Source organism: Rhamphochromis sp. 'chilingali' (assembly GCF_963969265.1).
Source record: "Rhamphochromis sp. 'chilingali' genome assembly, chromosome: 3".
In the NCBI taxonomy this organism is placed as follows: domain Eukaryota; kingdom Metazoa; phylum Chordata; class Actinopteri; order Cichliformes; family Cichlidae; genus Rhamphochromis; species Rhamphochromis sp. 'chilingali'.
The window spans coordinates 29,520,201-29,651,959 of record NC_137931.1 but is presented as its reverse complement, the minus strand read 5'-3'; the positions used below and the strand labels follow the sequence as shown (position 1 = coordinate 29,651,959).

At 41.1% G+C, this 131,759-nt stretch overlaps 4 protein-coding genes across 9 annotated transcripts; 3 read left to right on the top strand and 1 right to left on the bottom strand.

Annotated features, from left to right (window-relative positions):
* Window positions 1-37,198: 37,198 nt before the first annotated feature.
* LOC308394520 (uncharacterized protein) lies at window positions 37,199-56,351 on the bottom strand. Of its 4 annotated transcripts, none has more exons than XM_080878878.1 (6): window positions 54,955-56,351; window positions 46,554-53,247; window positions 46,142-46,424; window positions 43,754-46,014; window positions 43,327-43,609; window positions 37,199-43,199 (listed from the first exon to the last, which is right to left on the bottom strand). In XM_080878878.1, the coding sequence occupies exons 4-5, from the start codon at window positions 45,310-45,312 to the stop codon at window positions 43,369-43,371; spliced, it is 1,800 nt and encodes a 599-aa protein (XP_080735004.1). In that variant the 5' UTR covers window positions 45,313-46,014; window positions 46,142-46,424; window positions 46,554-53,247; window positions 54,955-56,351; the 3' UTR covers window positions 37,199-43,199; window positions 43,327-43,368. The 4 variants fall into 4 exon arrangements, with proteins under 4 accessions (XP_080735004.1, XP_080735002.1, XP_080735003.1 ...); XM_080878876.1 differs by having other exon boundaries at window positions 46,569-53,247; window positions 54,955-56,350; XM_080878877.1 differs by lacking the exon at window positions 46,554-53,247 and having other exon boundaries at window positions 54,955-56,350.
* Window positions 53,254-84,796, top strand: LOC308394522 (tumor necrosis factor receptor superfamily member 5-like). 2 transcript variants are annotated; one of them, XM_080878882.1, is made up of 13 exons: window positions 53,254-54,583; window positions 66,086-66,183; window positions 68,686-68,790; window positions 72,428-72,518; window positions 80,313-80,415; window positions 80,523-80,648; window positions 80,889-81,044; window positions 82,236-82,323; window positions 82,396-82,575; window positions 82,664-82,683; window positions 82,778-82,810; window positions 82,920-83,536; window positions 83,926-84,796. In XM_080878882.1, exons 3-12 carry the CDS (start codon window positions 68,687-68,689, stop codon window positions 82,964-82,966), a joined length of 948 nt encoding a protein of 315 aa, XP_080735008.1. In that variant the 5' UTR covers window positions 53,254-54,583; window positions 66,086-66,183; window position 68,686; the 3' UTR covers window positions 82,967-83,536; window positions 83,926-84,796. The 2 variants fall into 2 exon arrangements, with proteins under 2 accessions (XP_080735008.1, XP_080735009.1); XM_080878883.1 differs by lacking the exon at window positions 80,889-81,044.
* Window positions 84,797-86,416: 1,620 nt separating this feature from the next.
* On the top strand, window positions 86,417-96,206 carry LOC308394524 (tumor necrosis factor receptor superfamily member 14-like). Its single transcript, XM_080878884.1, has 10 exons — window positions 86,417-86,437; window positions 87,999-90,270; window positions 92,045-92,187; window positions 92,262-92,355; window positions 92,458-92,583; window positions 92,836-92,991; window positions 94,320-94,407; window positions 94,481-94,668; window positions 94,888-94,916; window positions 95,005-96,206. Exons 2-9 carry the CDS (start codon window positions 90,177-90,179, stop codon window positions 94,902-94,904), a joined length of 906 nt encoding a protein of 301 aa, XP_080735010.1. The 5' UTR covers window positions 86,417-86,437; window positions 87,999-90,176; the 3' UTR covers window positions 94,905-94,916; window positions 95,005-96,206.
* Window positions 96,207-96,349: 143 nt separating this feature from the next.
* On the top strand, window positions 96,350-118,273 carry LOC308394516 (protein NLRC3-like). Of its 2 annotated transcripts, XM_080878871.1 has the most exons (11): window positions 96,350-96,629; window positions 102,840-102,875; window positions 103,590-103,727; window positions 103,812-103,931; window positions 107,177-107,255; window positions 108,473-108,701; window positions 108,844-110,650; window positions 111,595-111,768; window positions 115,978-116,151; window positions 117,033-117,079; window positions 117,254-118,273. In XM_080878871.1, exons 3-11 carry the CDS (start codon window positions 103,639-103,641, stop codon window positions 117,820-117,822), a joined length of 3,288 nt encoding a protein of 1,095 aa, XP_080734997.1. In that variant the 5' UTR covers window positions 96,350-96,629; window positions 102,840-102,875; window positions 103,590-103,638; the 3' UTR covers window positions 117,823-118,273. The 2 variants fall into 2 exon arrangements, with proteins under 2 accessions (XP_080734997.1, XP_080734996.1); XM_080878870.1 differs by lacking the exon at window positions 102,840-102,875.
* The last annotated feature ends 13,486 nt before the right edge of the window (window positions 118,274-131,759 follow it).

Below are 131,759 nucleotides of genomic sequence, written 5' to 3'. Positions count from 1 at the left end.
AAATTTCAGTAGTGTGTGTGAGAGCGTTTCAGTTGTGTGTGTGAGAGCGTTTCAGTAGTGTGTGTGAGAGCGTTTCAGTAGTGTGTGTGAGAGCTAAAATTTCAGTAGTGTGTGTGAGAGCGTTTCAGTAGTGTGTGTGAGAGCGTTTCAGTAGTGTGTGTGAGAGCTAAAATTTCAGTAGTGTATGTGAGAACGTTTCAGTAGTGTGTGTGAGAGCTAAAATTTCAGTAGTGTGTGTGAGAGCTAAAATTTCAGTAGTGTATGTGAGAACGTTTCAGTAGTGTGTGTGAGAGCGTTTCAGTAGTGTGTGTGAGAGCGTTTCAGTAGTGTGTGTGAGAGCATTTCAGTAGTGTGTGTGAGAGTTAAAATTTCAGTAGTGTGTGTGAGAACGTTTCAGTAGTGTGTGTGAGAGCGTTTCAGTAGTGTGTGTGAGAGCGTTTCAGTAGTGTGTGTGAGAGCTAAAATTTCAGTAGTGTGTGTGAGAGCTAAAATTTCAGTAGTGTGTGTGAGAGCATTTCAGTAGTGTGTGTGAGAGCATTTCAGTAGTGTGTGTGAGAGTTAAAATTTCAGTAGTGTGTGTGAGAGCTAAAATTTCAGTAGTGTATGTGAGAACGTTTCAGTAGTGTGTGTGAGAGCGTTTCAGTAGTGTGTGTGAGAGCGTTTCAGTAGTGTGTGTGAGAGCATTTCAGTAGTGTGTGTGAGAGCGTTTCAGTAGTGTGTGTGAGAGCGTTTCAGTAGTGTGTGTGAGAGCATTTCAGTAGTGTGTGTGAGAGCATTTCAGTTGTGTGTGTGAGAGCTAAAATTTCAGTAGTGTGTGTGAGAGCTAAAATTTCAGTAGTGTATGTGAGAACGTTTCAGTAGTGTGTGTGAGAGCGTTTCAGTAGTGTGTGTGAGAGCGTTTCAGTAGTGTGTGTGAGAGCATTTCAGTAGTGTGTGTGAGAGTTAAAATTTCAGTAGTGTGTGTGAGAACGTTTCAGTAGTGTGTGTGAGAGCGTTTCAGTAGTGTGTGTGAGAGCGTTTCAGTAGTGTGTGTGAGAGCTAAAATTTCAGTAGTGTGTGTGAGAGCTAAAATTTCAGTAGTGTGTGTGAGAGCATTTCAGTAGTGTGTGTGAGAGCATTTCAGTAGTGTGTGTGAGAGTTAAAATTTCAGTAGTGTGTGTGAGAACGTTTCAGTAGTGTGTGTGAGAGCATTTCAGTAGTGTGTGTGAGAGCATTTCAGTAGTGTGTGTGAGAGTTAAAATTTCAGTAGTGTGTGTGAGAGCGTTTCAGTAGTGTGTGTGAGAGCTAAAATTTCAGTAGTGTGTGTGGGAGCGTTTCAGTAGTGTGTGTGAGAGCGTTTCAGTTGTGTGTGTGAGAGCTAAAATTTCAGTAGTGTGTGTGAGAGCGTTTCAGTAGTGTGTGTGAGAGTGTTTCAGTAGTGTGTGTGAGAGCGTTTCAGTAGTGTGTGTGAGAGCGTTTCAGTTGTGTGTGTGAGAGCGTTTCAGTAGTGTGTGTGAGAGCGTTTCAGTAGTGTGTGTGAGAGCGTTTCAGTTGTGTGTGTGAGAGCGTTTCAGTAGTGTGCGTGAGAGCTAAAATTTCAGTAGTGTGTGTGAGAGCGTTTCAGTAGTGTGTGTGAGAGTGTTTCAGTAGTGTGTGTGAGAGCGTTTCAGTTGTGTGTGTGAGAGTGTTTCAGTTGTGTGTGTGAGAGCGTTTCAGTAGTGTGTGTGAGAGCGTTTCAGTAGTGTGTGTGAGAGCGTTTCAGTAGTGTGTGTGAGAGCTAAAATTTCAGTAGTGTGTGTGAGAGCGTTTCAGTAGTGTGTGTGAGAGCGTTTCAGTAGTGTGTGTGAGAGCGTTTCAGTTGTGTGTGTGAGAGCTAAAATTTCAGTAGTGTGTGTGAGAGCGTTTCAGTAGTGTGTGTGAGAGCGTTTCAGCAATGTGTGTGAGAGCGTTTCAGTTGTGTGTGTGAGAGCGTTTCAGTTGTGTGTGTGAGAGCGTTTCAGTAGTGTGTGTGAGAGCTAAAATTTCAGTAGTGTGTGTGAGAGCTAAAATTTCAGTAGTGTGTGTGAGAGCTAAAATTTCAGTTGTGTGTGTGAGAGCTAAAATTTCAGTAGTGTGTGTGAGAGCGTTTCAGTAGTGTGTGTGAGAGCGTTTCAGTAGTGTGTGTGAGAGCGTTTCAGTAGTGTGTGTGAGAGCGTTTCAGTTGTGTGTGTGAGAGCGTTTCAGTTGTGTGTGTGAGAGCTAAAATTTCAGTAGTGTGTGTGAGAGCATTTCAGTAGTGTGTGTGAGAGCGTTTCAGTTGTGTGTGTGAGAGCGTTTCAGTTGTGTGTGTGAGAGCGTTTCAGTAGTGTGTGTGAGAGCGTTTCAGTTGTGTGTGTGAGAGCGTTTCAGTAGTGTGTGTGAGAGAGTTTCAGTTGTGTGTGTGAGAGCTAAAATTTCAGTAGTGTGTGTGAGAGCATTTCAGTAGTGTGTGTGAGAGCGTTTCAGTTGTGTGTGTGAGAGCGTTTCAGTTGTGTGTGTGAGAGCTAAAATTTCAGTAGTGTGTGTGAGAGCGTTTCAGTTGTGTGTGTGAGAGCTAAAATTTCAGTAGTGTGTGTGAGAGCGTTTCAGTAGTGTGTGTGAGAGAGTTTCAGTTGTGTGTGTGAGAGCTAAAATTTCAGTAGTGTGTGTGAGAGCATTTCAGTAGTGGGTGTGAGAGCGTTTCAGTTGTGTGTGTGAGAGCGTTTCAGTTGTGTGTGTGAGAGCTAAAATTTCAGTAGTGTGTGTGAGAGCGTTTCAGTTGTGTGTGTGAGAGCTAAAATTTCAGTAGTGTGTGTGAGAGCTAAAATTTCAGTAGTGTGTGTGAGAGCATTTCAGTTGTGTGTGTGAGAGCGTTTCAGTAGTGTGTGTGAGAGCTAAAATTTCAGTAGTGTGTGTGAGAGCTAAAATTTCAGTAGTGTGTGTGAGAGCATTTCAGTAGTGTGTGTGAGAGAGTTTCAGTAGTGTGTGTGAGAGCTAAAATTTCAGTAGTGTGTGTGAGAGCTAAAATTTCAGTAGTGTGTGTGAGAGCATTTCAGTTGTGTGTGTGAGAGCGTTTCAGTAATAATGTCCCTTACGGCACCTCATACAGTAGTGTGTGTGAGAGCGTTTCAGTAGTTTGTGTGAGAGCATTTCAGTAGTGTGTGTGAGAGCTAAAATTTCAGTAGTGTGTGTGAGAGCTAAAATTTCAGTAGTGTGTGTGAGAGCGTTTCAGTTGTGTGTGTGAGAGCTAAAATTTCAGTAGTGTGTGTGAGAGCGTTTCAGTAGTGTGTGTGAGAGCGTTTCAGTAGTGTGTGTGAGAGCTAAAATTTCAGTAGTGTGTGTGAGAGCGTTTCAGTAGTGTGTGTGAGAGCGTTTCAGTTGTGTGTGTGAGAGTGTTTCAGTAGTGTGTGTGAGAGCGTTTCAGTAGTGTGTGTGAGAGCTAAAATTTCAGTAGTGTGTGTGAGAACGTTTCAGTAGTGTGTGTGAGAGCGTTTCAGTTGTGTGTGTGAGAGCGTTTCAGTAGTGTGTGTGAGAGCGTTTCAGTAGTGTGTGTGAGAGCTAAAATTTCAGTAGTGTATGTGAGAACGTTTCAGTAGTGTGTGTGAGAGCGTTTCAGTAGTGTGTGTGAGAGCATTTCAGTAGTGTGTGTGAGAGTTAAAATTTCAGTAGTGTGTGTGAGAGCTAAAATTTCAGTAGTGTGTGTGAGAGCGTTTCAGTTGTGTGTGTGAGAGCGTTTCAGTAGTGTGTGAGAGCGTTTCAGTTGTGTGTGTGAGAGTGTTTCAGTAGTGTGTGTGAGAGCGTTTCAGTTGTGTGTGTGAGAGCTAAAATTTCAGTAGTGTGTGTGAGAGCGTTTCAGTAGTGTGTGTGAGAGCGTTTCAGTTGTGTGTGTGAGAGCGTTTCAGTAGTGTGTGTGAGAGCTAAAATTTCAGTAGTGTGTGTGAGAGCGTTTCAGTTGTGTGTGTGAGAGCTAAAATTTCAGTAGTGTGTGTGAGAGCGTTTCAATAGTGTGTGTGAGAGCGTTTCAGTTGTGTGTGTGAGAGCGTTTCAGTAGTGTGTGTGAGAGCTAAAATTTCAGTTGTGTGTGTGAGAGCGTTTCAGTAGTGTGTGTGAGAGCGTTTCAGTAGTGTGTGTGAGAGCGTTTCAGTAGTGTGTGTGAGAGCTAAAATTTCAGTAGTGTGTGTGAGAGCGTTTCAGTAGTGTGTGTGAGAGCGTTTCAGTTGTGTGTGTGAGAGCGTTTCAGTTGTGTGTGTGAGAGTGTTTCAGTTGTGTGTGTGAGAGCTAAAATTTCAGTAGTGTGTGTGAGAGTGTTTCAGTAGTGTGTGTGAGAGCGTTTCAGTTGTGTGTGTGAGAGTGTTTCAGTTGTGTGTGTGAGAGCGTTTCAGTTGTGTGTGTGAGAGCTAAAATTTCAGTAGTGTGTGTGAGAGCGTTTCAGTAGTGTGTGTGAGAGTGTTTCAGTAATAATGTCCCTTACGGCACCTCATAACCTTCTCTTGGAGCTGCCTCTGGTTATCCAGCAGCTGAACAATGGCATCCCTCACTCCAATGTCCCATTTCTCCTTCCCTACCATGTTTCTTTCCATTTCTTCCAGACGTTTCCCCACCTCCTCGATCCTGCTTGTGGCGGCGGTAACCTGTTGATTTATCTCGTGTGTTAACTCGCTCATTTGGGCTTTCATGTCCTCTTTCAAACTTGTTCTCACAAGCGATAGCTCCTTCTTCATCTCTGCCTTAAGGTCTTGCATGCCCTCCGCCACTACTTCACTCACCACTTGTCTGAGGGGGCCTAGCGCTGATGTTGCGGCCTCCGCCACCATCTTCTCGCCCTCTTGCTCGGAGCGTGTTTCATATGTCTTACTCTCAAGTCGCGTTTCTAAGCTTCGGCCTGGGGCTCGTCCCTTCTTATTTTTATCTCCGCTCATTATTCTTAAAGGGAAAGTCGCTTTTAATGAATTATATTCTTGAATTGCGGATTATTTTAGCTATCGATGAAGGAGCTCCTGTTAATGCTGCTACTCTCGCCACCATGACACCCTGAAGGCCCGTTTTGTTTTGTTTTTTTGTTTTTTTTACATCTTACATCCTTGTTGGGAGCTTGCTCAGCAACAAAGGGAGCACGTAACACCACAGAGGGCAGGGCTGGTTTATTATGAGGTGTGGCTATGGCGCGCTAAAATGGAAATCTTTCTGGTTGTGGTGTCAATGTGTCTCCTTCTGTAAATAGAGCCGTAAATGCAGGTTCACTTAGGTTTAAGAGGGCGCACAAATCAAAAGATGCAACTCAGAAATCTTTTTCTACTATATCTTAACTTTATTGATGTTAGATTCAAGTGTGACCCCCGCACCACTAATATTTTACCAGATTGTGATTTTTAAAATATAGATAAGATAAGGAGATATGGTACACCAAACCTTATCTTCAGTTATTTTCCTGAAATATCTGTCAACAAGTGATCACTATATAAATTTAAACTAGCTCATGTAATGTCACCTTATGGCCACAGTGAAGGCTCCAAAACACACAACACACACAGACTACTACTCAAAAGTGTGGAGGTGTGTTTAGGGTCATTGTCTTGTTAAAAAATAAATGATGGTCCAACTGAACACAAACCAGATGGGATGGCATGTTGCTGCAGAATGTTGTGGTAGCCATGCTGGTTCAGTGTGCCTTCAATTTTGAATAAATCCCCAACAATGTCACCAGCAAAGCACCCCCACACCATCACACCTCCTCCTCCATGCTTCACGGGTTACTCATCAGACCAAAGCACAGATGTCCACTGGTTTAATGTACATCCCTTGTGTTTCTTGGTCCAAACAAAGTTCTTCTGTTCTTCTGTAGAGATGTGTCTGCTACAGGAACTCTGTGTGGTATTTATCTGAGGTGCTGTTAACTTGTGATTTCTGAGGCTGGTGACTCAGATGAATTTATGACTCTTGGTCTTACTTTCCTTGGGCGGGCCTCATGTGAGCCAGTTTTGTTGTAGCTCTTGATGGTTTTTGTGACTGCACTGGAGGACACATTCAAAATTTTTAATTTTCCAGGCTGACTGACCTTCAATTCTTAAAGTAATGATGGACTGTCACTTCCCTTTATTTAGCTGATTGGTTCTTGCCATCATATGGATTCTAACTGTTGTCAAACAGGGTTGTCAGCTGTGTACCAATCCGACTTCTGCACAACACAACTGATGGTCCCGACCCCGTTACGAAGGCAAGAAATTCCACAAATGAACCCTGACAAGGTACACCTGCGAAGTGAAAACTATTTCAGGTGACTACATCATGAAGCTCATTGAGAGAAGGCCAAGGGTTTGCAGCACTGTCAACGAAGCAAAGGGTGGCTACTTATAGGAATCTAAAATATAAGACATATTGAGAGTTTTTTTTTCCTTTGCTACATAGTTCCATATACCTTCATTCAGTTATTCATTTCAAGTTCAAGTTCAAAGTGAGCACTAGAATGAGGGAAAAATTATTTAAATGACTTTGAACATGATTGTTGGTGCCAGATGGTATTCAGACAGGTTGATCTGACTCTGAAAAACTCAAAACTGTATTTCTTTTTTCTTTAACAGTGTTGTTTCTATTTTGTTCAAGTGTCTCTTTCTTGTGTAATAACAGAGGAAAACAAGTTTTCCTTTATCATGCTGTTTTTTTTTTACCGTTTTTTTAGAAATTACTTTTATCTGGCTCTTATGTTTTTAAGTGGTTCTAATCCACTAGGCTTTTCTTACACGATGATCTCTAGGCTTTACAAAAATTGGTGTGAAAAAGAGAAAATATCCAGTGAGCATGTTGATCCCAGAGGTCAGAGGTCATACTGCTTTAAGTTCATAAGAAGGCAAAGTAACTCAAATAACTATTTGTTACAACTGAGGTATGTCGAAGAGCATCTCTGAACACAGCATGTAGAGCCAGGTATCACTGCTGTCAGGTAAGAACAAGAAACTCAGGCTAAATTTAGATGGCCTCACCAAAGTTGAACAGTAGAAAATTGATAAACATTGTCTGATCTGATGAGTCTTGATATCTGTTGTGACATTCTGATGATGGAGTCAGAATTCAATGTAAGGAAATGAAAGCATGGCTCCATCCTGCGTTGCATTAAGAGTTGAGGCTGGTGGTGTGGGGGATATTTTAAGAGGATCTGAGGACTCAGGAGTGACGGAAGATTAAAAGCCAGGAGATGGCAGTAATGCAACAATTTTGGATGCAAGCTGCCCTTAAACTTGAAAGAAGAAGAAGAAATATTTCATTGGTGATATTTGTGAGGTTACCTCAAACACACTCCGTCAGTCTTGTTGCTGTTGAACAACTAAATGTTTAAAAATGTTGCGAGTTTACCTGGTGATATTCCCATGCAGGAGGGGATCACAAAAACAGCAAACAATTAACACCACACCGATGCTGTTCACAGGACAGCAAGAGTAAACGATCGGGAAAATCTTGTTGTTGTTATCCTTCCCGTAGTACGTTTTATTACTCCGATTTCAGCGTTTTCGCTTCACAACTAAAGCGTGCAGTTTACTTTGTGTGCGCTCAAATGGAGTCGAGTCAACTAGCACCACCTGTGGCCAAGTGCCACAGCCTACAGCCAGATTAACTTGTGACACACATCTGCACCACGTTTGAAATCGTTTCATGCACAACACATTTGTAACTTTCAATTGTGTCTGTTTGTGTGTCTTGCAAATAAACCTTTAACATACATGAAATGGTATCATGTATTTATTTTTGGACTACATCAGTAAGAAATGTCAAATTATATACACAAAGTTACAGAAATCACTAGTCATTCATAATGATTTCAATATTTCTTCCCATAACGAAGAATACGTCTTGAACAAATATATAACACATTCATATTTCACCACTGTTACAGGAAAAATGTTCCTATGTTTCTTTACCTTCTTTTAAATGTGCAAGCATGCCCTTTTGTCTATGGTTAGATTAGTTTAGAATTATCTTTTTAGACTTTCTCAGCAAAGACATACTGTTTTGGGACATATTGTTTTAGATTGTTTTATCTCTCACAGCCTTCTCCCAGCTCTCTGCTGACGAGACTAGCGCCACATATGGAGTTGTTTATTTTATTTGTTTTGTATTTTCTTATCCTGTTCTCACTGTCTTTCCTATAAAAATTACCAAGCCACTGTGCATGGTGTGAGTTGTTCTTAGCAGCTCACCCGTGTACACGTTTGATAAAGAAAGTAACTTTGTCTCATTGTGTCTTTATTTCTCCTGGGTTTTTTACAGAGTTTTCCCCCAACATTTCTTGGTCCTTCGAGCCGGAGCGCCTCCATCGTGTCCCATCTCCGTGACCAGTCCACGTTGCTCGTCTGTCGACAGCCCACACACTAGGTGTGTGGTCAAAGACCAAGGGCGTTAAATTCGAGTCTTGGCCAACGTTCTTAGAAAGCGACCCACGGTGGTGGGGCCCGATCGAGGTGGACCAGACCCGGCGACACTGACCAGGTAGATACAGACACACTGACACAATCTTGCGTAAAATCGTATTTTAAATTCAGGGAATTTAAAATAGCGAAAGTAGCTCGTCGCGACTGGAAGCTCCCCACTTCTGTGGGTTTAAAGTAGCTCGTCGGCTGGTAGCTTGGAGCTCGTCGACTGGAAGCTCCCCACTCTTGTGGGTTAGGTTTGGAGCTCTGAGTAGCTCCCCCAGCTGGGTCAAGGGAATAAGTAGCTCGTCTACAGAAAGACTGGCAGCTCCCCTTATTATAAGGGTTCCGATCGCGCGAATAGGTGTGAATGTGAATGTGTGTGTGTGTATTGTTTTAATTAACGGAGCAAGCTGAATTTTCACGGTCCAATAAGAGACTGAGCTGCTCCTACTGTGTTTTTCTTTTACTGCTATTCACTGACGTGCTGGTGAGTTGAGAGAACGGTCGAGTTCCGTCTCGTAAAGTTCACACCGCTTTTGGAAATAGTCCGAAAGTAGAAGGGCGTGTGAGCAACCACTCTCGTCTCTAATACCAGCGAAGGTGATAGCAGCTGTATCGTGTATATATTACTTAATAAACAAAAATAAGTAAATACATAAATAAGATGGGTAATCAAGCAAGTGAAATTAAAACTCATTCCTGCTGACGAGCAGTGGTGAGAAAAGAAAAGTCCAGACGCCGGACAAAAACAGAGAGAGATTTAAGAAAACAAAATATAAACAGTCAGAAGAACAGAACTCAACTGCCAGTTTAGTAAAACCAGAAGACGAGACACTGTGCAGTGCCCACAACCCTTTTAGAAAGCCATCACTCATTCCTGCAGCCGCATCTGCAGCACCACCCATATCAGGAAGAACTTAATAATCCCTTATTAAGTGAAAACTAGAGATCAAAGTAGTTTGAGTTAGTTTAAAAGGGTTGAAAACAGACCCCACTGAGTAGATATAAATATAAAAAGTACGAAATAAAGATAAACAAAGGGAAAATTACAGTAGAAATTATCTTTAGAGTATTTGAAATTAATAATAGCAAGGATAACAACCTGTAAAGTGATATTAACAATGAAACACAGTTGGCATGATGACCATGCCCAGCATGTATAAAATGAATATAAAGCAAATAATTCACACGAAAATATTTTAATAACATAAATAAGGTATATTAAGGCTGTGTCACTGTTCAGCCAAGGACAGTGTGTGAAAAGGTAACTGTCTCCACCTTGGGAAAAGGATGATTCTGCAGGTCATCTGAAGCCCTTGATGGATACAAAATAAAATATAAATAATATATTATAATAGACCTGCCTGGTCCGCCATGCAACAGAGAGAACAAATGTGACCGCAGATTGGATGAATTCTAAATTATCTGTTTGCTGAATAAGACGATCCTAACTAACAAATTGGCTCAGGAGTAGTATAGTGGTACACACTGATAAAATATTATAATATGCTATTGCTGTTATATAAGACAAAGAGGATAATATTAACAATGACATAATATTAATATGAAGAGGCACCTTAATCGGTTATGATGTGAGGTGGATAATTGTTAAGCAGCATCAAGCTTAAGGTTTGCTGAAACTCAGTGTAATGACATGTGAGATGAAGACAATACAGAGAATAACTAAACTAATGAAGTGCATAGAGGCACTTGACCAGCTTGAAACCTATCATCCTAGAATGACACATTGCTGAGATATAGAGCACACCTATAATAACAACCAATAAGCAAAACCCTGTAGACAACAGCTAAAACTACAGGATTGAGAAGCTGAATTAAATATGTAGACACTGCTGATGAGCATGTTCCACATTTTCTTTTCTTTTTATTTATTTGTTTCTTTTAGAGCAGAAGCTGCTATTCTGCCCAAAGAAAGACTCTAGGTCTGACCAACCGTTTCAGTCATGGGCAAAAAGATGTCAGTCAATAAAATTCTAAAAGATAATTTATTGACGAAAAATATATCAAGAGATAAAAGATAAAACAGTCCAGTGTCCCACTTATGAATTGTATAAAAACACACAGTCCCAAGGCCAGAGCCAGCTATGCCACACGGCCAAGTTGCACCCCACATGTTGCCTTTAACAGGGTTAGAAGTTGTCCTTGGAGACCCACCACCCTGCAAGCATATAGTCAGTGGTCACTCAAGCCTCTGGAACTCTGCTGCCTTTAGGCTGTGGCATATAATAGGCCCTGGACTGCACAGAGAGACAAAACAACACAGCAGTGTTTGTAGTGTGGGCTAGATGTAGACCAGTGTATCAGTGCAATCAAGTACACCTGCCTCTAATTAGTCCAACCCCATTCCAGCCATTGGCTCACCAAAAATGTGACAACCACAAAACCACTCCCAACCCAGTGCAACTTCACACAATAATATGGAGCTGAATTAACACAGGCACATTAGTCTACCATGTTACAAGCTGCATGCTATTACAAGCCAACATATGCAGACTTCTGCCTTGTACGGGTGGCAGCATTTTTCTTTTTCTTTTGTGTCCTGACACGTTTATGTTTTTTGTTTTTGTTTGATTATTTTGTTGGTTTTGGAAACGAATTTAAACGAACTTGTGACCATACTTGAGAATCACAGTGACACATAGTGATTAGGCATATGATTGAAAAATGCCTAGGTTTAGAGCTGTGAGCTATGAGCTGTGAGCAATGCAAAGTTAAATATATATATATTTGTATAAATGGGAAACAACCCTAACTTGAAAGTTTGAAATGTGTGAGATCCATGACTTGTTTGAAGAACTAGAAATTATCTAAAAATGCCTTAAGTGAAAATGTAGAGTTGCATCTATTCTCCCAAACCAAAAAAAAAAAAAAAAAAAAAAAAGGAGAAGAAGCATTCTGTAACTTAGAAATAAGGCTGACGTGTTGACAACAGACTAAAACACTAATTCGCAGGTGGCTATCAGGAACAGAGAGGCGAGCAAAGTCACAAACACCAAGGCTGCAGACAGCCACGCAGCAACAGCAGATAACATAGAGACAACGCCTGCTAGAACCGTTTTGAAACCTCAGCAAAACAATTTGTCAGAACGTGCATGACGTGTCAAAAATATAATGCTCAGGGTAACCTGCGACCAAGAAGAGGCCGTTTTCCAACTCCGCCTCATCCTTTTCACACAATTCATATGGATTTTATTGAACTAAGCGAATGTCAAGGGTCAAAATACGCCCTAGTGGTTATAGACGTGTTCTCAAAGTGGCCGGAAATCTATCCAGTGAAAAAGGCAGATGCAATTTCAGTAGCAAAGTGCCTGTGCAATCACTTCATACCCACATATGGCATTCCAGCTTTGATACGATCAGACAACGGCACTCATTTTGTAAATGATGTCATCACTAAAGTCTCTGAAGCACTCGGTTTCAGCATAAAACACCACTGTGCTTATCACCCTCAGAGCGCAGGCCTTGTAGAGAGAACTAACGGCACTATAAAACAAAGGCTCAGGAAATGCATGGCAGAAACAGGAAGGCCGTGGCCTGAATGTTTGGGTTTAGTGAAGATGTGGATGCGCTTAACACAAGGCTCCCATAAACTAACTCCATTTGAAATCATTCATGGCAGGCCGTTTCCACTGCCTATTACCAGTCAACCAATAGACAAAGCAATCAGAGAAAACACATTAGCAGAATGGATGTCTAAGCTGTTAGAAAACAAAGAGATCATTGTACATAATCAACAACCTGATGATGTTTCTCCAGTGTCTTGCAGACTAAAGCCCGGTGACTGGGTTCTGATCAAGGTGCTCCAAAGGAAAAACTGGAGCACACCCAGGTGGGAGGGGCCATACCAAGTCCTCCTCACTACACCGACCGCTTGCAAAATTGCGGAACGACCATCCTGGGTCCATCAGAGTCACTGCAGGCGAGTCAGTGAAGCCATCTAAACACAGCTGACGGCAGGCTTGCCTACTTGTTGTGATCTCGCCCGGTGGAGGGGTCAGCTTTCCTGGCCGGGGGGTCTATTCGCAACAGGAGGGTGTGTCCCGTCGTCATGAGGTGGTGGCTCTTAATAACTGCAGCGGCCCTGACCATGGCCGGGCTCCTCATCTTTGCTTCCGTGAGGGACAATAAGTCACGCTACATGGAGAAAAGGCAGACACTGTATGACAAAGGAAAGTACACCAAGTTTCCCCATGGCTATGCCACTAATTTCTGGTGGCAGTTTATGAACACTACAGCTTACTTGAATAATAAAACTGACTGCTATGCAAATACATATACACTTTCTGCCCACCAAGGAACGAGAGGAAGTGTATGGACTGTTCACTCAACGAAACCTGTGCCAGTAACGCGACACTGATGAGCCTCAACTGTCGCTCCAACTACAGCTACCGAATGATACTACAAACAAAGACTCATTACCAGACAGGATGTGCACGGACGGCACCAAGCAGTAAAGGAACCAGAGTTTCGCATCTGAGGAGGAGTGAAATTCTTACAGAGCTTGATCCCCGGCATTGGAGTTGCCGAGGTGCGGGATCATGTGGAAATCAACCGATATGCTCTGCTACGACACATCAACTTGACTAAGACCCTGGGAACCGCCTTAGCAGGAGAACAGCAGGCCATCAGAACGATGGTGCTGCAGAACAGACTGACTCTAGACCTGCTAACAGCATCACAAGGAGGAGTTTGCAAGCTAATCGGGGAAACATGTTGCACTTTTATCCCTGATGGATACGAAACTGGAGGAGACATTTATGAAGCTTTGCAGAATTTGACCGCTCTGCAAAAATATGTCACTGAACACACACCTGGAGCAGCTACAGCACAAGGCTGGCTGGACTGGCTGTTCAGCGGTTCATGGCTGGCTGCTGTAGCAAAGCCATTTTTCCTTCTAGGTCTCATCATGATAGCACTGCTCATATTAGTGTTGTGTGTGTTGCCATGCCTAAGAGTAATGATTTCAAAGATGATAACAACTACAATGACTGCTTATGTTGCCGTGCCTGAAGAAGAACAACATCCCGTTGCAATTCTGTTAGAGGAGAACTTGTACTAGCTGCTAATAAATGACGTGGTGATTAAAAATGACTTGTCAAGTGATCATGCACTGATTAAAACATTAGTAGGTTATGCAAGTTTTCATGCTTTTATTTTTTTTTATTTTTTTTTTGAAGTTTTGAGTTTTAAACAAAGTTTTTCATTTTAAATATAAAGTTTTCATGCTTTTATTTTTTTGAAGTCTTCAGTTTTAAACATAAAGTTTCCATTTTAAATATGAAGTTTTCATTATTTTACATATAAAGTTTTCAATTTAAGGTTTGCATCGTCTTAAGTATAAGGTTTCATGCTTGTATTTTTTGAAGTTTTCATTTTATAATATAAGGTTTTCATCCTTGTATTTTTTGAAGTTTTCATTTTACGTATTAGGTTTTCATCATTTTGCAATATAAACTTTTCATTTTACTTTTCATCCTTTATTTTTTTGTAGTTTTAGTTTTATTATTTTTTCGTTTACTATGATTTTCATTTACTATGTTTTTCTTTGTATTATTTTCTTTTGTTTTATTTTTTTAGACCAAATGACTTCCATTTCTGCTATGCTGACATTTTGAGAATTTAAAAATTGTTTAAGATACTTAATAAATAACCTTCACAGACAATTGTTGTATACATTTAAAATAAGTTAAAACAGGAGGGAATGTTACAGGAAAAATGTTCCTATGTTTCTTTACCTTCTTTTAAATGTGCAAGCATGCCCTTTTGTCTATGGTTAGATTAGTTTAGAATTATCTTTTTAGACTTTCTCAGCAAAGACATACTGTTTTGGGACATATTGTTTTAGATTGTTTTATCTCTCACAGCCTTCTCCCAGCTCTCTGCTGACGAGACTAGCGCCACATATGGAGTTGTTTATTTTATTTGTTTTGTATTTTCTTATCCTGTTCTCACTGTCTTTCCTATAAAAATTACCAAGCCACTGTGCATGGTGTGAGTTGTTCTTAGCAGCTCACCCGTGTACACGTTTGATAAAGAAAGTAACTTTGTCTCATTGTGTCTTTATTTCTCCTGGGTTTTTTACAGAGTTTTCCCCCAACAACCACTTTTGTAACATCACATCCTGTAAGCACAGTCTGCCTGTGTCTTTTCTTTGGAAATGAACATTTTCAGCCAATATAGGTAAATAAACAGAACCAGTGAGAGTGAGTGGATTTAAGAAAGTGAGGCTACGTTCATGCTGCAGGTCTTAATACTCAATTCCGATTTTTTTTGTCTGCTTGTTTACTAAACCTAAAACTAAAGGAGTTAACCAAGACAGAACCAGAATAATTATTTAGCCTTGTTGTGCAAACAAGCCTGCAGAACTTAATAAATATAGAATTTGAAAAATAACAAACCTAAAAAGAAATACTAGGCACTAGATACATGTTCTGATGAGTTTCGGCAAACAACCATTTGACAAACATGTGTGTCTCACCTGCTCTTGTTCCATCTCTGTTCTGTCCTCATTCTCTCTCTCCCTCTCTGTTCCTTTCTCTCCCTCTTTGTGCTGACAATCAAGCCAAACACCAACATCATCAAATATACACAGTTGAAACCAGATATTTACACACTCTTCAGATAAAAACTAAAAACACTTTTTTAATTGTAAAACATCAAAACAGATTATATGTTTTTTTTATTGATTAATATAAATATCATATTTGTTAACTTTAAGACTAAAGAGAGAAATTGTATGTATTTCTTAATTGCAATTTGGCACCAAATTGTACTCAAAATGTAGCCACACTTATGGAGCTCAATTCCTTTCCTAGTGTTTTGTTTGACATTTCTTGATTTTCCCATGTCAAAGAAACAGGCTCTGTGTTTGCCTTATATGCATCCACAGCTGTGCCACCAATTTACTCACATGGACTCTACTAACGTATCAGAAGCTTCTTCAGCTCAGAATGGAATCGTCTGCAGTTTTCTTATTAATTAACAATAAACTTAGTGTGTATGTACTCCTAAATTTGATGAAAGTGATTAAAATAGACAGCTCCCTCTTTTTATTCTGACATTTAACTAATTCAAAAGATATTTCAATATTTATTTATCTGAAACAAAAAAGTTTACTCTAAATTGATGTTTAACAGTAACAGTAAAAAAAATAAAGTGTATGTAAATATCTGGTAACTGTGAATATACTGCTGTGTATTGATATTCCTCAACATACAAAGCATAATATATAAAATAACATCTACCTGAGTTTCTTCTTTGACAGAAGCTCCTTATGTCCATTGCTGAGCAAGTACTGTAATATGGGTCAAGTGATCAGTTTGATATCAATCTTTTGTGATACACCGTCATAGTTACATTATTTGTACAGTACGAATGATTTGTTTTGTTACCTGGTCAAATTTAAGCTCTCTTCTTTCTGCCTGGCTGCACTTCTCCTACAGCAAACTCGCAGGCAGCAGCTTCTTCCCCCTTGCTCACAGGAGTAAGTGCCGTGCTAAGTCGCCTAGTGCCTGAGCTCAGATCATACCAAAATTAAATTTATGCACAGTCGTAAATTAGTCAAAAATAAAGACATATTATATAACTTGGCTGCAATGGTATTAATGATTTATCAAATGTCAATTTGTTTATAATTTGGGGGGGAAATCTAAATATCTGGTTTATTTTCACTTTTTAAATATAAAGTGTTGAAATGCCTGCAGTTAAAAAGTAAAAAAGTTATTTGCTAAAAAAGTGTTGAATGAACAGCAACTTAATATTTTAAATTGTTAACTTAAAAAGTTGTTTTGTAATTGCTGTAATTAATTACATAACACTTTGTGTTTGTGGAGTCTTTCATAAACTGTTCATGTTGCGTCTCAGTGCACAGAGGGTCCCAGTGCTGTGGAAGATGTCATGCCTTTTCCCTGTATCAAAGCTGACAGCGATGCAGCTCGATGCTTCTCTGGTGTCCTGGATTGTTCATTACCTGACAGGAAGACCACAATATGTGCGTCTTCCACATTGTGTGTCTGACAAGGTAATCGGCAACACAGGGGCACCACAGGGGACTGTCCTCTCCCCCTTCCTCTTCACCCTCTACACCACAGACCTCAGACACTGCACATGGACCTGCCATCTTCAGAAATTTTCTGATGGCTCTGTGGTGTTTGGAAGCATCAGCAAGGGTGATGAAACAGAGTACCGGGCTGTGGTTGACTTCTTTGTCACGTGGTGCAAGGATAATCAACGTGGCAAAGACCAAGGAATTGATTGTGGACTTCAGGAAGACCAGGAAAACCTTGACCCCTGTTTGAATCCAAGGGGTCAACGTGGACATTGTGGAGGACTATAAATACCTCGGAGTATACATAGATAATAAACTGGACTAGGTTAAACACCTTTGCACTTTACAGGAAGGGCCAGAGTCATCTCTATTTTCTGAGGCGTCCTTCAACATCTGCTGGACAATGCTCAGGATTTTCTGAGTCGCTTGTGGCCAGTGCTATCCTCTTTTCTCTTGCATGCTGGGGCAGCAGGTTAAGGGTTGCAGATGCCAACAGACTCAATAAACTGATCTGCAAGGCCAGTAATGTTGTGGGGATGGAACTGGAGAGGCGGATGTTGTCCAAGATAAAGACAATGTTGGATAATACCTCCCACCCACACCATGATATGCTGGCCAGTCATAGGAGCACGTTCAGTGAGAGACTGAGATTACCAAAAAGCACCACTGAACGACACAGGAAATCATTCCTGCCCATGGCCATCTCCCTGTACAACTCCTCCATCTAATTCATTGTATATACTGTAAACATTGCAATAGCTACACCCTTTTTGCACACGCTCCTTATACTCAGTAATGCTGCTGTCAATATTCTTGATACTTATTTATAATCACCTCTGTCAACCCTTGATATTCGTTTTTGAGTTATTTGTGTATATATTGTTCTATTTCTTAATTCTGTAAATCTGTAACATATTGTATTGTTAAATAGTCTAGTCTGTTACTGTACTGGAGCAACTGCAGCCCACATAATTTCCTTAGGGGATTTTTAAAGGATTCTGATTCTGATGAAGTCCTTTGAAAAGATAATTAAGAAGGAGATTTTAATGTAGGTTGAACATCACCTTGACACATTCCAGTTCGCACATAGGGCAGGAAGAGGTGTGGAGGATGCTGTTGTCACATTTCTTGTATAAGCATGTTGAGGGCCCGAACACTCATGCAAGATTATTATTTGCTGACTTTTCGTCTGCATTCAACACAGTTCAGCCCTTCTTACTTGCTGATAGGCTTTACAAGTATTTTAAGCTTCACTCTCTTCTGATCAGTTGGGTGCTAGACTTTCTAACCAATAGGTCAAAATGTGTGAAGGTGAACAGTGTACTTTCTGATGCGCTCTCCTTTTCTACTGCACCTCCCCAGGGTTGCTGTCTCTCACCCCTTCTGTTCATTCTGTATATAAATGAGTGTCGCAGTAATTTCACTAAAAGACACATCCTGAAGTTTGCTGATGACATAGTGGCTGTATCCCAATTCAGGGTCTGCATCATTCAAGGCGGCATTATAAGGTCGATTACATCACAGTGACACGATGAAGGCTGTCACAATTGGAAAGCTGCTCCAAATGTGTCCTTCATTTCCCCGAATTTGAAGGATGGTCTGGTGTAGACTTCGTGGCCAAACCTTTCCCAGAATTCATAGCGTGGGGGTGGGTGTGGATAATATTGCAGACAAAAACAGCGGATGGCTGAAGAGTAAACTTTTAAAAGTAAGTACTGAATATTATGTCACTTATTTATGTGGGAATGTTTAATAACGAAGAACATTAAAACATTACTGTTGGCCACATGTCGGCAAAGTTATGTGACATTAGTGATGTTTGTACTTTCAGCGTTAACTTGGTTTTAAAGCCTTTATTTTAAAATATACGCTGTTCAATAGTCGACCTTAATCTTACAGAGATTGTGATGATTTTATGGATAATTAAAGTCAGTCATATATCCACAAACACAACAAGCTGAAAGTCAGTGATGCTGCTCGGTTTGCAGTCCTGAATATCACAGCACAAGCAGGATTCACTACACTGTTAATGTTAGCTATGTCATATTGCTGCCTCTGTTCGGTGGTGTGGAGCCAAACGAACTTTAACGTGTGTTTGAACGAGCTGACGGTTCACTCGTTAAGCTGAAAGAAAGATGCTTTAATCACAGGAGTCACACATGTGTCCTCTGTACCATCTGGGAACTCTTCTTGTTTAGCACTCGTAATAACACAAACACTAAATCCTCCTTCTCTTGTGCTGTTTTGTAGCAGTGTATACACCTGAGACTGTCACCTGTCTGTCTGTCCTGCACTCTCTCTCTTTTTCTTTCTCTCTGATTGTGTAATAAAAGTATGAACATGTATTTATAAGTTACACTTGTGTTTGAATCCTGCAGCTTATCACACATTTGATTTCCATGCGTGACAACTGCAAGTGTCCAGAGTGAGGACAGACTGAGGCTACGTCCACACTGTGTTTTCATTTTCATTTTGAAAACACTCTCGAAAATGATTCATTTGAGACGGTGCTTTCGCGTCGCAGCGTGGACAGCGAAAACTGAGACTTTCGAATGACGCATTTTAGTCATGTGATGCAAACATGTGACCAATTAAACAATCATAGCGGAGGACATTATACAGCAGCATTATACAGCTTTTATTTGCTCTCAATTTTGACAGCCCTATTAAAGATTAATATCAGTTTGTACTTGCTCCAGATAGCTTTTCTTCAAATTCTTTAATTCTCTCTCGCTTTTGCAACTTTGTACTTTTGTGTTACTCGCAGCAACAACTCCACCTCATTGTTAGTCCATTTAAAAAAACTGGTCCTTTTCCTCGACATTTTGCCGCGACATTTCAACAAGTATTTTTTTTAAGGAAAATGACATCTTTTAATGTCTCATCTGAAATTCTTTCCTTGTTTTACTGAAGTTTTATTGAATCTGTTATTTCTTTCTGTATTGCAGCCTGGTTCAGTAACATGACTCTGAAGAACAAGAACTGGTTGGGACTTTTAGTAAAAACTTGCAGCAAACTCTCAGGGCTCTGGCAAAATGGACTTTTGGCCATTTATGAGAAACATGCTGAGGAATGTTCATTTGGCTTTTTATTATTGTTTTGTTTACTTTTATTGTTGCCTTGCTACTAAATTAATTTCCTCTTATGTGAAAATTAAGTATTTGAATTGAATTGAATTGAATTGAATTAGTCCCTTTGGATTATTGATATTATTTTATTATTGTTTGGACTATTAATGAGTTAAAACCCACAACAGAAATGATCAAATGATCACGTAAGAATGATCTAGTTGCACTTTGAAAGTAACTCGAATATCACCTGGATACTCTCTGTCACAGTTAAAGACGAGTGACCTCTGGGTGGGGTCCTGTGGGATGCTGTAGGCGGGTGGGGGTCCATCCTCCTCTCTCTGCTTGTGTAGCTCGGCGTTTCCATGCATGAGTTTTCATATGCTTGTATAAATGTGTTTCATCTTCAGCCTGATCATACAGAACCACTTCCTGTCTCTGAGTGCTCTGTCTGTGTGTTGTCATGGTTACGGAGCACCCTAGCTTATCTGGTGCTGCTGAGTCACGTGACTTAGGAGAAGCGGAGCAAACTGCCTGCTCTGGGCTTTGACACTTTAAAGTAGCAGCACTCAAACAGACAGGTTTCCTCTTTGATGAAGCCTCAGCAGTGCACACAGGAGACAAACTAAAGTACTGATCACAGTACATTCGTACTGATCAATACCAGTACAACATCAGGTACCAGCATCATCCATATTTGGATTGCTCTGCCCCCACTACTGCTCACCTGCGTGGCCATGGGCAGGTGTGTTTGTGGGACCCTGCAGAGTTTAGGAGAGTGAAGATCTGGTTTACACAGAAGCGCTGGACTCGTCCCTGCATGACGTAATTTAAAGTACAGCTTTGTGTTAGGAGGATCAAAGTCTCAGAGCTCATCATCACTACATCATCATCATCATCATCATCATTATTATTGTTATTATTATTATTATAAATATGTATGTTTATTCCGACACAGAGCTCAGGGATTTTAGAAACAGTCAGTTTTGAGTCTGAACATAACTCTCCTCGCGTGTTCCTGTGTTTTTATTCCTGACGTTGTGTCTGATTCTTTCACACGAGACAACAAGTCTCAATAATAAAGTTTATTATTACTATTATTATTATTATTGTGAAGGTGGAGCATTCATACAGCACTCTGTACTCTGTCAGTGATCATTTTTACATCATGGAGACAAGAGCATGAGGATGAAGATCTATACGTGATAACAGGAGGGTAATCAGAGGAAAACAAGACACAGCTGACCTGACTCATGTGACCAGATAAGAGGAAGCAAAAGTGAAAGCAAGACACCCGTGATGTATAAGTATAAAGATAAATGGATAAACACACATAAAGGAAACATAAAAAGTGAACAAACAGAGAATAAAGACATGAAATAAAGACCAGCAGGAAGTGTTAAAGATATATATATATACTATTCATATAACACCCAGCACGCCCCTGCGGGCGGTTTATCCCTCAAGCTCGGGTCCTCTACCAGAGGCCTGGGAGCTTGAGGGTCCTGCGCAGTATCTTAGCTGTTCCCAGGACTGCGCTCTTCTGGACAGAGATCTCCGATGTTGTTCCCGGGATCTGCTGGAGCCACTCGCCTAGCTTGGGAGTCACCGCACCTAGTGCTCCGATTACCACGGGGACCACCGTTACCTTCACCCTCCACATCCTCTCGAGCTCTTCTCTGAGCCCTTGGTATTTCTCCAGCTTCTCGTGTTCCTTCTTCCTGATATTGCTGTCATTCGGAACCGCTACATCGATCACTACGGCCGTCTTCTTCTGTTTGTCTACCACCACTATATCCGGTTGGTTAGCCACCACCATTTTGTCCGTCTGTATCTGGAAGTCCCACAGGATCTTAGCTCGGTCATTCTCCACCACCCTTGGGGGCATCTCCCATTTTGACCTCGGGACTTCCAGGTTATACTCCGCACAGATGTTCCTGTACACTATGCCGGCCACTTGGTTATGGCGTTCCATGTATATATATATATATATATATATATATATATATATAAATATATATATATATATATACATTTTTGCACATGTCGAGGAGCGTGTCAGGCTACATTTCACTGTGTGTTATACTTGTATAACTATGCATGTGACAAATAAAGAACCTTGAACCTTGAACCTAAAGAGGTGTCATAGAATCAAATGGGTTGGAGCTGTGGCAGCCTTTAGGATCTTTTACTCAGTTTAATTATCTTTCAAATCTCCTTTTCAGTTTGACGATCAAATATTGAGGAAGGAGTAATTTGGACTTTTGGACTTTGGATGTAAATTTTTGTAGATCATTCAGTGTTTTTATGACCAGAATCTGACCTCTAACAGTCAAATGATAAACAGAAAGTAAAAATGTGTCTGTTTGACTCTTAAGTTAACAAATCATCTGAAATCCCCTGGTTATTAGTTATTCTCTGAAATAATTTCAAAATAAAAGACTTTATGGTAGGCCTGTTCGCATGCATGATAGAAGTTATACAGGGATATAAACAAAATATAGTTTTATAATAAGTGTTATGATATAGTCTGCCACTCATCACTTTACACAGTATTTAACATTGGTAACTCGAAGGACATAAATATAAGATAAGTTACACTACTATGCCCTCTGTTTGTCAAATTTAAAAGAGAATTCATTGCAAAGACATGAGAAATAATTCAATCTAAGGCAGAGATCAGCAGACTGTTTACCACAGACAGAGCTCTTTAGCTCCTCCCTCCTCCTTCTTTATCGGCCTTTAGAAACTCCGTGTAGCTGGCAGTGTGAAGGTTTCACACTGTTAGTCCTAATTTACTTGTGATATAGTTGGGATTCCTACATTAAAAGTAGAGTGTAGCTATGTGGGTTGTGCTGCTGTAGTCTGTAGAATAGAAAAAGATCTGGATACAAAGCAGTGTCAGTACAGTAACAGTGGAAAAACAGGCTTGGATTCTCCCAGATCTTCTCTTCCTGGATACCGCTGATTTACAGCTTCCCAAATACAGCTTCTAACCTACTCGGTGAGTACTAATGTGGACACAGTAGTGTTGTATACTACTGTGCTGTATACTACTGTGCTGTTTGAACTGCTGCTCTGATCATGTGATACCAGAGCCTGTATAAACCAGTGGACTGTGGAGGGTTAGAGTGATATCCAAACACTGAAACGGGTCAGACCTGTCTGTTTGTGTCAGTGCTAGTAAATCTGTTTAGACTTGAAGAGATTAAAATTAAGTGTCTGGAAGGTTTTGTGTGAGCTCATTGTGAAACCTAGCCCCACCCTATTATTTGATTTCCTGCGGTCAGATGGCCCTGGATGTGAGTGGGCCTTAAGGCGTCTGGGAAGGGATCTCAAAACTGGATTATAGATGGCAGACAGTTGGTGTCGTAAACCCCCGCCTCTGTTCAAAGATGGTCGTTCACAGTGGACATAGATGCCTTCTTTTAGTCCTCTTTCAAACCATCTGTCCTCTCTGTCCAAAATGTGAACATTGGCATACTCGAAAGAGTGACCAACTCCTTCCAACCTCTAGAACACAAACCTGGAGTAATCAGGACCATACATCACCGGGCAGAGAATGTTCCCTCTAAGCCTGAAGGGAAAAAGACAGGGTTATATGTAAAAGAAAGAAATGACCTGACTGCAAATATCTGTATTACTCTGCATTATTGAATCGACATTATAATCAATCCAGTCCTTGTTTGCCACATGAATTGTCTTCACAGAAGTATTATCTTGCATATGTTGAAATATCTCAGGGTGGCGTGGTGGTTAGCCCCCCACAATCCTGATAGTGATAAGCAGAAGAGAATAGATGGGTGTTGCAATTTCAGCTGTCCTATTGGCCAAATTTCTTTAAAAAATAAATGTTTCATGTGTAAATAAAAGACAGATATAAGACAACCTGCAAGAAATTGATTGAGGCTTTTACCTTGTGATGTTGTTAACATGTCAAAATGACTCGATATCATTCAGTCATTTTAAAAGCAGATGCTTATCTGTGCTTTCATTTTCTTTTTTTAAGTTTCTAGTTTGTTTCTTTTATATTTCTGTGTACCGTATTTTCCACACTATAAGGCACACTTAAAATCAAGTTAATGAGCAGCAGGAGACGAATAGATCGCAGGTACATGGGCCAAGGGTGGGAACCTGTAATGAGTTCCGGCCTGGCAGTACAGTACATACACACATTTATTTTATTAAATAGTTATCCCACTTTTTAAATGACTAAAATCTATGACTAATTGAATTTGTAGGAGTGCTGAATCCCGGTGATGCTTATTTAAATATCCTGAGGTCCAGGTTTGCTTACTGAATCAGTGTATTTAGTCTTGTTCTTGATTCAGAATCAAAATCAGAATACTTTATTTAACTGAATTAAATAATACAATTAATTACAAAGGTACAAAATAGATCTAAATAGATCTAATTATAAATATCCCACTATATTACACAAATATATCTGGTTAACACTGTGGTGTCCCTCTGATCTGTAGAGCATGTGCAAAAGGGTGTAACTATTGCAGTGGTTACTGTGCATTAGATGGAGGAGCTGTAAAGACATAACCACAGGCACTCTCCGCCTCTCCACTACCACCCTGAGGTTGTCCAGCTCACCCCCCACAACATTACTGGTCTTGTGATCAATTTATTGAGTCTGTTGGCATCTGTGACCCTCAACCTGCTGTCCCAACATGCAACAGCAAAGAGGACAGCACAGGCCACAACAGACTTATAAAAAACCTGAGCATTGTCTGAAAGATGTTAAAAGACCTCAGAGATGACTCTGGCCCTGTAAAGTGCAGTTGTTTTTTTTAACCCAATCCGGTTCATTAGCTATGTGTACTCCAAGGTATTTATAGTCCTCCACAACGTCCACATCAACTCTCTGGATTGAAACCAGGGGTCAAAGTTTTCCTGGTCTACCTAAAGTCCACAATCAATTCCTTGGTCTTTGTTATGTTGAGCTGCAGATGATTCTGCTCGCACCACGTGGCAAAGGAGTCAGCAAGTCAGGAGTCAGAAGGACTGAGAGATGAGTGGGCATGGGAAGTGTGGGGATGGGGAGCTTCAGTGATGATGTGTGAGGACTCAGCAGGGGGACACACTTACTGTTGATATTTGTAAAAGTGCAGGATTTCTGCTGAGCATGGAGTTCTTCCATAACACTGAATACAGACTGGAAAACCAGATTAATGTAACATTACAACCTCAGAGAAGAAGAAGCTTTAAATATTTTTAATCACTCTAATCCATAAATACTGATGGTTTAAAGTAATGGTTTTAAAGGTTGTTGTTACAGAAAGAGGAAACTTTTTCTTCTACTTCCTTCATTTAAATAAGGAAGTGTGATTTATTTAAAAACATTTTTGGATGGGGAGTTTGCCAAAGAGTAAAATCTAAATAGCATAAGATGAGTCCTTTTTCCAAAAAGTACAAACTGATGTTATAAATTAAGATAGTATTCCCCAAAAGGTTGATTCTGTTCATCTGGACGTTTTCAATGGGAGAAACGTTTCGTCACTCATCCAAGTGACGTCGTCAGTCTCAGGTGACTGCAGGTTTCCTTAACCTTATAAACAGTACATTTGCACAATGACTGAAACCAGCCCACTGATGAGATGTGGGCTGTGAAGTCAATTTATTATCATTAACATGCAACTTGTTATGACAATGTCATTAAGGTAATAATGTTTTTTGTTTTGTTCATTAGCTCGCTGATGGAAGCTGGAAAATTTAAATTCTGCACCTACAGAGAAGATAAACTTCAGGACGCCTAAATGAGAGGATGTGTGATGTGAGATAAAATTCCTCACAAAGGTAAAACTTTTGAGTGTTTTTTGATTCAGTTTAATACAATTTTATTTGTGCCAAATCACAACAGCAGTCACCTCATATTTTAAGGTAGACCCTACAATACTAAAAAAACAGTGATCTTGTAAGTTTTATCAAGAAAACCACAATCAAATGTAATCAATATTACAATAGTTGAGAAGTAGAGATTAGTGGATCTAATAAGTTTTGTTTTCCACACAAAGACTGATCACACAGGTCAGACAGGTAAGACTTGCTGAGCAGCAGAGTTCTGCCCTCAGAGACGACTTTCTTATTGAAACTAGTGGTTTGGAACATTTAGTGTTTTATCAATAATGAGATTAAAGTTAAAGGCACATTTAGAGTTCTTATCTTGTAGATGATTCTTCCAACCACAGTCTACACATGATCTGACAAACATTCCTTCAGCCCTACGTTAGTATATCTCAAGTTCTGCACAAGTTGCAGTTGTCACACATTTGCAAATGTGCCCCAGCTTCTGCCGTAAAATGCTGTTGTACAGGTGTCAAGGCTGTTTGTGGCATGAGAAATTTGCAAACGTGTTGCAGAAGAAGCTGTAAGTAGTTCTAGCTGTCAATATATGACAAGCACTTTAAGCAAAAGCTTACGTGAGAAAAAAGTCAGAGTGAAACTGAAAGTATTTATCAGCCTGGAAAGTCCCTGATATTCCCACTGGTTGTTTGTGAAATATTTTCAAAATTAACCCTTTCATGAATGAATTATGACAACCTCAATCAGGATTTTTTTCTTAAGTATCTTTATTCTTCTTTAGGCATAAAAAAAAGATTTTTGAACTTCATTTTTAAACATGTACTTTTCAAAGAGGTTTTTACATGTCCACTTAGGTGGAAACATACTGACCAGTGGGTGGCAGGGTATGGAGTGACACATCAGTGTCCAGTGTAGTGGTTTATGTGCAAGTATACCATCAACACTGACACAAATACAAGAAAACAGCCTTTGAATAGCTGTCCACTGTAGTGACCACTCTGCGTGAAAGGGTTAAAGACTTCTTGGTAGGACACTGCAGGTTATTGTAGAGCTGAAGCTCAGCACTCTTCCACCCTGTACAATACTGTTGTTAAAGCCGATGCTCAGCTTTCATTGAATGTAACTGTAATCTGTACTCTGGGAGATTTACAGTAGTGTCAAGGTGATGTAGCTGTGTGGGTGTGTGGTGCTGCTGTAACCTATAAAGAGAGCTGAAAGAGAAACCACCTTCACCTGAGTGACCCGCTTCACTCTTTATGATCCAAATCATGTTCATCACCTCTTTTTTTTTTCTTTTTTTTTTTGTTCATCACCTCTGAAAGACTCTTGAACCTCCATTAGTGTCTCCTGTCCTGCTACACACTGTCCTGCATCATGTAACCCTGCTGATCACAGCTGCAGCAAACAGTACAACAAGATTTAGAGGCAAAGCTCTTCAGATAGTGCAGGTACTGGTCCGAACCCCCTGACCCTAACACACTGTCCAACAACAGATCCACTTTCACAGAGCTTTCTCCCAGAAACCCACCAAATTATCAGAGACAGTTTAACAGTGAGGCTCTGCCCTCTCTGTCACTTCCACGTCTTCTTAAAGTCAAAGAGTTCTTTTAATTAATGGCATGAAACTGGCTTTAACATGAGTTGTAAAATCTTGGGGTTGATATTGTTACAACATCACCTTCATCACCAACTATGCCACCATCGAACTGAAACAACATAAAATTCAATGAGATAGTGAGATGGGTGAAATAGAGATAAAAAAAAAAAGATCTATACAACATTAAAAACATACCTGGCCCATGCTTAGAGGCAGAAATGAGCACTTTACAGATACTTTTTGGAACACTGGAACTCCATCTGACTTAAGCTTGAAGTACGCGCAGTACGCGTACTACGTACGGTGCGTACTATGAGTACGAGAAGTGCGGAAGTGAGAGGCTTGTGAAATGGGATGGTCTAGCCTTCGTCGCGCTGTTCAGGTTGCCTAGCAATCATAGAGAGAAAGAAAAAGAGAGAGTGTGCAGGACAGACAGACAGGTGACAGTCTCAGGTGTATACACTGCTACAAAACAGCACAAGAGAAGGAGGATTTAGTGTTTGTGTTATTACGAGTGCTAAACAAGAAGAGTTCCCAGATGGTACAGTGGACACATGTGTGACTCCTGTGATTAAAGCATCTTTCTTTCAGCTTAACGAGTGAACCGTCAGCTCGTTCAAACACACGTTAAAGTCCGTTTGGCTCGACACCACCGAACAGAGGCAGCAATATAACATAGCTAACATTAACAGTGCTTTGAATCCTGCTTGTGCCGTGATATTCAGGACTGCAAACCGAGCAGCATCACTGACTTTCAGCCTGTTGTGTTTGTGGATATATGACTGACTTTAATTATCCATAAAATCATCACATTCTCTGTAAGATTAAGGTCGACTATTGAACAGCGTATATTTTAAAATAAAGGCTTTAAAACCAAGTTAACGCTGAAAGTACAAACATCACTAATGTCACATAACTTTAAAACATTACTGTTGGCCACATGTAGGCAAAGTTACGTGACATTAGTTATGTACATTGTACACTGCACTGTTAATGTTAGCTATGTTATATTGCTGCCTCTGTTCGGTGGTACTTACACAGGTGCACCAGTGGAACCAACATGCAGTACAATAGTTCCTACATGAGAATTTCCACAATAAATGACCTAAGAACAAATAAAATGTGCGAAGTGCAAAACAAAATAAATCAGCTAAAAGTATTGCAGTAAAACTGTGTTTTAGCAGAGGCAGAAGAGCTAGATGATGACACACGGGTGGGAAGGGTTGAATTCGAAGGGTTTATATGAATTCTGAGACTGTAATATGAAAGCAGCTTTCTCACCTGTTTACTGTTAAACTGAAGGTAACACTGTTATGTGCACACACCTGAACTAAAGTGTGCAAATGTGAAAAGGGATGACTACATCTGCAAAGGTTTCATCCTAGAATCCAGAGGCGGAGCCAGACATTTGATACACCCGGGGCTTAGCCCTAAAGGGTAGTATGCATGTGGGATTGGGGGGAGGGGGTGAATGAGAGATTTATTAGGCTGTGCTTTCAGTTTTTTCAAAAAAAGAATAGCTTCATATAGGAAAAAATATATATCACATATGCACTACATCTTAAACTCTTTTTTTAGTTTAGCAGCAGAACAAAATCAGGGTTGTATCAAGACACAGGGACTAAACCCCAATTCAACCAGACCCAGAACTGATCGGGAATTAAAACAGGACTACTTTAGGACTTAACCAAGACAGGACCAGGATCAAAACACTCAAAATCACCATAGACCTGCACTACACTTATTTTTTAATTCTACCAAAGTACACTATTTAGATTCAGAAAAGTTTATATAATTATTTAGCCTTGTTGTGCAAACAAGCCTGCATAACTTAATAAATATAGAATTTGAAAAATAGCAAACATAAAAAGAAACACTAGGTACGAGATACATGTTCTGATGAGTTTTGGCAAACGACCATTTGACTAACATGTGTGTCTCACCTGCTCTTGTTCCCTCTCTGTTCTGTCCTCATTCTCCATCTCCCTCTCTCTCCCTCTCTGTTCCTCTCTCTCCCTCTTTGTGCTGACAATCAAGCCAAACACCAACATCATCAAATATACAGTTGAAACCAGATATTTACACACTCTTCAGATCAAAACACAAACACTTATTTTAATTGTAACAAATCAGACTAAATGTTGTTTTTTTAGATTGATAAATATAAAAAACACATTTGTTAAATGTAAGAGTAAAGAGATAAACTGTCTGTATTTCTTAATTGCAAATGGCACCAAATTGTATTCAAAACTGAGCCACATTTATGGAGCTCCACAATTCTTTTCCTGGTGTTTTGGTTGATATCTCTTGATTTTCCCATGTCAAAGAAACAGGCTCTGTGTTTGCCTTATATGCATCCACAGCTGTGCCACCAATTTACTCACATGGACTCTACTAACCAATCAGAAGCTTCTTCAGCTCAGAATGGAATCGTCTGCAGTTTTCTTATTAATTAAGTACATATACAATCTTAGTGTATATGTACTCCTAAATTTGATGAAAGTGATAAAAAATAGACAGCTCTGTCTCTCTTTATTCTGACATTTAACTAATTCAAAAGATATTTCAATATTTATTTAACCAAAACAAAACAAGTTTACTCTAAATTGATGTTGTACAGTAAAAAAATGTTCTTGTGTTTTGTGTATGTAAATATCTGGTTTAAACTGTGAATATACTGCTGTGTATTGAAATTCCTCTTGTTTTGCATAGAAATATTCTGAACAACATACAAAGCATAATATATAAAATAACATTTACCAGAGTTTTTTCTTTGAAAGAAGCTCCTTATGTCCATTCTTGTATATCAGTGCATTACTGAAACCGATTTATTTAGCCGTGGAGGGTAACAACAGAAAATATGAAATAAACACACATGTAAGCTAAGACTCTCTAAAAAAAACAGCATTGTTGTTGTTCGGCTTTTCATTTCTCCATTTGTTGATTCACTTGAAGAACAAGTAACGTAATATGGGTCAAGTGATCAGTTTGATATCAATCTCTCGTGATTCACCGTCATGTTTACATTATTTGTACAGTACGAATGATTTGCTTTGGTACCTGCTCAAACTTGAGTTCTCCTCTGTCTGCCTGGCAGCGTTTCTCCAACAGGCAGCAGCTCCCCCCGCCCCCTCGCTCAGTCGCTTAGTGCCTGAGCTCGGATCATACCAATATTAGGGGGGATTTACGCACAGTCGTAAATTCCACAGTGTGCACTATGTGCTTCGAATATTGTGTGTAGTTTTTGTTTTATACAGTTGTCAGTCAGGCATCTAACTAACAAATTACACTCCAAAAGACCCCGGGCTTCTGAAAAAACAACCCGGGCTTAAGCCCAGTAAGCCACCCCCCCCCCGCTCCACCACTGCTAGAATCACCCCTGACTTTTTAGATTAGAGTTTGATTCTACTCTTTGCAGAGGTGTGGACTCGAGTCACATGACTTGGACTCGAGTCAGACTCGAGTCATTAATTTTATGACTTTAGACTTGACTTGAAAAAATGTTCTAAGACTTGTGACTTGACTTGGACTTTTACACCAATGACTTGGGACTTGAATTGGACTTGAACCGGTTTACTTGAAAAGACTTGATATTTTACCCTAAATATAAAATTTAGCATGCATATTATATAGAGATTGAAAATGTGACGTCATTCACGGGTAGAACCGCAAAGGATTCTGGGAACTCGTGGCAAGCGGTACTAGCGCACGCAGGCTTTCAATTAAAATCAGTTATACAGCGATAAAAAGAAACACAAAAATGTCAAGAAGCTGTTGTATTATTAACTGCAATAGCCGGTCGCATGACAGCCACGGGAAGCCGACGGGTAAAGAGATCGGTTGTTATCGGATTACGTCGTTGAAGAGAAATTGTTCATGTTTCCGAAGTAACAAAGACGCGACGGATGGCCTGGATTGCAGCCATTCAAAGATCAAATATAACGTCCCAGAACACTCCAGCTCACAGGTTAGTCTGCTCCAAGCATTTACACGAAGGTCAGTGTTTTTTAGTAGTTAATACGTCATTTTCATAACATAATTGGTGATATAGGTTACAAGCAAGTCTGGCGCTGAACAGAAATTGTCGCGCTATGCTCCTTTATTTATTGTGCATAAATAGTGAATTGTCCTGACACAATATTGCGTTTCGCCTCTGTTATTATGGTACATTGACAAAAACATATACTTTTATTCACAGGATAAAACAGTTGTTTTGTATCACTAATTGCCCAGTACGATTACAGCATCCAATATTATTGTCACTGCTACATTTCTGTGATGGGTACCAGAAATTATTTCCACTACTAATTAATTACCGTTGAGCTCAAAGGTCCTATTAATAAACGGTTAAGGAATGTGTATTTATGAAGACGATTTGTGAGACTGGTAAACTTATGATACGTACGATGGTCTTTCGTTCTACACGGTGCATTTCAAGGTCCTGCACCCATCCGTCGGTAAACTGTACCTGGGCTTGTTGCAGTGACCTGAAGTTACTAAACTTCATGAGTGTATGCGCTCACTCCAAGAACCGTATGATTATAAATATGCATATAAATATGCTACGATGAGATAGCTGACTTCATCTAACTAGCAAATGTTTTCCAGGCTACGTTGGTGATGCAGTTTTTTTTAATATGTATGATATTTTTGTCATGCGATTTTAAAGCCGGTCCTACAACCGCATCCAAGAATAACATGCAGCTTATCTCAGAACTGTCGGTGAAAATTATTCTTGGAGCTAGGTTTAATTGAGCTGCATTTTAAAGAGGTGCAATTTCACAATTTGTGTATATTTTCTAAGTTCACTATTTTGTCATGTGTTGAGAAAAACACAGATTTAAAAATTACATGGTCTAATATTTACATTTAGCATAACTGCAACATTATTTTTTCGTTTGTTTTTTTTAAAGACTCAAAAGGACTTGAAATTCAAAGTTTCAGACTTGTGACTTGACTCGGACTTTTACACCAGTGACTTGAGACTCGACTCTGACTTGCCTGACATTACTTGAGACTTGACTTGAGACTTGAGGATAAAGACTTGAGACTTACTTGAGACTTGCAAAACAATGACTTGGTCCCACCTCTGACTCTTTGCACTTTAATATAAATATTTTTCAGATATAGTTCATATGATCGGTAACACTTTATAATACGAGCCGTGACTAAGGTGCAAGTACTCTGTAATTATGTGTAATTTCAACCTTTATATCTGAAAGTACAGTATAACTGTGCTTCACTACAAATACTTAAGGGTACTTGTACTAGAATAAGGAAGTAACAATTCAGGTTTGTACAGGAAAAAATGAAATGATTATACTGTAAGTCATTTTAAGTACTGATTTCATGAAAAACATCCAGTATTTCTTTTGTTGTTTAGGAGATTAAAAGCTTGTTAGACAGAGGTTAAATGTGACCATAAATTAATGAAGAGTAAGAAGAGGGACTTAAGTAATAGTTGGTAGGATTTTTATGTTATGTAAATTGCCCAAACAAAGTGTTAAGGCCGGATATGAGCTACCCGTTAAAGGGGGTGAAGAAACCAAGAGTAAATTTTTTAAAGAGGAAACGGGTTAATTCTATAGAGTCTGTTTCCAAAGAGTGACAAAAGTAATGTAGGACCTTTTACAAGAAAAAGCTAATTATATCTGTTTTTAGTTCACAGTAGTTATTGAGGGAGTCAGTTAATTAGGTTAACTAATAGAATTAGTTAAAAAGGGGGTCTGTTGGGATTTAAATATATATTCTTAACGCTTATTTGCTGAATATATTGTTTTATGTATTTTAATAAGAGAGGGCCAACTTTGAGTGTAAACTACATCAGAGGGTGACAGGTCGCCCTGGCAACAGACTTTAGAAAGGGGAAGTTTAGTGCAGAGCTGCAAAGGAAGTGAGACACAAAGAAAGAGGAACTGGTACCATATTAGGAGTTCTTTTGATCGAAACTTAGGGTGTGACGTAGCCGAACTAGACATATACACATTCACCTTGTGATGTTTTCAGAGCTGGGTGCATGATAGCGCCTAAGAGCTCTCCGTTCCCGGGAATGTAAAATAAAGATCATTTTTTGAGCTTTGACCACCCTGAGCCCAGTCTTTCTTTGCCGCAAAAGAATGCAAAGAACTGAATTTAATACCTGTCTTACAGTAGCCTGTACTTCCTGGCATGTGTTATGAAGTCACTTCATCTGAATAAACTCATAGAACAGTGCTGCAAAGCTTTCTGCTTCTCCAGCAACGTCCACGTGTACAGACTACAACCACAGATTAAGGCTTTCAGCACTCTGTAATTCACTTTTCTTCCTTTAGAGTTAAAATCAAGGTGAGTTATTTTGTCCTTTGACAGCTGGTGTTAGATCCACCCGCATGACCATGAACTAAACAGTCTTAGATAATCATCATCATCTTTATCATCAGCAGACCCAAAGCTATTCGGAAAATGCTGAAGTTTTCTGTTTTCGGTTTGGCTTTTACAAACAAGCCATCACTACTACACTCACTGGCCATTTCATTAAGTACACCTAATGTACCTAATAGTATAATAGTACCGGGCTGGACCCTTTTAAAAAAATTCTTTGTAGATTCAAGAAGGAAATGCTCCTCAGAGTTCTATTGGTGTTCACGTGACAATATCTTCCCCATTCTTATGCTCGGTTTGATTCTCAGTGCTGTTTGTTCTGTCTACATGCATGAACAAACTGAGTTACTGCTGCATGATTGGCTGATTAGTTTTATATCTGTAAAGTTTCTCTTTCCTGAAAACCTCTCACGTGTTCAGACTGAAACTGATATTTAAATTCCTTTCTGTCAACACTTCCAGTAAAATGTAAAACATTTTAGAGCCTTTGTTTCCTTAATGCCTGAGGTTTAAGTATCTATGGTTACGAGACGGTGAGGTGGCACGATGACTTCATAAACATAGTTTTTTAATGTACTGCACATGCTGTACCTCAGCGGTTATGCTGGTCAGTCACAGGGTTGTCTTGTTCGCACTGTCACACTTTGTGGTTTGTAAATGTGAACTTTTAGTTTGTTGTAATAATTATTATTATTAGAACATTACATATTTTTACAATATTTTTCATGATTTTATTTTTGTGAATCAAATACAGCAAGAGAATATTAACACATTTAAATGTGTGAGGGACACTGGTGTGTGATCAGTTAAATATATAAAACAGATCCAGCCTGTGTGCCACATTTGTAAATATTATTTGTGATATGCTATTTTTTTAAACTTAGCAATACCTTAAAAACAGTGCCAACAGTGAGCAGATCATGTGATCAGTCTGGTCTGTGGGTTGTTCCTGTCTGTGCTGTGATTGGTCAGCCATGAAGAAGACAAAGTTCCAACATTCAAAGAGCTGCAGTGAAGGCTGTCCTCTGCAGTCTGTCTGAGCTTTTCGTGAGGAAGTCTTCATCTTTGATTGATTTTCTGCCTCTCCTGCTCCACCTAAATGATGATGTCACTCTCTTCACTGTTCTGGTTTTGGACGAAGGCCCAGGAGAACATCTGTGGTGTGTGAAACCTTCTCTATAATGAGGCTTAAAGGTCTAACAGGGAGTCTGTACCAGCCTCAGATCATAAGACATGTATGTTTGTCCAGGAAATCTCAGACTAATCAGAGAAATGAAGGATTTTCTCCTCTGTCTCTAACGTGCTCTGTGACTGAGCTCTGGTGTAAAAACACATGTTTGAACCCAACTCGGTGGTCTTTGCAAGTTACTGTAGAGAATGCCCTTTTATTATGGAACTACATTACCCAGCAGCCCTTGTACAGTCGTGTGCTTATCAGCTGAGCTGTCTGCTGTGATTTGGTCTGTGACTGATCACATGAATGTGAGTCTGACATTATCATGATTAACATGGTTCAGTTTTCACTGTGATGTTTTTCCTTCATGTATATGTCTGTGATGACTCTTTAGTGCAGTGGTTCCCAAACTTTTCTTGCTGGGCCCCCCTTTGTTTTACAAGAAAAATGTTCGCGCCCCCGCGTGCACACATCCTCCAACCACACACACCCATATTTTGCTCCATTGCGGTTTATTTCACACCTCAAACATTTAGTAAACAATTAAGCAAATACAAGTAATCTGCAGGTAGTAAGAAAATAAACTACTAACTCTTTTACGCTACGTCCGCACCTACACGGCTATTTTTGAAAACGCAGCTGTTTCGTCCACACGTAAACAGCGTTTGGAATCACCGAAAACTGAGATTTTTTAAAACTCCTTTTTTGCATTTAGGTGTGGACAAGTAATACAGAGTTCATCACCCAATGTCAAAGGTATGTTCCTTTTTTCACGTCATGCTGTGTGCCACGTTATTGTTTACATGAGATGAATTGCAGAATAGCAGATAGTCAGATTAAAAGTATTTTGTCTCTATCTTCAGGTTTTAAATGCTTACATATACACACGCAGTTACTGTCCCTTCATTTAGGAAGGCAGAGGCGTCACGGTGTAATTATTTTACATGTAGTTGTTTTATTCCTGTGTAATAATATTCAACATTGCTATCAATACATTTTTCAAAAAATGCCTCTCTGTGCAAAATGGGTTTAAAAATAAACAACTGTGGGATACTGTTAGTCCATGATTTAGACAGGAGGAACAAATCGTGGAAGGAACGGCCTGATATTATTTGTATCCCGCTGTAACTTTACTGTATAAAGAGCTAACATTTCCAAAATGTCAGGATTAGTTAGTCATTACAACAAGTGTTTGTGAACTAAAAATCAAGAATGTGGGATACTGTTTGTCTGTGATTTGAAGAGCCCAGCGCATGCTCCTGACAAAGGGAAAATCAATTATGCAGGGGAGACCTACCTTGGCACTTGTGCAGGTGAAACCAAAGGGAAGATATGCTTCACCATATTTTCTAGTCTTTGGCTTAGAATGAAGTTGGTTTGGAAACATATTCAGCTATGCTTCATCTCCTGCTTTGCATTTGTGTGGGTGCTAGCAGTGTCCAAGCATTGTTGTTGCTTTTTTTTCCCCTTTTCATGCCGTGCCCCCATGCAATGGCTCTGCGCACCCCCCCCCCCCCCCACCACACACACACACACACACACTTTGGGAAGGTCTGCCTTTAGCATTCTGCCTATCCGGTCGTTAAGTGATGACATGACGAATCCTGCTTCCGGGCCTAAAGTAGTCTGCGTTTAATATGGCTTTTGTGTTGTTAACATGTTTAATGTTTTGTATTTTCTTCTATTTAATCTCAAAAAGCTCCTAAAACAGTCAGTGATCACTGTTGACCTCCCTCGGCTTTTATTACCGCTAATCATTTATTTAAGCTCAGTTTTTTAAAACCTTAGGATGTAACTACAGCCCAGCCCATGCAGCAGTATATGAATGACTAACCTCGTATTGTGGATGGATTATCTCAGTTGTTCTCCTGGCTGAAGTTTGGTCCTTTTACAGCATCCTGCCATGCGATTACATTTGTTCCTGACCACCGAGAACACTCACGTTAACTTTTATCGAGTGGAAAAAAGTTAGCTTGTTTATATTATGCTAACATAGCTGTGTCGCTAGCGGTCACGTAGCACATCATTATATACCAGCTAGCCAAACTTCAGTAACCCTACAAACATCACTGCTGTTTAGTATTCTGTCTTCATTTATGTTGGAAGTGATAACAGAGCTGTACGTTTGAATTTGTTTCCAAAACCCCGCAGTCAGGACATGCCATATTGTATTTAGATAGAAGCTAACGAGTTAACTTCCTGCTAACTTCTAACTCCGTTAAATGTCATAAATTCCGTTTTCATGGATGCCTGGATGTTAAACTCAATTGTTACACCTGGTAGAGCAGAACGCTGATCATTTTATTAAAGATGAAAGACTTTAGACAGTTTTTCAACTCTCAGTAATGCCATAGTGATCGTTTGATATATGGACCTGCAGCGGAGTTTAGGCCCAGACACGGCTAGTGACGTCAGACTTAACGACCGGATTAGCTTAGCACGACAACAACAACAAAAAGGGGCTCTCTCACCCAGGAAACACACAGTCTCGGAGAGAGCATCACCCTGTAACCATGGCAACCGTAACGCTGCCGCCTGGAACAACAGAACGTAGATGTCAAACAAAACCCAAACAGTCCTGACCCGCCACAATATGAAACAGGAAAATACCGCCGTGTAATCCATTTATTTCAACAAAGTAACTGTATTCTAAATACCACCTTTTTAAACGGTAACTGTAACAGAATACAGTTACTCATGTATTCCGTTACTCCCCAACACTGGGCACACTTATATACCGTATTTCCCGGACTACAAAGCGCACCTGAATATTAGCCGCACAAGCTAAAATCAGGGGAAAATCCTGTTTTGTACATACATTAGCTGCACCTGACTAAAAGCCGCAGGTGTTTCAATGTTGACTTATCATATGTAAGAGAATATGCACAAAGGGAATTGTCAGGAAAGAGATGGCTGTTTGGAGACATCACTTTTATTAATATTTTGAAAAACAAGTTATGGGTACATATTTGCACATGTAGTACATAACAGTAGCCTACAGCACACCAGAAAAATAGATTCGGACTACCTTTTAGGCTCAGGTGCAGTGACACAGCTTTGACAAAAAGAAAAGTCAGTCATTCACCACCATCTTTCTCTTCTTCCTGCGCACTAAAACCACCAAAGTCCTCTCCTCCAGTGTCGGATACAAACAGGCTCAGGATGGCTTCGTCATCCACTCTCCGCTTCTCTCCTTCGTTGTCACTTTCAAAACCAAAGAAATCCTCATTGTCAGTGTCAGAGTCTAACACCCTCTGAAGGGCCGTGGCGGTGTCCTCCTCTCCATCATGCAGCAGTCCAGCCCTTCAAAATCCGTTGGTGATCATGGATGTTTTCACACTTTTCCACGCTGTCAGAATCCACCGGTGGAGTTGGGCATAACTTGCTTTTCGCAAGTTTATCGCCGCTCATCATCCACGACTCCCGCTGAACGCGTAGCACTACTTTGAAGTTTGTTTTTCGCACTACTTCGTACGGCACTACGTTGCCTGGCGGACGGACATGTGACTAACATACCACTCTTGAACCCCGATCCTTCCGCCAGGCAACGTAGTGCCGTACAACAGCGGAACAAACAAAACAAATCGTCTTACGATATGACAAAAATCATGGACAATCCATAGAAAAGCCGCACCTGACTAAAAGCCGCAGGGTTCAAAGCTTGTGCAAAAAGTAGCGGCTTATAGCCCGACAATTACGGTATGTGTGTGTGTGTGTGTGTGTGTGTGTGAAGAGCTCTCTATCAGCCAGTTAGCCGATGACACAACCATTTTCTTAAAAAACTTGAATGAAATCCCCAAAATTCTACAAATCATTGAAAATTTCTCAAAAGCTTCAGGGCTAAAACTGAACATAAACAAATGTTAGATCTTACCTTTTATATGGATACACCGTAATAACATGGGAATGGTTGGTGATATTAAAGTCCTGTTTGTGGCACATTAGTATATGTGAGGGGGCAAACTCCCCAAGATGGGTGGTGACTAGTGATGTGTGATACCACTGATTTCCTTTCCGATCCGATACCAAGTAATATTCAGGGTGGTATCGACGATACTGATCCGATATGATACTTTGTACAAAAACGTATTTTATTTATTGTATCTCAAATTATAGCATCATAATGATTACAGGACATCAGATTACTTGTTCTTATCACTTAATAATGCAGAGTTCATCATATAGAAATAAAAAACTGAAGTTGTGCTCTATTTGAACACCTTGCCTGCCTGCAGCACTAAAGGACTCAGTGAGAGACGTCTGTCTCGCCCTAGCAGCACCTATCCCTGTCCTCCTCTTCAGTTCATCTCAACATACGCTCATCATATTCTGTGACATGATTAACTCTGAGGTGTTTGACAAGGTTAGTGATGTTGCCACAACCATACAGGCAAACCCTCCCGATTTTTCCGCGAGAATCCTGAATTTCAGTGCCCCTCCCAAAAATCTCCCAGAGCCACCATTCTCCCGAATTTCTCACGATTTTCCACCTGGACAACAAAATTGAAAAACCATGTTGCAGAATTCATAGCGCCAATTCCAGTTTCCAACAATGGCGGCAGCTACTTAGTTTTAATATTACTCTTATTTCTCTTTCTGGGTCGCAAAAAAACTTTTAACATATTTTCAGGTGAGAATGTAGCTGTGTAAACTTCACATATCTGAGCTGACTGACACATCGTTTTCAAACCCCCACGGTCTTTCGCTACTCGGGTTAAACATGATATATAAGTCACTTTGATAACTTAAAAATGTTATTGTTTGGCTTTTTCAGTGTTTTCTTTGTTCGTGAGCAAATCGGTTTGGCTGAGATTAAAGTTTTTAGATTAGATTAAATTAAATTAAATTTTATTAATCACTCGGGAGGGTTCCTCCGGGGTTTTCACACAGCTGAATAAACGTCAAACAGAAAACTAATTAAACAAAATGTGAGACGGTTGAGAGTTTACGCCAGCGCCCTGTTATATTTTAGATAGCAAGGAGCTACGGTGGCCCCTAGAGACAAAGCACGTACAAACTCCAAAACACTTGCAAACTCCAAAGCACATGCAAATTCCAAAACACTTGCAAACTCCAAAACACTTGCAAACTAAAAAACACATGCAAACTCCAAAACACGTACAAACTCCAAAACACTTGCAAAATCCAAAACACTTGCAAACTAAAAAACACATTCAAAATCCAAAACACTTGCAAACTAAAAAACACATTCAAACTCCAAAACACGTACGAACTAAAAAACACTTGCAAAATCCAAAACAGTTGCAAACTAAAAAACACATGCAAACTCCAAAACACGTACGAACTAAAAAACACTTGCAAAATCCAAAACACTTGCAAAATCCAAAACACGTACAAACTCCAAAACACTTGCAAGATCCAAAACACTTGCAAACTAAAAAACACTTGCAAAATCCAAAACACGTACAAACTCCTAAACACTTGCAAAATCCAAAACACTTGCAAACTCAAAAACATATGCAAATTCCAAAACACAACGGAAGTGCTCCAGGACGCTAGGGGCAGTGTTGAGCTTTTGTTACCTAGTAACTACACAAGCCAGGAAGTGCCAATGACCGGATTTGGGGTTTGCAGCCTTAAAGGCCGCATTTTAAGGCCGATTACGTCACAGCGACAAGAGAAGGCTTTCCCAATTCAAAGGCTGCTCGAAATGCGGCCCTCAAATGCGTCCTTAATTTCCCTGAATTTTAAGGATGGGTCGGTGTAGCCTTCATGGCCCAACATATCCCAGACTTCATAGTGCGGTGGTGGTGTGGATAATTTTGCCGAAAAAAAATGGTGGAAGCGGAGCGGAGGAAGAGTAAACTTTCAGAAGTAAGTACTGAATATTATGTCACTTATTTATGCGCAAATATTTTTTTAATGAAGAACATTAAACCATAATTGTTGGCCACATGTCGGGAAAGTTATGTTACATTAGTGATGTCTGTACTTTCAGAATTAACTTGGTTTTAAAGCCTTTACTTTAAAAAATATATATATAGTCGACCTTAATCTTACAGAGATTGTGATGATTTTGTGGATAATTAAAGTCAGTCATATATCCACAAACACAACAAGCTGAAAGTCAGTGATGCTGCTCGGTTTGCAGTCCTGAATATCACGGCACAAGCAGGATCCACTGCACTGTTTAACATGTGTTTGAACGAGCTGACGGTTCACTCGTTAAGCTGAAAGAAAGATGCTTTAATCACAGGAGTCACACATGTGTCCACTGCACCATCTGGGAACTCTTCTTGTTTCGTAATAACACAAACACTAAATCCTCCTTCTTTTGTGCTGTTTTGTAGCAGTGTATACACCTGAGACTGCCACCTGTCTGTCTGTCCTGCACTCGCTCTGTTTCTTTCTCTCTGATTGTGTAATAAAAGTATGAACATGTGTTTATAAGTTACACTTGTGTTTGAATCCTGCAGCTTACCACACATTTGATTTCCATGTGTGACAACTGCAGGTGTCCAGAGTGAGGACAGACTGAGGGACCCACTGCTGCACATCATCTGTGAGGCTTTGCACCCCTAATGATCCACCAGGACAAACTCAACAGTGTGTGAGGAAGAGGAGGAGGAAGAGCCAGCAGCAGCTGACAGATGGAGAGAATAGACAGACTGTTCCCTGTTTGTGAAGGACTGCTAGAAAAGTTTAAAATAACTAATTGTCTGTCCTGAATCAGTCCTATTAGGTAATGTTCAAATAATGTTATCATTCCAGTGTTTTCAGTGTGGGAGAAAGTACTCAGGGCCTTCAAGTTACACACTATGAAAGGCAGCAACAAGTGTAATATTCTGAAACCTAAATTATGTATCAGCAGCAGAATGGACCTAAAAATAAATGTTTGTTCCAGTTCTATGAAGCTTTGAGTGTTTTGGATTAGTAGCACTGCTGTGTTTGTTGCGTCATATTGCTGTAATTGTTTATATGCTTTATATATTCTGAGGTAAGTTGATCTATAGTGTTACATCATATTCTATAAGGATGTTATGTGTTTGTATACTTTCTGCCCAGTTTGACCCATTTAGCAGAAGCCAGCCTGTTTAAGGCTCTGATATCTATTCTGTATGACTTAAAGCAGTTATGACATGGTCTGATTTTCTCACCCAATAAAGGAATATTTCATATATCAGTCTACTCTTCATTCTATCAGAAACGGTTATCACAGCTTGTACATTTTCTTTTTATAAATATATGTAAGCAATGAGCCAAATTTAGTAATGCCAACATACTGAAGGAACAACATTTGTCTCTTATATATGATACACCTATATATGCACTGTCAAAGATACTTGTCTTTGAGTGAAGATTTAAGGTGATAGGACGTATAAATAACTGCAACTTGAATCTGTACTGAAGCTCAGTATTTGACACAGAGTTCATGTTCACTGCTGTAATAGCTAATAATGATTACAGTTTTTCTCGATTGCTAAAACACATTTCTTGAAACTACGCCTCATATCCTCACAACAGTAAACACAAATCCATAACATCTCACTCAATTTCCCAAACATCCTATTTCCAGGTCAAAATGAAGCTCTACACCCGTCTTAACAGCTTAACAGCCGTCTGTGTGCATGGGTGTTGGACTTCCTCACTGGCAGAACTCAGGTGGTGAGGGTGGGCAGGTGCTTCTCCAACAGCATCACCATTAATACAGGAGCACCTCAGGGATGTGTCCTCTCGCCACTGCTCTACTCCCTCTACACTTCAGACTGTGTGGCCACCCATGGCTCCAACACCATTGTGAAGTTTGCTGACGACACAGTGGTGTTGGCTGCTCTGGCTGTGCTGGTTCCCTGTAGTCCAGCTGGAACATATGTTGTCTTAAACCATCAAGAAAAGCAAGGAGAAGCATAGTGTTATAGGGTCCTAGTACGGCATGGCGGTGGAGTACCCCTCGTTGGCTGATGGCTGCGCACATAGTGACATTCCCCCCACGCTGACCAGGGACATTTACAATAGCCCTATGGCCAATTATGTTCCTCCCCCTTTTCCTTCTTTTAGTCAGGTTAAAACCTGACTAAATCCACAAAGATTATTTCTGTCACGGCTGCCGAGGCGAGCCGTGTGGATTTAGAAGGAGGACCCAAGATGCAGGCAGTGGATGAGATACCGGTGGTTTTATTTACAGAGGTGTAGTGGCAAACAAACAGTGGGGCATAACAAACAACTAAAGACACCTAAACTGGGAGAACTAAAATAACAGACCTGGGGGCATATGACAACGGATGATGAATAGCAGAGAGACGCAGACGAGGAACAGGACACCGTGGAACACAGGGTAACAGACTGACACAGAGTTACACAGACTGACACGGAGGAACACAGACGAACCGGCAACAGGCAGGAGAACACACAGGGCTTAAATACACACACCAGTAATCAGGGGATGAGAGACAGGAGGGCAACACAGCTGGGAGGAATCTGGGCTGACGGGACAGGGGAAACGTAAACTGATCACACTCACATACGACACGGACCTTCACAATAAAACAGGAAACTCAGATACATGGAACCAGACAAGACATTGAACTAAACAGACAGATTCACAAACAGATGGGGAGACACCATAGACAGACAGATACAGACGCAGACTCAGAGGCAGATCGAAAATAACACAGAACTTAAACAATCATCTAGAAAATGATAAACTAAAAGCGCTGGGTCACCGACCCAGGACCATGACAATTTCATGGGGAACAGGCCGTCCTTCAATCTCAAAGATTCTCTGCAAAACACATAACACAGTAGAGTCAATCGGTACCCTGAACCACAGTTCAAGAGTGCTGAAATGGCAGCATAAACTGCCATGCTGTGATGGTACACAATACTTTATACAGTATCAAAACTCATACCTGAACATATTCCACACGTTGGTTTTTCACTCTGTCAGAGTTTCATTCAAAAGGGACTCGGTATGCCTGTTTCATCCGGAATTGATTCTTTCGGAGGATGCGGTCAATTGTGGAGAGGCTGATGGCATTTATGCCTCGAAAAAGATGATCATCCTCAATCACTCTCCTTTGAATCTCTTGCAGGCGGATTACATTATTTGCAATTACCATGTTTACAAGTTCCCTCTCTTGCTCCTCCGACAAAAGCCTTAACCTGCCTCCACCAGGTGGTCGTCTCTGTGTCCTACAAAAATAGAAGCACTCATTACTGTAACTGTCACACATTCATTTTACAGGCAAATAATGGAAACATACTGAAACGCAAGACACATAAGTTCAGTAACTTAAACGTTACTGTACAAAGCAGTCTTACTGCAAGTACACCTACCTGTTTTCCTCCCTGAAGGTTCTGATGATGGAGGCAACAGTGAAGCGACTCAAATTTGGTTGTACTCGTTGCCCAGCCTCCCTCATAGTCATCCCATGGACAAGGACATGGTCAACTAAAGTGGCTCGAATTTCATCCGAGACTGACTGTCTTCTTGCCCTTGCTCTTCCCCTTCCTTGTCGCCGTTGTTCTCCACCTCCACCTCCTTCACCACGTCCTCCTCCTCCTCCACCTCTCCCTCCTCCTCCACCACCTTCCTGTTGTCCTAGACCACCTCCTCCTCCTCTTCCACCACGTCCTCCCCCAGCAAAAACAGTCTCAGAACCAGTGGGCACTGGAGCCCCTGGCACACACAGAACAGAACCAGCAGGTGCGGAGACTTCTGGCAGGAACGCAACAGAACCAGCAGGTGCGGAGACTTCTGGCAGGGACAGAACAGGACCAGCAGGCACACGGGCCTCTGGCAGGGACAGAACAGGACCAGCAGGCACACGGGCCTCTGGCAAACACATAGCGGCCTGCAGCTGCGCAGAGCATTGACCCTGTTCAGACAGCAACAGCTCTGTGCAGTCCTCAGCTGGCTTCTTAAACTCCAGGGGTCCAGAGTCTGATGGGGGCTGAAACCCAGCCTCTGGGGAGGCCCTGGAGTGCATCTCAGTCTCAGAACTGGCCAGCCTTTGAGGAATGTTGACATTGTTCTTGGGTTTGTCTCTCTGCTTAGAGTACGGAGTTGTTGAACTGTCCGTTATGGGTTGGACTGACATGGCTTGCTGTACAGGAGGAGTAGGTGAAGGTGATGGCTGAACAGGTGGTGGAGCAACTGACACAGGATGCAGGGCTGGTGACTGCTGAACAGGAGGCTGAACTGAGGATAAAGCTAATGATTCTTCTGCTAACCGGGCTACTGACTGGGCCATGGATTGTAACAGGGTTTGTAATAAGTCTGGCTGTGACTGTAATTGAGCTATGGATTGTGAGGCTGAATGTGGCGGAGGTGGCGACTGAGCTTCCGGCCGGGCGGCTAACTGAGCTTCCGGCCGGGCGGCTAACTGAGCTTCCGGCCGGGCGGCTAACTGAGCTTCCGGCGATAAACAGTTTTTGTCCTGTGCCGTACAGAACATCACCCCTGAGTAAACGGTCCCACAGTTCAGACCAATAATACTGTCCTGTCCACTCACCACAGCTGGCTGCTCGGAAATCCCCAGGTCCGACTGTGGCGAGGAGCGTCGGCAGCGTGAGCGCCGTTTCCCCCTCGAAGGCTGGGTTGACGGGCCGGGCAGAACATCCTCTGTCGGACTGGGCAGTGAAGCATGAGCTGCAGGGTGGGTGGTAGCAGCCGGGGGGTGAAGACGGAGTCCATTCAGAATGAAATTCTGTGCAAGCGGGTGAAGTGAGCTGAGCAGCCAGGGGAGACCAGAAACCAAGCGCTGTAGCCGATTAGCCACGGCTTGGCGAAATTCTCTCCCCTCGTGCTCCAGCCACGCGTTGATTAATTTGTCCACGGAGTAAACAATGTCCTCCCGGAGCTCCTTGGGCGGGTTGAATGCTGCTGGGTCCATAGTGGCCGGTTCGTACTGTCACGGCTGCCGAGGCGAGCCGTGTGGATTTAGAAGGAGGACCCAAGATGCAGGCAGTGGATGAGATACCGGTGGTTTTATTTACAGAGGTGTAGTGGCAAACAAACAGTGGGGCATAACAAACAACTAAAGACACCTAAACTGGGAGAACTAAAATAACAGACCTGGGGGCATATGACAACGGATGATGAATAGCAGAGAGACGCAGACGAGGAACAGGACACCGTGGAACACAGGGTAACAGACTGACACAGAGTTACACAGACTGACACGGAGGAACACAGACGAACCGGCAACAGGCAGGAGAACACACAGGGCTTAAATACACACACCAGTAATCAGGGGATGAGAGACAGGAGGGCAACACAGCTGGGAGGAATCTGGGCTGACGGGACAGGGGAAACGTAAACTGATCACACTCACATACGACACGGACCTTCACAATAAAACAGGAAACTCAGATACATGGAACCAGACAAGACATTGAACTAAACAGACAGATTCACAAACAGATGGGGAGACACCATAGACAGACAGATACAGACGCAGACTCAGAGGCAGATCGAAAATAACACAGAACTTAAACAATCATCTAGAAAATGATAAACTAAAAGCGCTGGGTCACCGACCCAGGACCATGACAATTTCATGGGGAACAGGCCGTCCTTCAATCTCAAAGATTCTCTGCAAAACACATAACACAGTAGAGTCAATCGGTACCCTGAACCACAGTTCAAGAGTGCTGAAATGGCAGCATAAACTGCCATGCTGTGATGGTACACAATACTTTATACAGTATCAAAACTCATACCTGAACATATTCCACACGTTGGTTTTTCACTCTGTCAGAGTTTCGTTCAAAAGGGACTCGGTATGCCTGTTTCATCCGGAATTGATTCTTTCGGAGGATGCGGTCAATTGTGGAGAGGCTGATGGCATTTATGCCTCGAAAAAGATGATCATCCTCAATCACTCTCCTTTGAATCTCTTGCAGGCGGATTACATTATTTGCAATTACCATGTTTACAAGTTCCCTCTCTTGCTCCTCCGACAAAAGCCTTAACCTGCCTCCACCAGGTGGTCGTCTCTGTGTCCTACAAAAATAGAAGCACTCATTACTGTAACTGTCACACATTCATTTTACAGGCAAATAATGGAAACATACTGAAACGCAAGACACATAAGTTCAGTAACTTAAACGTTACTGTACAAAGCAGTCTTACTGCAAGTACACCTACCTGTTTTCCTCCCTGAAGGTTCTGATGATGGAGGCAACAGTGAAGCGACTCAAATTTGGTTGTACTCGTTGCCCAGCCTCCCTCATAGTCATCCCATGGACAAGGACATGGTCAACTAAAGTGGCTCGAATTTCATCCGAGACTGACTGTCTTCTTGCCCTTGCTCTTCCCCTTCCTTGTCGCCGTTGTTCTCCACCTCCACCTCCTTCACCACGTCCTCCTCCTCCTCCACCTCTCCCTCCTCCTCCACCACCTTCCTGTTGTCCTAGACCACCTCCTCCTCCTCTTTCACCACGTCCTCCTCTTTCACCACGTCCTCCTCTTTCACCATGTCCTCTTCCTCCACCACGTCCTCCTCCTTCACCACGTCCTCCTCCTTCACCACGTCCTCTTTCTCCACCACGTCCTCTTCCTTTGCATCTCTTTGGATCCATTGTTTCAAACCTGAATGAGCTGACTTTGGCCCTTTTATCTATCCATCGCAGGTTCTGATTGGTGTGTGCTAAATTTTGACTCCTAGTGTTTCCACCTGGTTAATTTTGTGCTAATTGAGCTCAAGCTATGCTGACTTAAGTTAACATTATTGCATGCTAGTGCTTTCTAAATGACTACATGGTGTAAGCACTGTAAAATGTAGGGATTTGTGTGTAGAGTTTTGCAGTAACAGTTCACCAAATTTGAGTCATGTGTCAAAGCAGGGAATAGTGTTTATAGTTCAGGGAAATGGGTGAGCTTTTTGAACAATAGCGTTACGGTTTTGAAATTTTAGTTTAGAGGCCTGGTTATAGTGTTTAAGCAATCGAGAAAAACTGTAATATAATAACTATAATATTGGCCATATTATATTTACATTACCAAAGTGATATGACTTTAGTCTCATGAACAACATGAGCTAATTCTTATTTACTAACTAATCTTGAAATAACTGTTCAGTACAGAAATGAAGCCCAAAAATCATGTTTTACTGTCCTGTGGTCTCAGCCTGAGATACTTATCAAATCACACAAAGCTCATGTAGAAACAAACATTCAAATGAACAAAATATGTTCTCCCTCATTTCTGTCAAATCAAGTTGTATGACGTGCGACGGAGACTAGACCGTCCCATACAGACAAACTTGCCGTTTATTTTGCAAATCGAGCTCAACACTGCCCCTAGCGTCCTGGAGCACTTCCGTTGTGTTTTGGAATTTGCATGTGTTTTGGAGTTTGTACGTGTTTTGGAGTTTGCATGTGTTTTTTAGTTTGCAAGTGTTTTGGATTTTGCAAGTGTTTTGGAGTTTGTTCGTGTTTTGGAGTTTGCATGTGTTTTTTAGTTTGCAAGTGTTTTGGATTTTGCAAGTGTTTTGGAGTTTGTATGTGTTTTGGAGTTTGCATGTGTTTTTTAGTTTGCAAGTGTTTTGGATTTTGCAAGTGTTTTGGAGTTTGTTCGTGTTTTGGAGTTTGCAAGTGTTTTGGAGTTTGCATGTGTTTTGGAATTTGCATGTGTTTTGGAGTTTGTATGTGTTTTGGAGTTTGAAAGTGTTTTGGAGTTTGAAAGTGTTTTGGAGTTTGTACGTGCTTTGTCTCTAGGGGCCACCGTAAGGAGCAGACGGCAGAGTTTCACTCCACCGAGGGAGCTCGTGACGTACTACCCGGCTTTCTTTAGACCGCGAAGGCCAGGTCCTCAGGTGGAAGCAGCCTCTGAATTTGGACACCCCCGCTGTTTCCGGGCCGGCCAATAATAACGGTGACATTTAACGTATTTTATCCTTTAAATAAACACTGTAAAATGTATTTATCACCCCCCAACAGCCCTTTTGAATGTCTCCCTAATTCTGAGGTCTCAAGGTTGGCAAGTATGGCCACAACACCTCACTTTTTTGCCACATGTATCGCAAACCACGTCTCAGCTGTTCGTGGAGGTCAAATACGTCCGCACAGTTACGCTCAGCCATTGTCGTGAGCGCGCACGCCAAGGGGCTACGAGACATTTATACAGCCGTATTTCGCACATGACAATGAAAGGCGGAAGAGGAAGTAGTTCCTTTGAATGTAGACAATCCGAATGTTATAGTTTCTTTCCACTGTGTTCCTGTAAGTGATAAACTACAAATTTACCCTAAATTACTAAAATTGATATTTTAATGTGAGAATCGATTCTAGAACATAAATCATTGGTATCAGATGAATTGATATTTCAGGATCGATCCGCACATCACTAGTGTTGACCATGGTGGCCATTTAGAAGTCGGGGATCTTGGATACAACTTTTGTTTTTTTCAATAGGAAGAGGGCCATGTGAGACATCAAACTTATTGGTAATGTCACAAGAAAAACAATGGTGTGCTTGGTTTCAACGTAACTATATTCTTTCATGAGTTATTTACAAGTTTCTGACCACATAACACGTGTTCAGTGTGCTGCCCATTGTGTTGGATTGTCAATGCAACCCTCTTCTCCCACTCTTCACACACTGATAGCGGCACCGCAGGAGAAATGCCAGCACAGGCATCCAGTATCCGTAGTTTCAGGTGCTGCACATCTCGTATCTTCACACCATAGACAATTGCCTTCAGATGTCCCCAAAGATAAAAGTCTAAGGGGGTCAGATAGGGAGACCTTGGGGGCCATTCAACTGGCCCACGACAACCAATCCACTTTCCAGGAAACTGTTCATCTAGGAATGCTCGGACCTGGCACCCATAATGTGGTGGTGACCATCTTGCTGGAAAAACTCAGGGAACGTGCCAGCTTCAGTGCATAAAGAGGGAAACACATCTCCATGTAGCAATTTCAAATATCCAGTGGCCTTGATGTTTCCATTGATGAAGAATGGACCCACTATCGTTGTACCCCATATACCACACCAAACCATCACTTTTGTTGTTCCAACGGTCTTGGAGGGATCCATCCAATGTGGGTTAGTGTCAGACTAATAGCGGTGGTTTTGTTTGTTAACTTCACCATTCACATAAAAGTTTGCCTCATCACTGAACAAAATCTTTTGCGTGAACTGAGTGTCCTGTTCCAATTTTTGTTTTGCCCATTCTGCAAATTCTGTGCGCCGATCTGGGTCATCCTCGATGAGATGCTGCAGTAGCTGGAGTTTGTAAGGGTGCCATTTGTAAGTAGCTAATTACCGCCAAAGGGATGTTCGACTAATGCCACTCTCCAGTGACATGCGACGAGTGCTACGCTGTGGGCGCTTGCTGAATGAAGCTAGGACAGCCACTGATGTTTCTTCATTAGTGACAGTTTTCTTGCATCCACATTTTGGCAAATCCAACACTGAACCAGTTTCACGAAACTTAGCAAGCAGTTTGCTAACTGCAGCATGGGAGATGGGTGGTCTCATAGGGTGTCTTGCATTGAAATCTGCTGCAATGACCCGGTTACTGCGTTCACCAGATATCAACACAATTTCGATCCGCTCCTCACGTGTTAACCTCTTTGACATGTCAATGGCTGTGAACAAAGAGAAACTTGTAAATAACTCATGAAAGAATAAAGTTACGTTGAAACCAAGCACACCATTGTTTTTCTTGTGACATTACCAATAAGTTTGATGTGTCACATGGCCCTCTTCCTATTGAAAAAACAAAAGTTGTATCCAAGATGGCCAATTTCTAAATGGCCACCATGGTCACCACCCATCTTGAGGAGTTTGGCCCCTCACATATACTAATGTGCCACAAACAGGACTTTAATATCACCAACCATTCCCATGTTATTACGGTGTATCCATATAAATGGCCCACCCTGTATATCTAACACTTTTAATATCCCTGTAAAATCCAATGTCAAATATTTGGGTATGTATATAATTAAAATAGGACTGAGTTAGAAAACCTTAATATTTGGGAGAAAATGCACAATTGTAGAACTCATTTAAATAAGTGGGCACACAGAGACTTATCCATTCTGGGCAGAATATATATGTTAGGTGTACCTAAATCAGCAATCAAATCTATTAACCAGCTAAACTTTGATTTTATATGGAAGTGAAAAACCCACTATATTAGGTAATTTAGTCGAACAGTTTAAAGATGGAGGATCGCAAGCTATTGAATTTGACAGTTTAAATGGCACCCAAAAAATAAATTGGCTCGGGTCATTTTTAAGAAATCAAAATAGCCAATGGTTTCATATTCCAAACAAAATATTTTCAGATCTAAGCGGTATTAATCTTTTACTTAGATGCGATTTTGACATTAAAAAAACTCCCCGTAAAGCTTTCTTCCTTTCACCAGCAAGTGTTATACTTGGGCGATCGTGGCTCAAGAGTTGGGAGTTCGCCTTGTAAACGGAAGGTTGCCGGTTTGAGCCCCGGCTTTGACAGTCTCGGTCGTTGTGTCCTTGAGCAAGACACTTCACACATTGCCTACTGGTGGTGGTCAAAGGGCACAGTGGCGCCAGTGTCCGGCAGCCTTGCCTCTGTCAGTGCGCCCCAAGGTGGCTGTGGCTACAATGTAGCTTGCCATCACCAGTGTGTGTGTGAATGGGTGGATGACTGGTTGTGTAAAGCGCTTTGGGGTCCTTAGGGGACTAGTAAAGCGCTATACAAATACAGGCCATTTACCATTTAATATACAAACATAATTATAGCCCACACAATACTCCCCTGTGGAACTATCGTTAGGTAAAAGTTAGGAACAAATCAATCTTTGTGCAAAAATGGTACGAAAAAGGCATCTGGTCAGTAATGCATTTGTTAAATGATAGAGGTAATATTTAATTTGAAGATTTTTGTGCCAATCATAACTTGCAAATAAACAACAAAGGGTTTGAAAAAATTATTAAGGCTATCGCTCCAAACATTCTTTGTACGGCACATAATCTCTTTCAAAACCCTGACTATACAGCCCCTGACCTCCCTGGACTTTTAGTAAATGGGCACAACATTGCAGCTAACCGTCTCAAACAACTGTAAAATTTGAATTATTAGAATTATTCACTAATGCTCTTTACAGATATGGATCCAATCTAAATTTAATTTCACAACTGTTCACCTGTGATCAAAAGAAAGAAATCAGAACAAATTACCTAGAACTTCCTATTCCTCCAAAAGCTAAGGTCTATTACAAAATCCTCTCAGGTGTTTACCCTTCCAAAGAATTTCTCAGACATCATTTTGCTATTGATAATAACACAACTGAGGAATAAAGAATCGACAGAACATTTATTTTACGAATGTGTATATACTGTAAAGTCCTGTGGGACGATGTGCACTACTGGCTTTTCCCAAAGATTCTAAACATACTTGAATTTTCTAAAAATTATATTATTTTTGGATGTCAAAGAAAAGAAAAGACACTTGAAAATGTCTTAAATGTAATAATTATTATGTATAAATTCTTCATTCATGAATGTTGATTTCTGAAAACAAAGCCATCCTTTTTCACTTTTCACAAAGAACTCTGCACCTTGTTCTCATCTGTAAAGTTTATGGCCAAAAACCAGCTGTAGATCTGCATCACATGGTTAATGAACTGAAGCTTTTAGAAAACCTTTTGTGTTATTAATAATTTTTTAACAAGCCTTTGTTGCCTGGATGTGACGTAATCGGACTTCAAATGCGGCTTCCGAAGGATGCAGCCTAGGTTTTGGGACAGACCTTATATTCTCGCTCACCTTTGCAATTTTGCACTCTTGTGTTACTCGCAGCAACAACTACACCTTATTGTCAGTCCATTTAATAATCTCGGCGCTTTTCCTCCACATTTTGCTGCAGCATTTCAAAGAGCTGGAAAGAGGTCTTTTTTTGATATACAGAAAGCATATGATATGATTTGGAGGGAAGGTCTATTAATTAAAATTAGGGAAATGGGTGTAAATGATTGAATGTTCAGATGGATTAAGAATTTTTTGGAAGGAAGACAAATAATGGTAAGGATTGGGAGGAGTTATTTGGAGAGTTTGCCGGTAGAAAATGGAACACCACAAGGGAGCATATTTAGCCCATTATTGTTTTCATTGTTGATAAATGATGATGTGTTTAAGAACATAGTGAGTGGAATGGAGTTTTCGTATTTTGCAGAAGATGGGGGAACATGGGCAAGAGGAAAAGGGTTAGACTTTTTGGTAAAGAAAGTACTGGGGGCAATCACAGGAAAAGAACAGTGGTCATACAAATGGAGGTTTAAATTCCCAGTTGATGAGACTAAAATAATGTTTTAAAAAAATATACATTAAAAATGGATACTGTCATTGCCTATCCCTAGCCTGGTTGAGGAGTTTAAATGTGCAAAAGTGAGGCTTGAGATGTCACTCACGGACTCCCGGGACCCCATAGTGAGAGGCACTGCTCCCACCCTAGCAACGGGGAAGAAGTGGACCCCAGCCACATCTGTGCTACAGGCAAAATCCACTGTTCGGCATTGTAACGTGGTGGTCTTTTTAGACCTTGCCAACGCCTTTGGGTCAGTTCCGCACAAGATCTTGTGGATGGCCTTCAACTATTTCAGCGTACCAAACCACATCACAGGACTGGTCACGACTTACTTTCAGGATTTACAGTTTTGTGTGACAGCTGAAAACACCACCACAGCCTGGCAGCACCTGGAAATTGGAGTTATGGCAGGCTGCACAATTTCCCCTCAGGCATTTATCATGGCAATGGAGTCGGTCATGCGGGCATCCCGGTGGGTAGTGGAAGATGAGAGACACAAGAGTGGCCTTTGTCTTCCTCCCATTAGGGCCTACATGGATGACATGACCAACATTACAACAACAAAACCATGTACTAGGCGATTGCTACAGAAGCTCCAGGAAAACATAGAATGGGCAAGAATGGAGTTTAAGCCAAGTAAATCTCGCAGCACCTCCATCATAAAAGGAAAACTGACAGCCGAGCAATTCTATATCAGTGGAGAACCAATTCCAACAGTCTTAGAGAAGCCCATAAAGAGCCTGGGACGGTGGTATAATGCAGACCTCAATGATATGTGGCAACTAGAACAGCTAAGGCAGAACTTGGCTGATGACCTCAAGCAGATTAACAACACTGCACTCCCAGGGAAACTGAAGCTCTGGTGTTTCCAGTTTGGGTTATTACCCAGACTACTGTGGCTGTTGACAATGTACAAGGTCTCACTCAATCATGCCAATCGACTAGAGAGGCTAGTGAGCTCCTAGGTTAAGAAGTGGCTCGGACTTCCCAAATGCCTCAGCAGCGTTGGAATCGACTATACATCTTTTTTTGGTTTTGTCACCTTGTACAAGACTTCTGGCAGAGATTATATGTCTTTATCTCAGAAAATATATTTAAAGGATTTGCACTGTTATGGAAATATGTATTATTTGGTCTCCACAAAAACCAAAGACAGTTCAACATTGATAACAGATATGATTAACTTGTTAATCTTAATGGCTAAATTTCATATTCACAAATCCAAATGTTTAGGAAGAAATTCCTCTTTTTATGTATACGCCTATGAGCTTTTGCAATATCTTAATTCAATAAAGAACACTACTAACCCCAAAAATGTAAAAACTATGGTTGTATTTGACAAAATGAAGATCCTTCAATCACTTTACACTTTGGCTTAATCAGTTAAACTTCTCCCCCTAGCATATGTATAATGTAGGTAGGTTCTGATGTTTGTTTGTTTGTTTGTTTATGGTTTACAATTTCTGTAAGTACAATACCTTGAAGTTAGAACTGTTTAATTTTACTTTGTATTGTACTGATGTTTAAATAAAGGTTTTAGGGGGGAGGGGCTGGGGGAAACGGCAGGTTGGATCGTCTTACGTTTCACGCATGCGCAGTACGGGGACGTAAGCGTTGTCGTTGTGGAAGAAAACGATTGAACCTGATAGTGTAGACGGGGAGCGTTTTTAGACGAAAATGCTGGTTTCAAATTTATCTGGATTAGTGTAGACGTAGTAGAGAGTTAAATGCAGAGCCGCGAGTTTAAATAAAAATAATGATACTGATTCGTGTATGTCTCTAATTCGTGAGGACGACGTGCTCTGTGTGTGTCACGTGATCTTGATCCTAACGTCCGAGGATCCATGTAAGAGTTGGCGGAGACGGTAAGTGTCCTGATTGAGTGTAAACGCTATGTGAAGATGATGTTCAGAGTGTGAAGAAGGCTGTGAAGGTCTCCTCTCAGATCCACAGCGGTGATTTAGTTCACACAGCAGTAGAATGAGCTTCATTCACAGCTGCGTCACTTTTTCCTTCACAGATAAACATGGCGTTGTTCCAGATCTACTGGCGTTTAGATCAACTGGCGTTGGTCGAACAGATGTGTGGCAGTCTTGCGTTTCAGTAGCTCCTACCGACAAACCAGCAAAAAAACGCCAAATGTGTCATCTGTGACACTTGTGAGGTTGTCTCAAACACACTCCGTCAGTCTTGATGCTGTTGAACAACAAAATGTTTAAAAATGTGGCGAGTTTACCTGGTGATATCCTCATGCGCGACGCGATCGCGAAAACAGCAAACAAGTAACACCACGCCGATGTTGTTCACAGGACAGCAAGAGTAAACGATCGGGAGACTCTTGTCGTCGTTATCGTTCCCCTCGCACGGTTTATTTCTCCGAATTCAGCGTTTTTGCTTCACAACTACAGCGTGCTGTTTACTTTGTGCACTAACATGGAGTCGAGTCAACCAGCGCCACCTCTGGCCAAGTGCCACAGCCTACAGCCAGATAAACCTGTGACACACATCTGCACCACGTTTGAATTCGTGTCATGCACATTTGTACCTTTCAATTGTGTCTGTTTGTGCGTCATGCAAACAAACCTTTGAAATGAATGAAATGATATCATATATTTATTATCAGCCTACATTTGTACAAAATGCCAAATGACATACACATAAGAATCACCATCCTGATATCAATACTTTTGCCCATACGAAAAATGTCGTGAACACACTAATATTTCACCAGTGTTGTAACATCACATGTCGTTAGCATAGTCTGCCTGTGTCTGCCCTCTGCAAACAAACATGTTAGAGTTGGTTGTGATATACAGTCTGCATAAGTGTGGTCAATCTAATAAACATTTATAAGGAGATGGCAGTTACTGTGAATGTACAGCAGTTACACAGTGATTAGTAATAAACAGTCAGACAATGACCCTGACAATCTCATTCAATCTTGCAGATTGCACCTTCTGTGGAAAGTGGTACCACACAGTGTGTGTGGACTTCCCCTGTGCAGAAGGCGACTACAAATGTTGTGGGTGCTAAATAAACAGAAAAAATTGATCCCTGTTGTCTTTGCTTACCGATTGTTTTTAGTGTTGACAATCCACATTGCTGGCATTGCATCTTTCAACATGTTTGTGGGTAGATTTGGATGTACCAGGGGTTAGTGCAGCCACTCAGCCTCTACTCAATGTGATCATAGCAGCAGGTGCAGATGTGTCACAAGTTAATCTAGTAGTGGGCTATGGTCATGTGTTAGTGGTGGGAACAGTCATATCCACTCACTCTCACTGGCTGTTTATTACTAATCACTGTGTAACTGCTGTGAATTCACAGTAACTGCCGTCTCCTTACAAATCTTCATTAGATTAACCACACTTATACAGACTGTATATAACTCCAGCCATGTTGATGAATTGCCTATATTGGCTGGAAATATTCATTTTCAGGGAAAAGACACAGACAGACGATGCTTACAGGATGTGATGTGACAACACTAATGAAATATTGATGTGTCATATTTGTCCAAGGCGTATTTCATTGTTATGGAAAAAGAGAATATTAAAATCATGATGACCAATTGGAGTGGTGATTTCTATGACTTTGTGTATATAATTTGGAATTTTGTACAAATGTAGGCTGATAATAAATACATGATATCATTTCATTCTTTCCAAAGGTTTATTTGCATGACGCACAAACAGACACAATTGAAAGGTACAAATGTGCATGACACGAATTCAAACGTGGTGCAGATGTGTGTCACAGGCTGATCTGGCTGTAGGCTGTGGCACTTGGCCAGAGGTGGCGCTGGTTGACTCGACTCCATGTTAGTGCACAAAGTAAACAGCACGCTGTAGTTGTGAAGCAAAAACGCTGAATTCGGAGAAATAAACCGTGCGAGGGGAACGATAACGACGACAAGAGTCTCCCGATCGTTTACTCTTGCTGTCCTGTGAACAACATCGGCGTGGTGTTACTTGTTTGCTGTTTTCGCGATCGCGTCGCGCATGAGGATATCACCAGGTAAACTCGCCACATTTTTAAACATTTTGTTGTTCAACAGCATCAAGACTGACGGAGTGTGTTTGAGACAACCTCACAAGTGTCACAGATGACACATTTGGCGTTTTTTTGCTGGTTTGTCGGTAGGAGCTACTGAAACGCAAGACTGCCACACATCTGTTCGACCAACGCCAGTTGATCTAAACGCCAGTAGATCTGGAACAGCGGCCGTTGTTTTTGTTCATGTTAGTGTTCAAAGAGTCAGAGCAGCAGTCTCAGTAACTGTCATAGTGCTTGACACGTACCATGATAAATATATATTACAGCTTGTTTCTGTTATTCTGTGGAATCGCTGGTTTACGCTACAGTCTCAGTTACTGAGCTTTGTTACATTGTAAATGGTAAATGGCCTGCATTTGTATAGCGCTTTTCTAGTCCATAGGACCCCAAAGCGCTTTACACTACATTCAGTCATCCACCCATTCACACACACATTCACACACTGGTGATAGCAAGCTACATTGTAGCCACAGCTGCCCTGGGGCGCACTGACAGAGGCGAGGCTGCCGGACACAGGCGCCACCGGGCCCTCTGACCACCACCAGTAGGCAAACATGGGGTTAGTATCTTGCCCAAGGATATTTGGCATGCAGCCAGGGTGCAGCCTGGGATCGAACCACCGACCTTCTGATTAGTGGCTGACCTGCTCTGCCACCTGAGCTACAGCCACCCACATTGTCCTAGAGACAGACGGTAGAATTAGCCCTGTGTTTGGTCTTGTTATTACACGTGGATGATCCACAGTAAAATATAAAATAGTAGAACAGCAGGAATAAATAACAGGCAAGAGGGATGTTGCGTGTGAACAACATCGAGTGTAGCTGTGTGGGTGGTGCAGCTGTAATTATACTGTGTCTACTTATTACTACAGTAGTGTCAGTGATTCCTTATACAAGCTGCTGTGTGTGGTCTCTGCTCTGTGGTTATACACTCTATATGAATCAGTGCATTCAAATTATTATAGGCATATTCTGGGATCAATGATCGATGGATTCATGTTACAGTTTAACTCGTACACTCAACTGTTTGACTTTGAACTTTGGACTCATCTTGCTGTGATAACAGAGCCTGTATAAACCTGTAGACAGTGTGACCTGCACAACTAGTCAGACCTGTCTGTAAGTGTCAGGTCTAAACAGAGATTAATAAGTCTGCTCAGAGTTGAAGTAAAATGTGAGCTGAGAGCTGGTGTTATGTCTCCTCCCAGCTTAGATCGGACTGTTACACCTGATATCTGGGGGTCCATGTGCACACAGTGTTGTGCTAAAACATGATTTCTGTGTGTGTGTTGTTAAATAGGCTGTGGTCAACAGGATTTATGACGGGGTTATATATTAAAGAAAGAAATGACCTGGCTCCAAGTATCTGTATGACTCTGTGTTAGTGCACCTGCATTACAGTCAGTCCACTCTTTGTTGTCCACCTAAATGATCTTCATAGAACTTATATTTGTTGGCTTGTCTGTTGCCCTCTTGGCCTGATCTCTCTTAAAGAAGAAATATTTAATGTCAAAGAGACTTTAGCTGGTTAAATAAAGCATATATAAAAGTCACTTTGCTAAAACATGACTGAAGCTTCTACCCTGTGACAGGAATGTTGTTTAGGACTAAAGATGTTTGACATATGTTTCACAGATTATGGGCCAACATGTCCTTTACAACGGTTAAAATGTGGCAGTCAGTTTTTAGCAAATACCAGAAATTGTTTTTTACCAGAACATCAGTTTTTGGCACAACATCTGCAGTCAGAGCATGGCATCCTAGTTTGGACTAGGGCTGGGCAAAACGATTATTTTCCTAATCGATGAATCTAGCGATTAATTTTTCGATGCATCGATTAATCTAATGATTAATTTTTCAATCCGATTCGATTTCGATTTGATTCGATTATCGATTATTTCCATATTTTTTGACTTGTATAGCAATTTCACATTTACTAATTTATGTATATCAATGAAAAACACAAATTTCTTCATTTGAAGACCTTTTAATAAAAAAAATTGCAAAATAAAGTTGTAGAGGTCATACAATCAATAGCATTTAACAAGAAATGAAATGTGCAAACATATAAAATTAAGGAAAAGTTAACAAAACATTTCAAATAAATAGCAACAATGGTGTCTTTAAACAAACAAAATGTAACATTCACTTTGCTTTCTCCCAAAAAGTGCTCTTCATTCACAAAACAAAATCCACAATAACATTGTAGTACAATCTTCTGTTTTTAACAAAAAATTAAATGTTGTGCAGAACAAATATGAACAAAGGAAATCATAGCAAAAAATTAATAAAATATAAACAGCAGCAATGGCATCTTTGAACAAATACAACGTAACATTCACTTTGCTCTCTGCAAAAAAGTGCTCTTTGTTAACAAAATATCCATTTTGCTGCCTTCTCTCCTATTTGTGTGTGTGTGTGTGTGTGTGTGTGTGTGTGTGTGTGTGTGTGTTCAATCATGTTCATCACATGAAGTAGTTATGCATTGGAGTGGAGAAATGTTAGCATTTCTACATGCTCAGCAGTCAGGCTTGCCCTTTTTTTGGTGACAATGTTTCCAGCAACTGAAAAAAGCCTTTCAGATGGTGTTGATGTGGCAGGTACAGCCAAATATGATTTGGCTAAATTAGCCAGTGTGGGGAATCTTGTTGCATTATTCTTCCACCATGTAAGGGGGTCATTATCCCTTGGAATAGGGGCTTCCCCAAAATACAGCAGTGCTTCTTTCCTCACCGCCTCATTTTCTCCATCCCCACCCTGGTCAGTGTTTTCATTACAATCTTCCTCCTCAGAATCTGTACCCAACAAAGTGTCCAACACAGACCTCTTCTTTGTTGGGGGACTTGCTGAGGCTTCCTGTCCCACATGTTCCTGCTGTAACTGTGATCTCTGCTCCCTTTTGAGATCAAGTGCCTCCCTCTGTACTGTTACTTGCAGTTTCAGAACATCTTCTGGAGAAAGGAATTTCAGTTTACGAAAACGTGGATCAAGGGCAGCAGCAATGAGTGACACATTTTTTCCATCTGCTTGAAATGCAGATACCTCTGGCTGCCACCTATACAAGATTTCCTCTTCTGCACAGTTCTGGAAAGAGTTCACTGCAGCAGAATCAAATGATTTGTTTTTGGTGGATTTCAGGAGACCTTTCAGCAGGGGGGGAAGAACAGAGACTGTGACATAAGACTGTCCACTAAGAACATTAGTGGCTTGCTCATAAGGCTTGAGCACCTCCTTCAATTCATCCAGAAGAATCCACTGATCACTTTTCAGATCTAGGTACTGTTTCCCACGCTGTGTGACTTTTGGATCTGAAAGCGTCGCAACCACTGGCCATCTCTGTTCCAACAGACGTTCAATCATGTAGTATGAACTGTTCCATCTGACAGCGACATCCTGGATTAGTTTATGCTCAGCTGTACCCATCTGCTTTTGCTTCTGCTTAAGTTTGGTGCAAGCTGGCTCACTTTTCCTGATGTGCTTTACCAAGGCCCTGTGCAGCTGATAGTGCCTTATCAATCTTGGGGTCTTTCAGTGCATGGTTTACAACCAGTTGCAGTGTATGCCCGGCACACCGATAGGACACCACTCCAAACTTCTCTTTCAGGATGTGGAGAGCTGCAACTATGTTACTTGCATTATCATGCACAACGGCAAGGACATTATGCAAGGAAATGTGGAATTTCTCTGCCACCTTCTCCACCCAGGAGGCAAGGTTTTCTGCAGTGTGGCGCTCTTCAACTGGCAGTGTTGCTAAATTGAAGGAGAGAAGATCCCAATTGTCATTAATGAAATGACAAGTTACCCCTAAGTAGGACTCTGTGACCAGACTTGTCCAAGCATCAGTGGTAAGGGAGATTTTGGATGTGGCCTTTTTTAGTTCATTCCTTAGTTTCTCAACCGAAGTTTCATACTTTCTCTCCATCATGCTTGTAAAATGACGCCTAGACGGCAGAGTGTATTCCGGTTGGAAAGTGGTCAGCATTTCTTTGAATCTCTCACCCTCAACCACAGCAAGTGGTCTCATGTCTTTTAAAATCATAGTTAAGACGCTCTCGGTAAGTACAGCCGCCTCCTGGGGGGTGCATGGTGTACTTCTTCTCTGACAGTAGTCCTCCAGACTTTTCTGTTTGTTCCTGAAATCATAAATCACACACAGCACACAGATGAATTCGAATAATTACAAAATAATTATATGGAAAGCATAATATCAAAATAATTAGATAAGGATCTGGTTGTTATAATAAATAAATATAAACCATGTATGTGCCTTACTGTTATGCCATGTGCTTTCATAGCATAACAGTAAGAGATTAATGATAATCACCAATGTTGAACATATGATATGGCTGCAAAAAATAACTGCAAAAAATAGCGTTTAAACAGCCATAGCTGATGGCACATTTACTGGTGCACTGCTTTCTAGCCATTAGATGGCATAACTTTGACCTATAAGATCAAGCTGAAGAAGCATTATGTATAAAAACAGCATTCAAATAGGATGAAAGACATTAAACTTGACAAATCAAGAGTTCGTTGTCATTTTGCTTTTGCAAGCACTTTAACAATGTTGTAACATTGTCCACGACGGCTACGTTTAGCAGGTGGTGCATTATCCTTGTTAACATTTCTCCTGCGGCCAATTCTATGTCTCACATTTTCATCTTTCGCCGATTCTGATAATCAGCCTGCGCGCATTCCGACTCATTTTGCCAGCATGGGCCACAAATTAAAAAAACAACTAAACAGCAGCTGCTATATGTTACTGCTAAGCAGCTTAAATTAGTTTTGTATTTATGGAGGTTGGGTGTTTATCTCTGTCTATGAGTGAGTGTATGTCTAGGGGAGGGTCGGATGAATTAACGGGTAAAAACCAGCGTTAGTAAAAAAGTTGAAAACTTACGGTGGTTTGTCCTTTTCAGAAGCTGCTCCTGGATGTCGTCGTTTGAGGTGCTGGTGCATAGCCGTCGTGCTTTTATGATAGGCCATTTCCACCTTACAAAGCCGGCAAACGACTGAATCACTTCCTTTTCGGTTAAAATATCCCCATACTGTAGAACTGCGTGTTCGGGTGCAGTGGTTTAAGTCGACTGCGACTACCTCACTCATGTTACCGCTACTCGCTGCCGCCATGTATTTTTTTGAAAGTGACGACGCATCGACGCAAATTGTTTTACGTCAACGTATTTTACGCGTCGACGTAATCAATTACGTCGACGCGTTGTCCCAGCCCTAGTTTGGACGTTTTATGTCTCTTATATCTGTGCTTTTATTGTCTTTTTTAAGTTTCTAGTTTGTTTCTTTTATATTTCTGTGTAACATAGATTTGCACAGTTCAGTGGGTTCTCGCTCACCGCTTGTCTGCAGGCTTTATTAAATGGAAAACCTCCACAACAGTTGTTACCACTTTGGTTCCCTTTTCCACATTAACTGACGTGGAACAACAGGAAGAACAGTGAGACCAGAAGTTTAAGCTGAGTTTTTTAAAAACATTTGAAACTGTTTTCTTTAGTGTTCATGTGCTGTAGCATCGGAAGCAGTTGAAAACACAGCTGACATTAATCTTTGCAGCTGCTGCTCATGTGACCAAACACTTCAAACATGAGGAACTCTGACCTTTGCTTCTCAAACAGTCAGTCTTTTCTTTATGTGGATTATTTTGGAATCTTTTACAGACTAAAAGGCTGTGTTGTTCACTTCTACAATTAACTAAGCCCTGTTGTAAGAATCCACAAAAGCTGCTGGTGTTTTTGTTGTGACTTCTTTATCATTTCCAAACTCAGATTTGGAAAGGAAAGCCATGAAGTAAATACTTGTGCTGGTTTAAGGGTTTCTGCACCTCTTGATCATAATTTCTGCTGCGTTCAGTCTCTCGTGCTGGGTGAAGCACATGCCTAGCTTGCTTGTTGTCAAACTTGTCTACATGCATATCTTTGATTTCTTCTGCAGACCACTTGCAGCCTTTCTCCATATTTCTTGAAGCTCACAGTGGAGCTTGTTAACAAGTGCCTTTATAGTTGTGCCATTATCCAAGTCATCCATAAAGCTAATACCAAACATCGCATTTAAACATCCTGTGAGGAACAATGCAAAAGACTGTAACACGTCACCATCTTCTGGTTTAATTATTTGATAGTCCAACATTTTATGAAGCTTCTGCAATCCTATAGTCATCAACAAAAAACTTGTCACGCAAGTGTTTTACTTTAGCATCACCGCTGTAATAGTTTAAGGACAGCATTTTCTCATGGTTCAAAATCCCCTTTATCAGCACCACTGATATCTGCTGACGTCTACATGAGCGTTCTGTACACAGCTCTACTAAAACTTTCGTTTCTGCTTCTGACCCAGCCAGAGCAGCAGTGATTGTATTTTCTTTCAAGTCTTTATAGCAGCTTCTGTTGTTTTGTGTTCTTCTAGAGTCTTAATTTATGCTGATAGATGTTTGGTTTTGTCACTGACTTGTTTAAGCCTCTCATTCATTTTATCTCCATGTATCGCTTCTCTTTTCATAAGTGCACACACACAATATACAGGCTGATGTCCTAAGGAGGAGTTTGTTTTCCTTCATCATTACTATCATCACCAGACACAGAGTAGTGCCTGAGTCATTCCAGTTTGCTTACAAAGGAACAGAGCTTGTCTTCAGTGACCTCATTGAACCTGATTTTTGTTTGGACTGTAACTAGGGCTGCCACGATTAGTCGACTAGTCACGATTACATCGACTATCAAAACCGTCGACGACTGATTTAATAGTCGATGCGTCGTTTGAAGCTTTGTAAGATCACAAAAGACGCAGGAATAAGTAGTAGTATTTACGAGTGTAATAACAGACTGAAACAGAAGATGGTAGCACTGCATGTACAAGGATGCCAGCTGCCATTAAACCCAGAAGAAGAAGAAGCAGCTGTGTCCCAGAATTCATAGCACAGCCCAGCTCAGTTTCCAACAATGGCGGCAGCTAGTTAGTTTTAATATTACTCTTATTATTCTTTCTGGGTCACAAAATAAACGTTTAACATATTTTTAGGCGAGAATGTAACTGTGTAAACCTCAAATATCTGCTCAGTTTATCAAGACACCACATATTTTCAAAAGCGCTCCGACGTTTTTGGAGACGTCTGTTACCCACTAGCTCGATAGCTAGCCGGGGGCAAAGCTCACTAGAGCCCGTGAGAACACCGGACTCCCGGTAAATCGTTTTCAAACCCACCGCCGTCTTTCGCTACTCAGGTTAAACATATATAGGTCACTTAGATCAGCGGTCCCCAACCCCCGGGCCTCGGACCGGTACCGGTCCGTGAGTCGTTTGGTACCGGGCCGCGAGAGTTGAGGCTCAGGTGTGAAATGTATGGTTTTCAGGGTTTTTATCGGTTTTCAGCGTTATTTTGTTATCGTTTTTATCGTTAACTCGGTTAGAATAAATACAGTACACAACTGTACAGAATAGAATAGAATAAAATAAAATACTATATACAGTAGAATAAAATAGAATAAAATATACAATAAGATAAAAATAGAATACAAATGCTATATATGACTGAGTAAAAATACGATGCCAGAAAAGATTATTGCACTTAGTGTTATTGCACATGTGTGGATGTGTGTGTTTGATCAGTTAAAGTCTTTATTGTGGAGTCTGACAGCAGTGGGGAGGAAAGACCTGCGAAATCTCTCCGTCCCACACCGTGGGTGCCGCAGTCTCCCACGGAAGGACCTGCTCAGTGCTGTCACAGATTGCTGCATGGGGTGGGAGATGTTGTCCAACAGGGATGACAGCTTAGCCGCCATTCTCCTGTCACTCATCACCTCCACTGGGTCCAGAGGGCATCCTAGAACAGAGCTGGCCCTTTGGTTCAGCCTGTTCAGTCTCTTCCTGTCCCCGGCAGAGATGTTGCCACCCCAGCAGACCACACCATAAAAGATAGCAGAAGCCACCACAGAGTCATAGAATTTCTTCAGGAGTGGGCCCTCCACTCCAAACGACCTGAGTCACCGCAGCAGGTACAGCCTGCTCTGCCCTTTCCTGTAGAGGGCGTCTGAGTTATGAGTCCAGTCCAGTCTGTTGTTCAGATGAACACCAAGGTACCTGTAGCTGTCCACAGCCTCAATGTCCATACCCTGGATGTTCAGTGGTTGCAGTGGAGAATGCTTGTGCCTGCGGAAGTCTACCACCAGCTCCTTGGTTTTACTGGCGTTGATCTGGAGGTAGTTCAGCTGGCACCAGTCCACAAATTCTTGAGTCAGATGCGTTCTGGTGCAATAAGCTGTACGTTTTACGTCCAATGGATGCATGATCTGATTAGTCGACTAATCGCAAAAATAATCGGTGACTAGTCGACTATCAAAATAATCGTCTGTGGCAGCCCTAACTGTAACTGTGCTGCAGATTTGAAAATTAAAAATAATTTGAGTTACAGGTGCAGTTGTGCTTTTCTATTTGTGGTCTATCCTTTTTTATATTCTCTATTGTCTTTGTTTCTCTTTTCTGTCTGTCAGCTTTGACATTGTTATATTACATATATACTGTGAGTAATAATAGAAATTAATACATTATATTAAAAACCACACAAACAAGAGGAGTCTGTACAGACTTTCTAGAGCTTGTCTTGGAAAAGCAAATCTGTTTGGCACAACGGTGCATTCAGATCATAATTCAGATTGCAGAGCCAGACAGGACCGGCTAAAACATATCTAATACAAAAGAAATGAGCATTGAGTTTAGAACATGTACTCATCAGGTCATATCCATTTAAGTCAGAATGTGCTCAGAGTTTAAATATGTGGCAACAGTTTTTGATTCAAAGCCAAAGTTGTGTGCTTCAAAGGGAACCAGTGCCTTTCATGTTTGAGACATCTTTCTCGTTTCCACATTGATAACATCATGTTGGTTTCATATTATCGAGCTTATGTTGAATCTCTTCTATGATTTTCCTTGGTGTCTTGGACATTTGTCAGGAAATGAAGCGATCTAACAGCTGATTGGTTTATCAGTGCTGAACCATCACCACATTACAGCAGACACATACAGCAGTTAACTGCTTCAATGTTTCTTGATGACTCAACATACTTTTGCAGTTTGTTCCTCCTTCCCTCTTCCTTCTGGACAAAGGTTTCTGTTCCCAGAATGAATAACAAAAAAAAAAAAAAAAAGAAGCTTTGCATCACTCAGATCAATGAATCATAGCTTTGTTGCTTTGTGGGTTACGTGATGCTCAGAACCTGACTGTATTAGGTGAGACAGAAACGGTCAGCTTCATCAGGTGTTAGTAATCCTGATCTAAAATCATTGGTTTTCTTTGTGTTTTTCCAGATGTTGTCAGGCTGTTCTTCCTGTTAGAAACTCCATCATCCCAAATCTCAGGGGCATGCTCTTCTTTTGGACCATGGAAACTTTTACCCAGGAGCCAGGTAAGCCATCCAAACCTGTGTGAAAAAGTTGTTTAATCATGAATAAACTATGATTAACCACATTTGTTGGAAAGTTGAGTTCAATTTCTCTAGCCACACTCAGGCCTAATCTCAGACCTCCTGAATGAAGAAATCACTTAAAATAAATCTTTCTGACAGATTGAAGTAATCTCAAGTGTCTCATAACCCAGTCTGAAAGGGTTACAGAGATATCAGTTTAAGCTGCTAACAATGAGCCTGAGTGGGACCCCTTCTTTGTAGATATTTGGAAGTCCGTAAATACAAGGTATAGCATCCCCTGGGTATAGATGATGATATGTAGGGTGGTCAATGATTTTGTCCTTTTCAAGTTGTTGAAGGCAAGCAATAATGTTCACATTTTATACAGAGAAGACAGATGGTTTGAAAGATGAGGGGAAGAAGCCATCTATGTCCACTGTGAACAACCATCTTTGAACGGAGGTGGTGGTTTACGACACCAACCGTCTGCCATCTATAATCCAGTTTTGAGATCTTTTCCCAGAAGCCTTAACACCCACTCACATCCTGGGCCATTTGACCTCAGGAAATCACATGATAGGGTGGGGCTAGGTTTCACAGCGGGTTCACCCAAAACCTTGGCTGATTGTTACCTACACCCGTTTTTACACCCTGGCTTGTTTGATTAGGTAGAGGATCAACAGGGGGTCCATCCATGTCCCTCTTGGTGGACACTTCCCTAGGACTTAACTCTGGGACTCTCCACCATTTGACCTTAGAACTGAAGAAGCTTCTCGGAGGAGAGGTGAAATGTCTTCAAGCAACTGAAAGAAGTCCAGATGCTTTTCTTTCCAAGCTCCTTAGACCAGTCTTTCTCAAACTGTGGTATGCATACCACTAGTGGTACTTGGGTTCTCTCTGGTGGTATGTGGGAAATCTCCATTTTTTTTAAGATTAAATAACATACCATTGTAGAGGTATGAAAAGATGGCGCGAGAGTTCTCAAGGCTTTTCTGGGAGCCAGAGTCAACCAGAAAACGTCTCCCCCAGCGTGAGCCCTCTATGAAGAGCAGCCTTTCCTTATCGCCAGCGGTTGCAGCCGCTACAGAGCGCTGGTGGGCTCGTTTCCCTGGGCCTTAAAACAGCAAAGGTGGCACGGCCCTGTCACGCTGATGGTAAAAACACAGCCTTTTCCATGGTGCCGCAATCCCACCCACAATCGATGAGTTGGAGGCCCCCGGGAGAATCAGTGGGGGCCAGCTCGCACTGGTGCCGGCAACTGTCGGAGGAAGACGTGCGTGAAGAGGAATCCGCCGTCATCCGTTACTAGCAAGAACAGCGTGCTCTCCATGAGCTTGAGAGCGGTACCATCACCCAGGCCAGAGAGAGAGAGGGGTTTCTCGGCCCACTCTGCGTCAGAGAGGGAGTAGTGCCGAGCAGCAGCGCCTTGAGAACGGTGTATTTCCCTTGGGTGGGGGGATCCCATGCAAGGCCCACATGATGGTATTTTGTGTTGTGGGCTGAAACGCCATGAAGAGCAAACTGATTTTTGACGTGCATGAACCACGAAGGAGGGTCGTGAAGTCAAAAATCCAGCAGCTTACCCGCCACAGCAAAAGGTAAAACCTACACCTCTGCTATCACTTCTGACATAAATGAAGACAGAAGACTAAACAGCAGTGGTGTTTGTGTGGTTACTGAAGTTGGGCTAGCTGGTATATAATAAAGTGCTGCGTGGTGGCTAGCTATACAGCTATGGTTTGCATAATATAAACAGTGAAGCTGGAGGATGAACGCTAACTTTTTTCCACTTGATAAAAGTTAACGTGAGGGTTCCCGAAGGTTAGGGACAAATGCAAATGTCATCTCTTAAAGACTGTATATCCCACCTGCTGCGAATGTTTTAATGCAGTACAGTTGCTATTATTATCACATCCTATTTATGACAGTTAAAATAAATAACATTCATATAAGAAATAAAATTGTCTGTGTAAACTATATGTGGTGTACTACTGTACTTTAATGTCAGTCATAAGGGTGGTACTTCAAGAGACAGTTTATGAGGTGGTACTCATTGTGAAAAGTTTTGAGAACCACTGTTGTAGAGGATAAATCTAAATTTCAAATATATGAAAACGCTCCACACCTGAATCATCTACAGGTGCATAGAGGGAAATAAAACCTTTTTCAGAATAAGAGTATAACCTATGCACATTTATCATTATTTTTTACCATTACAAAGTTTCTCTGTGCCTGACAAAGGTCAAAAAGATGCTGTAACTGAATAAAATAATGGTAAACCTGACAGTGTTCAGAGGTTATACTCATATTTTCTACAGAGGATAGTTTCAGTTGTGGATCATTTGTTATTTCTGATGTAATGTGGTCCATCGTGTGAATGACTTCTTTATATGGGTTTCCCCCCCTTATTCCTTCAGTTTTATTAAAATATTTACATTTTAAAATGATTTTTTTTTTCCAAAAACATTAATGAAAGTGTGTTTTTGTTTTTCTTTCTGTCAGGATGTGTCCTGTAACTGAAAATAGGACTGCGTCCTTAAAGCGCACCAAGTCATTACAAGAGCTTATAAATTTTGACAGAGGACAAGGTCCTGCTACTGCAGAAAGGTAATGTGTGTCTAAATGTTGTTCCTGACTCGGTGTTTGTGAAAAAATTCTTTCTCACACATATGGGCTCAAAATGTGGTCATAAATATTTTGTACTTGTAAAAAAGATTTGTATGTGTAAAAAAGATTTGTGTGTGCGTAAAAAAGATTTGTATGTGTAAAAAGAATTTGCGTGTGCGTAAAAAAGATTTGTATGTGTAAAAAAGATTTGTGTGCGTAAAAAAGATTTGTATGTGTAAAAAAGATTTGTGTGTGCAAAAAAGATTTGTGTGTGCGTAAAAAAGATTTGTGTGTGGACTTAGAAAAAAAACCCCTGCAAGTTACAAGTACGGATTTTTGACCCTATTTTTCTTCCCTTCATCTGATTCTGATCTGGTCAATGTCATGTCAATCACAAATGTAACAATCCAATCAGAGAATAGATGGGTTTGGCTGTCGAGGGGCGCTTTTTTTGAACTGCAGGTCTTTGAAGGGAATAAATGCCCTTTTACATGCCAACCCAGCGTTTTCCTTCATCACCACGAAGGAAAACAGTCTGTGGTCGTCCGAGTTTGGTGATTTTTGTGTCAGAGGTCTACGTGTTTAATACAGGGACTTCCACAGCCTTTTCAACAGCGCTGCGGACCGCGGGGTGGGGGCGGGCAGTGTTTTGGAAATGACAGTCTTCATTACAAAGCTTTCTTCGTTATGAATTAGCATACATGTTTTTATTGAACATTTGAAGAACTAGCAAAAAAAACAAACTCTTGTAGAGGACATAAAGTCAGAGATAGAAAAGACAAGGAGCAGGTGCATCTAGTACAGGTAGAGCTGCTGCAAAAACCCACAGAGCCCAGCAGCCAGCGTAACAAATTCTGGATCCTTTGCTTTTAGTTAGCAGTTAGCATTAGCAGCGTATCCTGCATCCGATGTGAAAGGACTTTTATGCTGCGCACTGTGACTCACAGCAATGGTCCTGGGTCAGCCCTGACTTTGTGTTAAACTAATCCTAAAGTAATAATGTTATTTCTAACCACTGATATACCACAACTTTTTCCTTTCAACAGCTACTGAAAGTTAGGGGACCTAGCTGCTATCGGATATTTATATAGCGATCCTCCAGCTTCAAACGGTATCACCCTTCAAGGACCTGCAGTTCAAAAAAGCTCCCCTCCGACAGCCTAACCCATCTGTTCTCTGATTGGATTGTTACATTTGTGATTGACATGACATTGACCAATCAGATGAAGGGTAGAAAAATGGGGTCAAAAATCCGTACTTGTAACTTGCAGGGTTTTTTTTTCTAAGTCCACACACAAATCTTTTTTACACATACAAATCTTTTTTACGCACACACAAATTCTTTTTACACATACAAATCTTTTTTACGCACACACAAATCTTTTTTACACATACAAATCTTTTTTACAAGTACAAAATATTTATGACCACATTTTGAGCCCATACACACACTCCTGTGTTCGTATGTGAAGCTCAGCTGTTGTTTGGCCTGTAGCTTACTATGATTGGTTCTCTCCAGTTTCCAGCTGACTGCAGAGCCTTTCTGCCAGTGTTGCCAAGTTAGCGACTTTGTCGCTATATTTAGCGGGTTTTCAGACCCCCCTTAGTGACTTTTTTTCTAAAAAGCGATTAGCGACAAATCTGGCGACTTTTTCTGGTGTTACTGGAGACTTATTTATGACGACTTTTTGACGTGAAAGCGCATATCGCTCTTACTCTCAACAAGCAGCGGTTGCTGCCGTTGGCACCTTGCCCGTACCAAAGCGCTCACAGGCGGAGGATAGTCTTCATGCAGCTGCTATCAGTGTAGGAGATGTTCACCCCAATGCGTCGAAACTGCAAATGAATCGCACATGAGCGAAGTCGCTGCTCCCGCACTGTCTGTAACGCAATCAGTTCTTCTTTCACTGTTATGCTGTTTTGTGGATCTCAAGGTTTAAAACTACTCATAAACACACACACAAAGTAACTCCAAAAGAGCGCCTATTTTGGGTCACTTTTGCCGGTCCAAGCCCGGATAAAGGAGCAGGGTTGGAATTGTGACATTAAAAAAAACAATAATTGCTACAAGAAATTTAATTTGTAGTTCTAAATAAATTCTAACTGCATTTAGGACGTTTTTTTACTCACTTTATGTCTCTTCCACAATGTTATTTCTCTCTCCAACAGCGTAGGTTACCATACATTAGCATGACCAATTATGCAAATTGCGCGATGATGTCATTTAGCGACTTCTAGCAACTTTTAGGACAGCCAATAGTGATTTTCCTTACTGAGGAGTTGGCAACACTGCTTTCTGCTCTTATTGAAGAAAATATAAAACTATTCCAAGGAACCATCAACGACTCATCCAGGAGGTCAAAGAAGACTCCAGAACTACATCTGTAGACCTGTAGACATCACTTGGCTCAGTTAATTCAATTTCATACAGCGCTAAGTCAGAACAACAGTTGCCTCAAGGGGCTTTATATAGTAAGATAGACCCTACAATAGGGTTAAGGTCAAAAGTCATGATTCAACAATAAGAAAGAGACTGGGCAAAAATGAATAGTTCAAGGAGGAAAGGTTCGTGTCACATCTGCCAAGAAACATAGATTTTCCTGGGGTTTCTCAGAAATATTCTATGGACTGACGAGACAAAAGCGGAACTTTCTGGAAAGTTTGAGTCCCGTTACATTTGGCATCAAAATAATGACATTTCAGAAAGTGAACATCGCAGCAGCAGTCAGACACAGTGGTGGTAGTGTGGATGGTCTGGGCTGCTCTGTTATAACTGATGAAACCATGAATTCTGCTCTCTACCAGAAAACCCTGAAGGAGAATGTCCACACATCTGATTATGTCCTGAAGCTCAAGAGCACTCGGGCAGCAGCACAGTGATACAAAACACAGCAGCTATTCACCTCTGAATGACATATAAAAATAAAATGAAGGTTTTGGCACGACCTAATTAAAATCAGTACTTCAGATTCAGACTCATTCAGATTGAGATGCTTTGGCCTCCCATGTAGGTGAAAAATTCAAAAGACACTTTTGGACTTCAGAGCAGCCAATGCAGAGCAAGCTGTTAAACTTTAGATGGCAATCCTGATGAATGAAACCTTAGCTTGATGCGTCTAACCTCTCTTGTTAAATGAATCCACTCGTCCAAACAAACAGTTCCATGAGATAATTTGGTAAACTTCACCATAACTCTTTACTTTGTCACCAAGATTTTCAAAGCGTCGTGGAAGTTTTACGTTTCACATTGAACTCTTTAATATCGATCAGAGGGATGTGGGAAAAGTAAATCCATGCTGAATCAGGATCCCTGTGCACACTGACTTTCAGTTCGTTCTCCTTGGCTTCTGTTTCCAGAGTACAGAACATCAAGGATTAGGAACAGATTTGTTCACTCAGATGAACAAGTCATAGCTGTGTCACTTCTGAGTTACATGATGCTCCAAATTAAAAATATTATTTTGCTTTTATTATTTTGTACTAACCATATCTTTTGTCTGTTGTGTGGATATTAAGAGTCTGCATGTGAGGATGGATGACAAAAGACTGTAGATTAATAAAAAACAAAACAAAAAAAAAATCTTTGTGTTTGTCCAGCTGTTCTTCCTGTTAACACTCCATCATCTCAAATCTCCAGGGACAGGTTTCGTCTTTTGGACCAAGGAAACTTTGAGCCTGCCAGATCAGATGTCTCCAAAAGGAAACCTGTGAATGTTGCCGCATTTCTGGTACGCACTCTTAAGATACATCACAGCATTGTAAGATGAAGAAAGATCTACCCTTAGGCCCCCTCCTCGATTCGGAGATGGTTGTTTCCTTTTCATGTAAAGGGCCTCCTTGACTCCACGCTCAAACCAGCGATCTACTCAGATCGACACGCCACAACTTGAATAAGATTGGCTGGTTTTGTATTGCAATCCAGTACCTCCTAATGTGCATGATTGTCACAGCAATGCTACTGTGTGCCCCGTGATGTAATTAGTATGTGGCACAAATGCTACAACAAAGGTGGACGTTGAGGCAAGAATATATCTGATGCTTGGTCTGTGACTTTCGTCAGACTAGAGGAACAGGGCCTTGTTTTTGCAGCCATTTCCCTCATTCACGGATTTCAGAAATTGGCAGTTTTAATTTTCTTGAGATGCTCTTATGACTCGTTGAGTGACACCACTGCCCAGCCAATCAGTGGCATGCAGTCTCACGATGTCACATTTTAGTATCGTTCAGATTGGTTTGAACGCCGGCAGAGGAGCTCCTTTTTTACTAATGGAAAAGGGGCTCAAGTGACAGCCTAGGCCAAAAGCGGGAGGTAGTGAGCCGGTTGAGAATGATCATTAAGCATTTTGGGGTTTTAATTTTACTAGTTTTTGAGATATTAATGTTCAATCATGGCCTAAGATTTCAATTTGTGAAACAATGTCTGAAAGTGGGTCGGCAAACAAATATCTTCAAGAAAAAAAAAACAATATGTAGAGTACACCCCTCACATTTTTGTAAATATTTTATTACATCTTTTAGTAGGACAACATTGAAGACATGACTCTTTGATACAATGTAAGGTAGTCAGTCTACAGCTTGTTTAACAGTGTAAATTTGCTGTTATCTCAAAATAACTCAACATACGGCCATTATTGCCTAAACCGCTGGCAACAAAAGTGAGTACACCCCTAAGTAAAAATGTCTAAACTGAGCCCAATTGGCCATTTTCCCTCCCTGGTGTCATGTGACTCGTTAGTGTTACAAGGTCTCAGGTGCAAATGGGGAAACAGATGTGTTTGAATTTGGTGTTATTGCTCTCACACCCTCTCATGCTGGTCACTGAAAGTTTAACATGGCAAAGAATTCTCTGAGGGTTTGAAAATAAGAATTGTTGCTCTACATAAAGATGGCCTAGGATATAAAAATAATGCCAACACCCTGAAACTGAGCTGCAGCACAGCGGTCAAAACCATACAGCGGTTTAACAGGACAGGTTCCACTCAGAACAAACCTTGCCATGGTCAACCAAAGAAGTTGAGTGCACGTGCTCAGCGTCATATCCAGAGGTTGTCTTTTGAAAATAGATGTATAAATGCTGCCAGCATTGCTGCAGTGGCTGAAGGTGTGGAGGTTGAGCCTGTCAGTGCTCAGACCATACGCAGCACACTGCATCAAATGGCTGTTGTCCTAGAAGGAAGCCTCTTCTAAAGATAATGCACAAGAAAGCCCGCAAACAGTTTGCTGAAGACAAGCAGACTAAGGACATGGATTACCTGTGGTCTGATGAGACCAAGGCAAACTTATTTGGCTCAGTTGGTGTCAGGGGTTTGTGGAGGCAACCAGGTGAAGAGTACAAAGGTAAGTGTTTCTTGCCTACAGTCAAGCATGGTGTTTGGGATGACATTGTTTGGGGCTGCATGAGTGCTGCTGGCACTGGGGGGCTACAGTTAATTGAGGGAACCCTGAATGCCAACATGTACTGTGCCATACTTAAGTAAAGTAGAGCATGATCCCCCTCCCTTCAGAAACTGGGCCACTGGACAGTATTCCAACATGATAACAACCCCAACATTTTCACTTAAGGGTGTACTCACATTTGTTGCCAGCGGTTTAGATGTTAATGGCTGTATGAGTTATTTTAAGGGGACAGCAAATTTACACTGTTATACAAGCTGTACACCAACTGCTTCACATTGTATCAAAGTGTCATATCTTCTCTTAGAGTGTTAACTTGTTGACTCTTGGTGGCGCTGTCACTTGGTGTTCGCTTGCTCTGTGGTAGAGTATCACTTCCTCTTCCTGCTCAAACACAGTGGTGTTTCTGAGTAGCTTATCTGCTTAGCAATTTAATTTAAAACTTTTAAATACATTCTGTTTTCATAGTATAATCTTCACGTGCTTCATCTGAAGCACACTTTCTCTGTACTCACTACCTAATTTATAGCCAAAGTATTCACTCACTGTCTCTGTACTGTTTCGCTAGCTTAGCTCGTAGCCGACTCATTAGCACCATGGCTACTTCACCTGTCCCTCCAGCACTTTCCTGCTCATTGTGTCAGATGTTTAGCTACTCCTCGGCCTCCTTTGGCAGTAATGATACCTGTAACAAATGTAGCATATTTGCAGCTCTGGAGGCCAGGATTACTGAATTGGAGACTCTGCTTCGCACCCTTCATTCACCCGTAGCTAGCCAGGCCCCTGTAGCTGGTGCAGCCGAAGATAGCGTAGGCCCCGCTAGCTGTTCCCCGGCAGACCCCAAGCAGCTGGGGAAGGAGGACGGCTGGGTGATGGTGAGGAGGAAGCATAGTCCTAAACAGAAGCCCCAGGTACACCATCAACCTGTTCATGTGTCGAACCATTTTTCCCCACTCGGTGACACACCCGCTGGGGGTCAAACTCTGGTAATTGGTGATTCTGTTCTCAGATATGTGAAGCTAGAGACACCGGCAACCATAGTCAATTGTCTTCCAGGGGCCAGAGCAGGCGACGTTGAGGGAAATTTAAAACGTAAATTCAGTAAAATCATAATTCATGTCGGCAGTAATGACACCCGGTTCCGCCAATCGGAGGTCACTAAAATCAATATTGAATTGGTGTGTAATTTTGCCAAAACAATGTCGGACTCTGTAGTTTTCTCTGGTCTCCCTCCCCAGTCAGACCAGGAGTGACATGTTTAGCCGCATGTTCTCCTTAAATTGCTGGCTGTCTGAGTGGTGTCCCAGAAACGATGTGGGCTTCATAGATAATTGGCAAACCTTCTGGAGGAAACCTGGTCTTGTTAGGAGAGACGGCATCCATCCCACTTTGGATGGAGCAGCTCTCATTTCTAGAAATATGGACAAATTTATTAAACCCCCCAAAATATGACTATCCAGAGTTGGGACCAGGAAGCAGAGTTGCAGTCTTACACGCCTCTCTGCAGCTTCTCTCCTCCTGCTGCCCCCCCCCAAAAACCCATCTCCATTGAGACTGTGTCAGCTCCCAAACAGACAAAAAACAACTAAAAACCAGCAATAAACAACTTAAACATAAAAAATCACAAAGAAAGAACAATACAGTATCCACATCTGAACCAAAGAGTAAAACAGTGAAATGTGGATTATTAAATATTAGGTCTCTCTCCTCCAAGTCTCTGTTAGTACATGACTTAATAATTGATCAACAAATCGATTTACTCTGCCTTACAGAAACCTGGTTGCAGCCGCATGATTATGTTAGTTTAAATGAATCAACACCCCCGAGTCATTCTAACTACCAGAAATCTCGAAGCACAGGCCGAGGGGGCGGTGTGGCAGCAATTTTTCACACCAGCCTATTAATTAACGAAAGACCAAGACAGACTTTTAATTAATTTGAAAGCCTGATGCTTAACCTTGTCCACCCCAGCTGTAAAACTCAGAAACCAGTCTTACTTGTTATCATCTATCGTCCACCTGGGCCTTACACAGACTTTCTGTCTGATTTCTCAGACTTTTTATCTGATTTAGTGCTCACCTCAGATAAAATAATTATTGTGGGTGATTTTAACATCCATGTAGATGCTAAAAGTGACAGCCTCAACATGGCATTTAGTCTGTTATTAGACTCAATTGGCTTCTCTCAAAATGTAAAAGAACCCACCCACCACTTTAATCACACTCTAGATCTTGTTTTAACATATGGCATAGAAACTGAACATTTAACAGTGTTTCCTGAAAACCCTCTCCTGTCTGATCATTTCCTGATAACATTTACATTTACAATAATTGATTACACAGCAGTGGCGAGTAGACTTTATCACAGTAGATGTCTTTCTGAAAGTGCTGTAACTAAGTTTAAGAATATAATCCACCCACTGTTATCATCTTCAATGGCCTGTACCAACATAGAGCAGAGCAGCTATCTGAACGCTACTCCAACAGAGGTCGATTATCTTGTTAATAATTTCACCTCCTCACTACGTATGACTCTGGATACTGTAGCTCCTGTGAAAACTAAGGTCTCAAATCAGAAGTACCTGACCCCGTGGTATAATTGTCAAACACGTAGCCTAAAGCAGATGACTCGTAAGCTGGAGAGGAAATGGCGTGTCACAAATTTAGAGGATCATCATTTAGCCTGGAGAAATAGTTTGCTGCTTTATAAGAAAGCCCTCCGCAAAGCCAGAACATCTTACTATTCATCACTGATTGAAGTAAATAAGAACAACCCCAGGTTTCTCTTCAGCACTGTAGCCAGGCTGACAAAAAGTCAGAGCTCTTTTGAGCCAACAATCCCTTTAACGTTAACTAGTAATGACTTCATGAACTTCTTCACAAATAAAATTCTTATCATTAGAGAAAAAATTACCAGTAATCATCCCACAGATGTAATATTATCTACAGCTACTCTTAGTACCATTGATGTTAAGTTAGACTCTTTTTCTCCAATTGATCTTTCTGAGTTAACTTCAATAATTACTTCCTCCAAACCATCAACGTGTCTTTTAGACCCCATTCCTACAAAACTGCTCAAAGAAGTCCTCCCATTAATTAATTCTTCGATCTTAAATATGATCTCTAATAATTGGCTATGTACCACAGGCCTTCAAGCTGGCTGTAGTTAAACCTTTACTCAAAAAGCCATCTCTAGACCCAGCAGTCTTAACTAATTTATAGGCTAATCTCCAACCTTCCTTTCATATCAAAAATCCTTGAAAGAGTAGTTGTCAAACAGCTAACAGATCATCTGCAGGGGAATGGCTTATTTGAATAATTTCAGTCAGGTTTCAGAGCTCATCACAGCACAGAAACAGCTTTAGTGAAGGTTACAAATGATCTTCTTATGGCCTCTGACAGTGGACTCATCTCTGTGCTTGTCCTGCTAGACCTTAGTGCAGCATTCGATACTGTCGACCATAATATCCTATTAGAGCGATTAGAACATGCTGTAGGTATTACAGGTACTGCACTGCAGTGGTTTGTATCATATCTATCTAATAGACTCCAATGTGTACATGTAAATGGAGAGTCCTCTTCACACACTAAGGTCAATTATGATGTTCCACAGGGTTCGGTGCTAGGACCAATTCTGTTTACATTATACATGCTTCCCCTAGGCAGTATCATTAGAAGACATAACTTAAATTTTTACAGCAATGCAGATGACACGCAGCTAGGGCTGCCACAAACGATTATTTTGATAGTCGACTAGTCACCGATTATTTTTGCGATTAGTCGACTAATCAGAGCATGCATCCATTGGACGTAAAACGTACAGCTTATTGCACCAGCAGCATCTGCTCTTATATAACTATCATTAGCTTACAGCTTTAAGTGTTTAAGGTATGTGCTAACTAAAAATAAAGGCAAGATGATAGTTTATTAAATTTTAATGAAATTTACAGATTGTTTCGGTGAAGTTTAACTCCTTGCTATCTAAACTATAACGGGACACTGGAATATATTCTCGAGCATCTCACACTTCTGATAATCAGTTGTCTGCTTGACGTTTATTCAGCTGTGTTAAAAACTATAACTTTAATCTCAGCCAAACCGATTTACTCAGGAATAAATAAAATACTAAAAAAGAGCCAAACAATAACATTTTAAAGTTATCTAAGTGACTTGTATATGTTTAACCTGAATAGCGAAAGACGGCGGTGGGTTTGAAAACGATTTGACCGGAGTCCGGGGTTCTCACCGGCTTTAGTGAGCTTTGCCCCCGGCTAGCTATCGAGCTAGTGGGTAACAGACGTCTCCGAAAACGTCGGAGCGCTTTTGAAAATATGTGGTGTCTTGATAAACTGAGCAGATATTTGAGGTTTACACAGTTACATTCTCGCCTAAAAATATGTTAAACGTTTATTTTGTGACCCAGAAAGAATAATAAGAGTAATACTAAAACTAACTAGCTGCTGCCATTGTTGGAAACTGAGCTGGGCTGCGCTTTGAATTCTGGGACAGAGCTACTTCTTCTTCGGGGTTTAACGTCAGCTGGCATCCTTGTACATGCAGTGCTGCCATCTTCTGTTTCAGTCCGTTATTACACTCTTAAATCCCACTACTCATTCCTGCGTCTTTTGGGATCTTACAAAGCTTCAAACGACGCGTCGACTATTAAATCAGTCGTCGACGATTTTGATAGTCAACGTAATCGTGACTAGTCGACTAATCGTGGCAGCCCTACACGCAGCTCTATCTATCTGTGAAGCCAGGTAATACACACCAATTAGTTAAATTGTAGGAATGTCTTAAAGACATAAAGACCTGGATGGCCGCTAACTTTCTGCTTCTTAATTCAGATATAACTGAGGTTATTGTACTTGGCCCTGAAAATCTTAGAAATATGGTATCTAACCAGATTCTTACTGTGGATGGCATTACCTTGGCCTCCAGTAACGCTGTGAGGAATCTTGGAGTCATTTTTGACCAGGACATGTCCTTCAACACACATATTAAACAAATATCTAAGACTGCTTTCTTCCATTTGCGCAACACCTCTAAAGTTAGAAATATCCTGTCTCAGAGTGACGCTGAAAAACTAGTTCATGCATTTATTACTTCCAGGCTGGACTACTTTAATTCATTATTATCAGGATGTCCTAAAAACTCCCTGAAAAGCCTTCAGCTAATCCAAAATGCTGCAGCAAGAGTCCTGACAGGGACTAGAAAGAGAGAGCATATTTCTCCTGTTTTGGCTTCCCTTCAAATCCAGAATTGAATTCAAAATCCTGCTCCTCACATACAAGGTCTTAAATAATCAGGCCCCATCTTATCTTAATGACCTTGTAGTACCATATCACCCTATTAGAGCACTTCGCTCTCGCACTGCAGGCTTACTTGTTGTTCCTAGAGTATTTAAAAGTAGAATGGGAGGCTGAGCCTTCAGTTTTCAGGCCCCTCTTCTATGGAACCAGCTTCCAGTTTGGATTCAGGAGACAGACACTATCTACTTTCAAGATTAGACTTAAAACTTTCCTTTTTGCTAAAGCATATAGTTAGGGCTTGACCAGGTGACCCTGAATCCTCCCTTAGTTATGCTGCAATAGACGTAGGCTGCCGGGGATTCCCATGATGCATTGAGTTTTTCCTTTCCAGTCACCTTTCTCACTCAGTATGTGTTAATAGACCTCTCTGCATTGAATCATATCTGTTATTAACCTCTGTCTGTCTTCCACAGTGTGTCTTTCATCCTGTTTTCCTTCTCTCACCCCAACCGGTCGCAGCAGATGGCCGCCCCTCCCTGAGCCTGGTTCTGCCGAAGGTTTCTTCCTGTTAAAAGGGAGTTTTTCCTTCCCACTGTCGCCAAAGTGCTTGCTCATATAATTGTTGGGTTTTTCTCTGTACCTATGAAGCGCCTTGAGGCGACTTTTGTTGTGATTTGACGCTATATAAATAAAATTGAATTGAATTGTCCCATGTAAAGATATAACAAAATATTTACAAAAATTTGAGGGGTGTACTCACTTTTGTGTGTATGTAGGAACAGCTACGATACAACTAGGATCCTCAAGCTCCCAGGCCTCTGGTAGACAACCCAAATCGCCACCAAAAATTGTAGTGGCCCCTTTTCTCTGTCTTCAGGTAATTCTGATAATTCTGATGAAAGTCTCCAGTGTTCTCAGCCTCACATGTCATCAAGCAGAGTATCAGATAGGAAATGAATGCTGTCCGAAGTGCCTTGCAGGTAAGAACCAACTGAATGACGAATGCATGTGTTTTCTAAGCACGCAACTTAGACACAATAAAAAAAAAGCAAGCTTGAAATGAATTTGTTGCTTTTGATTTCATCAGGGAGTCGAGTGAAAATGCACTGTAATGAGTATAGAAGTACGTCATGTCTGCCATGCATGGATGGAACCTTCACTGATCAACCTAATGGCCTGGAGCGATGTATTCCCTGCACAAACTGTGACTCAGGTAGATTAATTTCACTGGGCTTAACTATGTTTTATGTTATAGTAGTTTAAAATCAAATTAAAACATTAAGGGAGGTCTTTCTCCATGATTTCTTTAATTTAAGATGATCATGTTTTCACATTTCGTAAAGACGACATAATGACCAAATTTATTTTCAGCAAAAAAACAATAAACTCTGAGCTCCAGTGTCTCTTCACAAACACATGAAACATGTTGAGTATGTTCTTTTTATGTTGGTAGCTCTTGGTCTGAGGGTAAACAAGCAGTGTACAACAACATCAGATACAGTCTGTGAACCACTGGAGGGATTCCACTGTGTTTCTTTTGTAAGACTCAGCTGTGACATAGCGCAGAAACACAAACGCTGTAAACCAGGACAGTACATCAGTCAGAAAGGTAGGTTTGTGTTTTATAGAATATTGTTATTATCATTGTAACGCAGAATTTGTACAGCAAAATTAAGTCTAAAGTCAACAGTGCAAACATCAGTCGCCATATAAAAACATCACCACTGGGGTAAGTGCTATTGGGCAGTAGTGACTGAGTCTGGTACAGACTGGTTTCTCAGACAGAGGATATAGAGACTGGTTGAAAATCCCAGCTGGTCTGTGCAGTCCTTCAGCACAGGTCCAGGACCACCATTGGGTCCTGCAGATTTTCTCCCATTTATTTATAACTTAACTGTTGTTACGGTCCAGATGACCCTCGATCCTTCTCCTGTAGCCCACCTTAGATGAGACCTTTCTTCAGGTTGACTTGGACCATGCTGAGGAGACCTGTATTATCAGACCTGAAGATGGTGTCCTTTCTTTCAGGAGGTGCAGGATCTCCCTGCACCTCAAAGGCTTCTGATTTCTTTATTTAACATAAGACAGCGTCAGTGAAAGTTCCCATGTCTGACAGTATCCCAGTTAGTTCTGTTGACGCAGTCATCCAGCTGTTGAGAGGCTCCATCAGACCAGCTTTTAATGGTTCTGCTGGAGATGAGAGCTGTTCTCCTCAGACGGTGTAAACAGGGATGTGTGGTCAGACAGGCCCAGGCGGTCTAGCCGTATAACCTAGCTTGATGTTCGAGTAGCTCTAGTCCATTGTGTTTGCTGCTGTGGTTGTTAATGACAGTCTTCCTCCCCTGCTCTTACCAGAGTCACTGGTTCATGTCACTGTGTGGCAATGGGGAGATATAGAGTTTAAGTTCAACTTTTCAAGTTTTACTTCTGTATGGTTCCCTATAATTTGTAGATTCTTAAAAAATAAAATTAAAAAAATCTTTGCAGATTAGATGAAGATATTTTATATAATTTTATGACATGAAGATGTCAAACTGTACCAGTTTTTTTTTTTAATTTAGTACACTGAGCAGCCCAGAGGCCTGTTGGACGAGGACCTGTGGTACAACAGAGAGATGTTTGGACTCAGTGTGAGAGATATCACAGAGAGTGAAGTTCAGATAAACATGAAAATACCAGCAAGTCCAGATGTTCTTGATTGAGTCTTTGTGTTGCTGTTAGTTTGCACAGCAAAGCTTCTTGGTGTGTTTGAGGACAGAATTCCACACTGATCCACACATGTAGTTGTTGTTTTCATCAGGAACCGCCTCCACAGACACTGAGTGCTCTGACTGCAGCAGTGGAACATTTTCAAATGGAACATTTCACTCCTGTCAGCCACACACACAGTAAGTGAAGCTTCAGAGACACATGTGCAACATCTGTACATGTCCCCTAACAGTGTCTCTCTGTCCTTCCAGATGTCACCTATTCAACCTTCAGCTGGTAACAGCAGGCACATCTGCAGCTGACGCTCAGTGTGGAGAACGCAGTTTTAATGTGGGAGCAGCTGTTGGTGGAGCTGTGTGTGTTTTAATTGTAATTACTGGAGGAGGGGGATTATTATTATGGCACTTAAAAAAGAGGGCTCCGTCTAACAGGTGAGGATGACAGAACAATGGAAATGTTTAATTTACTGCATCATCATGTTTTCTGACACTGATATAATTTTCACTGCTTTGGTTACAGACCACCAATCAAAGAACAAGGTATGTTTGTGTCTCTTTCTCCATGTTCACTGCATCACATTGATTTATATAATAAGGTTTTTTTTGTTTTTAAATTTCATTAAAAACGGCACAGATGGGGAGCGTTTAGCGATGGCATCATCAGAAGGTAGGACAGTGAGCTGTTCACTGACTGAGCTGCACTGATGTCTCTACAGATGTACCAGAGTGTGTTTATTAAACAGAAGCCTTTTCATGTGTCTCCCACAAATGTGCAGGTGATAAAAGAGCAAATGCAGACCATAATGAAGGAATCCCTCTGTGAGCCATCTACTTCTTTCTGTGCTGTTTCATGTGTTGTGGAGAAAAAAGTGATCCAGCTACCTCATAAAACACTGTAGCAGACTTGCATCACATCCTCCCTCCACCACCAGTCCACCAATACTATGATGATCTTTTATGGGGCCATCTTAAAAGATATAAAACACATAAACAATTACAAGAACTTATGTACTGGTCTGAAATGAGTCTGAATGTGTACAACGCAGTTGTACAAACTGTAGAGATTACCTGGAAAGCTCCAACAAACTTTGTTCAGCAGGCCTGCAGAAGTCCTAGGAGAAAACCTCATGGGACCCCTTACCTACAGTGTCGGTGGAAACCTGTATTTAATAGTCTTAACAGGCTGGAGGGGACTGTTATCGCTTTATAAAGTGTCAGCAGAAACCAAAGCTCACATCCTAACCAGAGAAATACTCCCCTGCTGGGTTATACCAGCTTACATCCTCTTAGACCGGGACCAACTGTTCAAATCCTCGGAGTCTAAAGAATCCTGCAGACTGTGGAATCTTCAGCAGAATCCTCCATGTCATCCTGAAACCAAACTGACTGAAAGGTAAGTAAATATGTGATTTCCACGTGTGTGATGTGAGCAGGAGGTGAAGCTGCTGTTGTACAAGATATGAAGTTTAGATGTTGTTGTTCCACTCTGTGTGTTTCTGTATTGTTGATATTTAATGTTTTACTTTCTAAAGTCAGACAGCAAATAAAATGACAGTTACAGTTCAGTATGCAGTGATTTCACACACAGGATGAGTGTTTGTGTTGTGAGTCAGTAACAGTCTAAAAACAGTGTTCAGCTGCTCTGATGGAAGATGGCTATAAAATGGACTTTCATTATATACGGGACACACATGGACAAGATGGAGTCCATCAGTATTGTGTGGTTGTGTTTATGCAGCTCACATCAAATTATTACTAAATGTTTCCTTCTTATTGTTCCAGTGTTGTTCCTCTGGGGTCAGATCTTCATGAAGCAGTCAGGTTCTTTGTGAGTCTATTCTGTGCAGCAGCAGAGAGAGAGAGCAGCAGACAGGAGAGACGATACTGGAGCTGTTATCATCAGTGTGCACATATCAAACATTCCCTGTTTATGAGATATACATGGGATATTATTATAGGAAATATCAGTGACTTCCTGCTGGATCTGTACTCTGATGTGAAGGACTGTGAAACTAGAACAGGCTTGAGTGTCCTTCCATCATTACAGTCAGTTTTACAATCAGTTCCTGCAGTCTGGTTCATAAAGCTCTCAGAGAGAAAGACCTCCATCCTCCTGGAAGTGCTGAAACTCCAACCAGAGAAGAAACAAGTGGAGCTGAAACTTTGCATGATATATGGAAGAAAAACACAAAACTGGATCTGCTGATAGCTTCATCATTCCCTGCAGTTCAGATCCTGCACTTCTTACAGTGACACCTTTACCTAAAAACACTCAATAATAACAAAATGTTTTTTATGCTTCTTATTAAAACCTGACTTGATTACAAAGACTTGATCAGGTCTGAACCTTTCCCCTTAACCAGCAGCAGCAGTGCTGTGATTTCTGAGAAATATAAAAACTGTTGCAATTGTAAAACTTTACTACTTTACTTCTGTCAGTCTGTCCCAGGGCAGCTGTGGCTACAACTGTAGCTTGCCTCCACCAGTGTGTGAATGTGTGTGTGTGAATGGGTGGATGACTGGGTGTGTAAAGCGCTTTGGGGTCCCTAGGCGGGACTAGTAAAAGCGCTATACAAATACAGGCCATTTACCATTTACTTAACAACTTTGTGACTTGTAAATGTTTAGGTTTAATAAATAATTGTGTATCTCCTCCTGTATTACTGATCGCTATATACATATACAGTATACATATATACTGCTTGCCTCCTCCCAGACTGAGACGTGACTTCCTGGAAAAAATTGCTGAACTTTTCTCCAAAATGACAACATTTGACTGCATTTAGGTGATTTTTAACACTCACACTGACAGTAACAGCTCTGACAGCGGACAATTCACCACTTTATTAACATGTTTTAATTTTAAGCAGCATGTGACAGAACCCAGCCAAACAACAGGTCACAGCCTCGATCTGATTGTTTCCAGAGGCCTCAGTGTCCCACTTATGAAATAATGATGCGAGACGTGTAAAACATTTGTATTTTCAGAAATGTTCTTCTTCTGTCAAAACAAATACAAACAGATTTATCAGTAAGAGTCATGTCAGTGCCAGCACAGCTAACACATTCACCTGTGAGTGTTCAGGTTTCATTAGCATTATTGTCTTTATATGATGAAATGATCGGCAACCGCTCCAATACAAGTTCTCTAATTATATTGTTCCTATTATTTCCTATTTATTGTTGATATGGCAACATATTAATGTATGTAGAACAACAAAAGCAGCCTGGATGTGATTTATGAATAACTGATTTATTGTTTTGTTTCTGACAAATGCGCCGTTTTTGCTTTTGTTGCATGAACAAACTGGTTATGTGTTAGGTTAGTGTGAGCTTTGACTTCACTTCCATCCTGCGTGTGCTTTGGATGTATCTGAGCTGACAAAGGTCCAATCTTGCATGTCAGGACAGAAAGGATTCATTTACATACTTGGGTTTATTGAACAGTCACAGTTTGTGAAAGTGTTTCTCTCCTCAGTGTGGAGCAGACACAGTGGACAGGAATGCATCCAGCTGTGTTTCCTGCTTCCTCCAGTCTGCAGTCACAGTGAAGGTGTTCAATCCACAGTCTGCAGCACAGAACTGAATGAAGAACAAGCTTGAAGAAATTCAATGAAGAGTTTATGTTTATAATGCTGTGAGTGTGAATGCTTGTCTGTCTGTGTGAGTTAACCCTGTAACAGACTGCCAACCTGTCCACGTGTTACTCCACAGAGTAACTCTGGTGGACAGAGCAGAGTGGATGGGTTAGTCTGTTTTTCATCTTGTCGTGATCAAAACGATGTACCATTAAACATGAATGTGTTTACTGTCTATACTCTGTACAGTAGAGCAGAGGCCTGTCAAAGACTCCTGGTGATGTCTGAAATATGAAGAAGGGGAGGGACGTCAAGCTTTACTTATAACTATATTTTAAAACTGTTCACAGTTTCCTTGCTGATCAGGACCTCCTCCATGCCCACTCATACTATTCCAGTGTTATTAAGTGATAGTTCAGCTGGTTACTGATGCTTGTTTTGCACTATCTGGATAATTTTATTTACGATGGCTACGCCCACCAAAGGGCATTTTATGTCAATTAACAGAAACCTCGTATATAAAAGTGCTCTGGAACAAGGTGGGAGCTCGGCACAGCGTTCACATCCCCAAAAAAGAGTGTTCAACAATGAACAGTCCCTATTCACCGTTTCAGTTTAACTCCCGGGCCGCCCCACGAATCAACCAATCAACATTCAGCAATCGTTTCCGGTACAACGGGAAGTCTGTGGGGTGAAGGCACGGGGAGCGCATCTCGGTGAGTGAAACTACCCCCTCTGTCCTACCGGAATAGTGTACCTTCAGACAGCACGACATCGCTAATGCTGGACTTCCTGCTGGGCTTACACTGTGCGATGTTTGGCCCAGTTTGAGCCGATTTTTGAGTCGTGTGACCGTTTTGGCGATCGGCCCGATTTTGGCCTTCGTCGTGCATCGTATAGTATACGTGGGGTAACGAGAAGCGATTAACACCTCACGACCAGCTCCCGATCATCAATCGCTTGGTCGTGAGGATTTCAAGCCTGTTTGATTTCAAACAGGATTTCAAAACTGTTTGAAATCCTCGCGACCGTCGTGAGGGTGTCACCGCAGTTTCTCACACTGCGCACGCGCAAACACAAATGTCAGCGAAAAAGACGGCGCAGCACGTCAGTGCAGCGTGTGATCTGGACACAAGCGATGGAGGCACTTGTAGAACTTCGGAAAGCTCATCTGAGCCTTTTCGATGTGGCCTCACAAAATTATCACAACCGTGAAAATAGTTGGATAGACATTGCTGCTCAATCACAGCTGCCTGATCAATGTTTTTCATTAGCAATTTAGCAAAGTTGATGGCGGTGGTGTGCGTGTCTGTGTGTGTAAAAGACAGAGAGGGAAAGCGAGCAACAGAATTTCTGTTATAACCTTCATTTTATGGACGCACAGTGTGAGCACTCGGGTCGCATCAGAGCATCGGGTCGTATAGTGTGAGACCCTGCATGGTGACCGAACTTGTAACCTCTGCGAGTCAACCGTACAGTTTGAACAGGAGCTGAATCGCGCGACTGACAAAATCGCACACTGTGAGCCCGGCATTAGGGATTAATAAAGTATTCTGATTCTGATTGTTTCAGGATGACCTGCCATTATCCAATGACACATCTGCTGACCTGTATCTTTTGCTCATTTCTCCTCCTCTTCTATTTTTTCTAAACTGAGCACCTGATGGCTTTGAACTTTTCTTGTCCATCTTCCATTGGTTTTCATTTTGCACGCAGTATGAACACAAATCCCCCAACTTGAGGATCGCCACAACATAACCTAATAGACCTACACCTTAGTTCACAGATGCACTTTGTCTAGGGTGTATTTCTGGGATTTCACACAACCCAGGATTCAAATCAAGAATACATAATGGGCTTGAATTTACATCATTATGAATGAAATCTGCTCTATTTGGAAGCAGCCGGCCCCCCTCCCCTTTCTACAGGTTGTGTGTGAGACTTTAAATCATCAAACTGTAAAATATAAATTTTAAATTGTTATTGATCCTTTACCACTAGTCCTAAAGTGTATATTTATTTTCTTACTCTTCTTATATTTATTGTTTGTTTACTTGCACTGCTGTATATACTGGACTGTATGTAGCGGAGATGACAATAAAGTTTACTTTGACTTCAGCAGCAAGCAGGCGCACCGAGGGCTCTGGCGCTCACTTTTCGCATATAGAATTTCAAAAAAACATTGGTGCAAATTATAAGTCTGTATCATGATGTCTGGTGTTTTCGTGTTTGTTGTTTTGTTTTTATTTTTGTTTTATTTTGTGAGTTGGTTATTAGATGCTGCTCCAGCCAGCCAGAGACTCCCCCGCCGCCCCGCCCTCTCCTCCCTGTGCTGCAGGCGCACCTCGCAAACGGACGGTGCCCTTACTCCCAGCAAAAGGGCGATAGAAAACCGATCAGTGCCTATGCCATTCCCAATATGCGCTGGCTGATGTCGGGGCAGCATGAGTTTTTTTTGTTTTTTTTTTGCCGATGCCCGTGATGCCGCCCCCCACCACAATGCCGCCCCAGGCAACCGCCCGTGTCGCCCTATCAAAAACCGCTACTGTCTGGACACAAGCGATGGAGGCACAACTTGTAGAATTTTGGCAAGCTCATCTGAGCCTTTTCGATGTGGCCTCACAAAATTATCACGACCACAACAACCGTGAAAATAGTTGGATTTACATTGCTGCTCAATCACAGCTGCCTGATCAATGTTTTTCATTAGCAATTTAGCAAAGTTGATGGTGGCGGTGTGTGTCTGTGTGTGTGAAAGACAGAGCAAGCAACAGAATTTCTGCTATAACCTTCATTTTATGGACGCACAGTGTGAGCACTCAGGTCGCATTAGAGCATCGAGCCGTATAGTGTGAGGCCCTGCATGGTGACCTACGAACTTGTAACCTCTGCGAGTCAATCGTGCAGTTTGAGCAGAAGCTGAACGTAGACATGCGGAAGTAGCTACGTGTCCTTGTTTTTTGTTAAGATAAGATAAGATAACCTTTATTAGTCCCACATGTGGGAAATTTGTTTTGTCACAGCAGGAAGTGGACAGTGCAAAAGTTATTTAGCAAAAATTAGAATACAATAAGAATAACTACAGTACACAACTGTACAGAATAGAATAAAATGAAATACTATATATAGTAGATAAAATATACAATAGGATAAAAATAGAATACAAATTCTATATACGACTGAGTAAAAATACGATGCCAGAAAAGAGTATTGCACTTAGTGTTATTGCACATATATGGATATGTGTGTTTGATCAGTTGGAGTCTTTGTTGTACAGTCTGACAGCAGTGGGGAGGAAATAGGGCTGTTCGATATAACGATATATATCGGATGACGATATAAAAAGTATCGTTTCATTTTACGCTATCGTTTGTTTGGTGGTGTCGCAAAATAAATTGTTTACGGCAATATTTTTTCATCGTTTTGATGGTCACTGTAGTGACTATATTAATTTCTTAAAGTTCTCTCTTTCTCTTATATTTTATATAACCACACTATGGACGGACAAGCGCCTGTTTTTATGCGTTGTGGTTAGCAACAACAAAGGTAACAGCATCGCGTGTCCGCTTGTTTATGTTCCACATAAACCTTTCACAATAAAGCTCAAGATCCTGTTGAGACTTTTCAAAATAAACTGAATCACGTGAAAGAGCAGATTATTTACGGATGAGAATTAAAAAAGAGCTGCCAGGTGCTAAAAAATAAACCTTAGACTCAAATGTTAGAACAGGCTTTTCCCCGCAGCACGCCGTGTAATAAATACAAAGAATACGGCAGCTGTTACAACTTATGTCTAAAAATGTATAGTTTCATGCATTGGTTAAAACACTCGACTCCAGGTACACTACGTGCAGCTGGAAACACTTCCCTCAAGACGAGCTGCCCAAGATTCACAGAATTTACAGAAAATGTTACATTTTTGTGATTTATATCGTTATAAATTCTTATATCGGGATATGAGATTTTGGTCATATACCTGCGAAATCTTTCCGTCCCACACCATGGGTGCTGCAGCCTGCCACTGAAGGAGCTGCTCAGTGCTTTCAGAGTCTCCTGCATGGGGTGGGAGATGTTGTCCATTAGGGATGATAGCTTAACCACCATTCTCCTGTCACTCACCACCTCCACTGGGTCCAGAGGGCATCCTAGAACATCCCTTCTGATCAGCCTGTTCAGTCTCTTCCTGTTCCCAGCAGAGATGTTGCCACCCCAGCAGACCACACCGTAAAAGATAGCTGAGGCCACCACAGAGTCATAGAAGGTCTTCAGGAGTGGGCCCTCCACTCCAAACGACCTGAGTCTCCACAGTAGTTACAGCCTGCTCTGCCCTTTCCTGTAGAGGGCATCTGAATTATGAGTCCAGTCCAGTTTGTTTTTCAGATGAACACCAAGGTACCTGTAGCTGTCCACAGCCTTGATGTCCATCCCTTGGATGTTCAGTGGTAGCAGTTGAGGATGTTTCTGCCTGCGGAAGCCTACCACCAGCTCCTTGGTTTTACTGGTGTTGATCTGGAGGTAGTTCTGCTGGCACCAATCTACAAAGTTTTGGGTCAGTCCTCTGTACTCCTTGTCGTCCCCATCAGTGATGAGGCTGACTATTGCAGAGTCATCAGAGAACTTATTTAAACCACAAAATGGGAGCATTCAAGTGTTTGTCCTACCTCCTTTTCCTAGCGTCCTTTCCTTGACCTGGATTGAAACGTGATCGGGATTAAGGATGGAGAGGTGATTGGAGGAGATGCTGGAGAAAACGCTGTCCTATTATTCATAGCGACCTTTGCGTACTCTAATGCTCCATTCATAGTTGACATTCTCTCAATGTGAAGTCATCTGATAAGACTGCAGTACAGTCTGGACTTATGTACTGAATAACTTATTTTGTGATGAGCTGATAGATAGCTGTACACAACTATACTGACATACATATGCAATTATCACGGACTGTAACATGCATGTGTGGAACAAACATTATATCCATGTTAGAGTGCTGACTGTGGTTTTATGAATGTCCTCGCTGTAAAAGAGCTTTCAACCTCTGGTTCATGCAAATACATGTCAGTATTTGACATATCACCTTTCATGTCCAAAGTTACCTTGGATATGAAATGCAAACTATGCAAAGTTCAAATGTTTGCAATAAATTCAAACCATAAAGAAGCCTCTGACTGGACTTGTGTGACATAAAGTGTCACCACCATCAGCTCAACAGTTTACCTGAAGATTTATCTACATATTGTTTGTTCTGTCAGGTGTGATTGTGTAACATGTTAATTTGTGTTTCACATGTTTAACATGGGCAGCTGCCTGCTCAACACAAGCCAACGCTGTGGCAATGGTTTGTATGAAATAAGCAAATGTGCTTCATCTTTCATGAGCTCAGCTCATGTGGATCGTCACACCAACTTATGTGACTTGAACCTGTTAGATGTGATTTAAAGGAGGAAACAAATCACATATAATCAATATCTTGATGTCAGATGTTTGAAATTCACAGCACTACAGTCTCACCTACGAACAACATAAATGAGTATTTTCTTGTCACAGTAACATTTAAAAATGTTAATTTTACTTTTGGATGCTCTCTCCTTTATCGGTGATTGGTGGAAAACTACCAGATGGTCCATCACCACCAACAACTAGTACGGAGAATGGACTGAGATGTTGGTCAGACAAAACCAAACTAAAATCCTAATAAACAAGTTAATCATTAAAAAACAAAAACTGTGCTGTCTGTTAGCTTTTAAATGCATTAAAACAATAATTGTGGCTAATAATGGATTGGATTTATATAGCGCTTTTCAAGGCACCCAAAGCGCTTTACAATGACACTATTCATTCACTCTCACATTCACACACTGGTGGAAGCAGCTACAGTTGCAGCCACAGCTGCCCTGGGGCAGACTGACAGAAGCGAGGCTGCCATATCATGCCATCGGCCCCTCTGGACAACACCAGTATGCGGTAGGGTAAAGTGTCTTGCCCAAGGACACAACGACCAGGACAGAGAGCCCGGGGATCAAACCGGCGACCTTACGGTTACAGATGGGCTTCTCAACCCCCTGAGCCGCGGTCGCCTGCTGATGGTTTAGTTGAGCATTAGACTCCATGGTCACTGTATGAGCTGTGACCATGGAGGCACAGATGTGGCTGCTAAAATCTTTTCTCTGCCTCCCCTGATGCCCTTTCACTCTCAACTGTGTGAAGTCTTGTGTAAACAGTATCAGCTTCATTATGATCTGACTACGTTGGTTCATCATCGTCTAGAACGCTTTAGGGCCTGTTGCTGGGTAATCTCTAACCTGTTGTTTTTTTTGTGTTTCCAGATGTTGTCCAGCTGTTCTTCTGGTTAGAACTCCATCATCTGAAATCTCAGGGACGTTTCTTCATTTTTTGGATCAAGGAAACTTTCAGCCTGTCAGATCAGATGTCTTCAAGAAGGAAACCTGCGAATGCTGCAGCATTTCTGGTATGCACTCTTAAGCTCTTTGTTAGTCTAGTAAGCAGTGGATGATCAGATTAAACCTTTTTGTTTCCCTTCAGATAATTCTGATGAAAGTCTTTAGTGGTCTCGGTCTCTCGTGCCATCAAGGAGAGTATCAGATAGGAAATGAATGCTGTCCAAATTGTCTTGCAGGTAAGAACCAACTAAATGATGTGTGCATGTGCTTTCTAAGCACACACGTTGGATGCACGGTGAAAAAAAAAAAGTTTGATTTCTTGCTTTTGTTTTCATCAGGAAATCGAGTGAAAAGTCACTGCACTGTAGAGTCAAGTACTTCCTGTCTGCCCTGCATGACTGGAACCTACACTGATCAACCTAATGGACTGGAACGATGTCATCACTGTACAAACTGTGACTCGGGTACATTTATGTTCACATCTTCATTCCCTGACACTGAATCAGATCTCAACAGAGTTATTTTGTTGTTAATTGTTGTTAATCTTAAATCAAATCAAGACATTAAGGGATGTCTTTGTTCATTAATCCAAATATTCAACATGATGATGTCACATCTTTCCTGATTGTCATAACGATCAAAGGTGTTTTTCAGTCAAGAAATCATGAATCACAAACACATGAAACATGTTGAGTACGTTCTTTTTATGTTGGCAGGTTCTGGTCTCAGAATAAAGACACCGTGTACAGTAACATCAGATGCACTCTGTGAACCACTGGAGGGATTCTACTGTGTCCACCCTACAGGACACAGCTGTGAGAGAGCACAGGAACACAAACACTGTAAACCAGGACAGTACATCAGTCAGAATGGTAGATTTGTGTACCTTTAAGTTTCCTGATCATGTTTATTTTATATAAATAAAACAAATGTTGGGTGGGGGGTGCAGGAAGGTCATCTGGCATAAAAATCTGTGCTAAAACAAAATTCTGACTCATCGAGAATGAGTGTATCAAAGACTGCCTCTGGCGGAAGGTATCTTAGGAAGCAGTGAGAGAAAAGGAAGGAAATGTGACACTAGGGACTATGACGGTAAAGAATGAAAGCTGCTATTATGATGGAGAGAAGGAACGTAGATAATAATGTGTGTACAGGAGAGCAGGTGGAACAGACGAAAGGCCGGGGTCATTGGATGTGGAATCAAACTATACCATGGTGTAGATAGGAAGGGAGGAGGGGTAATATTAAAGTAATAGCATGTCAGCAGTGTTGTGGAGGTGGAGCGAGGCTCAGACAGGATCATGAGTCTAAAGGTGAAACTCAAAGGTGGGATGTTGTCCGCTTTCTGAATGTTCCCTTGAATGTTGTTGCTGTGTATGGCCCACATGTGGTACAGTTAGTGGGAAGAGAGAGAGAGGTATTCTGGAGTAAGTTTAGTGATGTTGTAGAGGCTGGGGATTGGAGCAGAAACTTGTATACATGCAGGTGAAGGAACAGTGGCGATGAGGACAGATAGTGGTGGATTTGGGGAAATGATCAAAATGGCTGGGGTGAACAAATACTTTAGGAAGAGGGTGGAACATGAAGTGAAATAAGAGTGGAGGCAGGTTCACACAGGTGGACTACATCTTGTGCAGAAGGTTGAATGTCAAAGCAAGACAAGACTGCAAGGTTCTCATCAGAGAATGTAACTAAGCAGCATCAGATGGTAAACTGTAGCATGAATTTGCATGTGAAGAAGAGGAAGGAGAGCAAGTTGACAAAGGAAGAATGTTCCCCAAAAGTTGATTCTGTTGATCTGGATGTAGAGTTTACGAACATTTAAAACTCTACGGCCACTGTTAAAACATTTCATACACAGTAAAGTCATAGTTATGAGCCATAAGTATTGATAAAACAGACATGATTACAGAAACCTGATTACAACAGGATGATTATGTTAGTTTAAGTGAGTCAACTCCCCGAGTTACTCACTGTCACAATCCTCAAAGCACAGGCTGAGGAAGAGGAGTTGTAGCAATCCTTCACTGTAGCTTATCAGCCAACCAAAAACCCAGACCGAGTTAAACTCTTAGTGTGTGAAGAAGATAGTGATTTAATATGGTAATTATTGTTTATTAGTAGCCACATTATTTATTAGATGTACAACTATAAGCCCCACACTTATCCGCACATGTCGTTGTTGTCATGTTGTCATCAGGAACAGCCTCCACAGACACTGAGTGCTCTGACTGCAGCAGTGGAACATTTTCAAATGGAACATTTCACTCCTGTCAGCAACACACACAGTAAGTGAAGCTTCAGAGACACATGTGCAACATCTGCACACTGTCCTCTAACAGTGTCCCTCTGTCCTTCCAGATGTCACTCACTCAACCTTCAGCAGATAACAGCAGGAACATCTGCAACTGACTCTCAGTGTGGAGAAAAAAGTAATCATATGACACTGGTTGTCATTATCACTGTGATGCTCTTAGTAGTTGTCATTATTGCTGCAGTGTTATTACTACGGCATTACAAAATGAAGGGGTTTTGGAGTGTAAATACAGGTGAGGATTAGGAAACAAAGAAATTGTTCTTTTTACTAGATCATAATCATTTTTGACAGTGATTTTATTTTTTTATAGATTTTGTTTAATTACAGTCTCAAACAGTTAAGACTGCGTGTTTGTGTCTTTCTCAGTGTTCATTGTATCAGATGTAAACAATGTGTTATCTAAAAAATTGTCTTTTTTTTTCTTTTTCTTTTTCTTTAATGGACCAAAAAGAAGATGTTGTAAAATGATGACATCCGAAGGTAAGACAGTGAGTTATTGAGTGAGTGAGCTGCACTGATTTCTCTACAGATGTATCAGAGCTTTAATCACATGTGCTTCTCTCCTCAGTGTGGACCATCATGAAGGACAATAGACAGGAAACGATCGGCTCTCTGCAGAATAAACCTGTCCTAGAAGGAGGACGGTGACAGGTTGTGTTTGCAGTGGACAGAAATAAAGAAGCTGAGCGTCCTGCATCGCTCCGGTCTGGATTATGATGATTCATAATTCAGTTCAGGTGCTTCACAAACAAAAGCAATTCCTTTGAAAATCATCAAATACAAGGACTGCACTGAAAACAAGTGAGAATTCAGCCAACTTCAGTAATTCTCCAAACATGGCTGCTGGTTAGTTTTCCACCTGTGTTTACGTCCAAAGATCTACACATCTGTATGTTTCAGCTTTGTCCTTCTGTCACAACATTGTTCATCTTCATCTTAACTTCCTGCTAGCTTCTATCATGGTTAAAGTTCATGAGTCATCGGGACATCCAACAATGATGGTGTTACTGGAGTTGAGTGAAGTTTGATGGCTTTATTATCCACGCTGTGACACATGGCAGCTGTCACAGCAGAACACATGAAGTCAGCAGGTGTGTTTAAATTTAGGCTCTGCTTCATCTGAAGGTCGATTACATCACACCAAGGCGACGAAGCCCATCCAGAATCCGAGGCTCCTACAAACGTGTCCTCCTTCTCCCTGGATTTGAAGGACAAGTCGGTCCACCCGATCCCAGGATTCATTGCAGCGTGGTGGTGGAACATAAATTTTGGTCCAGAGATGGAGCAGCACTCTCTCTCTCTGAGTCTCTGATGCTGTTTTATGTTTAAGTCTGGCTTCAGTTCAATCTAATTTAGCAGCTATGACATCAGAGAGTGTAGGGAAGGAACAGCCACACCCACAGGTGACATCATGCAGTTTGTGTTTTCACCTTCAGAGGACGACAAATCAACACAGACAGAGAGCTGCATTCAGACTTTCCAGCCATCAGTAATAACTTCAAAAATAATCATCAGTGTTTCAGCAGTTATGATATCAGAGATAATCTAGATATGTGTGACAATACTGAACATGACACATGACACACGATACAAATCATGTGATCCACTCTGACTGCACCTTCATTCATGACTTCAACATGTTGAAATGAGCTTTGAAGAAACATTTAGTGAAATAAAGCTTTCATCACAGGATTAATGGGAGCACCAGTTGAACTTTGTACTAACAACATTTTGAATAACAGTTTGAATAAAGCTCAGGTGTCGAAGATACTCACTGATTGAATGGTTGTTTTCAGCTCTGCTCCCAGTCTTTACTGGTGAAGATAGAAGGTGTTACTGGATCTATAGACAGAGAGACAGAAAAGCATGCTGAATATTTGAAGCTTTGCAGTAGAAATGTTTATATTTTAAATACAACAGAGCTGATGTGGGATCAGTGTGTTCACACCTGCAGATACAAGGTTTCATGTCTTCACACGTCAACATTTGAACATTACTCTGACTTAGACTCAGTCTGAGCAGCCAGACAACATATTTTCACACATCAATACACACAGAGATGAGCCCCTCCCACCTGTCCTGCTCCAGGTGGAGTCCCGCCTCCTTACAGGAAGCAGCTCACCTGTGTGTGTGTGTGTTTAGTGTCCAGGTGTGGAGTGGAGCTTGTTGTTCGTGTGTGTGTTTGAAGAAACTGTAAGTTTGCTTTGTTTCCTCTTTTAACAGTTTGGTTTTATGAACTTTACTATTTGTTTCTGCTCTCTAGTGTTTGGAGCAGATGTTCAGCTCTTATTTCAGGACAAACTCTGGATCACTCTTGTGTTTGAAGACTAATCCACATCATTTTAGATTATTGATTGACTGGAATCCACACTGGTTATCCGTCAGTAACTCTGCAACAGTTACTGACAGTATATATCGATCTGTATGAAACTTTAGACCCATCAGACACTAATCAGTAATCTGATAGAACATTGTTCTTCCCTTTAACTAGAAAAAGTCAGATAAAACCAGTTTGTTCTTAAGAAGTCAACATTCAGGTCTTACTAAAGCAATGTTGAGAAAACAAGAAACAAAGAAGCTCCAGCTCAGTTCAGGATCACTGCAAGGAATCTCAGAATAAAAAATATATTCTCACAAAAACCGCAAACATTAACAGCATGTTTTAAACCCTGCATGCTGTGACTTACATCATGGATAATGTGCGTAAAAGATTATGAACTTGTCGACTTTTCCACGTCTTTGTGTTGTTGTCATGTTCACTTGTTCTTAATAAGTGGATTTGGAGTTTTCTTCTTTAGCATTTGAAGGTTTTAATCATTAATAGTTGGTCAGAGTGTGGTCACTTGTGTTTCTCTCTATTTTGAGGTCCCAAGTCTCTGATTTTTTTTTTAACGCTTTGAAATTTTGCTACGTTTGAACTGTTTCCAGTCTCAATGAAGGCTCGCATTAAGTGAATCACGTCTTTACTGTCAGAGTAAAGTCTCAAACACATTTATGCCTCTCCCTCCATAAATGAAGAACGTGTAAGATGTAAAGTGCAGAACCTAACTGTGATACTTTTGAAAAAGTCTTATGAAACCAGAGGCTCCTTGACTCTTTGCACCCTCGGTCTGTGCTCTGTGGGAAACTTAATTCTGTAAACTTTATTCTGTAAAAAGACTGTTTTAGAGCAGCTATACTCATGTAAAGGTTAACATCTCCACACAAGATACAACATGAATCAGTACTAGTTATCTGATGTCAGAGTCCTTATATACCAGGCACTCAGTATGTTCAAATTCAGTTGAGGATGTTCAGATGTGAAGATCTAAACCACTTTAACAAAGACTGCACAGTTGTGTCCAGAAGCTCAGGTCTGAGTCTGTCTCAGACCTTGTTGTCAGCAGAGCTGAGGAACTACAGAGCATCAACAGTCTGGATCAGACTGTTGATGCTTTCCTTTAACAATGACTCAGGATAATTCATGAAAACAGAAAATTGGATTTAAAAGTAGAAGGAACAGACTAGAAAGCTGTTTCAAACAATCAAACAGTTTCTCTACTGATAGCTGATGATTGACAAGTCACAGAAACTTGTCAAGCTGGTAGAACAGAACAGGAAGTGAGACATTTCTTATTTACTTTAAGTAAAAAAAATCTGATAAATAATGTGGATTACTGAGTAAATAAACTTCTGATGTATGTTAGTGTTCTTACAGCTCTGTTAAATAACCTGTTGTTACTGCTGATGCATCCGAAAGATCAGATGTGCTGCAAACTGAAACTATGCTGCATGCAGTTACCTGTTTTTCCAGTTTAAATTTTCATGAAGATTATTTCCTTGTCTTAAAACACCGCCTATCATACAAAGCATTTTTGTTTCTCACGAATATGATGGAAGACAGAGGAAGAAACTAACGCTTCTTCTCACCTGACTGTGTTCCTGTTACAAACATTATAGGGATATTATACAAATTGCTGTAGTTTATAATATAGCTTTTAAACATTTATTTATGCCTGTGTCCCTGAATTAATTTGATAATCATGTGAAGAACTTGTTGTCTACACATGAATTATGGTCTATTAATAAAGTCGAGACTATTAATTCTGATGTTATTATAGGCGATCTGTCAGCTTTCTGTTCAGCTTCCTTCTCTCACCCCAACACAGCAGATGGCGGCGCTCCCTGAGCCAGGCTCTGCTGGAGGTTTCTTCCTGTAAGAAGGGAGTTTTCCCTTCCGCCTTTTACCAAAGCGCTTGCTCATATGATTGATTGAGGGGGGGAGGGGGGGTGTATTACTGTAGCCGTCTTTACCTTACTACAGAAACAACTTTTGGTTTGTTGTTTTTGCTATAGAAATAAAATTGAACTGAACTGGTGCTGTCAATATAGAAACAGTTTGTTCTCATAGTTCCTACTGAAAGTAATATAAGTGTGAAACGTTGCTTTAAAAAAGGATTTAAAGCTAAACAAATGACTTTTAACTCAGTGTTGCTAAACAGTGTATTTTAACCCAAACCATGATGATGAAATAGAAATCACAGAAACTCTGTCTGCTCTCTTCTGGTGTGTTCAGAGAGCAGGGAGGGTTCTCTGTTTGAGTTAGGATTAAGACTGTGTGTTGGTCAATCGCTCTAATCTTCTGTGCCGTTTAATAAAAAAACAAACAAACCCCAATATATAATAAAAATCATTTCTCACATACTTGACTCCTCTGCTCAGCAGTATCAGAGCTCTTTTCTTGTTTTCTACTTTCTTGGCTTCCCGTCATGAAGCAACTGCCATCTTGTTTTTTCTTCCATATCTAGTGTCTGTTCTCCATTTTAGAGAATGTAAAGCTGCTGAACCTGTTTTCATGTTAGTGTCTGTTTCAAAGGATGCTTCCTTTGAAACAGCATTTCTTTTTTTTTTCTTTTTCTTTTTTTTTTGCCTGTCCCATTTGGTTCTTTAGCCATCAGAATTGTTGTCTGAAGACCAACAAGGATACCCAATGGATTTACTTTGCCAAATGGATCATCGTGGCATTGCCGTATTGGTCCATTTGGTCGATCTTTGTTTTTATTATTTATTATATTTTATTTTCAGATGTTACAGACGGGACAGACATGAGTGAGGGATAGGAAAGGGAGAAAGAAAGAGGAAGGAAAGGAAAAACAGAAGGGGAGAGGGACAGTGAGAAAGGGGGGGAGAAAAAAAATAAAAATCTCCTGGATCACCTGTTGAGAGAGGAATAGAAAACAAGCAGAAAAAAAAACAAAGCAACATACTAAACACAACACCATCGCATTAATCTAGCTAAGTGTAAACAGCAGTAAATACTAAATATTCAATGTTGTTGTGCAGCACGCAGGACAGATGTGCTTCGAAGTAGCAGCCAAGAAAGGTGTAATTTGGGTCTACGAGCAGTGAACACCCGTGTGCATACCTGTGTGGATCAGCGCGCTTGTATTCCAAAGGTTTCTCCGTGTAATGATCTGCTAGGGAGTGTGTGGGAGGGCCACAGCCCCGTCCTCCGGGGTGTGAAGCGGGTATGGAGGAGATCAAAACTCCAGACATCCAGAGGCCCCCAGAACACAAGAGACCATGGAAGACCAACAGAGGGGCAGCCGCGCCACTGTTCCAGTAAGAGCTGAGGAGAGTCCCAGATGAGGGCTCCCTCAGCAGCCGCGGAGCAGAAGCCAGGGGGAGTTGCAGTGACGCGCCCATGAGCTCCGCCGGCCCCCAGCTGTGCCTGAGTGACCGAGCCCCAGGCCGAGAGGCCGGGGGCACCCCACCTCCGAAGGGGCCCGAGCGAGCCCTAGGCTCCAGGCCCCGATAAGCGGCCGCCAAGGAGTGAGCCGGTGTGTACCTGGACGTCCACCCCCAGACACAAAGAACCACCAACGCACCGACACCTGAGGGAGTCCGCCACCGGCAGGGGAAGTGGTGGTGGGCGGAGATAGGCCTCCAAACCTTGGAGGGCCTGAGGTGTCCCCAGAGAGGTGGCGTCTGATACCCAACCTGACATATAGACACAGACATCCATTCCCCCCCCCCATGCTCTCATATGCACTCACTCCACACTCAACCAACGTGGAGACAGACATAAAGAGACGCTGTACACACGATCACACTCCCCAAGCGTACTCTACAAACCGGGTCTAGGTACCCTTGCCCCTGGAGGGGGGAACTGCACCCAGACCCAGGTGGTGTTACCCTTTTCCCTGCGGTGGGGAGAGGCAGACCACCCCGACTCCGTAGCAGCAGGGAGGCCCCACACTCCAGACCGCAGTCGGACGGCCAACTCCTCCTAGCCCTCCCGCTCCAGCAGGCCGCAGAGAATGGGGGTGGGAGAAGACTCCAAACCTCCCTCCACCCGCTCATTGTAGTGTTGATGCATGTGTGTTCTAAGGTGCAATTAAAACCCAGGAGGGCATGGAGCTACCTGCCAAGGAGCAGCAGGTAAGCGCATAGTCCCTCCTGCTAGCCCTCAATGACTAAGTGTATTTAACATTGAGAGGTGGGCAACGACGCCAGGGGTGAGGTATACACCCTGATGGTAATTTGGACTCCGTGATTAGCACTGAATCGGTTCACTAAACAGGTTCAGAGGAATAACTGGAATATTTCCCAAACAGAGAGAGCCTGATGAGATTTTTATACCCAGTGTACACTGTTTCTACTTTGAAATATACAATTTTTTGTGCTTTTTAATTACACAAGATAAAATCTTTTGTTTTTTGGATTCCAATAAATTTTACTGAATCTTCCATTTGCAAAATAAAACCAATAAAGGCTCAACTACAGCTTAAAGCCAGTGACAATAAATAGGTTTCAAAGAGTTATTAAGTTGCTGTCAGATTAGGGAGCTCTAATGTGAAAGGACAAGTTAAATATTAGGAACCACCATCGAAGAGACTCACCTCTGCTTTTGAGCTCAGATCTCTAAATGTCTAAAATTAGTTGGTTCATAGACTTCAGGGTCATGTTAAGACTGGCAGGCTGTAAACGTTCGGTTAGGTACAGTGGCACCAAACCATCTCTGCACAGACAGCATGCTAACACAAAGCTAGCCAGGAACACAGAGTGATGTCAAATCTGAGTCTCTGGAGCACAGCAGCCAGAGCCGGAGCTACAACTGATGAGCAGTCAGGCTGCAGCCTCCTTTTCTACCTGTTCATGTTTCTAAAGTAGAAACACTGTGGTGATCGCTTTGATCATAGAGCTCATAGAGACCAAGAGAAAGTGATCTGTGTTGGTGTGTGGGGCTGTAGTCTGTAGGTTTATATTGTTTAATTGTGAGACAGTTTCAGGTCATTTATGGAGACGTGAAAATAGTGTAACAAGTACAGGAGCAAAATACTCCACCGAGTGGTTAGGTAACATTTTGCGTTACTTTAAAGAAAAATGCAGTCAGACAGCATATTTTAGGAGTGAACACATGAAGGTGTGGCCTACACACACACACACACACACACACACTGAGAGACAAGAACCCGCAGTTAAATGGTTCAGGGTAGACACACTGGTCCACAGTGTCTCTTACACGCTTTGCCTTAATATGGGATTGGAAAGTGAATCCTTCTCTAAAGCTTGATGCTCGTGTCAACACTGTGGTAAACAAGTTGAAAGAACGATCAAGCCTCTTATAAACGCATCCTTGAAATAATAAAACATTGTTTTGTTACTTCTTGTCTCGATTAGTTTTCTTTTTATCAGAATCAGCCAGGCCTCTGTTGCTCGTCTACAGTTGATGCAAAACACTGCTGCTTGATTTTTATCTGGTGCAAGTGAAGAGCACCTGAGTTCAGTGTCAGCTTACCGTTAACGACTTTGCTTGTTTGTGAATATATTTTAAAATCATTTTTGTTGGCCTTTAAGTCTCTTAATGGTTGTCCCTATTTTATCTGTGTGAGCTGCAGCACCTTTATGTCCCACCTTGTACTCCCAGGTCAGCAGACCAGATGTTTTTACTTGTTTCAAAGACACAATGTAAACTGAGAGAGATTTCACAGCTGTGGCGCAAAAATTGTGGAATGATTTGCCGTTGATGTCCAGCTCCTTCAATCCCTGTTTTGTAAATCTTATTTTTTTAAATCACGCTTTTACTCCGAACCTATAACTCAGTGTGAGATGTTGTCTGTGATCTTAAGTTACTTTTTATTTTGCCTTTTATTGTTCAAATTCTTTAACTCCTGTATCTGTATCTTTACATTCTGGTTTTTATGTTATTGTACAGCATTGTTGCTGTTTTTAAATGCTCTATAAATAAAGTGGTATTCCAAACTTACAAACACAAAGTGTGTGGAACAAGAACAACACACACACACGTACACAAGTTAAGAAAGGATCCTGTTTCTCTTGCTTCATTCTTTAAATCATTATAGATTATTGACTGGAATCAAAAAGTTTGATGAACAGCTCATGTTTGATTTCTTCACACAGCTGGACCAACGAGGCCGAGTGTGTCTGCCATTTTCTGTAAGTGTGTGATCAGAGTCTGGGAATCATACTAAACACACTGAATGAGCTCGACTGGAGAGACTCTGAGCCTTTATATTTACAGGGACAGCAGGAGATAGAGAGTGGACTTTTTGAATGATTATTCCTTACAAATGTATCTTAGATAAAGATCAAACGTGTCGGCTTCTGATTAAAAATACTACGCCACAAACTGTTGGCTCTGTTCCAACAGGAACCAGCGTTAGAAAACACATAAGGTTAGTATGGTTCACTGAAACTAAACTCAAAAGTAAAATTAGATCTGAGAAAACATTTTTAACTAACTAAAATTATAATAAAAAGTAAACTTAAAAAGATTACAACTAAATAAACTAACTGAAATTAAATTATTCGGGTAATATCCTTCGTTTTAGGTTTTATAGTTTGTTAAAAATCAATACTTACCTTATGAGGCTTTAAGAGACATAGTTACTTAGACTTTGGATGTCTCCATGACTGAGAGTCACAGCTTTCAAAAGGTTCTGTTTTTATTATAAAATCTGTACTGATTTTCTTTAGTCTAGCCTCTGACATACACAATTAATCTGCCTTCTCAACCTTCCTTTGGTTTGCTGTCCACATTAATCCTGAACTCACAGTGACAAAATATCACGTGTTATTTTTCTCATTACCAGTAAATCAAAGGAGAATTTCAGTTGATGTGCACATGAATGGTTTGTGTTTCCTCTGTAGGTGAAGGTAGAAAGTGTGCGTGAGCTGATGTGGATGTGAATTCAGCAGCATGGATCAGTGTGAGGACAGAGAGGAGGGAGTCCCTCCCTCTAAAACCACTCTGTGTGGGGAACATGAGAGCCAGACCAAAGCTCAGAGGTGAGATGACCATCTCTAACTGTCCATGACTCTTCTCCATGTCACAGCTCAGCACTCACATCACTGCTCCATCATTATTCACAGGAAGAAACGAGGAACTAAACAGAAACATGAACCTGGACCCAGCTGTGTGTCCTTACAGAGTGACCGGTCAAAGGATTTTTATTTTATGTTTAAAGCAGACCACTGTTCTTCTGCAGAGAGGTAATGTGAGGCTGAGTGTATATTTTGTCCAATCACTGATAAATAGTGAGATGCACTTCCTTTTTTTTTTTTCATTTTAAATAAATAAATAAAGCAACAAACTATTTCTCCAGCCTAAATGATGGTCTTCTAAGTTTGTGACACACCATTTCCTCTACAGCTTATGAGTTATCTGCTTTAGGCTATGTGTTTGAGAATTATACCACGGAGTCAAGTACTTCTGATTTGAGGCTCTATTTTTCACAGGAGCTACAGTATCCAGTGTCATACATAGTAAGGAGGCAAAATCATTAACAAGATAATCGACCTCTGTTGGAGTAGCGTTCAAGTAGCTGCTCTGCTCTATGTTGGTACAGGGCACTGAAGAAGATAACAGTGGGTTGATTATATTCTTAAACTCAGTTACAGCACTTTCAGAAAGACACATTCTGTGATGAAGTCTACTCCCTGCTGCTGTGTAATCAGTTATTGTAAGTGGAAATGTTATCAGGAAATGATCAGACAAGAGAGGGTTGTTAAAGATTTATTTAAGTTAACCTATTCATCCTGATGCAACCAGGTCTCTGTAAGGCCGAATGAAACGAATATCTTCATATCTTCTATATTCAATCATATACTAACAGGGACTCAAAAGATTATTAAACATCAGAGACCTAATAATACACATTTAACTGTTTTACTCAGTTCCGGATACTCTTGTTTTGTTGTTGTTGTTGTTTTTACTATATATATGCTTAAATAGTATTTGGATGACTTGGACTCCTCCCAGAGCATCAGCAAACCATCTTTGAGCATGGGGTTTGGGGGAGATGACAGGAGGAGAGAAGCAGCATAGAAACATACAAGACTGTACTCTGGTTCCTGCTCTCAGTTTTATGTCATCACGTTTCATAATAATCTGTAAAGCCCTCGTCGTTTTCTGGACATCACTCAGACAGACATTAGTTTCAAGAGAACATGTCACCACTGGTCTGACTGGGAAGGGACCCAAACTTGTTACACACCAATTAAATATTACTTTTGAAGACCTCAGATTGACAGTTTAATTGCAGTTTTGCCAAATCTGTGTTTATCCTTAGACATCAGTTTAACATTTAGTGTTTCCTGCTCTGAGCCCAAGAATACATTTGGCTGTGGTCGCTGCAGCTTCATATTCCTAAGAATGGTTAATAGAATAGTTGGTGGTATACTGCAGGCTTCTGTTTAGGGCTATGCTTCCACCTCAGAGTCACCTATGTGGTCTAATTCCCCTGCTGTTTGAGATATTTTGCTGATGGACAGCTAAAAGTCACATTTATACCGTAATAACAGAGAGACTTGTGAGGTGTGTATTAGGACTGACAGATACATTTATGGTGCAGTTGTCAGATCTCTTTGCATTTTAACTTTATCTTTGATGTATCTACTTTCAAGATACTGTCTATAAATGCACCAAAACTAGATGTGTCAGAGATCATCTGCATACTAAATGTTTGAGATCCTGAAATATGACCACACCAGACATTTAACAAATAAATTGTCATGATTCGGCTGTGTGGCAGGCAGGAGAAGGACCCAAACGCAAACTCACGGAGACGAAACGTAAACTCAAAAACACAGCTTTAATGCTGGCATAAAGTGAAATACAAAAAACAGTACTAAACTTAAACTGGGGAGACTAAAGCACGAGGAACCACAGGGAAAAATCACACAGCTATGAGGGAGACTACGACACTGACAAAGAGAAACACAGGGCTTAAATACACAGAGGGATAACGAGGGAATGAGACACAGAAGGAGAGCACAGCTGGGAGTAATCAGGCTGGACGAGACAGAGACTCAAAACTAGAAACACTCACATGAGGCATGGACCTACAAAGTAAAACAGGAAAGATCACACAGAGACGCGAACTTGACACAGTGGAGACAGCAACTAAGAAACACAGAGACATAAACCATAAGGCAGAGGACTCTAAGAACCGAAAGACACAGAGGGGAAATCAAACATGCAGACACAGACTTACACAGAACAGAGGGGACACAGAGAAACATGAAGGGCAAGGGATCGAAACTAGAAACCATAAAATAACTCACAAGTACAATATTACAAACATCACAAGGAACTAAAAACGCTGGGTCAGGGGACCCAGGACCATGACATAAATCATTACTGCAGTGCTTAACTATAAATTTCAACATTCGTGTTTTATATGACACATCTTAAAAACATGCCTAATTTAGATTGCCATGCACTTACAATGTTATTAGTTAAACTTAAAAAGATAACACTAACATTGGTCAAGATATCCAGGAGCAGGTCTAGAAAAATTTTGTTAGGGTGGCAAGGAAATCAAATAAGGTTGCAAACACATGTACAGATATTACATTCTGTAATATGCATTATATATTGTTAAAATACATCAAATGAAATAAGTATACATGTTTCATATAATCATAGTCTATAACTTTTTTATTTTCTTTAGCCCACATAATTAAACATTTCAGTTACATAAAACATGTTAAATCTTTATTTTATCTTTATTTTATGCACTCTATGGTCTATATAATAAATAAGTATGAAGCCCAATAAGTATAACATCCAGAAAGCTACACATCATTCATTAACAAATACACATCTAACTTAGGTTTCACACTCTTTCCTTGATTTGAAAGAATGAAATTGTTACATGTTTACATTTATACAAAATGTCAGAAATCTGCACTCTTCATACACAAATGTTCAGCCAAAAATTGAAAACTAATTTTTCATGATTGATTATAACTTGTTATTTTTGACTACTTTTGATTTTAGGAGAAGGAGGCACTCACACAAGCTCCCACTACCCACTAGCTTGTAGTTTTTGTTGTTTTTTGTTTTGTGTTGTTTATTTAATTCGTTTTCAGATGTTCATAAAGAAAAGCTGGTTACATCAATTCATCCCTTATGTTCCAATACAGCCACCAGGCTGCGCTAGCTTTGGGGAGGAAGGAGTCACTGAGTTTAATAAAAGCAGAGGAGGGGGGCTCTGTGCGCTTTTTGTGCTTACACAACAATTAGTGTAGCAACAGCAAGACTATTATCCAACTTTGGTCATGATTTGAAAGCACTTTAAGTGCTCAGTTAGTGCTCATCCCTAGACTAGGAGTCAGACAGGGTATCATCAGAGCTCCGGGTGTTTTATTTTTCTTGAAAAATCCAGAGGACTAGCAACATTTTAGGTTTTAATGTTTTGTTGTATTATTTTGACTCTTTGATTCCTCCACAGAGTGGACCAAGAGAACTCAGAGGTTCCCAGTGGTCAGTCTGCCCAGCAGCATCAAACACACCTGGACTCCATATTTATGGTGTGTACATGTACAACAACTACTTTTACATCTGTTCTGTTCGGTTGTCTCCATGCTGGGCACCTGGGTTCTGATTTAGAACATAAAGGTTTTTTTTTTTAACAGAACGTTAATGGTCAGAATGGTATGTTGTAAGGCTAGCTTTAAAGACAGGGAGAGAATTAATGTTGTGAATGTGCTGTGGTAGTGTGTCCTAAAGATGAGTGGCCACTGAGCTAAAAGCTCCAAAGCCCATCATGGTTTGGTGAGTAGATGGTAAAATAACAGTAGCAAAGGAGGAGGATCTAAGTGTAGAGGAAGGTGTGAGAATATGCAGAACACAAGAGATGTAGAAGGGGGATTTTTTTGAGGGACTTGAAAGTAAAAAGCAGAATCTAAAAATACAGAAACCCAGATGTTGAAGGACAGCAAGAATTTGTTCTATGGAAAGCATTGTGGCAATGACACAAGCACTTGCATTTTGCACAAGCTGAAGTCTTTGGAGAAGTTTCTGTGGTAAAGGAACAACACTGACAACTCTGCCAGCTTATGATCTGAGAGTTTTCAACTGCACATACTAATTATGATCTGAGAGATACAATGTAAACCATTCATGGGAGTTGCAAACAGATCACTGTATCACAGACAGAGCCCAGATCAAGGAGTACAAGTATGGCTAACACCCAGAGTAAGCCACCATTAGAAAATATTTTGTGATTTTGTCCAGGGCTGTCTCTGCACTGTGAAGTGGCCTAAAAATCCAGACTGAAATCATTCAAATAGATCAATAGATAGGAGTAAATCTGTACAGCAACAGAGTTTTCTAGAATTTTTGAAAGAAAATAAATTACCATTTGGATGGAACTGGAATTATTACTATTTTAAGAGGTAGAGGGGAAAATATGCATGTTAGGGAAACGTGAATACTCTCAATTATTAAAGAGAAAGGGGAATGAACAGTGTTTAACCGTGTAGGAAATAGGTCAAGGTGCCAGGTAGAATCAAGATCCTCAGCTGCAGCCACCTCAAAGCAGCATTGTGAAGCTTCCTGGCACATATAAACCTTTATCCAACAGGGCTTGAAATTTCTTGGGGGATTGTGTTTATTGCACATAATTAAACTGGTTCTATTAACGCTAATTTTTCTTATAACCTTTCTTTCTTGCTTCTTTTTCTTCACCCCGCAACTGGTTGAGGTTTTGGGGCTACTGGGTCATTCATAAAGTATTATTTTCCAGATGCTTGAGGACAAAATCATCTCTTTTGTGAAGAACGAGCTGAAGAGGATTCATAGAGATCTCAGGCTAGAAGGCCTAGAAAGCTGCTCACCTGACCGATGTGAGGATGAGTTATTAGAGGGTGAGGATGAAGAGCAGAGTAACAGCAGCAGAGAAGCATTTGTGAAGATCACAGTCGACTTCCTGAAGAGAATGAAGCAGAAGGAGTTGGCTGAGTGCCTGCAGAGCAGTGAGAATATTTCTCTAAATATTTATGCTGCTGGATAAATAAAAGCCTTTGCTAATGACTGAAGAAATAAACAAAAATAAATTCAAAATGTGTACACTTAGAAATACTTTATTGATGTATTTTCACTGGTTGGTTCTTTTAGGAACCACAACGAGAAACTTCCAATGGTGTCAGCCCATACTTAAATCTAAGCTGAAGAAGAAGTTCCAATGTGTGTTTGAGGTGATTGCTAAAGCAGGAAACCCAACCCTTCTGAATCAGATCTACACAGAGCTCTATATCACAGAGGGAGGGACTGCAGAGGTCAATGATGAACATGAAGTCAGAAAGATTGAAACAGCATTCAGGAAACAAGACAGACCAGAAACAACAATCAGACAAGAAGACATCTTTAAAGCCTCACCAGGAAGAGATGAACCAATCAGAACAGTGCTGACAAATGGAGTGGCTGGCATTGGGAAAACAGTCTTAACACAGAAGTTCACCCTCGACTGGGCTGAAGACAAAGCCAACAAGGACATCCAGTTCATATTTCCATTCACTTTCAGAGAGCTGAATGTGCTGAAAGAGGAAAAGTTCAGCTTGGTGGAACTTGTTCATCACTTCTTTACTGAAACTAAAGAAGCAGGAATCTGCAGCTTTGAAGACTTCCAGGTTGTGTTCATCTTTGATGGTCTGGATGAGTGTCGAGTTCCTCTGGACTTCCACAAAACTACAATCCTAACTGACCCTAGAAAGTCCACCTCAGTGGATGTGCTGTTGATAAACCTCATCAGAGGGAATCTTCTTCCCTCTGCTCACCTCTGGATAACCACACGACCTGCAGCAGCCAATCAGATTCCCCCTGACTGTGTTGACATGGTGACAGAGGTCAGAGGATTTACTGACCCACAGAAGGAGGAGTACTTAAGGAAGAGATTCAGAGATAGGGAGCAGGCCAGCAGGATCATCTCCCATATCAGGACATCACGAAGTCTCCACATCATGTGCCACATCCCAGTCTTCTGCTGGATCACTGCTACAGTTCTGGAGGATGTGCTGAGAACCACAGAGGGAGGACAGCTGCCTAAGACCCCGACTGAGATGTACATCAACTTCCTGGTGGTTCAGGCCAAAGTGAAGAAGGTCAAGTATGATGAAGGAGCTGAGACAGATCCACACTGGACTCCAGAGAGCAGGAAGATGATTGATTCTCTGGGAAAACTGGCTTTCGATCAGCTGCAGAAAGGAAACTTGATCTTCTATGAATCAGACCTGACAGAGTGTGGCATCGATATCAGAGCAGCCTCAGTGTACTCAGGAGTGTTCACACAGATCTTTAAAGAGGAGAGTGGACTGTACCAGGACAAGGTGTTCTGCTTCATCCATCTGAGTGTTCAGGAGTTTCTGGCTGCTCTTCATGTCCACATGACCTTCATCAACTCTGGAATTAATCTAACTGAAGAACAAGAAATGACACCCCAGAAGTCAGAAATCAGACAATCTGGAGAGAAACATTTCTACCAGAGTGCTGTGGACAAGGCCTTACAGAGTCCAAATGGACACCTGGACTTGCTCCTCCGCTTCCTCCTGGGTCTTTCATTGCAGACCAATCAGACTCTCCTACGAGGCCTCCTGACACAGAGAGGACATAGCTCACAGACCAATAAGGAAACAGTCCAGTACATCAAGAGGAAGCTCAGTGAGAATCTGTCTGCAGAGAAAAGCATCAATCTGTTCCACTGTCTGAATGAACTGAATGATTGTTCTCTAGTGGAGGAGATCCAACAGTCCCTGAGTTCAGGAAGTCTCTCGACAGATAAACTGTCTCCTGCTCAGTGGTCAGCTCTGGTCTTCATCTTACTGTCCTCAGGAAAAGAAATGGATGTGTTTGACCTAAAGAAGTACTCTGCTTCAGATGAGGCTCTTCTGAGGCTGCTGCCAGTGGTCAAAGCGTCCAACAAAGCTCTGTAAGTAAACATAACACCCAGTACCACCCAGACCCATAAAATGGACCCACAGCTTTTCTTCAACTCCTCAAAAATATGAATGAATAGAAATGCAAAGAAAATAAAAATCATGATTTTTATTTCATTCTTTTTGCCTATAAAAAGTACATGGGACCATCAAATGTTCTGCTCCTGTAACATTCTCTCATCAGTTTTCAGTCTGATCCTGTCAACTAAATTCTTTCCTTCATTACACAGACAGTTGTAACATTGTTCTTTGTATGTTATGATTAGCCTTGCTGGTATACTACAGCATAATATGTATCATATGCCCTAGCTTTTGGTTTTCTGTTAAAGGTTCTAAGAATTGTTTTTACTGATTCGGGAAAAAAGTCTTTCTCCACACACTTAATATTGATTGAATTTTTCCCAGTTTTTAAGAAGTTTTTTAATTAGTAATTTTGGTGGAACTTTGCCACTCAGAACTATCTGCACTAACAGCATAATTCAGCCTTCAACATCAAGTACCTCCATGCTCGATTTTTTCAACATAACAACATTGGCCTGATCCTTTCAGGTGTACACAACTCAGGTTGTTTACTCATAATCTTGTCTCCATGTCCAATGCATATAATTAAGTCAGCAAACTGTAACTACTGGAAGGCAGCTTGTATCAAACAGAAGATAAATAAGGAGATGCAACAACGTTCAGTTTGTAGTAAAATTTACATTATTTTGAAACCGTATCTAGCAACAAAAGTCCCAGATATTATCATTTGTAAATTATGTTCTCATGTGTAAGTGAGTATTGTTCTATCACTACAAGTACTAGCTCCTTACCTGTTTACAGAGCAAGCTCAAAGTTTTTTTTACAGACTTTAATTTTAAGTTGTATTCTTATTTATGAAGTGCACATGCAAATGTTTTTTGTAGCAGCATGACTATAAGCCATTTCATTTGTTCAGATTGTCAGAATGTAACCTCTGCGAGAGAAGCTATGAAGCTCTGTGCTCAGTTCTCAGCTCCCAGTCCTCTAGTCTAGAAGAACTTGACCTGAGTAACAATGACCTGCAAGATTCGGGAGTAAAGCTTCTGTCTGCTGGATTGAGGAGTCCAACTTGTACACTGAAAAGTCTCAGGTCAGGAATGTTTTTTGATGTAGTTTTTTTTATCAGTATTGAAAAATTGTGTCATATTTGTGTTATTTTATTAGACAAAGACAAATATTATGGAATTCTAAATTGACTTTTTATTTTACATTTCTCTCTATATTACCGTTTTATTTTTTCATTTTTCATTTAATTCAAAAAACAAACAAACTGATAAGTATGAACCTGTGTGTATAACATATTTTTTAATGCAATAGTTGATTCAGAGATTTGGGATATTTTGCATTCACATCATATCAATTTCCTTTGCTTATTACCAACTGTTTGATGCAGGAGTGCATCAAATTTACGTCAAACCTTTAACTTGATGGAAATGACAATTCTAAAAGAGAAGTCAAACATGGGATATCACCAGAGAGTAAAGAAATCGGGACATGAAACAAAAGAAATATACAAGGAAGGTATACTATGATGCTACAGCAAAGGCCAAAGGGAAATATATAGAGTGGTTTCTAGAAATTATAATTTTATTTTGTCTAATCAGTCAGAAATGTTTATTTAACCAACTCTTTCATCAACAAAACTTTCCAGCTTGATTTCGGTCTGTTTTGTAGGTTAATACACAGTATGTTTATAAACTGGAAGTTGGTTACTCATGTTATTCCTAAAACCCTGGTCAAATTGTCTATTTTGGGCTCACCATTCCTTTTGCCTTCTTTTAAACATAAATATCTAAACGTAAATATCTAATATGTAAATAGAAACCTAATTGTGGTTTAAGAAAAAAATGAATTAATAAAACGACAATTGGAATTTTATCACAATACCACATTTAATTACATGTGAACTAGATATGTTTGACACAGAAGTTACAAACATGGCATTTCAAGGTTTACAACACCTTAAAGCAGAGAAAGCATCAAACATCTCATTTCATACTGTGACATACACCTGTTTTTTCAGAGCGTCTGCAAATTAAATTCAAAATGTGACACTAGCACTAAGATGTGTCACCAGCCCTTACCTGTCAATGTCAAATATTCTGTCAGTTATTAGTCCTGTGCTTCTTTTAACTCTCATTGTACTAAAATGTGTAATAAATGTAGCTTGTTAGTAGCTGTTAAATTTTCTGTCCTTAGTGATATGCCCATCAAGGGCCCCCAAAAACAACAAAACAAAAATCAAACAAAACAAAACAAAAAAAACATTGGTTATTGACAATTCTGTTTATAGAAATGTGACTCTAGACATTCCAGGTAACTGAGCCTTGTGCTATATTAACATGATAATAAAATAATATCAGTGAACGGAAATACAAATCTTAGAATAATAAAAAAATAGACTAATTACACTCAGCTTGAATCTGAATAAAAACAAAGAAAATTAAAAATGCATATCCATTTCCTGTTGCCTACATTTTAGACAGTTACTAAATAGGAAATTGATGTTTGGTTGTAATACAGGCTGTGATCAGCTGACCTGCTGCTCTTTGTGGATGTACACAACTAAATTCAACCAGATGCCAGCAGTTGTTTATTGAGTTGTCCTGGTTGATTTCCATCCTCTACACTGACAGTACACTGTTTATGCTGTCTTTATATTAGACTGTATAAAGTTGGTATGAAGGCGAGATTCAGTCAATGAATCTCAGCATCATCAGCTAAAATTCATATAAGTCTCTGCTACACTTGGTATAAGCTAACTCTTACCATGAAACCACAGCCACTGTGCACCAGTCACACACTGTTCTTCACTTTAAATACATCACAGTACAGCAAACTAACCTGTTTATCCTGCACTAACCTGCAGAGGATTTCATTCAGCCTTTAAATAGCACAATTACCTCAGTTTGTTTTACAAACTGTCAGTGCGCCCCAGGGTGGCTGTGGCTACAATGTAGCTTGCCATCACCAGTGTGTGAATGGGTGGATGACTGGTTGTGTAAAGCGCTTTGGGGTACATAGGGACTAGTAAAGCGCTATACAAATACAGGCCATTTTATTTATTTTTTTTACACCATGTTTCACAATATGAAAATACATAAAGTCACACATACAAACTCAATATCTGACTTAAAAACATGAAGACTTATATTTGAGCTTTAAATGAGCAGTTCTTACCTTTAAATCTAAGGCTGAAACGCTGCTTTTGAAATAACATTACAGTTAAAAATAAGTCAATGCCTTCATGCATGCTCTTCTTCAGTAGGGCTAGCTAATCACTGAAGTACAACAAACTCAACTCACAGACACCTGCAGTCATTCCAGTGCTCTGCCAAAAATAAACAAGCAAACAAAACAAAAGAACCCTGTCCTATACACGCCATCTTCTTTTTCGTCTCCTATCTCTTGCATCATCTGCATAAAATCACATAAAATGCACTTCTGTGCACCTTCTTCCATTCTTACACGTCACCCTATGTTTCTCCTTTTGCTTTTCTTGAAGTACATATTCAAATATTCAAAGTCATTTCCATTCCTTTGGAAAATTACACATAACCTATGTCCTTCTGCATTTCTCAAAATTATCATTACCCAACACCTCCTCATCAACGCAGGTCACTTCACCTGTATGTTCACTAAAGTCTGCTCCAATAACCATTCTCTCCCTCTGGGAGGATTGGATTCCAATTTATCCAGCTTACTCCAGAATTTTGGTTTCTCTTCTTACTGAAATCCTAGCTTTGGGGCCTATGCATTAAGGTTCAGCATAACTGAAAACAGAAATGCTGTAGGTGACGTCTGACGCCAGAGACTTGGCAGAAAAAAACTGAATTAAACAAACAAACGTAGTGTGCATAGTGTAGTGTACGCTGTTAAGTGCCAGGAGGATCGCCATGATTTATACAAGAGGAAAACCAAACAACCTCTGGCAAAGCGGATGGCACAACACAGAAGAGCTAACTTGTCAGGTCAGGACTCTGCAGTCTATTTACACCTATAGGCCAGAAAGGACTGAAGGTCCAGATGAACAGAATTAACCTTTTGGGATATACTTACCTGGATGATTGAGCATGCATCAAAACAATTTTTGAGGCTTAAATTATACCAAACCATTAATGGACAACTAACAACATTTGAAAAATAATTTCTAATACCCTGGAGGACAGCAAGGATAATTTGGAAGGTCTCCAATAATACATTTACTGGTGCTTCTACGCTATAGTCATGAAGAAGGCCCAGAAGTCATCTTCCCCAGCCAAGAACGAGACGTTTTCCAAGAGAAGGCACCTAGCAGGAACAACATGACAGACCAGTAAAGACATCCTGGAATCAGTTCCTAAGTAATTTTCCAGCAATAACGCAAGGTTGACCCTGGTTGAAATTCTACACAGGGAATTGGAATACATGAGGGAATCTTTGGAATACAGCACACAAGTGGAAACACTCACTGCTGAAAACGCCTTGCTATGAGACTCAGTCAAGTCTCTAACTGAGAATGTCACCGAGGTGAGTAAAAAAACCAAAAAAATAAAATAAAAGAGACCATCATCGATCTCCAGGCCTGTAGCATGAGAGACAACCTGGTGTTTTCAGGCATTTCAGGCCTTCATTAAGACCCATCTAAGCTTCCAGAGGACATTGTGAAGAAAATCTCTGAAAGAATCCATGGGTGCAAAGAGTGCATGCTATTGTGGCAAAATTTGAACATTTTAAGAGAAGGAACTAAAAGTAATGGACTTGAGCATAACTGGCCAGTTTCTTAGAAAGATCCACTACATATATTTCTCCTGCTCTTCCCTACAACATCTATCTTGCCTCAGTCATGTCAATTCATTAAGCCAGTCGTGTCATAGCAGATAAAACACCACCAGTCTTTGTTAAAGTTATTGATTACAGGGTTCTAGTTTTCTCTTTCATCCCTCCAGCTTGCCCCCTTTTCATGTTTTCCGGTTAAGTCACACACAACTTTCTTGGAAGATGAAGTGCTGTTTGTTACTTTTTTCACTCCTTCTTACCCCTACCCTCACCACACTTTCTTGCACCACGTTCACGTTTTTTTTTCCTCTTTACTTGAATAGGAATTTAATTTCCTATTCAATTCCTCGTCATCACACACAGCATTCAACATTAATACACACACAACTATGGGCAAAGTAGGGATAAAGCCAATGACCAGCACATTTCTGCATCAGAGAATAAATGAGTGAGAGCAACAGCAACAACAAAAAACAATAACAAATAAAACAATACTTCTCTGCAGTCTTTACAGATGGCTTGTTGTTTTGTGTGTCTGCAGTCTTTCAGGCTGTCTGATCACAGAGGAAGGCTGTACTTCTCTGACCTCAGCTCTGAGCTGCAACCCTTCCCATCTGAGAGAGCTGGACTTGAGCTACAATCATCCAGGAGACTCAGGAATAAACCTACTTATGGCTGGACTGAAGGATCCACGCTGGAGACTGGACACCCTCAGGTATGGCGAGAATGTCTGATAGAGAAGGAAGAGCTGGAAACATATTCTGTGCTCTGCACGCACTTCCTGTTTGTTTCAGGCAGATGTGACATAAACAATCACATACATGAACATTGTTCATTTGCTTGTAACAGCAACTCTGGTAGCACATTATAACTTGACCTGCAGGTGTAAGTACCCTATAATTAAGTGCAATTTGCAAGTAATAAGTCATGTCTTTTGCAGAAATAATAAAAAAAATAAAAATTGCACTTAGTCGTATATACAGCTCTAACAAGCTTATATGAATCCCTGACAACATCAGGCAGGTGTGTGGGCTAATAAAGTGTCAGCCATGTTAAATGTTTGCGTTTTGCATTCTGGATGAACAGCTTTAGATAGGATAAAAACAGATAAAGAAACAAGGCTGTGAATCGTTTAAGTCTGTATGTGTGACAAAGAGGCAGACAGGAGTAGCTAACATTCAGAAATTGCAGCTTAAATACTGATCTCAGCAGGATTAGTGTATCATACTGTTTATGGGCCATGGTAAAATCAATATTTCATTCTCATTCAGTTGTTTGACAACAATAACTGAAAAAGGTGTACTTGAGAACACATTTACTGTGGATTCAGCTGTGAATGTCGAGTGTCTCAGAAAAATCCAGAGCAGTGTAAAGTAACATAGATAGCATTAGCTGTTTACCTGCTGAAAGAGCATTTCAAATTAGCATTTGCTACTAACCAGAGCAGTTTGATCCATGTATGGATTGAAGTGTATTTTTAAAAATGTTGGACTGTTCCTTTATCAGTGTCTAAAAGTATGCGTATGAGAGTGATGTAATGTCCATGTGTGCATGCTGAAAGAGACTGTGCTGGTCTGACCCCCCTCCTCCTTTCAGGGTGGAGCCTGCTGGAGTCCAATGGTTGACACCAGGTCTGAGGAAGTGTAAGTGTGTTTTTAATGTGATTAATGAAACAAAGCAGTACACATTCAACCATCTTCAAACTGGCACATCACTCCTATACATCTCTGATGGCAAGAGTCATCATGAAAATGTCAATCAATGAACAGATGATGGCTCAATAACTGCAGCTGGATTGTGTTTCTTCTCTCCATCAGATTCCTGTCAACTCACAATCGACACAAACACAGTACACACAAACCTCAAACTGTCTGACAACAACAGGAAAGTAACAGGTGTGAAAGAGGTTCAGTCATATCCTGATCATCCAGACAGATTTGAAGTTTGGTCTCAGCTGTTGTGTAGAGATGGTCTGACCGGTCGCTGTTACTGGGAGGTCGAGTGCAAAGGACACGTTTATATATCAGTAAGTTACAGAAGAATCAGAAGGAAAGGAGACAGTTATGACTGCTTGTTTGGAAACAATGATCATTCCTGGAGTCTCATCTGCTCTGATGATGGGCCTTATTCCACCACTCACAATAAGATATCAGCCCCCATCTCCTCCTCCTCACCCTCTGTCTCTAACAGAGTAGCAGTGTATGTGGACTGTCCTGCTGGCACTCTGTCCTTCTACAGAGTCTCCTCTGAAACTCTGATCCACCTCCACACCTTCAACACCACATTCACTGAAACTCTTTATCCTGGGTTTAGACTTTACTCTTACCCTCCTGGTGCCTCAGTGTGTCTGTGCTCAGTTGAGTGTAAAGAGTCTCATTTTGTTTGAGAAAAACTCTGACTGTTGAACAGATAGTTCAATCTGTACATGTCTGTCTCTTTCACTCAGAAACACGTTTTCAGATTCATGGATTCAATCCATTCATGTTTTAAACTGTTCTAAATGATTCCTTGTAAATGTTTTCCTGTCTTTTTTCCACTTAAAGCGTCACAGTGAATATCAGTATGCTGTATTTCTCTGAAGCTCGGATAACAACCAGCTCTTTTGTATTTTCAACAAGTCTGAGCTTATTATAATGAATCCAAATGATTTTGCTTTCTTAATTTCGTTTTCTCTCCACATGATCTTACAGTTTCACACATTTGTTTGAAGCTACACATTTAAAAATGCTCCAGCCATGTAAATTTAAAAAAAATTGGCTTAATAGTTTTTAAGGGAGTTATAACCATAAAATAATTGTGTTTGAGGTATCATAATGCATGTGATTCATCTAATAAATAGCAAGACTGTATATACCATTTGAAACTAGTCTTGTCTTTTTCACAGACACCTTTGAACATGAATATTGTGCAGTATGTTGGTAAAAGCATCGTTATAATAGTCTTAGAAACATTTAAATATGTCTTTATAACATTCAATATGTCGTCTACCACTTCAGTTTGTATAAAACATTAGAACTGTCACAAAACTTAATGTTAAAGAACCTGGTGGAATTCTTGTAGTGTATTTTAGTCATAGTTTTGTGTCCATGATTCCTTTTACACTATTTGAATTCAAAGTTTTTACTGAAAGACAATGTCAAATCAGGTGAATTTTGAATGACAAGAGTTTAGTTCATTATTTTTGAAGTTAACCCTTTCAAATTTGATTTACCAGGAACAAATATTGAGAGTTAAGCAGTTAAATGCTAATATGAATGTTGGAGTGAGTTTGTTAAAAGTTGTTATTGTTGTGCTTAAAATTGTGAACCTTTTTTTAAACTCCATGATTAAAGATATTCTTCTGTTTTTATTCTCCTCCCCTGGTGGGGGAGGCTATAGCTATAGTGTTCAACTACAGGCACATTCCATGACTCATTTGACTTATTTGGTAAGGAATGTTCACTTCCTGCCCTTTAGGAGCTGACCTTTGCTTGTATATGGTGAACCATTAAACCCACATAGCAAAGTTGGTATGGCCCGGATCTGGCCCACAAAATGTGCTTAGACATGGCCCACATACCGCAAAGAATGACGGCCCTTTGGTGGCCCAGATCTGGTTTGCCAAAGTGGCCCACACATGGGCCAGCACAGGGCCAGTTGCAGACATACTGGTGGTCCTGTGCTGGCCCATGTGTGGATTACCTCTGGCAAGGCTGATGGGGCCGTCATTCTTTGCGGTATGTGGGCCATGTGTAAGTTGTGTGCAGCCACGAGCCAGTTGTAGACACACTGCTGGCGAAGAACAGTTTCAGCTCTGGTCCCAGATGTCAGCCTAATGTGTGCCTTAATCAAGCCATGTAATAACAACATGTGCTAGAACATAATAGTGCAAAAGTAATATGATAAAACACTTCAGACAGTGGATGGACTGATTCTTATACAGCACTTTTCTACTCTCCCGTATTATTCTATACAACATGCCACATACATCCAATCACACACTTTCTCTAAACTGAGTGCTTCCTAACTACATTCATACACATTCACACTCTTGACATGCATCCCTGGAGGAGCCAGGGATCTAACCACTAATCTTCCAATCAGTAGGTGACCTGCTCTACCTCCTGAGCTACAGCCACCCGGTGGTAAACATGAGTAAACCCTCACTAGGTTTTAGATAAAGTGTACACTCACAAACCTGTCGAACCTGCATTTTAAACGTTGGCTACCATAGCAGTATAGTATTGCAACATGGCATTTGGGTCTTCTAACTAAAATCGGAAAATAGGAACATAAACAGTGGCGTCATTGCCAGACCTGGCCCACATCTGGTTGACATACACCCTGCCATGACACCAGTCAGTCAGAAGTGCCAGCTTGATGCCGGATCTGGGCCAGACCGGTTTTCTATGAGCCTGGGCCACATAAACCAAACTACAATTGGGGCAGATGTGGCATGCCATCACATAAACAGTGCCATCTACGCCAGGCCTGGCCCATATCTGGATGACATACCACCTACCATGCCAGAAGTCAGCCAGCAGTGCCAGCTTGACACCAGATCTGGGCCAGACCTGTCTGCTATGCGGGAAGAGGTTAAGCCTTTATACGGGCCAGGGGAGATGACCGTATGATAACTAGGGATGTGGTTAAACGGTTGTAAGCACATATTGTGTAGCAGGAAGTCACGTATACAGAGACACATACACACATGCACACACACACACACACACACACTTTCACTCACATGCTCGCACGTGCATGCACACACACAATGCCTTAGTTTTTACAACACGTCGCAGAGGTTTTACAGTGGGGGGTTGTGTTAGCTTTGTGAGTGCAACCTCACCTTGGAAGTGAAAACGTACGAGTGCCTCTTCTGTCCTGTTTCCAGTCTCTTGTGGTCTGATTCCAACAGGGTCAAATATTTAGATCCAACAATGGATAGTACCTTGGATAGCTGATCAATAGTGTCACACATCAGTTTGATATCATTGCCGCTACTGGTGGCTGTCAGCATTCATTAAATAAGGTATAACCCACAGAGTTATGTAAATGGCCGAGACAGAATATGTGGCTGTAGAAATTGCTGAGGAAGTTTGCCGTAGAATAAACTTCTATAGTCCTTGTAAAAAGTTTCAACTTCAATCTTTAGAAAGTCTAGAAAGTGAAGGAAATTAGAAAATAAGAGGGTGTGGAGGGTTTAATTCTCATAGCACACTCTGGGGAGGAGAAAGTGTGTTTAAGCAAATAGTATTTCCACTCTCTGATTACATTTGTGAGGCAGTTTCAGCTGCTCAATAATTTAGGGTCATTTCTAAAGTCAAATCTAGAAGGAAAACACTGCTGTGTATGTTGTGATAAGCACACAGGTTTTCAGATGTTTTTTCTTTTTGGCTTCGATTTCTGCCAGCCTTGGAAAAAAACACCCTCAGGGTTTCGATGATTTTGGTTGACTCGAAGCTTTCTGTGAGTTTGTGTCATCAGGTTTGTTCTAAACACTGTCAAACAAAGGTAGAAGCTGCCATGACTTTAGCTTTGATTGGGCTTTACAGTCACAGCTGCAATTGTGAGGCTGGCTGCAGTAATCACTCCCAGTCTGCAGTAGCAGTAAGAGAGTGTGCTGTGCGGATTGATGTGTGGCGAGCCATTTGCACTGACCCGTCACCATTATGTTTCCATACAGGAAGTAAATATGCAACAATCAATCAGAGACTCCTTGCCTTCTTAGAAAAATACAACACGATGCAGAGTCAAGGAGTTTGTTTTGGCCGACTTGTTGCAGCATGGTGATGCAGAAACCAGTTACACAATAATAATGATGACATTGCTTTCTTTGATATGTATGTCTGCTTGGAATAAATAGAAGCGCTAGCAGCAAAAACATTCATTCAGTAATTCCAAGGCCAAACCCAGATGACTCTAGCTGATGAATATGGGAATCCTGGCCCCTCCCCTCGCTGGAAGTAAAGGTAAGACCCCTGTCCAAACAACCACTTCAGAGAAACGTTTCCAAATGTGCACTTCAGAAGCTCGACACAGCGTGGAAATGTCAGTGTGGAGTGTCCCATCCCTTTTGCGTATTTCCTTACTCCTCAAAGTTGAATTTGGCTTTTTACTGCCCTCACGTGGTCACAGTGAGGAACTGCATGATATTAAACCATTGACAGGTGCCTTCCTTAATAAAGAGCATTTTCAACCAATATATATATTCCAACAAAGAGCAATAAGAATCATTAGTAACACTGGCTTCAATCGAGCATCTGACTCCCTCTTCATCAAATAAAAAAAACACATCAATTTAATGAGCTGGCCAAGCTTCAAACAGTCTACAGGCCACTCAATCCTTATGCAGCCATTGCAAGAGCTTGGTCCGCATAGCTGGCAATAAGTTGGACCCATTGCTGGTGGATGATGGGCCACCCTTTGTCACCGATTCTGTTCATAATTTTTGTATGGACAGGATTTCTAGGCATAGCCAAATGGTGGAAGGCTTTCACTTGGGTGGTCTCAGAATCTCATCTCTGCTTTTCACAGATGATGTGGTTCTGTTGGCCTCCAGCTCGGTCTGGAATGGTTCGCAGCCGAGTGTGAAGCCGTGGGAATGACAATCAGCACCTCCATGGTCATGGTCCTCAGCCGGAAAAGGGTGGAGTGCCCACTCTGGGTCAGGGACGAGTTCCTGCCCCAAGGGGAAGAGTTTAAGTATCTCAGGGTCTTGTTTATGGAGAAGGGAGTGGGAGATTGATCAGTCAGCAGTGAAGGTTGGGGAACGAGCCACGTTCCCCACCCTCTGATGATGATGTGTCACACCGAGAGGCAGCTTGTCATTGGAGTGGCCCTGCTGTTCTTCACCGGGCTAACGATTGCCCTGTTGTGTAGCCTTTTGGGAGATCTGCAGCTGGAGATGATGTCACAGCCCAGACGAGCCTGAGCAGCAGGAGACAGCGGCCTGCAGACCAAAGTGGTGGTAACAACAGTAAAGAGATAATTGACAGTAGAATTTGCAGAATTTTATTTGTATGATGTGATAGAGTCTTATGACCGTGCTACTGCGTGGCAAAGCCACAATGTGTATATGTGTAATACCGGGAAAATATCACAGTATTGGATCCATAAGGGCAGCACGGTGGCATGGTGGTTAGCACTGTTGCCGCATGGTCTTTCTGTGTGGAGTTTGCATGTTCTCCCCATGTTTGCGTGGGTTCCCTCCGGGTACTCTGGCTTCCTCCCACCGTCCAAAGACATGCAGCTTGTGGGGATAGGTTAATTGGATAATCCAAATTGCCTCTAGGTGTAAATGTGTGAGTGAATGTGAGTGTGAATGGTTGTCTGTCCCTGTGTGTTAGCCCTGCGGCAGACTGGCGACCTGTCCAGGGTGTACCCCGCCTCTCGCCCTATGACAGCTGGGATAGGCTCCAGCGCCCCCCGCGACCCTGAAAAGGATAAGCGGAAGCGAATGGATAGATGGATCCATAAGTCTGTGTCCGGCCTGGAGCGGGGTTCTTTGGAGCACAGGGCTGGGTGGTTGGACAGCAACCCCCAGGGTAGGTAGCCTCAATGCACAAGGGCAGGCATATTTCTAACTGACCAGGGCTCAGGGAAGAGACGCAGCTACAGGGAAAGAAAACCCAAGTTTGAACAATAAAAATGCAACAAAATCTTGTTTTGACATAAGCTGCAGGAGCAGCGAATGGACATATTTCACCTTAGGTGTAGATGTTGGAGGTGCGGACACTGGGTTTGTTAAGTGTGAAGTTTGGGATGCCCATGTCAAATGCGAAGGTAACTAAAAATGCAACCTCAGCCCATGCACCAGTGGAGCTGTGAGGACAATAGCTGGTTACTTATTTAAACATGAAGACGCGGTGTAAATAGAAATAGGTTATAGAGATAAAAATTTATGGCTGGATTGGATAGCTGATACAGCCAAGTCTAAGACATGATAGAGTGTGTGGCCTTCTCTACAATGCGCCCCACACTGTTCACTGTGCTTGTCCCTTTATTGTTCTGGGAGGACAGGCCGGGATTTGATTGCATGCTACAGCACCACATGAAGGAAGGGGTGGATCATGATTGCACTATATTGAATACACTCTTCCAAGTAGTTAAGAAGAGCATTACTCCCCCTGTATTTTCTCTGAGGGCTGGAAATTACACCTGCCTAACCAGGGTAAGTGTCACCCCTATAGGTACTCCAGGTGATTCATGGTGTGATAAAGTGATAGATGTAACTGAATGGACAAATATGAGCAGCGTTAATGTTGATCGGGAACTTAATATTACTATTGTAAGATTGGCACTCCCTATAGTGTTAGCAGGATCTCATACCACTGCAGAGACCCGTGTGGGTAGGATCCGTAGAACCACGTTGGAGAATTTTTATTTAACTAAAAACTCCCCAACTTACATAGATGCTATAGGGGTTCATAATGAGTGTAAACTGGCCAACCAGGTCATGGGAGGGTTTGAGTCCATCTTCTTATGGATTACCCCAAACAAGAATGTAGACAAGATAAATGTGTGTGTGAATGGGTGGATGATTGTGTATAGTGTGAAGCGCTTTGGGGTCCTTAGGACCAAGTAAAGCGCTATACAAATACAGACCATTTACCATTTACAATCAATTATGTTCATTATAATGTTCAGCAACTGGCCAATTTGATACACGATGCAGTCATGGGCCTATAACCCTAACCCCTTGGAGGACTGGTTTAAAGCCATGGTAGTGTCTTTGCTAATGTCCATAGCCACATTTGCTGCTATACTTAGAAGCTGTGGCTGTTGTTTCATTCTGTGCCGCCGCATCCTACTGAATAGATTAATCACAACCGCATTGACAAGAGAAAATGAACCGCCTAAAATTTCACTTGTAACACAGCCCTCGTTACAGGCAGAAAATATGGATAGTGATGATGAGAGTGAGGATGAAATTTAAAGTACGAAATTGTTTTGTTTTATTTCTTTTCCTTCTTTTTCTGACATTGTAGAATGATGCACACTGTATAAAAGAGTTCAGGGTGGTGTCCCTCATCAGAAATCATTTTGGTGTTTGACCTGAATGTTTTCTCCACTGCAGTGTATTTAATAAATTCCATTTCAGAGACATGCTCACCAGGTGTTTGCAGTTTATTTAAAGAAGAAGAAGCAGCGTAACTAAGAAGACCGACAGAGACAGAGAGAAGAGCCAGGATGAAGATGAGGGAGAGGAGACGTGACTTGATGGCGTCCCTTCTTGGCTCGGTACATTTCTTCTAGAGAAAAGGTTGCATTTGCCGTGTACAATACCATACGGTGTACCATATACTTTACTTGTATAACTACAGTTTCACTCTGCAATCATTATTATAACTAGTTTTTCAAATTAATTAGAAATTGGGTGACAGACTAATAACTTTGCATGCTAATGGTCAGAAAGACACATTATATCCACTTAATGTGGAATGCATGTCCTCTGTTCCTACAGAGTTTGGACTCTTGTGGAGACCTTCAAATCCTTCTGTCTGTGAAATGTGCTATGTGAATAAACTTTTATGTACTTACTAACGTTGCCATCAACATTGCTCTTTAAAGATGGTTTCCATGGTTTCTGTGTTCAAACTTGTCCACAGTAATAAAACTCTTTCATGAAGTGTTGAATTAGACCTGTGGAGAGCTTTGATCAGCTGCCTCACAGCAGGTCAACACTCAGTGCTAAAAGTCTCGAGTCCCCCTCAGTTCTTACCATTTTGGTAGGAAAGTGTGAAATGAGTGCAGTCATACATGTAAATACAGAGTATAAGACACAAAGCTTTATTCTGCAGCACAGTCTGAACTCTCTGAAGCAGCTTCCTATCAGCTCTTTAAGGATTTTCAAAAAACAAGTTCTCCAGGCAAAGACATTCCAACATTATGGAATAAAGATGAGTTCCACACATACTGACAGCTCTGCACTGACATGTTCAACACAAATAACATGATCCAGGTATGAAGCTGACTTTTGATCTCAAACCCATAAACAAACATCACTGATGTGTCAGTTATGGGGCTGATGACATCACTGCCCTGTCACTGTGCAGGGACTGTGATCATAAATGTGTGTTCATCATATTAATATCACCTCAGATGTGTTCTTGTAGAACAGCTTAATCCTTTTATTTTAGCTGGTGGCTCAAACAGAGCTGGGAGCTCATAAAAATATAAAATCAGAATTCAAAGAGCTTTTAATAACTCATAAATGCAAGGCTTCAAGGCTAAAGCAGCTGGATTGATGCTCACAGAAATCAAAAGCTTGAAATAAACATTATATGTTTTTTAAAGGTCACAAGAGGTCAAAGGTCCGACCTCCTGTGGGTCTAAGTGCGGCCTCATGTTGAAGGGGTCTGACCTGAGCCAGTGTTTGAGATGAACACATCTGCACTGCTATCAGTGTGCCTAACGACAGCCGTTAGCATTTTTCAGTGTTTTAGTCATTTAAAAGCACTTCCTGTTCCTGTGGTGGTTACAGTGACATCATGCAGTTTGTGGTTCGACCTCCAGAGGGCGACAGATCAGCACAGACAGAGAGCTCCATTCAAACTTTGCTGATCTGAAGAAAAATAACAGTGAAGACGTTTCAGTTCTCAGCACAGGGTGGAGTTTGTAGTTTAGCATGCATTTTAGATTGAGTTAGCAGCTCTGTAGACTGACAGTTTTATTTCTGGACTCATGTAAAAAGTTTTGCTGATGGTTTCTGTTGTCTAAAAGCTGATACTGCTCACAGATAAATAAAATGTGTAGAGATACAGGGGCACATTCACCCCTCCTCCTGGGGGAGCCCCTGGATCTGGGAAAGTACAAGGATACAAAGAGAAGAAAATAAGTCTTTTCTGGAGCTAGGAAGGAATCTACTTCAGTTTTTTTTTCAACTCAAGCATAAGTTCCAGTAAAGTCAATATTTGAAAGATCAGAAATGAAAATATCTAAACTGCCATGTGTCAAATGGACAGAATTAAGACCTCTGAACAAAGCAGGAAGAAGAGAATGGCCTGAAGTTTCTCTGGTCTATAATTCGCCTCATCCTGGTCTGTGTGACATAAACGCTAAACCGCTAACAGAAACATAGCTGTGATGATGAGACATGCTAGAGTTTGATGAAACCACTTCCTCTTCTAACACACTCAGCCATGCAGAGACAGCTTTGCTCTCAGTTTGTGGGTTTGCAGGTTTAGATCTGATTCAGACTTCCTGTCCAACATGTTTAGACCTGAATAAAAGTTACTTTCTACACAGCAAAATCTCCAGTGTTAAATTAACACTGGAGAGTGTCTATATGGGTCCACACCTCTGAGTGTTAAATACAACACTGTTGAGTGTTAAATTAACACTTTTGACAGTGTTATATGTTTAAAAGTAACCTAGTCAGTTTTGAAGATTAACAATGACTAACACTGAGCAGTGCTGATTTTCTAACACTGGAAAATAACTCAAAATGTTAGAAATATTTATATTTATATAAATAAATATATATTATATATATATATTTATCCTCATTTATCGAGGATACTTTTTAAAATTAAACTTAAACAACACTGATGATGCTTGTGTATTCTCTGTAACACCTGGCACTGATTATTTAAAAATTATTTTAATTTTCACAATAACCACTGAATGTCTCAGACTATCACCATTTAATGTGAGTGTGTTTACTGAATCATGATTGCGTTTGATGTCCAGTTATATTTTTCAGATCGGTGTCAGAAACAAATTATTCAGGTACACGCGTGCTAATATGATCAAGCAGTCTTATTGATCATATTAGCAATTCAGTTTTATTTATGTAGTGTCAAATCACAAAAACAGGTCCCTGATGTATGTATGTATGTATGTATATAAAAACACCCAGCACGCCCCTGCGGGCGGTTTATCCTTCAAGCTCGGGTCCTCTACCAGAGGCCTGGGAGCTTGAGGGTCCTGCGCAGTATCTTAGCTGTTCCCAGGACTGCGCTCTTCTGGACAGAGATCTCCGATGTTATTCCCGGGATCTGCTGGAGCCACTCGCCTAGCTTGGGAGTCACCGCACCTAGTGCTCCGATTACCACGGGGACCACCGTTACCTTCACCCTCCACATCCTCTCGAGCTCTTCTCTGAGCCCTTGGTATTTCTCCAGCTTCTCGTGTTCCTTCTTCCTGATATTGCTGTCATTCGGAACCGCTACATCGATCACTACGGCCGTCTTCTTCTGTTTGTCTACCACCACTATGTCCGGTTGGTTAGCCACCACCATTTTGTCCGTCTGTATCTGGAAGTCCCACAGGATCTTAGCTCGGTCATTCTCCACCACCCTTGGGGGCATCTCCCATTTTGACCTCGGGACTTCTAGGTTATACTCGGCACAGATGTTCCTGTACACTATGCCGGCCACTTGGTTATGGCGTTCCATGTATGCCTTGCCTGCTAGCATCTTGCACCCTGCTGTTATGTGCTGGATTGTCTCTGGGGCATCTTTACACAGCCTGCACCTGGGGTCTTGCCTGGTGTGATAGACCCCAGCCTCTATGGATCTTGTACTCAGAGCTTGTTCTTGTGCTGCCATGATTAGTGCCTCTGTGCTGTCTTTCAGTCCAGCTTTGTCCAGCCACTGGTAGGATTTCTGGATATCAGCCACCTCCTCTATCTGCCGGTGGTACATACCGTGCAGGGGCCTGTCCTTCCATGATGGTTCCTCGTCTCCCTCCTCTTTCTTGGGTTTCTGCTGCCTGAGGTATTCACTGAGCACTCGGTCAGTTGGGGCCATCTTCCCAATGTATTCTTGGATGTTCCTTGTCTCATCCTGGACTGTGGTGCTGACACTCACCAGTCCCCGGCCCCCTTCCTTCCGCTTAGCGTACAGCCTCAGGGTGCTGGACTTGGGGTGAAACCCTCCATGCATGGTCAGGAGCTTTCTTGTCTTTATGTCAGTGGCTTCTATCTCCTCCTTTGGCCAGCCTATTACCCCAGCAGGGTACCTGATCACGGGCAGGGCGTATGTGTTGATGGCCCGGATCTTGTTCTTACCATTCAGCTGACTCCTCAGGACTTATATATATATATATATATATATATATATATATATATATATATATATATATATATATATATATATATATATATATATATTAGACAGCTATATATATAGCTGTCTAATATGGTTTCTACTTCCACAGGAATCCGGGCTCTGTCCTTCCATCATGGAAGGACAGAGCCCTGCACGGTATGTACCACCGGCAGATAGAGGAGGTGGCTGATATCCAGAAATCCTACCAGTGGCTGGACAAAGCTGGACTGAAAGACAGCACAGAGGCACTAATCATGGCAGCACAAGAACAAGCTCTGAGCACAAGATCCATAGAGGCTGGGGTCTATCACACCAGGCAAGACCCCAGGTGCAGGCTGTGTAAAGATGCCCCAGAGACAATCCAGCACATAACAGCAGGGTGCAAGATGCTAGCAGGCAAGGCATACATGGAACGCCATAACCAAGTGGCCGGCATAGTGTACAGGAACATCTGTGCGGAGTATAACCTGGAAGTCCCGAGGTCAAAATGGGAGATGCCCCCAAGGGTGGTGGAGAATGACCGAGCTAAGATCCTGTGGGACTTCCAGATACAGACGGACAAAATGGTGGTGGCTAACCAACCGGACATAGTGGTGGTAGACAAACAGAAGAAGACGGCCGTAGTGATCGATGTAGCGGTTCCGAATGACAGCAATATCAGGAAGAAGGAACACGAGAAGCTGGAGAAATACCAAGGGCTCAGAGAAGAGCTCGAGAGGATGTGGAGGGTGAAGGTAACGGTGGTCCCCGTGATAATCGGAGCACTAGGTGCGGTGACTCCCAAGATAGGCGAGTGGCTCCAGCAGATCCCGGGAATAACATCGGAGATCTCTGTCCAGAAGAGCGCAGTCCTGGGAACAGCTAAGATACTGCGCAGGACCCTCAAGCTCCCAGGCCTCTGGTAGAGGACCCGAGCTTGAAGGATAAACCGCCCGCAGGGGCGTGCTGGGTGTTTTTTTTTTTATATATATATATATATAATTCAATTCAATTTTATTTAAATAGCGCCAAATCACAACAAAAGTCGCCTCAAGGCGCTTCATAGATACAGAGAAAAACCCAACAATCATATGACCCCCTATGAGCAAGCACTTTGGCAACAGTGGGAAGGAAAAACTCCCTTTTAACAGGAAGAAACCTCCGGCAGAACCAGGCTCAGGGAGGGGCGGCCATCTGCTGCGACCGGTTGGGGTGAGAGAAGGAAGACAGGATAAAAGACATGCTGTGGAGGAGAGACAGAGGTTAATAACAGATATGATTCAATGCAGAGAGGTCTGTTAATACATAGTGAGTGAGAAAGGTGACTGGAAAGGAAAAACTCAATGCATCATGGGAATCCCCCGGCAGCCTACGTCTATTGCAGCATAACTAAGGGAGGATTCAGGATCAGCTGGTCCAGCCCTAACTATATGCTTTAGCAAAAAGGAAAGTTTTAAGCCTAATCTTGAAAGTAGAGATAGTGTCTGTCTCCCGAATCCAAACTGAAAGCTGGTTCCACAGAAGAGGGGCCTGAAAACTGAAGGCTCTGCCTCCCATTCTACTTTTAAATACTCTAGGAACAACAAGTAGGCCTGCAGAGCGAGAGCGAAGTGCTCTAATAGGGTGATATGGTACTACAAGGTCATTAAGATAAGATGGGGCCTGATTATTTAAGACCTTGTATGTGAGGAGCAGGATTTTGAATTCAATTCTGGATTTAACAGGAAGCCAATGAAGGGAAGCCAAAACAGGAGAAATATGCTCTCTCTTTCTAGTCCCTGTCAGTACTCTTGCTGCAGCATTTTGGATTAGCTGAAGGCTTTTCAGTGAGTTTTTTGGACATCCTGATAATAATGAATTACAGTAGTCCAGCCTGGAAGTAATAAATGCATGAACTAGTTTTTCAGTGTCACTCTGAGACAGGATATTTCTAATTTTAGAGATGTTGCGCAAATGGAAGAAAGCAGTCTTACATATTTGTTTAATATGTGCTTTGAAGGACATGTCCTGGTCAAAAATGACTCCAAGGTTCCTCACAGTGTTACTGGAGGCCAAGGTAATGCCATCCAGAGTAAGAATCTGGTTAGATACCATATTTCTAAGATTTTCAGGGCCGAGTACAATAACCTCAGTTTTATCTGAATTAAGAAGCAGAAAGTTAGCGGTCATCCAGGTCTTTATGTCTTTAAGACATTCCTGCAGTTTAACTAATTGGTGTGTGTTATCTGGCTTCATGGACAGATAGAGCTGGGTGTCATCGGCATAGCAGTGAAAATGTATGCTATGTCTTCTAATGATGCTGCCTAAGGGAAGCATGTATAATGTAAACAGAATTGGTCCTAGCACTGAACCCTGTGGAACTCCATAATTAACCTCAGTGTGTGAAGAGGACTCTCCATTTACATGCACAAATTGGAGTCTATTAGATAGATATGATACAAACCACTGCAGTGCAGTACCTGTAATACCTACAGCATGTTCTAATTGCTCTAATAGGATATTATGGTCAACAGTATCGAATGCTGCACTAAGGTCTAGCAGGACAAGCACATAGTCCACTGTCAGAGGCCATAAGAAGATCATTTGTAACCTTCACTAAAGCTGTTTCTGTGCTGTGATGAGCTCTGAAACCTGACTGAAACTCTTCAAATAAACCATTCCTCTGCAGATGATCTGTTAGCTGTTTGACAACTACTCTTTCAAGGATTTTTGATATGAAAGGAAGGTTGGAGATTGGCCTATAATTAGCTAAGACTGCTGGGTCTAGAGATGGCTAGATGGCTATTTTATATGTATATATATATATATATATATATATATATATATATATATATATATATATATATATATATATATATATATATATATATATATATATATATATATATATATATATATATAAAGACCCTACAATAATACAAACGAAACAAAGAAAATCCAACAATCATTTCACTGAATCTATTTATTTTCATCAGAACATTTATTTGTAGTGTTGCCTGCAGACATGCATTTACTATGATCTGGGAATTTGGAGGGTGAAATCATCTCTCTGTGACATTCTTGTAGTAAACTGATGAAATCTGTTTGTGACAGAGCTAACTGTCTGGCTGTGGACTCTCAGTTATGACAGGAAACAGTGTACAGTGAACATTTATACTGTGAAATTTACTTTTTTATCCTAATAACATGTTACTGTCATAAATATATTTGTTTGATATATTCATTTATTTATTTTATAATTGATAACATAATGTTGATTAACTCCGATCGAAGAGGCCCCGACGGACTCGAGGGTCAACACTGCATGTTG

What these genes read in the sequence shown, in the direction of transcription:
- LOC308394524 (XM_080878884.1), top strand. Translation starts at nt 90,177, where the DNA reads ATGTTTCTGCCTGCGGAAGCCTACCACCAGCTCCTTGGTTTTACTGGT. An exon ending in CTGTACAAACTGTGACTCGG is followed by an intron (nt 92,584 to 92,835) that starts GTACATTTATGT and finishes TTATGTTGGCAG; the next exon opens with GTTCTGGTCTCAGAATAAAG. An exon ending in TCCTGTCAGCAACACACACA is followed by an intron (nt 94,408 to 94,480) that starts GTAAGTGAAGCT and finishes CTGTCCTTCCAG; the next exon opens with ATGTCACTCACTCAACCTTC.
- LOC308394520 (XM_080878878.1), bottom strand. Translation starts at nt 45,312, where the DNA reads ATGGACCCAGCAGCATTCAACCCGCCCAAGGAGCTCCGGGAGGACATT. An exon ending in ACCTTCAGGGAGGAAAACAG is followed by an intron (nt 43,610 to 43,753) that starts GTAGGTGTACTT and finishes CTATTTTTGTAG; the next exon opens with GACACAGAGACGACCACCTG.
- LOC308394522 (XM_080878882.1), top strand. Translation starts at nt 68,687, where the DNA reads ATGTGTCCTGTAACTGAAAATAGGACTGCGTCCTTAAAGCGCACCAAG. An exon ending in CTGCACAAACTGTGACTCAG is followed by an intron (nt 80,649 to 80,888) that starts GTAGATTAATTT and finishes TTATGTTGGTAG; the next exon opens with CTCTTGGTCTGAGGGTAAAC. An exon ending in TCCTGTCAGCCACACACACA is followed by an intron (nt 82,324 to 82,395) that starts GTAAGTGAAGCT and finishes CTGTCCTTCCAG; the next exon opens with ATGTCACCTATTCAACCTTC.
- LOC308394516 (XM_080878870.1), top strand. Translation starts at nt 103,639, where the DNA reads ATGGATCAGTGTGAGGACAGAGAGGAGGGAGTCCCTCCCTCTAAAACC. An exon ending in TGTACACTGAAAAGTCTCAG is followed by an intron (nt 111,769 to 115,977) that starts GTCAGGAATGTT and finishes GTGTGTCTGCAG; the next exon opens with TCTTTCAGGCTGTCTGATCA. An exon ending in GACACCAGGTCTGAGGAAGT is followed by an intron (nt 117,080 to 117,253) that starts GTAAGTGTGTTT and finishes TCTCTCCATCAG; the next exon opens with ATTCCTGTCAACTCACAATC.